At 38.3% G+C, this 106,762-nt stretch overlaps 13 protein-coding genes and 1 non-coding gene across 18 annotated transcripts; 8 read left to right on the forward strand and 6 right to left on the reverse strand.

The window, feature by feature from the left end:
• Positions 1 to 882: 882 nt before the first annotated feature.
• On the reverse strand, positions 883 to 7,653 carry LOC143461786 (uncharacterized). 2 transcript variants are annotated; one of them, XM_076959664.1, is made up of 7 exons: positions 7,523 to 7,653; positions 7,199 to 7,329; positions 6,294 to 6,490; positions 4,194 to 4,315; positions 2,609 to 2,751; positions 2,010 to 2,204; positions 883 to 1,883 (listed from the first exon to the last, which is right to left on the reverse strand). In XM_076959664.1, the coding sequence occupies exons 2-7, from the start codon at positions 7,275 to 7,277 to the stop codon at positions 1,864 to 1,866; spliced, it is 756 nt and encodes a 251-aa protein (XP_076815779.1). In that variant the 5' UTR covers positions 7,278 to 7,329; positions 7,523 to 7,653; the 3' UTR covers positions 883 to 1,863. The 2 variants fall into 2 exon arrangements, with proteins under 2 accessions (XP_076815779.1, XP_076815778.1); XM_076959663.1 differs by lacking the exon at positions 7,523 to 7,653 and having other exon boundaries at positions 884 to 1,883; positions 7,199 to 7,416.
• A 1,854-nt stretch (positions 7,654 to 9,507) lies between these two features.
• Positions 9,508 to 9,580, reverse strand: Trnam-cau (transfer RNA methionine (anticodon CAU)). Its single transcript has one exon. It is a non-coding gene; the product is annotated as a tRNA-Met (tRNA).
• A 3,088-nt stretch (positions 9,581 to 12,668) lies between these two features.
• LOC143461784 (acetyl-coenzyme A synthetase 2-like, mitochondrial) lies at positions 12,669 to 16,234 on the forward strand. The gene has a single exon (XM_076959661.1). It carries the CDS (start codon positions 12,902 to 12,904, stop codon positions 14,942 to 14,944), a length of 2,043 nt encoding a protein of 680 aa, XP_076815776.1. The 5' UTR covers positions 12,669 to 12,901; the 3' UTR covers positions 14,945 to 16,234.
• Positions 16,235 to 16,513: 279 nt separating this feature from the next.
• LOC143461785 (DNA repair protein RAD51 homolog 4-like) lies at positions 16,514 to 21,360 on the reverse strand. Its single transcript, XM_076959662.1, has 8 exons — positions 21,083 to 21,360; positions 20,365 to 20,488; positions 19,961 to 20,022; positions 19,279 to 19,479; positions 19,102 to 19,214; positions 17,466 to 17,674; positions 17,279 to 17,392; positions 16,514 to 17,143 (listed from the first exon to the last, which is right to left on the reverse strand). The coding sequence occupies exons 2-8, from the start codon at positions 20,447 to 20,449 to the stop codon at positions 16,911 to 16,913; spliced, it is 1,017 nt and encodes a 338-aa protein (XP_076815777.1). The 5' UTR covers positions 20,450 to 20,488; positions 21,083 to 21,360; the 3' UTR covers positions 16,514 to 16,910.
• Positions 21,361 to 21,674: 314 nt separating this feature from the next.
• LOC143463456 (coiled-coil domain-containing protein 60-like) lies at positions 21,675 to 31,301 on the forward strand. Its single transcript, XM_076961930.1, has 16 exons — positions 21,675 to 22,051; positions 23,150 to 23,312; positions 23,858 to 24,050; positions 24,155 to 24,285; positions 24,620 to 24,780; positions 25,156 to 25,264; positions 25,592 to 25,762; positions 25,897 to 25,974; positions 26,036 to 26,179; positions 26,390 to 26,506; positions 27,368 to 27,558; positions 28,427 to 28,642; positions 28,899 to 29,064; positions 29,255 to 29,491; positions 29,694 to 29,849; positions 30,118 to 31,301. Exons 2-16 carry the CDS (start codon positions 23,152 to 23,154, stop codon positions 30,425 to 30,427), a joined length of 2,541 nt encoding a protein of 846 aa, XP_076818045.1. The 5' UTR covers positions 21,675 to 22,051; positions 23,150 to 23,151; the 3' UTR covers positions 30,428 to 31,301.
• Positions 31,302 to 32,095: 794 nt separating this feature from the next.
• Positions 32,096 to 35,744, reverse strand: LOC143463457 (uncharacterized). Of its 2 annotated transcripts, none has more exons than XM_076961931.1 (4): positions 35,555 to 35,744; positions 35,280 to 35,405; positions 33,591 to 33,841; positions 32,096 to 33,307 (listed from the first exon to the last, which is right to left on the reverse strand). In XM_076961931.1, exons 1-4 carry the CDS (start codon positions 35,587 to 35,589, stop codon positions 32,925 to 32,927), a joined length of 795 nt encoding a protein of 264 aa, XP_076818046.1. In that variant the 5' UTR covers positions 35,590 to 35,744; the 3' UTR covers positions 32,096 to 32,924. The 2 variants fall into 2 exon arrangements, with proteins under 2 accessions (XP_076818046.1, XP_076818047.1); XM_076961932.1 differs by having other exon boundaries at positions 35,280 to 35,402; positions 35,555 to 35,743.
• Positions 35,745 to 35,995: 251 nt separating this feature from the next.
• LOC143463461 (copper chaperone for superoxide dismutase-like) lies at positions 35,996 to 37,126 on the forward strand. Of its 3 annotated transcripts, none has more exons than XM_076961936.1 (2): positions 35,996 to 36,350; positions 36,411 to 37,126. In XM_076961936.1, exons 1-2 carry the CDS (start codon positions 36,092 to 36,094, stop codon positions 36,872 to 36,874), a joined length of 723 nt encoding a protein of 240 aa, XP_076818051.1. In that variant the 5' UTR covers positions 35,996 to 36,091; the 3' UTR covers positions 36,875 to 37,126. The 3 variants fall into 3 exon arrangements, with proteins under 3 accessions (XP_076818051.1, XP_076818053.1, XP_076818050.1); XM_076961938.1 differs by having other exon boundaries at positions 35,996 to 36,569; positions 36,652 to 36,792; XM_076961935.1 differs by having other exon boundaries at positions 35,998 to 37,126.
• Positions 37,127 to 38,072: 946 nt separating this feature from the next.
• LOC143463460 (dehydrodolichyl diphosphate synthase complex subunit DHDDS-like) lies at positions 38,073 to 39,961 on the forward strand. The gene has a single exon (XM_076961934.1). It carries the CDS (start codon positions 38,077 to 38,079, stop codon positions 38,959 to 38,961), a length of 885 nt encoding a protein of 294 aa, XP_076818049.1. The 5' UTR covers positions 38,073 to 38,076; the 3' UTR covers positions 38,962 to 39,961.
• A 368-nt stretch (positions 39,962 to 40,329) lies between these two features.
• LOC143463458 (uncharacterized) lies at positions 40,330 to 46,740 on the forward strand. Its single transcript, XM_076961933.1, has 16 exons — positions 40,330 to 40,824; positions 40,984 to 41,122; positions 41,224 to 41,346; positions 41,564 to 41,668; positions 41,862 to 41,947; positions 42,426 to 42,524; positions 42,667 to 42,793; positions 42,952 to 43,114; positions 43,382 to 43,540; positions 43,914 to 44,112; positions 44,317 to 44,428; positions 44,611 to 44,709; positions 45,017 to 45,110; positions 45,307 to 45,500; positions 45,703 to 45,879; positions 46,089 to 46,740. The coding sequence occupies exons 1-16, from the start codon at positions 40,694 to 40,696 to the stop codon at positions 46,236 to 46,238; spliced, it is 2,157 nt and encodes a 718-aa protein (XP_076818048.1). The 5' UTR covers positions 40,330 to 40,693; the 3' UTR covers positions 46,239 to 46,740.
• A 948-nt stretch (positions 46,741 to 47,688) lies between these two features.
• Positions 47,689 to 49,378, reverse strand: LOC143462459 (testis-specific serine/threonine-protein kinase 2-like). Its single transcript, XM_076960643.1, has 5 exons — positions 49,166 to 49,378; positions 48,861 to 49,091; positions 48,451 to 48,681; positions 48,091 to 48,254; positions 47,689 to 48,007 (listed from the first exon to the last, which is right to left on the reverse strand). The coding sequence occupies exons 1-5, from the start codon at positions 49,301 to 49,303 to the stop codon at positions 47,788 to 47,790; spliced, it is 984 nt and encodes a 327-aa protein (XP_076816758.1). The 5' UTR covers positions 49,304 to 49,378; the 3' UTR covers positions 47,689 to 47,787.
• Positions 49,379 to 49,484: 106 nt separating this feature from the next.
• Positions 49,485 to 51,603, forward strand: LOC143462460 (uncharacterized). The gene is made up of 4 exons (XM_076960644.1): positions 49,485 to 49,570; positions 49,736 to 49,895; positions 51,013 to 51,198; positions 51,417 to 51,603. The coding sequence occupies exons 1-4, from the start codon at positions 49,557 to 49,559 to the stop codon at positions 51,531 to 51,533; spliced, it is 477 nt and encodes a 158-aa protein (XP_076816759.1). The 5' UTR covers positions 49,485 to 49,556; the 3' UTR covers positions 51,534 to 51,603.
• Positions 51,604 to 55,517: 3,914 nt separating this feature from the next.
• On the forward strand, positions 55,518 to 96,665 carry LOC143461804 (protein jagged-1b-like). Its single transcript, XM_076959689.1, has 26 exons — positions 55,518 to 55,751; positions 56,928 to 57,242; positions 64,833 to 64,881; positions 64,987 to 65,259; positions 65,978 to 66,038; positions 74,009 to 74,139; positions 74,261 to 74,380; positions 75,388 to 75,501; positions 78,055 to 78,168; positions 81,478 to 81,591; positions 81,691 to 81,737; positions 83,076 to 83,249; positions 84,832 to 84,982; positions 85,599 to 85,763; positions 87,569 to 87,682; positions 87,886 to 87,999; positions 90,420 to 90,533; positions 90,886 to 91,002; positions 92,284 to 92,311; positions 92,472 to 92,557; positions 92,651 to 92,764; positions 92,902 to 93,017; positions 93,109 to 93,384; positions 93,463 to 93,594; positions 93,676 to 93,823; positions 94,215 to 96,665. The coding sequence occupies exons 1-26, from the start codon at positions 55,692 to 55,694 to the stop codon at positions 95,843 to 95,845; spliced, it is 4,878 nt and encodes a 1,625-aa protein (XP_076815804.1). The 5' UTR covers positions 55,518 to 55,691; the 3' UTR covers positions 95,846 to 96,665.
• A 4,106-nt stretch (positions 96,666 to 100,771) lies between these two features.
• On the forward strand, positions 100,772 to 103,280 carry LOC143462425 (uncharacterized). Its single transcript, XM_076960593.1, has 5 exons — positions 100,772 to 101,075; positions 101,334 to 101,459; positions 101,559 to 101,653; positions 101,976 to 102,091; positions 102,193 to 103,280. Exons 1-5 carry the CDS (start codon positions 100,828 to 100,830, stop codon positions 102,193 to 102,195), a joined length of 588 nt encoding a protein of 195 aa, XP_076816708.1. The 5' UTR covers positions 100,772 to 100,827; the 3' UTR covers positions 102,196 to 103,280.
• A 466-nt stretch (positions 103,281 to 103,746) lies between these two features.
• On the reverse strand, positions 103,747 to 105,612 carry LOC143462945 (uncharacterized). Its single transcript, XM_076961262.1, has 3 exons — positions 105,466 to 105,612; positions 105,094 to 105,284; positions 103,747 to 104,937 (listed from the first exon to the last, which is right to left on the reverse strand). The coding sequence occupies exons 1-3, from the start codon at positions 105,599 to 105,601 to the stop codon at positions 104,416 to 104,418; spliced, it is 849 nt and encodes a 282-aa protein (XP_076817377.1). The 5' UTR covers positions 105,602 to 105,612; the 3' UTR covers positions 103,747 to 104,415.
• Positions 105,613 to 106,762: the final 1,150 nt, after the last annotated feature.

A 106,762-nucleotide genomic window follows, 5' to 3' on the forward strand; every position in this document is an offset into this window, starting at 1 on the left:
TGTGATGTCTACCTGCACCAACGGAAAGATTTAAATTTTGGAGAGAAATTCAACACAAGAGCGCAATGAAGGAAAGGGGAGGATTTCAGTTTTATCACTTCGTCGACCATATCGTTTGAAAACTAAAATGAAACGTGTCTTTGTTTCATAAAGAAATTTAACATTTTCTTTGAGGTTTTGAACGTTTTTTTATTCTTTCGAATTTTGGATCCGAGTTAAGTTTGCTACATAAATTTTATTATGACACCACAATGTATTTTACGTTAAGTGCAAGGTTATGTTGGGGCAACTTGAAGCCGTTTGAAATTAGCAAGTAAAAAACATCGGAAATGACGTGTGTAGATTTGCCATGTTCAAACTGGATTGGTAGATCGCTGGAGGTTGCCTACTTGAAAATTAGACCTTGGGTTAATAAAGGTTGGGCAATGGGCATTCTTGGTCTACTGTAACTTGTAGGTTTATGCTAGGACGGAAGTATCTTTCATGCACCAATAAGCATTATGAATGAGCTTCTTCTCTATGATTGGAAGCTTAATACTGTGTGCAGTGTCTGCGGTTTATATCGTAATGGTTAATTAGGCCTAAATAGGAAGCTGGCCGTTCGTGTGTGCATAAAGCAGTTCAATTACCTAGATTACTATAGGTTATAGGTTACTATAACACTTACCTATGGCCCTCTTCTTGACCTAAACGACTCTACATTTTGAGGTGGAAAGCGGTTACATAGGCCTATTTACAGGTTGACAGGTAATAATAAAACCTATAACTAAAAACAATAAATATAAATTGCACACATAAAGTGTTGTAATTAACGTGTAAGTACAATGAACTTCGCAGTTTAGCCAATGGGGATCAAGTGAATAAGTTTATTTCATATATTTTTATTAGTTGCGCATTGTTATCTCCAAGATAGACTATTGTTACTTTAAGTCGTCTTCATAAGTAACAAAAGGGTTCAAAAGTTGTCAGTACAGGGTCATAAAAACACCAAGTTCGGTTAAACACGTGCATTATTTCTATTGGTTAGTTTCTCTAACGCTTCATCAACAATTATAAAACTTATTCCGTAATTCTTCAAAGCAACGTCATAAAATCATTAAGTCTTATGTCATATGAGGAAAAGAGAAAACGTTGCACTAAGATAAGCTTACATAACAGGATTAAAGCTTTGAGTAATAAAATCCTTTGTCTAAGTCTGACGTTACTTTTATAGTAGAAAGAAGCAGTGCCCATCATGCTAACCTTTGGATATCTGGTTCTTCAATCTGGGCAGAAGAATAAGTGCTTTTAAATTCAAGCAATTGTTTCTTTGACGTGGTTCGTGGTTGTTCAGGTTTTAGATTTGCGCGGTGTGTCCAATTCTCGTTTATAGTGGAGAATGACCGAGCATAGCACGGAAGACTTCATTTCGTGACAAGAGTTGTGTGTTGATGTAACGTATGGTATTAGGTTGTTAAACTGTCAAGAGAATTTTATTACGTCATAATTTGGCGTCGTTTGTGCGCTGTATGCCTGACGTCAACCATCACAAAGACATTTGTTTTTTAACTCAGGTTATATAATACCTATTTGTGTTATTTTCAGTATTTTTCGACATTAACTATGGAGTGTAAAAACAAAAAAGTTTGGGGGTATTTTATGGGTATGGGGGTATTTTATTATTAATTATTCTTTGATTGCAAGAAACTGAACAATATCAAATGCCAGTGCTCACAAGGGTTGACTCTAGGCAATCTTAAAGTATCAGTTGCACATTGAACATTTTGAGAGTCAAGAGATACAATAGCCATTGGTGAAATACATAAAACAGATTTATCTCAGGAAAATTTAGGAAGCGTCAGCATTGTCTTCAACATCTTCCAGTTATTGATCTAGGTTGACTTCTGTAAAGTAAATAAAATTCTGACACTTTAGCAATGGACACGTCACTGTTTATACTTCAAGATTTCAGTTCGGGTATGATTGGGCTTACCTCTGTGATTAAAATGTGACAAAAATTGTCCACTTACCGTTTGGTTCTTTTGTCCATAAGGTGAGGTTGTCGCGCAAGAGCTGCATGATCAATGTGGTATCTTTATAGGAGTCTTCAGGTAAAGTGTCGAGTTCAGCGATAGCTTCATCAAATGCCGATTTCGCAAGAGTGATAGCTCGATCATGCATATTTAAGATTTCATGATAAAAAACGGAGAAGTTGTAAGCCAGTTCTACATAAAGCAATATTTTGGTAACAGAATAAAACAGTTAAAATAGAATATGAAAAAAAATATTTTTCATTCGTAAGTTTAACTTTTTGATATGGTAATGATTGAATTAACCACTCAAGGCAATTGTTATCACTATTGTAATTTTGTGTCTAGTTGTAAAAAACTTTTATAATTTCAAATGTCCACAGTGGTCATAGCTATCCTAAGTAGGCTTAGTCAAGGTTCTGATTTAACAAGTTTTGTAAAATTACAAGTTTGGAACACACATATCACCACTATACTTTAATTACAAAAATGAGTTTAACCTTGTGTAGTATGGTTCAGGTTGCACTGATTTCACACAATATATGCTAGCAAAAAATAGCATATTCATCTTGTTTATTAAATATACAACTTAAATGTACCTAATCGAATAGGATGAGTTGGTTTGAGAGTGCTTGTTGCTTGGTCTGAAGCAGATTTATATGTCTGGAGGCTATTTTCCATCGCAAGTTTACGGTCTTCATCTTTTTCAAATTGAGCTAAATATCTGTAGTAATCTCCTTTCCTGTAAAATGAAATGAAGGTTAAGAGTGGAGTGCACGATTCGCTAAAAGTACATGATTCGCCAAATGTACATGATTCGGTTATAAGCATGATTTGAAAAATGTACATGGTTAATATGTGTATTATATACCAAATATCGATATTATTTTATAGATAGATACAGATATTATTATACCGATATTCCCGCCTATACCACAGCACTACAGTACCGGTATCAAATCAATAACATCCATGCCAGTACCTTATGTGTCTCGGCTTAATAGTCACACTTCAAACAAAACATAACTTAACGCGCTTAGTGTTGAAATCATTTCTAAAGAAGCATTGTATTCTTCATCGCAAACAAAACTAAGCTTAGGTTTATTCCTGATCGCAAAATATTCTGCACTGACGGTACATGGTAACTTTCTGCCTGTCCCAAACATAGCCTTGTCACAGAACTTTGTCTTTTGTCAAAATCCCTTTGATTCTTGGTTCCCGCCAATACAAAAACGATTTATGATGTCAAACATAATTGTGCACACTTGGCGCACTCTAACAACGAATCATGTACATTCGATCAATCATGTACTTTTGGCAAATCTAGTGTACAGTTACCGAATCGTGTATGTTCAGTATGTCAGGTAGCTTATATTTAGCAAATCATTTACATTTTTAAATCATATACGCATTCACCGAATCACGTACATTTGGTAAATTATCTATACATTTAACGATCCATGTATAGTTGGAAATTCATGAAGACGTTATGCGGTTCATACATAATTTTACAGAATCATTTAGTGTTTTTAGGAATCATATTGATTTCGTAATTTGTGTATGTTTGTCCTATCACGCATGTATTTTGCAAATTGGTTTGCCGTTGTTTAATTTACGAAAACTAATTTCCAATCATTTGGCCGTTTTATAATTCATGATAAGTTATCAGTTATTACACGAATAAAGAAACGGACATTTGATTAACAAAACTGCATTTCGATTAAAGAAAATACCATTTGCAATTAGGCATTGAAAATTTCCAACAGCCAGTTTGTTTTGAAGTTGTTACACCTTACTTAGAATATCGTGGTTTGATTTAAAAGTCAAGTTTATAAAACTGTGGTGTAATTGTAAATGTTGCGAAACCATTTTGAACATTGGCATAGGAATTGAGCAATGGCAATCACAGAAAAGCTGGTTTTGACATTTGTTTGTTTTTCGTGATTGGAATCTATAAAATTATATATTTATATATAATAATCTATAAAATCTATAAACATAACTTGATAAGTTGCGATACAATTTAGCGCTTTGCTATTTTTCCGACGACGGCGTTTGATATCTTTGCAGTATAGTTGTCTTATAAACAACTACATGCGTGTGTAATAATTTTAATACTTCATTTGATGGTTTCAAAACAGAATACACATCCTACGTGTGCATCGGTTGACCATATATACATACATCTTCATAAAGTAAACCTTCGCCTCCAAATCGTCCTCTTCCCCACCAGAATATAACGGCAAAATATGCTGATCGATTAAATCTATGACTTCTTTGCTGATATCAATGATTTCGTTGCCAATCTGTTTGCAAATTAAAAGCGAGAAAATATTAAAAGTCAAACAATAAAAAATATTGTATTGATCAGACGCAATAAGTCAAATCAAAAATCTTTAATGGACGTCTCTTTGAATTAAAATGGAAGAGTAGCAATTAGAATCGATGGGGAAAGTTTGGAATTCTTAGTCTTACCAAAATGTCGGAAGTCTTACTCTTACCAGTTCAGTCTTACCAAACTGGAAAACACCAAAACAAAACTAATGAAAATAGAAACAATCAAAGCGGAAAAAACCAAACCGGGACAGGACACTCTTGGATAATGTCAAGGGATCTTTTAATAGCAGTTTTAACTGAGCACATACTAGAATTTTTCTGGTGACGTTACCAATTCAAATGCAGCCTACTGTTTGAGAGTGGCGTTACGTGGTTATAAATATAGGTATGTCGCTTTGCTGCTGTTGACGTCATGTAGTTGCGGATCAGTAATTTAGAGAGGCAGAATCACAGTAAGAAGAAAAGGTGGTAATATTGTACAGCAGCCTGCTGCTTTCAATAGCACCTTGTCATTGTCTACTGCTCAGTAACTGGCATGCTGGTGTTGGTGTTGTATAACGCTAGGTTGCTGTTCATGACATAATGAACAGCAGACAACTTCAGCCGCTCACTTAGTTACACAACTAAACTGCTTTTGATTACGTCACGAACTGCAGCCTGGTGTTACGACACCAATAACAACAGGCTGTCAATCACTGAAAAGCAAAAGCAGGCTGCAGCATCCATTCTGTTGGTTACGATGCCGTCTCGGATGTTTAGTGCTGTTTTTGGTAAGGGTGTAGGCATATGTTTGAAGCAACAAGCGTATATTCTCGGTTTAGTATTTTCCTGTTTAGTCATTCCCATTTTAGAAATTTCTTTACTAGTACACTTTTGCAGCGTCCCTCAATCCTGTGGCCTGTATTAAGTTTTCAAAACCCCAGCACAACAAGCAACCAAGTGAGCAAGTACCAACGACAAACAAACTCATAACAAGAGTGGTTTAACTTTTGGTAAAACGGTCTTTACTATTTCACAAATGTCAATAGACATGTTATAAGCAGTAGTGTTGCTTATGTTCTTGGTTATTCGCATTATTGATAAAGTGTACAGCACCTATAATAAAAACCTTTTCTTGTAAACTAGTTTTGTTGTAATATTAAAACCTTTCGACCGACATAAGGTAAGAGTATTCTAACCGCAAGCAACAATAGAGTCATAATTATTTAACAGGTAAATTAAGTAAAGATACCCTCGTACGTCAAAAAGACTTCTTCACAATCATGAATATAATAATTAGGGCAACCAGTTTTTTGACCTAAAAAGTTTAAATTTTGACCTCATTTTGACCTAAAAGTTTAAATTTTGACCTTATTTTGAAAAACGCTATATACTGATAGTCTCTACACTGTCTATACAGCAACTTTCTAATCTAAAGCTGCATTTAAAAATGACAAAATGCATTTCTAGTGTTGACTTTGACTTTCGTTTCTGCGTATTAAGATTGACAACTTGCAGTTTCAAATGCAATGCCGTCACATCGTGACGTCACCAAACGCGCTGAAAAGCCTTCCCTCTCTTTGTGGCTTTGGTTCTCAGTAAAATTTGCGGTACTGGAATTGTTTGCGAAAAACGGAAGAATAATATTACAAAATGGTTATAGAATTACAAGTTTAATGAATTTTGACCTAAAACAAAGACCTAAAGAAACAATTTGACCGTATTTTGACCTAACGTAACATTTTGACTTTATTTGACCTAATAACTTCTATACCACACGTCGTACAAAGCTGAAATTTGTTTTGTGGTGTTTGATAACATTCAGGGCAGGTTAAAAAAAATTGACCATATTGACTTTTGGTTGCCCTAATAATAATATATAATAATTAATTAACTTTAGTTTATTATTTAGATATTAGGTTATTATTATCATTATCGCGATATTTAGGTTATTAGTTAACCACCAACATGTTGCAGATATGCGTTCAATGCATTCTCATGGTTGTTTTCATCCACATTTAACTTGTTCCGTAACGATACCAAGGTTTTCCAAGATGAACCTCGAGCGCCAACAACATTTTTATATCCAAGCGACAAAAGGTTTCTTTCCTCTCTGCTTAACTTTTCTCCACTCATTACAACAGGTTTCATGTATTCGACCAAATCTGTAACATACAATAGCCTCTATAGTACACAAGCCAATGTCACTAAGGTTGCAAACATTGCGAGCCCAATACCAGTTACACCTTGGTGCCAAGCTTTTGATCAAAGTCGGTTCATTGGTCACGTAAAATGGGCCACAACCGAAATTATCTCTACTGTTTAATTTAGTCAGTTAATTATGAAAATATTTATAACTTTATGTAATGACAAATTTGGCCAAACTTGACATTTAAACCCATTGTTCTGCAAAAAACACACTAATTAATCGGCAAAAATAGCCATTAACAACAATTATTACCGGTTATTTGGTGCACAGTGAGTTTTTTTTATAAATCATTTCAAATTTAAATGAACTATTAAAATATTCTTTGAATTTCTATATTTAAATTTATTTCACATTTTATAAACAATATTTGTTTTGATATAGATTAAGTCGAACTTGGATTGAACTCAATTTTTTTAAATTGTTTTTGTTCTTTATTTTTAATTTGGATTAACATAAATCTAAATAAATTACAATAAATTGTTTTAAACTTAGCTTAAATCTTATGATTCTAATACAAATCCTGGTGTTTACACTAGGCAGCAAGTAGTTTTACAGAAAACCTATTTGAGCTGCGAACCGGGGAACCGGTAACTTAGCAGACAATACGTTATTGCCTCTCGTCAAGATGTACCCTGATAACTTTCAATTGAATTGTGTAACGTACCCTGATATCTTTCCGCTTTCTCTGCCATTTTAGCTTGGAAGATACACTTTTCTTTGTTTGACAGCGCGGCTTGACCCATTATAGAAATTTCAGTTGCAAGTTCATCAAGTAAAAGCCTATCCTTGTCCACTCTGCAAAATTTAGGGTACTGCAGCTATTTCAGAAAGCCACCATTTTAGATCTGTACTGTAATCTATCTCAACTATCCGAATGCAAAGCATTTGACGTAACAAGCTCTAAACTTTATGCATGGTGAGAGAAGCTATTCAGTAAGTAATACGACATACGTAATTCAACATACATATTATACACACAACGTTTCACCTGACAAAGTAGCCTTGTGCGGCTAAAAATGCTCGTGTCTTATAAAATTTACCAACTTTTATGGTTTAAAAATGTGCGCCTTGCTGTTATGCTATACTTCTAAAGTGATTAGCAAGAAGTCGACATCATATTTAAAATAGCCTCCATACATATGTACAGCTAAACATAAACAGTGTTGTTATATTAGGACTATTAGGTTTCAGTTTGTTGAGGATATGACAGAACACGGCAACGTACGACGATGCATACTGACTCATCGGTGAATCCAGGTGAATAAATAATTGAATGCAGTGTGCGCGATGTATATGTATGATGATTGTTTTGATATATTGCTAAAAATGAATGTTGCAACTGCAACCACGATATCACACGCGAAACTGCAGTCAAGAACATTATTGGTTTTGTGGTAAACTTCTAACATGTTATTGTGGTAAAAACTTTTGAATACGATGTGCTACATTTTACCTACCATTAGAATGTTGAAATAGAAAATACTTGTGCTGTGCTTGTAAATTCGAGCGAGTTTGTTTAAGACTATATAGGTGGCAGTACTGAATTATTGTACCGCGGTGAAAAATTACTGAACTGACCAATTACTTCAAAACCACTCACATAACCCGTGCTGAAACTTGAGCCCTATAAGGGCGAACTGATGTGAGTTAATTTAACATTATACTAAGTTAACTAACTAACTAACTCTGCATCTGCCGCAGCAACCTCTGCAAACTGACCAATTACTTCAAAACGGGAAATTTGCGAAGCGCAAACTGCGAGTTAATCTCACCTTATACTATATTACAAACTTTCACTTTACTAACCATGTCCCCATTTTGTCCCAACAGTGTTAGGCAAATTAAATGTAAACAACATCCCCAAAGACCATTGCACAGTTGCAATTAATTAATGATATGACAAAGCATTAAATCAAAAAAATGTAGACATATCACTTCAATCGAATTTATAGTACTGCAGTTATATCGTACAGGTCGCGTACAAGGATATCGTTTATGCGTGTTATAAATAGGTGTCCATGCTAGGTGACGTATTAGGTCTAATAAAAAGTGTAGTGTCCTCCGCCAGAAAATAAAGTTTCATGCAAACCTAAGGAGGCATAGAGACAACTAATCTTCACTTGCATGTACTTTACTCTGGAGTTCCATTCCGCCCGGAACCGAAGCAAATTTCACAATATATGACGTAGTATGTGTTCAACACGCCAATGTGAATTTATAAATGGCAGAATTTTTGCTCTGAGTTATACCATAACTACCGCATATGTGCTCTACATGCTAACACCATAGGTATATCTATAAGGGTAATTGACTGACCGTGTAAGTTATTGTAGGGTTATGTCATTCTCTGGCACTTTTTATCTATTTCTGCTCCATTTGGTATGCGTGAAATTAGTCAATAGTATAGGTGGTATACGGTAATTTCGGGTAGCCTACAATAGTAGTAACATCTGAAAACTAGCCATCTACGAATGTGTATCATCCACGATTTTATAGGAGATAGGCTACGCCACGCTAATCTCAAGTTGATACTTCAGTCTGGACCGCAAAATATATTAAAGAAGCAGTGGTCAAATTATTATTTCTACGAATTGGTTGGTGTTATCGGTTGAAAGTTTAACATGATTTCTGTGTTTGATTTCTTTCTAGGAATCAAACAGTTAGGAATCAAATGTACTGATCATGATGCCGATTCCTTCATCCAAGAACGCTTGAGAGTCAACCTTGTTTTCCAGAGCAAATTTTACGTTAGGTTGTGTTTGTTGAGCATGAATGACGATTTCACGAGTTCTGTTCACAATACTGTGATGAAGATCTGCGGGGTGTAGCTCATATGGTAGCCTAGAACAGGCGCTATGCATGCGCAAGGTGCCTGGGTCGATGCACGGCATTTCCGTTTCATCATTTTCGGACAAGACAAAAATGTTTATTTAATGGATTTCACAGAACTATTTTGAAAACTTTTTTAAAACGTGCCTCGAGTGAGGATCGAACTCACGACCTTGAGATTATGAGACTCACGCGCTGCCTACTGCGCCATCGAGGCTTGATACAATAAACAAATATTATAGTCTAATGTAAAATCCCACGTTGGGTAATGTACATTTATTAGGCATTTTTAATTTGCGATTATTAAGAAGCTACTCCAGCAAACAAATTTACCTTTGCATCTTGTAGGATCTTAGATTACTTAGATGAAATAAGTAATAAGATTTATATCTGGAATTTGCACACCAAACCAGTTAGACTTCCAACATGGTATAAGTAGGCTATAGGCCTATACTCTATTATAGGTTTAATCTTAAAAAGTGATCCATTGAAAGGAAGTTCGTTTGAACCGAATAAATAGGTAAACTTAAGCCCAGACTCGCATCCAGCAAACGCCATGAAAACCACCAAGTATCAATCAACAACGTCACATGCGTACTGTACGTGAAAAGGGTTTAGTTCTTTTTATAGTGATTTGTGAATCAATTAATCGTCTCAATCAGGCGGTTGCGTTCTCAAATTTCTTATGACGAAACTACAGTCTCGATAAAGTTTTACTCATTCATTGAAAGAAAAAAATGAAATCAGCTTGAAGCTGATAAACAGAGACAATCGTCTGTTGTTGTTCCTCTATCTCAGGGGCGGGCAACTTCTTCGGTCGGCGGGCCTGATATGAGAAAATGAAGTACTTGGCGGGCCGGATTCATGAATAGTTTGGAACGCAGCTTTGTCTTATTAATGTTCATGGTCGAAAATGTTTGCTCACAAATGTATGTAGACCCGAACAGAACAAGTAGATTCATGGCTATTTTTCTCAGGTTGGCAAACTTGGACTTATTCAGTGACGCAATACAGGGATTGCGGCAGAACTTGGCCGCAGGCCACATTATCATGTTAGACCGGAAACTGTCTGCGGGCCGCTCAAAATCCCGTCGCGGGCCGGATCCGGCCCGCGAGCCGTATGTTGCCCGCCCCTGCTCTATCTCATACACTCCTGGCCTTCATCATCAAAGTACGTTAGAGGTCCTCCAAGACTCTCTCATAATGGCTGATGCAACTCGTCAGGAATAAATGAAGCCGACAGCGTTGGTGATGCTTCTCGCAAAGGGGAAATTATGTAACTCCCCGCTTGTCGCTACAACTACCGTTAGCACCACAAACAAAAAGTTATTTGCAAAGATCAAATAAACGCACAGTTGTTCGAAACCTTTGAAGTGCGTTTGGGCTACATAAATACGTAAATTGTTTGCGAATGTTTCGATATTGCCCCCAGACCCAGATCCAATGGAAACGAACAATAACGCTCGCCAAAAAAAACCTAAACCTAAATAAAGAAAATGTCGAATAACTGTGCGCCCTCCGGTACGACCCTGGACTTAGTCGAACACCGACAAAGTCCTCACCATCCTAATCACAACGACGAATCGTCACATATAGAAAGCCAGACTCAAATGTGTAATCGAAGATCAACAGTTCTCCTCAGAAAATTTATCAAACATTGTATTTAAGAATAAAATAAAATATAGAATAAAAATGAAAAATCTATTTTTTAATACTGTAATTAGGGCGATTATTTTTTGACTTGTCAAACAAAGTCAAAAATTGGTCAAATTTGGTTTTATTTTTCTTGTTAGTGTTGCCATTCGTTGGTACAGGCTTTCATGCTTTAAAATTTTCGTTATAATTACTTGATTGTTTTCATGAAGCTCCATACGTACTCTGACGTTTGAAATTCGGCCCCGACACCAGAAAAGGTTGGAAACCACTGCCTTATAGTGAACGTGATTGCCGATGGTTAGCAGCTAGAAAAAATGCATTTCCTATTTAGCCAATCAAAATAGTAAGTCCGTAAAAGTCCGTAAAAATCCGTAAGGAGTCCGTCTTTTACCTACCCCCAAATTTCAAGTCATTGTTTAAAATTTAGACTCCTAAGTTAAGTAAGTTTAGACTTTAGACTAGAGTCTAAAGTTTCAAGAAACTAGTGTTCAACTTTTTGACTCATTTTAACAGAAATTTCCTTTACTACACGATTTGGTATTGTAGCGATAGAGCTCGTCTGCTACGGAAGCCCGAAATCACCAAACGTAAGCCAAAAAGCATAATACCAACCCAAACCGGAAGAAAAAAAAACCCTAGCCGGCACCGGGTAAAAGCTGAACACGACGCGGCTTTTACCCGGTTCCACCCTAGCCTAGTCAGATTAAAAGTAATTTAAGTAGCCTAGGAAATTACCGATACTAGCCTATATGTTGCTGACAAGTGACTACCACAGCAATTAGTATTTTAGATAGAGTCAGCAGGAGTAGGGATGTGCCGCGAGGAAGATTATTCGGGTTCGTGTGAACCCGAATATCATGAAAGTCGACACGAACGAATCCCGAATCTATTCGCATTAAAACCAAACAATAAAATTTCCTCCAAAAGTTGTCAAGTGTTGCTTCAAAAATGACGTAATCGTTAAACAAATCGCAAATCTTTCGAAAAATAGTGTTTAAAAAACGATCGAAAAAGCAAAATCGTTAGGAAAACGACCTTCATTGTAAGTACTGCTGAGTCTAGTTTAGCATTGTCTGGAAACTAGATCATCATTTTTTACGAAAGTCAGTAAATTTATAAGTAATATTGTATCCGGGTTCGCCATTGTTGGTATTCGTGTTCGCCCGAATCTTCCATAAAGGCGATATTCGGCGAATCTATACGGATTTGGGTTCGTATCGGCCCATCCCTAGTCAGGAGACAAGTTTATGGATGTTTGAGACACTACAAAATTAATTATATAGGCCTAATTGTCTAAGACTAATAGCAATGTGTTTTATTGGGTGGTGCACATAAATGCAAATGTTTAAGTCTGATTTCAATGCCTAATAATTAAAGTTGCAGGAAACCTCTGGCAGAAATAGAAATGTAAATCCTGGAAAACAATACGCTTTCAGGCTTTGCACGTATGAATCCTGACAATAACAACCATAGTGGAAAGCTTGGCAATTAACGACTGCAGCTTAAGATTTTTCAAAGAAAAATTTCCAATAAAGGGGAAAAGACAAGACATGCACTTTTGATCGTATGTTTTTGGAAGATCAGAGCATAATATCTTGTTTTTTTAGTTATTGCACAATCAACAAAAGGAGAGCCCACATGATTTGCGTTTAGCCTAGACTTTAGTGACATAGACTACATAATGCACTTGGTGTATCCGAATTTCGGTTGTGTTGCACCCTCGAGATCTTGTTAAAAAGTGCATTTTCCAGTCAGGATAAACAACTCGCATTACACAGTTGAAATTGTTAGTTAGGACTATATTATTATTATATGTTTTAATTACGTATTTTTAAAACTTTCACTTTCAGATTATTTCTGCTTGATATGTGCTGTTGAAAAAATGATTTTGTCTTTATCTAAGCAAATACCATCGGCATCTAGAAAAATAAAGTTGCAATGGTTTTCGGTAACAACTGCACCGTATTCTCATGGTCATGAAATAAAATTAACTACGCCAATGCCAGAAGTGGCATCCTTCAAAGGGGTAACATCGTATACTGACTTGTACAATTATTCTATTACAAACTCTAATCATTTTTGGGAAACACATGCTAAATCTAGATTGAAATGGTTTGAACCATTTCATACCACTTCGGAATGTGACATGAGTGTTGGAAAAGCTAAATGGTTTCTGGGAGGAAAATTAAACGTTTCTGTTAATTGTGTTGATCGGCATGCACAAACAAATCCTGACAAAATTGCACTTATTTGGGAGAAAGATGAGCTTGGACAGAATGAATTTGTTACCTATCAGCAGCTTTTGGAAATGGTGTGTCGCTTGGCCAACTCCTTGGTTGACAGCGGTGTGCGTAAAGGTGACAGAGTTGCGATATATATGCCTGTTTCACCAATTGCAGTGGCGGCCATGCTTGCTTGTGCAAGAATTGGAGCAGTGCATAGTGTTGTATTTGCAGGATTTAGTGCAGATGCATTAGCTCAACGGATTAAAGATGCTGGTGCAGAAACAATTATAACAACAGATCAGGCTGTTCGCGGTGGTAAGGTTATAGAACTCAAAAATATAGTCAATGCTGCTTTGGTTCAGTGCCCAAGTGTCAAGCGAGTCTTTTTGAGTCATCGTCTGGGTAAAAGTTATGCCCGGACCGATAAAGATATTGATCTAGACGAAGCAATGTCAAAAGCTGATAAATACTGTGAACCTGTTTCTATGGACAGTGAGGATTTACTGTTTATGCTCTATACTTCCGGAAGCACTGGAAAGCCGAAAGGCATTGTCCATACCCAGGCTGGATATTTGCTTTATGCCATGATGACCCAAAAGTATGTGTTTGATTATCGGGATGGTGATATATATGCTTGTGTTGCCGATGTTGGTTGGATTACCGGACACAGTTATGTTGTCTATGGTCCCCTTGGTAATGGTGCAACCAGTGTTTTGTTTGAAAGTGTTCCAACATATCCAGACCCAGGAAGATACTGGAATATGGTGGAGAGATTGCGTATCAACCAGTTTTATGGTGCTCCAACTGCCATTCGATTACTACTTCGATACGGTGATTCTTACGTTAAAAAATACGATCTGTCAACACTCCGTGTCTTGGGAAGTGTTGGTGAACCAATCAACCATGAAGCATGGGAATGGTATCACAACGTAGTTGGAAATGGCAAGTGTGATGTTGTGGACACTTGGTGGCAGACCGAGACTGGTGGTATTGCCATAACACCTCGTCCATCTTCTTTGGGAGATGTCATCGTTCCGTCTGCTCCAATGAGACCTTTTTTTGGAATTCAACCTGCTCTAGTCGGTGAAGATGGCAAGGAGCTTGTTGGAGGGGACTCGGATGGTGCTTGCTGTTTAAAAACTCCTTGGCCGGGAATGGCCCGCACTATTTACGGAGATCATGAACGCTTCTTGGATACTTATTACAGGCCCTACCCAGGTTATTATTTCTCTGGTGATGGGGCAAGAAAGATAGAAAATGAATTTTTTCAAATAACAGGCAGAATGGATGACGTCTTGAATATCAGCGGCCATCGGTTAGGAACTGCAGAAATAGAGGATATACTGGATGAGCATGTGGATGTTGCTGAAGCGGCTGTTGTTGGAGTGCCGCACCACATTAAGGGCGAGGAAGCGTTTGCTTTTGTCTCCCTTAAGGAAGGAGTCTCTAAGCAAAAGGTCAATTTGGTGGGTGAGCTGAAATCAGACGTGAGACAGAAGGTTGCAGCTTTTGCAGTTCCAGGACAGATACTAATAAGTGATGCTCTGCCCAAAACAAGATCCGGGAAAATTATGAGACGTATTCTTCGGAAGTTGGCAGCAGGTGAAGTAAACGATCTTGGTGACACGAGTACACTTGCTGATCCTACTGTCGTAGAAAGATTAGCTGCTGAACGTCTTAAAATGAAGGATGAGCAATGAAGTCAACATTCATACCGCAAATCCATTAAGGAACATGTTCAAATAACTACCTCAGCTAATTTATAATCCCATGTTTTGCAGTTGCTGGTAATTTGTGAGGTTCATGTTTAGCAAACACAAATTCTATATGGGACTGAATAAAGTCAAAGTGATTTGAAGATGGAAGAACCAATAAGAATTTATATAATCCATTTGTAATAAAAAGTGTTGCTATTAGTTGTGTATAGGCTTGTCAATTTCAACATACCGCAGGCTTCAATACATAGAGAAACCTCTATCTGATTGAGTCACTTCATCATCAGTATCTTTTTTGTTGTCTTTGTGATGTTGTGTGAATTACCCAGGTTTTTTATATATCCATTGCAAGTTAGGATTTGCTACGTAGAAAAAATGTATTTTCAAGAGTCAATTTTGAACCATTTATCTTGAAATATATGTTGGTGCCAAGTGCAAGTGCAGAGAACTGGTGCTTTGCTCCCTAATGCCTCTGTATTTCAACTTTGCCAGTTACTCATTCAAACCAGCTCTGTAAGTTGTATTCACATTTTATATGGACCCAGATTTGCCAGTAATTTTTGAATAATGAATGATAAATGATGAATAAATGAAGAATATTGATTCTTGCTATTGTTATGAAGATTGAAAGTGTTGGCATGATCTTCATATTTTGCTTTCAATTAGCTAATAATTATAATTATATATCTAAAGATTTGTGCAATGTGCTATTGATCACATCATAGCCTGTGTGAATGGTATTTAATCTATGCATCAAATTGCTTTTACCACTCCTTTTATTATTATTATTATACCATACTGCTGTTTGAGGTGTCATTTTTGCCTTAAAAATATTGATACGAGTTAAGTCCTTATGTGGCAATTCACTGTTTGTGTATGCACCTCTGTATGTCTTGCATGTATGTTAGTTTCATGTGTACATTCCCATGTCACAAATGACAATTTTAACAGAATATAAAAATAATAAAACTGCTTCTGTTTTGATGTACGCTAAGCAACACAAGATATTCTTTGGTGTAAATGAAGAATGAACTTGTTGCCATCTATTTAGTGCATTTAATGTGGCCTTTATTTTAAATAAAAACAATGTTTAGCCACCTAAGCAGCATTGCTTTTAAAGTCTGTGTGATTATTATACATATCAGATATCATATATATGTACTGTTTAATACAATTTCATTTTATCATCGCATTGTAACATCATTTAGTACTGAATGATGATAGTTTTGTATTTTTTAAAGTATGTCTTTGAGCTTAATAAATGCAGTAATTCAACTACGAGTACTACCCGTACATTGAGTAAATATATACATCATTAAATGTAAAGTTTTTTTAGAAGTCATCTGCAATTTTGCTAAGCTTTGTATGATATGTGTGTATAACATAGTATATAATTTGTCTGATTAGGGATGGAATCTTTGCTATCACCCAACCTCAATATTATCCTAAGCTGTTGACAGCATTTACCATTAGGCTCTCCTTATTAACTTCACAATTTCTGTATCTACTGTAACCAAAATGTTTGCAGCACAAAGGAAAAATACAGAGAAGCTATAAAATTGAATACTTTTGTAAAAAATAAAGTACATTCAGCACCAGAAGATACACAAAATAAACAAACACGCAACAATAAAACCACATGTATATTACATACATTTTGCAGAGATCCGTTTTTAACAATACTAACTAGTGGCTTTTAAATAAAGTTCGGTCATATTATTACCTACAATCATTCAAAAGCACTAACTTCAGCGGAAAGGTTACATAGCACTGGCAGTGTTATGAACTTCGAATTGCTTACATCACCTCACCTGTTGACAATGAGTATGGAAATATAAAAACTGCCAGGTTACATTTCGATGTCAACTCTACTAGACAGATCCTTTAGCTTACAAACAAGATACGGTGTGATTTATCTGAGCAACTTCAATGCAATGACGTTTCGTACATGTTAAGTTCCATTGGCAACTCCAGCATTGGTTATTTTAAGCAACGTTGATTGCCTTGGACTGCGAACAGATTTGTCAACAATGGCTTTTATGGTAGGCTCAAACAGTGAACATGATTTGTCAGCGTATTTGCACTCCCATAACTGACAAGGTTCTTTATCAGGCTCAAGTACAACGCGCACACTGGGCACAAAAGTCCAACAGCGTCCTAAAGCCGGCTTCATTGAATAGAATTCTAAATTAAAACATAGGAAAATTCTGATTAGAAAGACTAATGTTAACGGAATAAACCCATTTAATTTCAATAGAAATCTGTGAGACTGGATTTTAAAGTGATATGTGAATTGATAAATTCAATTAATTTGTGAACCTGTAGAGGTAGTTGATGCTGCTGAGACCATGTCATTTGTGATTATAACAGCAATTGCAAAATCTTTGGCAAGAGCATTTAATCGTCTTCCTATGCTTTGCAGCAAGGAACATCCTGCAAAAATATTGCAAAAGTTGATGTGATGCAAATAGTTGAATGTAGACATATAAGAACAAATAATTACAACCTTCAACATAAGTTCCACTGACAAAACTTGATCCAAGAACTGCTGATACTGAGTCTACTACGACCAGCTTGAGGGATGAATAGAAACAATCTGGTTGATTGTGGAGTGACTTCTGTAGTTGTTCTAAGCATTCTTGTAATTCTTTTATGTCGTAACACTGACACAATTGAATACGAGACAAAACAGATGACACCTGTTTTTGTGGAAATCTAAAACATGAATTTGCATAAAGATATTAAAGGTGTGTGGCTTCTAAAAAACCTTGCCAAAGGCAGCACAAGCTATCACACCACTTGTTAAAGAATTGTATACAGCATTCCTAAGCCTTGCCTTATCAGCCTTGCTCAAGCTAAAACAAAAATGCAAAATTCTTGTTTTCTGAAACCCAATTTCGAAGCACCTGGTAATTCTACACAGTTTAGAAATGCTGCATAACCCTATAACTACTTTTTATTTCATTAACGCGGTTTTGTTCCAAATCTGACCACCTCTGCATTGTATTGGTATATTAACTCCGAATATAGCCTCTTTGTATTTTTAGTTTTGCAAGAATTACTATATTACTCGACAACCTTTTTCAGTTTCGTTTAAAACGATTAAACATGTGAAACGGTTCCTTATCATGTAATAAGTCTGCAACAAGAGAAATGAATTCAAGCCACATTTTATTAATGTGTGTAATGACACTGCCATGTTTTATCTTCATGCGAACTGATATTGTTTATTGAGCTATACAGCCTATAAAAAGAAATTAAGTTTGAATTAAATCGTCATCATCAGTTGACAAACGTTGTGTGGGTTTGTGTGACAACAAAATTTTCTCAAAAGTCTCTGTTTTGCACTACTGTATTTCTAAAACAGTGTTGATATTCATACGCTGTGAAATTTTTTAGTTTGTACGTGGACAAAATCTACCATGTGATTCAGTGCTTAGATTTTTCTTTTTATGAAACACTGGGTGGGCGTATTCAGGCTATTTTAAACTTGGTGGCAAATGTTTAACATGTACTTGAGGACCAATTTGTTGGGGCGTTTGAGAATTTCAGCTCTGATGGACTTACCAATGTCGATTTATTTGCTTGATTTGCATTGTCACACTCAGCTTCTAGTTTTTCTAAGAAGCTGTCGATGAAGTTGTCCAGGCCATTGCTTACAGGTGGAATGCTTTAGCTTAGTTTGTTTGAAAATTGAGAAATGAAAAATTAGATACTGAAAAAAATTATAGTAAGCATTTAAACAGTGTGCTATGTCTTGGTCACAACATCTTTCACTTTATTCTGTATTGTGTATGTAAGTGTGGGGGGGGGGGGGGGGGTTTACAATATTTTGAAATATACACATTTTCTGTCATAATCATGGCTTGTGCAATGAAATTTTCAACAGAATTGGAGCTAATTATATGTTTTATGTGAAACTTTAGACCACAACAACTGCAACAAAAAATTAAAAAACGACAATAGAGGCCCAAACCAAAGTTTCTTATAAAAATTGAACAAACTAAGGTTACTTGAAGTCAAATCCTAGAACAAGGTTTATTAATCTTCCGACTAGCAACCTCAATCACAACCCAGAGATTGAGAAGCACTAAGTTATTCTATGCAATTTCTTCCAGATATTCAACCAGCACAAAACAAACCTAGTTCTTGTAATATCTGCAGCTCTTTTGACAGACCATCCCCCAGTTGTGTCAATATATACTACATTTTGTTCAAGTTCTCCCACCACTTGTATGGTGAGGCTCTGGCACAACTGGAAAAAAATTGAGCAATTTTAGTAAATTTTTTTATTTATCTTAGAAACCATGACTTCATACCTGGGTTTTGCCAGAAACTGAAACTCCAACAAATTCTGTAACTTCTCCCGTGTAAACACCACAGTCTAAGATTTCATCAAGATTGCTGCAGGAAGTTGAAAGAACAGCAAGTGTGCTCAATGCCTCATTGTATAAATCTAAGCCATTTACGGGAAAAGCTGAATATTGTGCCAGCAAAACCCTTCGAATTGATAAGACTTTCTGCAGGATTGGAAACACTGTTTGATAGAACTGTTCATTATAGCTTACAATATTCAACTTTAAATGCAAGTCCATGTAATAAAATTGCTTTAAAAGTTACCTGAAATATATGATTTAAGGTTCATAGTGCACAGATGTCTTGCTAAACACTAACTATTGCCCAAACCGAGAAACAAGGAAGTCCTTACCATGAGTTCATATATATTTTATTGCGCATAATAATGCCTTTCAATTTCTTTTTATATTTATTAGAAATTGGTATACAGTATATCAAATCAAACTGGGCTGATAATTTTCATAGCTAAGCAATTGAAAAAGTCTAACCACTCAAAAAAATGGCGACCATAACTCAACAAGGGTCTATTGACTCAGAAATCAGCAAACGCCAAAAATTGTTAGCAATGTACATGAACTGTTTACTTTTATCATACAGTAGAATGCATGCAACTGGAATGAAAGCAACAATTTTGTTAAAACTGACCTTAAATGGCAAGCCACATAACGCAGTAATTTTTTCTGGATCCATAGAAACAAAATCAATAACTAGAAAGATATGCAAACATATTAAAACAATACATGGCATATTGCTTTATGATATAACTTTGGACTCAGTTAATTTTAACTGAAACAGTTTTTGATGAAATCTGAACGAAAGTGCGTCATAAGTAAAAACACTTTTTTCTATATTACATGAGAAGCCAATACGACAACATAATATTAAAAGCTACATTATATCACTTTGGTCATATCACAATAATTGAAATTCAGGCTTTTAAACCACAGACATTGGCAAAGATACGCATTTGTAATCAAACATGCCACAAAACATGCTGTAGAGTGGAATATAAAAATATTGAGAACATAACTTATAAATTAAATCTGTACCTTGTTTTATTCCTTTAGAGGTTAGTTGCATGAGAATTTCACTGGTAAGCGCTGGACACATTCCAGCTAACAGCTGAATTGGCATTTTAAAGGCAGCAGCAGAATCGCAAAAACCACATTTGATCTATATACAGAAATTCGTTGAATACACCCTTTCAAAGTTACAGTCTGGGTGGCAAGATTTTTTTGATCGATTATACTTAAGCAAAAAAGTCCTAGATTCCAGTCTAGACAATGAAAAATGTCAAGCCACCTTGATTCTTCTTTTATTTAAAAGCGTTCTGGGCATTGAATTGTAAATATTTTGCTACAAGATAAAAAAAAATTGGAAAAATGTTGCTTAGTTTTTATTTTACAGTGGCTCGAATCCTACGCTCTGGACTTGTTTGAAACAAAGTCAAAGTCAGCATAGCATGTGGTGTAAAATGCGTGAAAGTTTGCATGGTATCTGTGAAGCATTTGAATATAATGATTTGGTTTGTATTCACTTCTAGTCGATTATTTTAACCTTTGCTTGACATGCAACACAAAATTAGTCTATGTAACACGCCGCAGAAAATACCCGAACTCCTACGCATTTTACGCTGCATGTCTCGCCGACCACGTATCTAGACATTAAATTCAACAATTCCAGTATGTAGGATTCAAACCACTGTAAAATAAGACAACATATTTTCAAAATTTTTTTATTGTGTGAAGGAATTCATATGCAACTCACCTGAGCAAAACCTTTGCAATCCAATGCCCAGAACGTTTGTAATTTAAAAGAGAATCAAAGTGGGTCGAAAATTTCCATAGTTAACTTTCGGCAATCGAAAAAATCTTGCCATCCCAAAAAAATGGCGGCAGTAACTCGGAAAGGGTCTATTTGAACTGTTATATGAACTATTAACTACTATTTTGAACGATTGAGCTGGCCGTGCTAGTTGTTATCAGCAAGTTGCTAACATTGTTATTTCTGTGTACATTTTAAGCCTATTTAGTTTTGTCACATTTCCTGTAATTTAGCGTATGCTAACCACAACTGAAAAAAAAACAACTGGCTTTGTATTTTCATACTATTCGGCCAAATTGAAAATCATAGCTCATTGATCCATTCATTACAGGGACATTCCCTATAGTGAAAAACATCTTTGGATTAACCTGCGAAAATTGCAACTGTACGGTGTTTTCCGTCATTGCAGAATTCCTTATCCTTGATATTATTTCAAACAACCAAATAAATGCTTTTCTTTTAAGAATGGTATAATCTTACATTCATTATGTTAATGTTTTTGAATAATGTTAAAATAACCCTATAACCGATTGGTACATTTCAAAGGTTTTGTATCAAAAATAGCTTCGCATAATTTTCGGATTAAGCTAACGAGGAACCTTAGTCAAAAGAAATCATTCGTGGTAGGCTATAAATCGCTTCTACAAAACCTAAGAAAGATGTTTCAAACGACAATTTACGATTCCGATGCCAGCAGAAGCGTTTAAACTTTAGCCGTGAGAACTGTTGCCACTGGCTACGCTGTACAAACAAACTTACGCGCCAAAGCGTTTTTGGAGACTAAAGCATGCGACTCCTTTTGTGGTATGAAAAGCGGACGATGTTGTTTGTGTGAGGCAGTAGGAGTAAAGAGACTTCGTCGGGTTGGTAAAAAAGCTTTAAGAAGTGGGTTTCCAACGCTTTGAAAGGCAGGTAAATACCGGGATGACATGTATAGAATAGATGCTGAAGAGTGTGGACCAGTGCTGAGTGGTTCTCAAACTTTTATAACTCACGACCCAATTTCATGTGTAGAGTTGAAATCGCGGCCCATCTCGATCACACAGATTGCATTTAAGAAAAAGGAAATACATTTCAATATTGTTTACTTTATCTTATGAATTCGTCACATTTTGCATAACATATATTTTCATAGCTCACATTAATGGGACGAATTTTGTTTACTCTCTGGAAGTAGTTTGATACGTGGTTCAGTGCTGGACAAACCACTATCATGTCGCCGTCCTTGTCTAGCTTATTTTTGTTTTTTGTATTAAACTATTGTGGAGAATGCCTGCTTATGGAGATAAGTGGACAGTTAAGAGTTACGACATTAGCAATTTGAGATTTAGTATACAAGTGCACAACCACAAAATGCCTTTGTATACTAGACCCCAGCTACTCAAATTTTGACGTCATCTGATTGTGCACTTGTATGATAGACCCCAATTTGATGCCAGTTTTTGATAGTTCACTGTGCGATTAATACATTTGGCACCAAAATTTGTTCAATAGGTTAATTTTACACCCACTTGATTTGCCGCGTTTGTCTCGAAAAAAAAAATGACATTTCAGTTAGCTATTGCCATTTGTTAATTTTGTTTTTTGAATTCTGAAAAAGATTATGTTTTAAAATTTGCTGTCAGATGAGCTCATGGTCCAATGAAATGCCCTTGGCAACCCAACCCTGAGTTTGAGATCCACTGGTGTAGAGTCTTTCAAAGTCGTAAAAAGCTATTTATCTGATGCGCACTTTTTCTGAAAATACTGAGCTTATACATGCTTGATAAATTTCAAAATTACTGATGATATTTAGTCTATGGTGAAACCATGAAATTATTGTGCCTACGAAGAGCCTATAAAATTAATGTGCCTATAATATATTGTAGGATTATATTGGCCTATAGCTTCCAAATTTGCTGTTTTACATTAATCAATGTTACTACTTAAAAATAATCATTAATGCGTTATGTTGGAAAAAATTGCATGGATTTTATTGCAATGGATTTTATTTGAAACTAAATTTTTTAGATATGTCTCCGTCCATTGAAGATGTACGCAATTACATTGTTATCAAACCCGTGCCAGCATGGAAAGAAGCAACTGACTCTAAACTTTCAGCTCGAAGCTTGCAAAACTATGCTTTGACATTGCCAACCCGATACCAAGTGTTCAAAGCAAATTATGCAAGAAGGTTTGCTTACTTTGTAGCAGGCGTTTCATTAAATGTGAATTCTTACATCAAGTTTGTACATACTTTTTAAAAAAATAAGGCATTTGTAAATGATTATATAGCATTTGCCTTGGCGTATGTCGGGGGAATTTTTTTATAATAGCTATTTTTGTTTACTACTGTATGGGATTCACCCTAAAAAAATGATCTTAGTTTATATCTCTGTGTAACAGACTGGAAATCCTGCAAGTAAAGCTAGATACATGATAATGATTTGACTAGATTTTATGGTGTTTGTGTGTGTGTGTGTGTGTGTGTGTGTGTGTGTGTGGATACCATAGTTTTGCCAAACGTGTGAATATGACTGCTGATAAAAGTTATTTGACCGACTGATATATCTGTTGCACACCTTTACAATCTGGATAGTGCTTAAAATATGACATATCATGCTATACTGTTAAACTCAAACTTGTTAAAAGTTGCTGTTATTGACATAAAATCCATGTACTTGAAGCTCATAATCTGGTTTTTCTTTTGTATTAATATAGTTCATGTACATGTCGCAGATTACAACAAATGAACACACAAGGATACAGTTCTGCATCATGGAAACCATATGAAGAAGTGGGAAAACCATTATACCTCAGCTCCAAAACTTTACTACAAAATTCTCTGGGTCAAATGACAGACAACGCTCAGAAAAAAGACAGACTTGGTGAACAGTCGAAAAAAGACACTGACAAGCCCCACACTGAAAAGGTGGTAATGTCTTAAACTTACACCCATTTGCATATACATATTTCAAAACATGCTAGTGTGTGACTGGCTTAGTCTGGTTTTGCATACATCTAATATCCATTCAGGCAACCTTGAAATTTGGAACAAACACTGCTTCAAAACAGTCCACTGAGCCAGATTCTCCACCAAGTAAAGCCAAAAAAGCAGCCAAATATATATCAACGGCTTCTTTCCTTATGAAGCACAGACAGCATGAGTATGTTGACAGTATTTTTCTATTGCATATACTATTATACAGAGTTCTACAAAAACAAGCTTATGGTCTTACAATCTTATCACCTGTTGTTTAAGACTTATTTATTCTTTTTATAATTTTGCTTTGATACAAAATGTAATAACTTAAGTCTTATTTATGTTACCTGAGTATGTATTAAATGTGTCGTCGTGCATTTTTATACTAGTCAGCATATGTATTCAATTAAATTTCACACATCAACAAAATAAAAATTGCATATGCGATTAAAAGTATGAGATGTTTAAACGTGTACTTCCATGTAGTTTTTGGAAAACTCCAGTTGTACTTTTTTCAGGGATTTGCAAAATATTGTTAAAGACCTTGACGAAGTAAGAGAGACAATGAATTGTGTAAAAATGGGACATGCTTTGTTTCCAATGCTGGAAAATGAACAAAACAAACGTGACAATGCTTTTCTTGTCGACAAGCAAAACCAATTAAGAGATTTGAAGAAAGGTATAAGTATTTCTTTTAGCTTCTTGTCAATTGTCGTAACGTGGGCGTTGAGTGATGATATACAAAACGATTGCACATAAACATCATTACTCTACTAGAGAATTAACTTCGCAAAGGCTTAGATGTATTTTACACGGGGATCACAGGGGTTGTTAGTTCAATGAAGTAAAGCAAAGATTTGCAGAACTGAAATAGTTTCCTGAATCAAAATGGTTGGCTTCGATGTCACATATTTCTTTAACCCTTCCCCAATTCCCCCATCAATTATTATCGAAGGCTTAAATTCTTTTCCCGTGTTTACTTTAACTGGCCAAACACGCCCCGAGATTGTGTTTAGTCGGCTCGGGTTTCCATTGTCTGCTTTTTATCGAACAGGAATGCAAATTCAAAGCGTTGCCGATGACGTCATTGGTGAGAAGGAGGACGAAGAACTGAAGCAACGACGCCCGTCGTCCAGGCAAATGTCGCTCAGACGAGCTGGCAGGTAATAGTTATAATAGCCTCAACGAATCATCAAGTAAAAACAAGTGCGAAAGGCCTTCTGTTACAAAAATGGAAAACATTGATATAGATGTGATTGTCCGCAAAGACGACTCCATACGATGTTGTATCAGCTTTACCATTGCATTTTCTATTTGTTAGTACTATAGTAGGCATGTCAACTTTTATGCCTGTCTTTTAAAATTGATAATTTTCCTGTTTCAGCACTGCAGTGCGACGTGCGTTGCCATATCTACTCACGCAATGCGAAAGGTTCTCCGGCGGTACGTTGGATTAACAGTGTCAATTGACTTATATCGTTGTTTTCCAGTCGAGCATCAAATATTACCTCAATCAGTGCTGTTTCGGCACCTTCGCCAGCCCCAGGTATGGTTGCTCAAAAGGCGGAAGTAAAAAAGACTTTGGCGGACCAGGCCCGTCCTTATACTCCCGTGCACTCGAATATTAACGTCTCTATTGAGTCGGACAACTTGCACTTCGGGTAAGACAAAAATTGTGTTGTAGATTACTTTGAAAACGACTTTGAAATACGATGTATGATATTTGGTGCAACTTATAGCAATATGGTGGAGGGGGTTTATTTCTAGCGAACGCCGTGTTACTTGTATATTACAGCATTTGGAAGCAGTTGTGCGTCCTACATTGGATTTTAGAAGCTTGCAAGTTGGAAGCGAGTGGCGACTCTCACCATCAGTATGTTTGTGACATGAATTGCTTTTTTATTTTTTTATGAACGATTCTCTTCTTCTTGCAGCAAAGTTATGATCCCATTGTCCAATTGCTGGGATGAAAAAAATCCCGGAGGAAGGACCAGGGATTCAAGAATCGTACTCCAGGAGAAGAGGAACAACAGCAAATGGATAAAATTTACCAAAAATCCATCCAACAAAATGCCGAGGTCCACTTAATTTTAAAAACACTATTTACTAGCACGGTGACACTTGAACCGAAAATTCAAAATTATTATTTAATTATGTTGGTTATGTGCAGTATTTACTGTTAATTATACTGCAAGTATTGTCGGACCTTGGTATTAGATGTTTTAAGCTTGGACAGTAAAGTAAAATACTCGTCAGTTTTCACAAAGCTTTTTGTCATACACTTACAGGAGTAAATCCCGACGAAAAATCACCACATATCCGTCACATCAAACTGGTATTCGTCGAAATGCAAGTTACGCGAGTGAACTGGGATCTTATCAGGGCGAATCGTCGGCAAGACAAAGGTAGAAAACTGTCAAGAAATAGAGCTATGTGTCGATGAAACTGGATGTAATACGCGTCACAAAATCCGTATGCGATATGTATGTATCGGAACATCTGCGTATACACAGCAGGGCCGGACTTAGCAAGCGCGAGGCCCAATACAAGAACCATGGCGGGACTTCTTGCCCATTCTGAATAACTTAATGTAATAATAACGTTAACCAAATGTTACCTCTTTGCTTCGTGGTATCTTATCAACAAAACATTGTCTTTCGAGAACCAATTGTGAAATAACACTGCGATTTACGCAATATAAAAGCTAAATTGTTAGTTTTGTTTTTGGGCGAAGTAGGGCGTGGCCCGGAAAAGCGCGTGGCCCAACACAGTCGCATCGCTCGCATTGGCACCAGGCCCTACCAGCAGAAACTCGCGTTAACTCGATTTCATCGATTTTCTCGATTATTCGAAACTTCGTTTAAGTCAGCCAGTAATCTGTAGACATGGCCGAGGATACTTAGAGCTATCATATCACAGTTGACCATTACCGCTGCTACGGTCAACGCCATAGTCACGTTGTACAGTAATGCTTTTATATCAAACAAATTTTTATCTCTCCTATGAAAACCATCCTCATCACAGGTTTATTGATTACTAGAAGTCAATTTATTATCGCCCAGTCACATTTTCGTGGAAATGTGCTGTTATTTTACGAACTCTGAATAACTCAAAGTTATACATAACTGATCCGTTCGGCTTCAAGTTAACCAGCTTCCGCTGCATATAACGCTAATAAATATAAACACCAGCGTTTATTTTGCTTCTTTGTTCTTTTTGTTTATTTACTTGTTTTTATTCTTGTTCTTCCCTTTTTATTTATTCAGAATTTCAAGACCACCATCTGCGCGTTCCGTTACACTCAACATCTTTCAACAACTGGAGACGCAGGATCAGAGCATTGAGGATTACACTGGCGAGTATGTGGGCTTAATCCGTCCATCCAGACCGTCCAGCCCAGGTCAATCGTCGATTGCCACGACAGTGGTCGGTGGGACCGTGGCGGGCAGTGACATAGGTATGTTCAGCAAAGCTATAGGCCAGTGTTTCTTAACGTGGGACCCGGCGAAATTTTGGCGGAGCTTGGCAAAAGTTTGGTGGAGTGTTTGAATGTAAATTTAACGAAGACATATGTGAACACTTTTTGCAACTTTCACTTTAAAATTGGGCGAGAATGCAACTGTACCTGTTAAATAGTGTCCTTAGGAGAAAGGCCATCCCCCACTCCTCATGAACCCGATTGTTTTATATGTTTGGAGGCCATACGCTTTTTTCATCTTTACTCCTTTCCCTTCATCGCATTCCCTTGTTTGCGACCACTTATCCGCTATAATATAACTGAGAAAAACATGCAATAAGTGAGTATATGACGTTTCAAAATCGTTTTATACGGCGATTCAAAATTATTTATCATAAATAGCTAGTTTTTGTACGTATGAATAAGAGATACATATTTTATATCGAGGCGTTCTAAAGCCGATTGTGAGACATAAAAATCCAAAATTTTTGCACTTTGTACATTTTGAGGGAGGTGCCATGTGGGTAAAAGTAGGGGATATAAATTCAGCTTTCACAAACGTTTGGCCGCCCCTCGGCTTAAACGTAGCACTAAATACACCACTGATGGTGGGGCGAACAACGTTTTTGAAAGTAAAAGTGGGGCCTGAGACAAGAAAGGTTGAGAAACACTGCTGTGGAATTTTGTTTTAATAATGATATACCATGGATTTAGTTGTTATAACCTTTTGTCATGTAATCGTAAACGTGTTAAAATTCATAAATTGCGGCAATGATGCAGTATTTAATAGTAAACGAGATGCTGTGCCGCCGTAATAACTTGCTAAATTTGGTTTGAAATTATTAAATCAAATTCTTAACATTGAAAGGCGATGACGATAATGGAACTGACGTCATTGATGGCAGCGAAGCAGAGCGCAGATATCCCCAGGAAGACTTTCTTAATGAAAAGGACTACCACGAACATTTGAAGAAGCTTCTCTCTACTGTTAAAGAGAGCGTGGACAACGAGATGCAGAAGCGGGAAAAGACAGCTTATGTTGTCGCCAAGGTCAACAACCGGCTGCCGATGTCTGTCTATGATTGTAAGTACTACCGCGCATGCTTTCGCTTTGTCTGTTACACGATGCGCGTTTTTATTGTCAAAGTTTTTTCATTGGAAACAGCTTACGGCGAAATTCATACTATTCGTTTATTGTTGCAACGTACGTGCCTTTTATGATTTGCCTGAGATTTTTATCTCACAAGCGACCAACCTAAACACTTCGTTATGCGTTCTGTAGTGAGTAACAAATCTATGCTATCAAGATTCCAAATGTAAAAAATACACATTTCTTTAAGGGTCTCGGAGTAGTTATTTCAAAATCGGCAAGAAAGAAGTAAATATCTCAAAGATCGTTGTACCGGCGGCCACCCCGGTAACCGATTACAGCGAAGTAAAACCTGTTAAGAATTCTCTTTCAACAACGCGAATTCGTCCCCACACGGCCGCCGTTGCACGCAGAAGGTAAATTTAATGAAGATTATACGGTACTTTCTCTGGTAACGGTCGACATTAACAACGATTAAACGGTTTAGCAGTTTCTCTTTCATCTCGGTAGGTACAATAATTACATCACCGTTAAATAGATTTATGCAGTCAACATTCATTTATCCAATCATATTGCGTATTGCAATAATTTATGACAATTTTTCAGAGACTCTATCCAAAACTCTGTTGAATCAGGACCTGTGCGGCCTGGTTCGGCTTTTCTTGCTTCAAAGCCAAAACCGAAGCGACCGATGAGTTCACCGGCAAAGCTTGCCTCTCAGTTCACTTTCAAATTTTCGAGTGAAGAAAAAGAGAAAAATTTGGGCCAGATCCGCGAGAAATTTGACGAAATCAACGACTCGAAAGCTTTGCAACTTCATAATCAACTTACAAGTCTCGATATGTGCGATGTTTATCTTTTTTGTTTTGTGCTTACCCGCTTGACATTTTACATCTAGTTTCTACTAAATCAACTTTCTGTTAATATTTTTCTAATGCTACCAGTACCAATATACATTTGTTACACAATACAATGGAAGTTGGTTTACTCAACTTCGTTTAATTTTTTGGATAACTTAAAGCAAAACAACTCAATGATATTTTAGGCGGAGAAAGAAACGCATGAGAGTGAAGTTCGACACTTTGAGCATGACAAGCAGCATGCAGAGAGACCTGAGAGGAATGAGAGAAGCTGCAATCATGACCTTGAAGGAAGAGAAAGAATCAAAAAAAAAGAGGTCGAATCTGATCACTTGTGATTGGTTAGTAAACTTGCAAAAAACCTTCATTTTTCTATTTATAAGGTTTGTAATTTTTTATCATAGTTTGCCAACAAAAGAATTCAAAATTGAAAAAATGTGTAATTTGCGTTTTTTATTTTTCTGCATGATACTGATTCATACTACAGTGCGCAGTAAATACTACAAAATAACATTTTTACCTTTTCAGTAGGCCGTGTATAGTACAACAAAAGTAAAACACGGAAATATTCTAATTCCGATTTTAAAGCAATTTTCTATCTATTTTCAGGTATAGCACTTTGACGGAACATCTTCCTTACGATGTACACAATGACGAAAATTGTAATGTTATCCTGGAAAAACTGGGTATGTTAGGTATTGAAATGGCACAAAGCATGTATCGTGTCACACCTGACGCGTTCCTTAGTGCCTTGCGGGGTCTGAGACCGTGGGAACTTTGCTCTCCGGATGTTAGTGGAGCTGTGGAGTTCATTCGGAAGCATGTAGCGAAAATGGATGAAGCTGAATTTGATGAATGGAGAAATTCAAGAATTAACCAGACAGACCCGATAATGGGGAGTGACAGCAAGATAAAATGAGATTTTAACATAACGCGCGTTGTATTGCAGTGGAAAAAGTCTTTGTTGTGAAAAGTGTTCATGAACAATTCATTCTTTCGTCCAGTTACACGCAGTTACGCATATTAATTTACTATAACATGGTTGCTTTTGCAGCAGCGTAGTTTCAAATACCAAACTGTGTATTGTGTGACAGTGTGGTCTTTCATTTAGAACAAATTTTGATTTTTTTCTTTAATATCTTTCGCTGTAGCTACCATGCACGTTATAAACTGTATTGTTACCTTGTTACCTTTACTCAATCCATCCATTAATTATATTGAACTTGTTCACTGTGGGTATATTTTAACCTTTATGCAAAAACGTCTGACTGTTGTTTGTGAGCTAGAATATTTCATTCCAAACAATGGCGTTGGTGTTTTAGTTTCTGTAATCTCTTTACCTAAATTTATTTTCACAATGATTGTAAAGTATATGCCGAACTAAGTTAATGAAGTGTGTGGCAGTGTTTACCGAAGCAGAATTGATGAGTATTTATCTTCCACAACTCTCCCTTATCTTACTGTGACAGTTTCTCATGTTCCTATTTCATTCCTGGTACAAATATTTGCAGTAGCATGTGTATCTTTTTAATTTTGTTTTCACTGTGGGGTTATGTCTATTTGTCTAGATCTAACAGTATTAGCTTGTGAATCTTTTTAATAGTCCGCCCAACTAGCGCAATTATGTTTCTTACTTAGCGCTGTTATTGTGACATATCGTAGTGATATTCTCCAACACTTTATTCGCTGAATCACATTTCAGTAATACATTGCATTGCACTTATTTCGTGAGCAATCTGTTCATTAATTATTGTCAGATGCTGCTGAAAATAGAGCACTGAATTTAAGCTCTTCAAAGTAACTCATTTTTTTATTGTACTAAGAAGTTTCAAATTTGGTGACTAGTAAAAAGTCACAACTAGGTTATGGTGGTCTGTGAAAAATTACTAAGGAACCATAACATTGTATTTTTCTTTCAAGCTTTTTAGTTAAGTTGTTGTTTGCTGTCTACTTGTAAAATTATGTTGTTCTCAAAATCAAAATAAGGAATAATTTTCTTTCGAGCCAAAGATCCCATGCCTACCAAAGCATAGGGACATTAATATGATGGGTCTACGATAAAAATGTCTGTTGTGCAAATGTCAGACACTTTTTAATAAATGCAGCATATATCAAAATCAAGTACAAGGCTCAGCTGATGAAATACAGAGCCTTATTTCTGCCAACGTTTCATTAACCCATTTGGGTTTAGCTTCACCAGGGCAATGAGAAAGGAATTTAAAAATTGCGAAAAGTGAACTACGAGTGCTAGGTTACAACTTGCTGCATTGCATAGTTGATATCATTAGGCCTGGTGGCAACCATAGTATAATATTATCTAATCTTATGTTTATCAAATATGGAAGTTTAGCACGTGACATCGTCATAAACGTTGCGCTTTTGAAATAACTTCAAAACTATGAACGGCATGCTATTAAGTGTTATAATAATTAATTTCACAGCTTAGTAGGCTTTACAGTGAGTGTCAGCTAGGTGAAGAACGTATGTAACAATTGAGTATTGACTCATTATACAGCCTACCTCAGCGGCTTAGAATTGTTCGACAATCCAACCATAAACCCAAAAGATTACTTATAAACGGCAAAAACATATTGACTACTTGTATTCTGAAGACAAACGTTTCTCAACTGCAAACATATAAAATTTTAAAAGCATTACAATAAAGCATAAACAAGTGTACAAGCAAATACAGATGCAATGTCAGTTATTTAAACGGATTATTGTAACAACGTTAAAAAGCTCTTTGTCTTTCCAATGTCTATTTACAATATACACAATACATTTGTACCTACTATATACCATATACAGTACAATATGTTAAAAACATTTGCAAAAAAAAACAAAGCACTTTTATATCAATAACTTTTGCTTGCAGTGATATAATCTTATGCATTTTTAATCTATAAATACAATTGACAACATTGCAGAGTTGCATAGGTTCAAGCAGTGGCATTCTATAAATTAAAATGTGTGAAACGACATTGATTAGTCACACATCAAATTGAGACTAACTGACTGTTATTTATAACATAAAATTTTTATACTATAGAAGACAAATAGAATTTTGCAAAAACGCAGTTTAACCATCTAGTCATAACTGAAGTGCCAACATTAGTGACTATTAAAATTGGTAAAATGAAAAATATTCCAACACTATAAAAAGTGCATTTACAGCTATAAAATTATGCATAAAACAACCAATTGGTATGCATTCAAGCATGTCAGCTTGATGATCGTGAATAGTACAAATAAGCATTTTAATAAAAGCTTTTACGAGCAGACCAATAAAATATGGATGTAAACCGTAACTTGCTTGTTTCCTCATGGCCAGGCATCGAATATCTATAAGGTTGTTAATGACACATTTTGCTTTTCGTCATATACACAACTACTTACATAGAAATAATAAAAACTTCTCACTTGATGCCATTATGATAACTTGATTTGGATAGGGAAGCATTCTGCAATTTTGTGATATGTTCAAAAATTTTGACGGCTGGTCCAAGTTTTAGTGACAAGCCAGCGATAACATCAGCCCTACGTAATAGCAGAAGTGATCTTCCATCTATTTCCTCTCTTGTAAAAACTGAAGCTTGTTCGGAAAAACCAAGACTTTTAAAATATTCAGCAACTTCATTGGCAGTCCAATCAGCTGAATTAGGAATGACATTATCATAAATTGATATTCGATTGTAATTTTGAGCAATGTTTGATGAATGATTGCTGGATGTTGCATCGTTGCCAGTAGCATTGCTTGAATCATCTGACTGTACATCATTTGCCTTTTTGCTAACCATGTCTGTCAGAAAATAAAAAGTCTTTGGAAAGTCTGGTTATAAAATTACCCAAATCAGAGAAAAATAAGACTGCTCTGTTACATCTATGGCAGATATTAAGGTTGTAAATCTTTCATTTATTAAAAAATGCAGGGTACAATGTGCGAGAAATAAATGAGCAGGTACTGATTAACTACACAAATCTTACAATGTTCATTGCCCACACGTGGAGTGATGTCGATTAACAGTGCTTGTGTGTGTACTCAATGAAACATCTCTTGTTATTTACAGAAGTTTGTTACTTACCAGGTAGCCCAATAGAACCTTCCCAGCCATTCAAGTCTAGGTCTTCATCTATGCATGAGCTGCATATCCATTTCCCTTCTGGTTTATCATCAACTTCAGGACTGTGACATTTCATATGGTAAGCCTTGTCACAAGCATCGCAAAACAAAATGCTAGCCCCATCTCGTGATGAGCAACATACCGAACAAGTCTTGCACTCTACACATTGCCAAGGATAGGATGAAGCCTTGGCAGCCAACGCTTTGGAATACCTAGAAAATAAATTATAACACAAGTTAGGGTCATTTCATTATAATAGAAACAAAAATTTCAACTTTAAACAAAAATTTCAACATATTATATATATGTTATATTACAATATTATAACTATACAGTACCAACAATCATATTACAAAAATTGAAGGAAAATGAAGAAGAAGGGCATATATATTTGGACTTTTTGACTTATTTTTCTAACTCTTTCATGAAAAACTTTGCAAGCTTAAATTATTACATACAGTAGTTCATAAAATAATGATTTAAAAAAGTTTGTGGCATGCCTTCGTACTAAACTTTTAACCTCTATTTACATTTACATGCATAATTTCTTGGCAAAAACTGAAATTGTAAACTTTTTTGTTTAGCCAGCTTGGGATTTGTTTACCAATAATATTATTTAATGACATACTTTATGTCATCATGCATTTGGTGACAACCCATTTTAAACAAAAAAAAACTTGCACTTCTAAACAACCTAAAGATCGGTGATCACTGATCGGTATAGTATCCTGCTATTAGTGACGCGGTGTGGTTGCTGATTAGCGATTTAGAGAGGCAGGGTCATATTTTATTGTTTACGTCATTGTGTATGGGGGAACCAAAAATAAAATGCTAAACAATATAGCATGAGGAAACAAAAATTAACACATCCACCAGCAAAAATTAGTGAAAAAAAAAACAGCAAACCCGAAAGGCTTAGAACGTGCAAGAATAAAGTAACCAAATGATAAAGACGAACAATGGTTAGCACGGCCATTAAACCCAACATACAATAAATAAATAAATGAATGATGGAATGTGCTTGAACACGCCACTAGCTTGAAGAAAAATAAAGTGATTGATAGATGAAATATGTTTAAAACATTTCCAACGGCAAGACAATGCTCACAAACGTATGTAATAATTCATATAAAGTTGGATACCGAGATAGTACGGTAACTACGTTACACAAATAAGCTGATAAAACAAGACTTGTAAAGATACACTTAGTGACATTGTAGTAATTATAAGTATGCCTGTTATTATTGTGCAGGAGCCTGCTGTTGTCAAATAGCACCCTATTATTGTTTACTGCTCAGTAATGGGCAGGGTGCTATTGGAAAATAGCAGGCTGCACCACCAGTTCTTTTGGTTACGACCCCGCCTCCAAGGTTGCCCTAGATTCTGTAAGAAACAGAAAATTTTGCTTTTTGTGTGCGAACTATTTAATGCAGTTAATGGCAAGAAATAAACGACCTTTATATAAAATGGTACTTTATTGTTACATCGCACATTCGAGAGACAACAGAATTTCCGTGTGCATTACAAACTTAACAATCGGTCCTGTAGTGAATAAGTGGTGGCAAACACTAAAAATACCAATAACTGTTAGAAGCACATTGGTTACCCTAAAAATATGCATTACAAAAAATAAGCTAATTTTCACTTTACTTCATACAACTGGGATGGGCTTTTGCATCACAATCTTTGCAAAAAAGCATTTCTTCATACACTCCATGCTTGTTGCTTGCTGACGTTCCCAAGCAAAAATCACACAAAGCTGTATGTCTAGATCTGCTAACAATACAAAGTTTTCATTGCCACACATTTTTCACTTACAAAGTGCAAATCATTAATACCGTAATGCTTGAAGCACTTGCTAGGCTTAAGCTATCATTATTCCGAACCTAATATAGCAGTATATTATCGCACAAAGCATAAGCTACCTGTTTGTTTTTGAGACATCTGGTAGAGTCTTCATAATTATAGCAGAACATGAAGATAATAAAAACAAGTTTATAAAAATAACCGCGATGCCAAGTATGGCCCCGTAAACCACACAGTTGCAACAAAGGCCATCCTACTACACAATCAATAAGACAATGATGTGAAGTTAGACAAAAATGATTTTCAGCTGCTGCGCAATTGCGTGTTCCTCTTACAATTTTCCACTTTAAAAATCCTGCAAGAGTTTTAAAAATTGTGATCACTAGCAAAAAACATTCATTTAGACACCTGGCGTAAGTTGAAATTTTATGCGATTATAGCATTTATAATAAAGTATTAGCGTCAATTTTAATTTGCTATTATATAAAAGAACTGACAATAACCAATTTGAAAATATTCACGTCACTAAAGAGCGCTAACGAGGCCAACATTGAAGATGTAAAAAGGTCTAAAAGTTCAACAGCCGACGTCATTTTTGATGCAGTGGCAAAATATTAGCAAAGTTCACCTGTGCCTATATTCTCTGTGCCGCAAAAATGGATGCGAAGCCTCGCATGGAATTTGCTGTGGACATGAAATGCGACTCTTGTGCAGACATCGTGAAAAATGCTTTAAAGACGAGAGATGTAGAAGTGGTAATGCTTGATGTTAAAAAGCAGCTGCTTGTTGTAGAAAGTCAACTCTCTTTTAAAGAAATACTAACGTTAATTGAAGACACCGGAAAACGTGCAGTGTTAATGGGCTATGGGTCAAATGTTTCCAGTAGCTTGGGCGCTGCAGTTGCTGAAATTTCTGGTAATAATGTAAATGGTGTCGTCAGAATAGTGCAACTTGCTAACAACAATTGTCTCATAGAAGGTACAATTGACGGCCTCACACCTGGCAAACATGGATTAAATGTCCATGAGTATGGTGATTTATCTGATGGATGTCGAAGTTGTGGAAATCACTTCAATCCACACAACTTCGGACATGGTGGTATAAATAGCGAAGAGAGACATGTTGGTGACCTTGGTAATATCTCAGCTCAAATAAACGGAAGGTCAAGTTTTCGATTGTTAGATTCTAGGATTAATGTCTGGGATATTATCGGTAGGTCCTTGGTAGTTCATGAAAAAGAAGATGATCTTGGTTCTGGCCAAAATGAAAGATCCAAGGTCGATGGGAATTCTGGACCTGGTATAGCTTGCGGTATTATTGCTCGCTCTTCAGGGTTATTTCAAAATGCAAAGCGACTCTGCACATGTGATGGTGTGCCGCTTTGGGATGAAAGGGAAGTACCCATTGTTGGCAAGGAAAGAACGAGACAGAAGCTGTAATTAAAAATGTAGGGATTTTTGACAAATGTCATAATTTGTTGAAGTTGTTTACCCGACCGACCTAACTTCTTCCTTTTTTACTATTGTTATAATGGTTTGAAATTTACTGTCTATTGACATTGTTCATTTAATTATTTTAAAGTTGAGAAGATTTGTAGTATTCTTTGGACTGTTCTTGAATATGTTTTGCTTTCATTGTAAACATTTTTAGGTACTGTTACCCTTACCATTAATTAATAAACATTTGGTGTATATATTTGTATACTTAAGTCATATCATGTAGGCATAATAACTTGGTCAGCAAATTTCTTTAAAGTTTTAAAATAATATACCATGTACAAATAACGTGTTTTACTTCATGCTGCCTTGCAGAAGTTTTACTTAAAGTTTAGAAGAGGGTAAATGATAAGTTCGTTAATGAATTAATTATTTAACATTTATGCCATATACTTGCTGTTCAATGATTGAATTATGGCCTAGCTTTATATACATAACAGAGTTTGCTCCACTGTTAGTCGGTTACTCTAAAAGGCTATTGATATCACTGTTGCCTGTTTTCCATGTCCACTTTTCAGGCCTAGTACTAGGCCTTACATTCCACATATGGAAGTGATGCAATGTACGCAAGCCAAATGCTAGGCCCGAATTGTGTCGTCATAGGGCCTAGGTTGCTCAACAGCAAGGCCTAGTATTCATGGCCAAGCCATAGGGCAAGTTCAGATCATTAGACATCTGGACATCTCCAAGCCTCTTCTTGACATGGAAATGGGGTATCTGTTGGACAATTATGTACTTTAGTTTAATTATGAAGCATTTTATAAGTGGAAATATGTAGCTTGTGATGTAAACCGTTTGTGCCCTCATGAGATATACTTCTACGTAGGGCTTATAGTTTTGTTTGTTTTTCAACTCTGCCATGTCATATAGCAATTTTTGGCATCGATATATATGACTTAAACTTTCATTCTGCTGCTTAGATTTCATTAAAGTTGGGCATAGTTGAGAATTTCTATGAGTTGAGAAGTTGCACTTTTAAGTTAACAGTGTAATGGAACAAGTTGTCGCAATCATTTTAATTTAATTTTTTTTTCGTGTAATTACAGATCCTTCGGTTGTTAAAGATTTCTTGAAATCATATCTGTTGCACCGTAACAAGTTTTTAAGTGGAATAACCCTTCGCGAAGCATTGCCCAAGAACAGTAATGGCTTTAATAGCTAAAGAAAAGGAGTTTGAACGTTCTTGGTGGGAAAAGTATCTTTCTGGTATTCTTCAACAGGGTCCCATCCCCAACCATGTTGCATTTATTATGGATGGAAATAGAAGATTTGCTGCCAAAAAGCATGTTGAGCGGATTGAAGGCCACAGAAAAGGTTTTGATAAATTAGCTGAAATGTTAAGATGGTGTCAAGACCTTGATATTTCTGAGGTAACTTTGTATGCATTCAGTGCCGAAAACTTTAAACGTTCAAAAGAGGAGGTGGACAGTTTGATGGAGTTAGCTAGGAGCAAGTTTGCTCAGATACTTGAGGAACAAGATCGTCTAAAGGAACATGGTGTTAGGATTTCGATAATTGGAGAGCTGCATTTGCTTCCACAGGACTTACAAGAGCTTGCGTATAAATTGATGGAATGCACAAGGAACAACAACAAGTGTAGGCTAAATGTTTGTGTCGCTTATACTTCACGTCACGAAATGACACAAGCAGTAAGAGACATCACATGGGGATTGGAGCATGGTCTTATCGAGAAGTCTGACATCTCAGAGCAACTATTTGAAAAAGCTTTGCAGATAAGCAGTGTTGATGTCCTGGTACGGACGTCTGGTGAGATCAGGCTGAGTGATTTTCTGCTTTGGCAGAGTTCATCTTCGTATCTGTCCTTTCTCAATGTCTTATGGCCTGAATTAACTATTTGGGACTTTTATTGGTCTGTTTTACAATATCAGAGGTGTTACAAGTCAATCAAAAAGCAACAGATAGCCACAGAATTAAATACAGCATTGACTGATACTTCTTCAGTGAAAAGGATGAACAATTTTATCAATAGTTTATGTGCTAAACGTGACTGCTTTACTGAGTGCGTTTAAGTTTTGTGTGTTTGTGATGTACTATACATACTTCATTACAGATTTATTTATATAACTTGCTGTGATAAACTGATAATGATGTGATAAAATACAGTAATTGCTTTTCTTTTTTAACCATAATCTGGCAATCAATACAATACAAACGTACAATTTCTTTCTGTAGCAAGAAAACCTCTTAGAATACATATACAGTCCGACCTCGTTAATCCGGACCACTTTGTTTCGTCATAAAATGTTGGCTTAACGGGGTATCCGGATTATTGGAAAGCGAAAAATCAATCAATCTTGCAAATGTAGCACTGTGTTCAAAAAGCAGTACGCACCTTACTCCAATTTAAAGTATGCGTAGGAGTTTAAAAATGCAACATTATTGCACTTTTCACTAAAAGTGAAAATGCAACATTATTATGCGTAGATAATCGGCTATTGTGTTCGTCAACAAACTACTGTATCTAGGACAATCGTGAATCATTTTCTCTTCACTCTTAATAATCCGGTTTATCGGATTTTATTGCTATTTATTTAGCACAATTGTTCCAAAACTTTTGTGCCGAAGTCGGACAGCGGAGTTTGCGGATTAAAGGGGTGAAATACATAGGAAAAAATCCGTTCCCGGCAGTTTTGTGTCAGATAACTGGGATTCCGGTTGTTCGGGGTTCGAATTAACGAGGTCCCACTGTATATATATATGTGTGTTTGCTTATGCAGTTTTCACATGCATTAGGTCAGTTATATATATATTTTTTGGTTTGTGCAATTTTCATGTAACTCTGTCTTGTTTAGTTTGTTAAATATTGAATTGCCACAGCGATGCTGTATGTTTTTAGGAATTTTTTATTGTGTTTGTTGAAAATATCTCTAGTTTTCTTGTAGAAACTAGTAATAACCACAGACGCAAGCTTAGTACTAACTAAGTTATAAATAAAGCGCAAGTTCTTTATCAAATCAATTTTAACATTTCATATTACTCATATCAGCTCTTGTGGTTTGCTCTTTTAAGGATTCTAGGTTTGTAATACTTTTCAGAAATAAGTTGAGTTACCTGTGCTGGTATGTTGATGGCTGCCAGACTAGGTCGAGGGATATCTGTGTTACGCTGCTTGCGCAGTGGAATCCAGTTACCCTCTGCTTTGAAGCCACAAGTTCACAACAAGATCATTCTTCGACAAGGAGGAACCAGTCGGATTGGATATAGATGTGCTCCTCCTGATGATCCGATTATTGAGTTCACGCTGGATGCAGTAGGAACACTTTTCTGGTGTTATATGTTTTGGATGTACTATCACAATGCAGGCCATCTTGTCAATCAAGGCGTCGGTTACCATGAATACGAAGACGCTACAGACACTCAATTAGGAATTGAATGATTATTTACGAATTTATATTTTGCCTGTTTATCATTTCTGTTTTTCTGAAGTTTTTTCATAAATGGGATATGTTATGACTTTCTGGTAAATTTGTTTGGTTTGTGTTTTGTTTAAAACATGACACTGGAAAAGTTATGTTTTTCGTCTAGGTGGTTTCTGTAACATTGCTTGCTACACAACTTACAAAAATAGTTAACTGTTTTCCCCTGGTGTAATGTTTCCAATTGGGTTCTCACATTGCTTTAATTACTTTAGATCAAAACCTAAAGTTGAGTTGACGTCATATTTATGGCATGATTCCATGAGAAAAGCTTTTAAATAATGCTACGACGATAATAGCCCCCCATTTGGTATGAACCAGCACAATGGAGTCTCATCTTGAACAGCTCATAACATGTCCTGTTTGTCTCGATCGCTTTAAAGTGCCGAAGATCTTGCCATGTCAGCATACCTTCTGTTTGAAGCCATGTTTGCAGAATCTTGTTGTTGACAAAAAGTGAGTTTGGGGTCCCTGTGCGTCTCTTTTTAGCATTTAGATGTCAGACAGCAATTGTTTAGAATGCATCTCTAGATATGTATATTAGTTCATAACTACTTTCTAGTAAATGGTATTTAAATTAGGAACATGCTAATAATATATTTTTGTATTTTGTAGAATTCGTTGCCCCCAGTGTCGAAGCACCCATTTCTTGCCTAGGCAGGGGTTAGTTGGTTTACCAAATAATCTCACAATTATATCAATTCTTGATTTGCCTTCATCTAATATTGTGAGAAAGAAAGACGAAGTTTGTCAGGTATATACATTTACTAATAACAATCAACATCGGTTGTAACTCACAGTAAAACAGAACTTATTTACTATAATTGATACGGGATTTGTGCATTTTAATTTCAGGAATGTCAACAGGAAAATTCCAAACCAGAAAAGTGTAGCCATTGTGAAAGGAAACTCTGCAGAGATTGTTCGACAGCACATTTTCAGCATTTAGTGCATTCCTTGGCAAGATCTCTGAATCAAGTACATGGGTGTTGGATGTTTTCTGCCAGAAAATATTTTATAGAATAGCAGGCTTTTAATTTTTAATACTAAAGTGAAAAGGTTCCTGTAGAATTCAAATTTCTTTCTTATCATGTGATCTCAGCAAGCAACAGAATATATACTGAATTGCAGATCATTGACCCTACATGTAATACAAACACTTCGTCGAATTACGTTGCATAATTTTGATGTTTAGGTGAGAAAGCATATTCCAAAAGTATCGGAAATGATAACAGAACTTGAAGAAAGACAAGTCAAATCTGTCTCTACAGCTAATTCCCTTAAGTCTGAAGTTAACCAGGTATAGTCTTGATTAATTCTCGTGGCATTTTTCAATTATATCATGCTATTAAGATTAAATGTGCTTCGTTGCCTTTAATATCATCGTATCATTGGCTTAAATATAATTTAAAAAAAACAAAGTATACAGGTTATTATTTAATGATGATGAGGCATTGTCTGACATGTTAGCAATTCTGTTGCTTTGTTTACAGGCAATTGAACGTTGCGTAAATGAGTTGAAAAATCGCCAAAACATCCTGCTGGATCACGTTGATTTATTTGTTGGAGCACAGACAAGGTAGAAGGGAACACTTGGCATGTTATGAATCATCATGTTAATAATTTATGTCTTATGTGTCTGAGTTGTTTGTAATTGGATTTTGAGCAGGTGTGTATCTGTGGGAACAAACAATTGTATTTTCTCTTTGTAACATGATACCTTGTTGTGAATAACCTTGGAAGAAATGTAGTATTTCAGAAGGTTCTGCCAATAGTTATTACCAAAGTGATAGTGCATGAGGAAGTAATATTTTAAATAATCAGACACATTGTTTCCAATGTTTTTATGTGTACTCAACACTCTTTGAATCTAAGAGTTTCATGACATCGGGTCAGTTCTTGTCTTTTGCAAATTAAGTAAAATTCCATTTCGTGTTTATGGTCAAAACAAAGTCATTGGGTTGCTGTGAATTTGCGATTGATGTGATATTTATTTTTAAACTACAAAGCCACGCCTGCCAGATCTGATTTCATATTTTGTCTCAATGTTTTCTCAGGCAGCTTCGAGTGGAACAGGACACCCTTGAGATGGAACTGGCCACTCTGAGCAGCCACTGTGAAGCAGCAGATAAAAAATGTCAATTCTTTTCAGACGCGTAAGGAAGCTTTTGTTCTTAGCCCCTTACATGAAAACTTACTGAATTCATAGATATTAGTTCAAACTCTTTCTTGTCTTCATATTCAATTTTTGAAACTCAAATTATTTAATCCTTTTTTAACTATTTTATTGATGTGTAGGTCCAAAGGAAATAGATCAGAAAATGCAGCTGAAGTTGTTCGTCTGATGCAACAAAGCCAAGAGCACTTGCGCAATATTAAGTCTATTTCGTCTGGAATTGATGACAGTATTCAAAGGGCCATTAAAGTAAGTTACAGTTTTTATTACAAATTTAATTATTGAACACATTAGATCCTAAAATACTATGTAAAACTTCTGAAATAATTGTTTATATTATGTACAACAAGTTACAATTTAAGTTTCAAGTAATATTGCAGTTACCTCACTTGTTTCCCCACGAACAGTTTCATAAAGATGGCGAAAACGCCCTACTGAGCAATGCATCTGCTTTTGGTGAGATTGCATACAGCGCCCCATCCCGACTCTCGCTCTCACTTGGCAGTGATCCCGTTTTAAACGACATGGAGATCGATCGAGCTTTTGCTGTAGAACATGGCCGCCGAGCAGGTAACGGCAATGACATTGAAGAGATGATACTTAATTTTATAACGTGTCGTGATAACGTATTGTACGCATGTGTAACTAAATTGTCATTATTACGCAAACGGTACAAGTTACATTACGTATCATAATATCGCATGACACTGCAAGATACTCTGTTCCAATACTGAAAGTAAAAGTAAAACTACGCGATGATAAAGATAGAGGCTGAATTAAAGGAATGATAGATTTATAATATTTTTTCTTTTCTTCCAACGCTATCCATGTTTTTAGATCAAGTTAGTTCCTACATTCCATCATTCACGACACCGTTGTTTGACACCCCAACGCTTGCAGTGTCACCTGCCCCGTCTCCAGACAACAACAGCTTATATGGAAGTTCGGGCTCAACTACCAATTCACCGAGGAACCAAACGAATGCTTTTGTTCCAGGTGCACCTTGCCGTAACATTTATGTTATCTTGAAAAAATTAGAATAAAGAACTTTCGCTATAATTTCATCTCATAGTACACCTGGTGCTTAAAACCTTATGTCGTGTAAACAAAAGTTAACCTCTAGAGTGCTGCTATATATTGTACCTTTTTATTTTATTATATACTGGGTTAAAACGATTCAGCTTCTATCTGCACTTACTTTGACCACCTACTAGCGGTTACTAGAAAATTTATAGTAACTTTTTCTTTAACGTAACCTTTATTCTGAAACTCCAGCACAGTTCAAACGTTAAGTTTTTGAAGTGTCATGCAATCCGTAATCAGCACGCATCAGTAAACACACACCTAAAAACATTTCTTTTATTCGAAGGGTTATCCAACGGCAATCCGCAAAGACGACGTCGGCTGGTTCGGCAGCGTCGAGTTGATGACGGTTCCGAAAGAATCTCGTCATTTTTAAGTCCAGAGAATGACCCTTCCACTAGAACGTCTTTACCCAACTCCCCCCTTCTCAATTCAACGACGAACGACCCACGCTGGCTGTACAGGGCGAAAGGTCCCGTGAAAAGGTGAAATTATGATAAGTAGCAAGCTTGCTAGGTGAAGACAAGCAGTTTTAATACCTGTAACTGTTGGACCTCAAAGCAGCCTTCCAAAGCTGAACATATTAATGAGTACCAAGACACACGCGTATCTCATCACATAAAACATTCCATCTTAGTTTCGATGTTACGTGGCAGACACAATACAAACAGTTACCAATGTTTTAAAAGATGGTTCGGTTCGAAAGGGAGTGACGTCGGTTGCTTAAACTGGCCGCGAGGTGTAGCAGTGACTCCTAATGACAACATCGTCGTGGCTGACAGCAGCAATCACCGGGTCCATGTAAGCGTTTTGTGAGTTTTAAAAATTGATGTAAAGGTTTCGATACATTCGTTGTTGACTTATTACGAAGCATATACATTGTAGCAAAAAGCAACCCGTACAACTGATGTTTTAATACATATGGTGCATAATCGTACGTGGAGAAAAGAAGAACATATGTTTAAACAATATTGTGTTTACAGATATTCCACACCGAGGGCGAACCCACGCTTACATTTGGGGGTTACGGCTCGGACGAGGGTCAGTTCGATTGTTTGGCGGGAGTCCATGTAACAGCTCAGGTAAGACAACATTTTTTTCGTTGACATGTCGTTTGTCCACTGTGATGTTGGTACGTGCGCTATTGCTGAAAATCACTCAGGCTAGAGTTATTTAAATTGGCTAAAGCGAAATACTGCTCGTTTATAGGTTTAAATTATCTTCAAATGGTTTCAGCTTCAGAGAAAGATACTAAACCCTTCATAAATATCCTAAATCTTATGTGTTACAATGTCATTGTACAAACCAATATCGCCTTCAAGTAGCATAGAAGAGCTTTTTCGCATCACTTTTTAAGCCCGAAGTGCTCATCGTGGTGGTTTATTACAGGGATGGATATTAACCGCAGACCGATACAACCATAGGATCCAGATATTTGATAGCATGGGTCGGTTTATTAGAATGTTTGGGCAAGAGGGTTCAGGTATTAAATCCATCTTATTTCTATCTTCTTTGCTCTTGTGTGTCCTGTGTTAATGGTTGTTGCTTGTTCTGATAAGTAATCTTGTGCGTTGCGTTACCATAGCATGGTAAATTGTTTATTTGCTTGCTATAATAACAGGTTGATATGCTTTTTCGCTTTGAAAGTGTACTTAAGTAACGCTGACCCTTGATTGTAGGAGAGGGAGAACTCAGTTACCCCTGGGGTGTAGCAACCGACAATATGGGCTTCATATACGTTTGCGACAAAGACAATCATAGAATACAGGTATTCACGCTGGACGGTCAGTTCATTCGAAAATTTGGACGGATTGGCACTCACGATGGTCAGCTGGACAGTCCGCAATACCTGGCTGTAACCCATGACAACAAGGTTAGATGTCTAACTAACAATCATTTGCATCTCTGTTGAGCTTATTATATGAAAGACGATCTTATTACAGTGAAAATGCTACTGCAGAAAACCTCTATAACGCAGCAATTCTGACAACCGTCCTATTGTTCGACTCAAATTATATTATTCAATGATTCACCGTTCACATGTTCGAGTTTTTTTTGACTTCAATTTATCTCAGGTTCTTGTAAGCGACAGCGGTAACCACAGGATTCAGGCTTTCGACAAGTACGGTCGTTTCCTGTTCAAATTTGGCCGGGAAGGTTCTGCCGAAGGTCAGCTCAAATACCCGCGAGGTGTCGTTGTTGATTACCGCGGTAATATTGTAGTTGGAGACAGCGGAAATAACCGAATACAGGTAAAAGAAGTGATAGAGTAGTCCTTCGTCAAAAAAGAGAAACGTTATATTTGATGAATGGATTTTATCCGAAGAATTTTCGTTTGCCATTCATTCAGTTGCAAACGTCAATATTAGCTTGTGTACCTGCAATCACACTGACTGTCAGTTGTTTCTTTATTGTACTCATCACCTCAATATTCACGCATTGTTGGTTATTTCTCGTTCAGATTTACCGCCACGACGGTACCTACCTATCCGGTTTCAGTTCTTGGGGGCCGGCTCCAGGCCAGGTAAAAGGCATAGAAGGAGTCGCGTTGCTAGGCAACAACGATATCGTCATAAGCGATCGGGAAAATCATCGAATTCAAGTTTTTTAAGAAACGCAGAACATTCGTAAGCCGGGTTTCGGAACGCCGTAATGTGTATGCCGCCTTGCACATATGTGACTGTTTGGAGGCTTAATTTCGATGGAGCTATTTATATGTGGAGAGGATGTATGCCACTGGAATGTGACATCAACGTCACTTATTCGTATTGCGCATAAAAATTTACCATCTATTTGCACATGCTGGCTTTGACACGTCCTGACATCTAGTTAAGACATGACTCGTCACTGTATGCGTTCAAACTGTCTATGGTGTCAATGTTTTTCTTTTTATTTTGTTTCGAATCTTCAGTTTTATCATTTGGCATGTTCTAAACGAGCTTAAGCTTATAGCTCAAGCAAGTTTTTATCAGACTTTGGTCAAAACATTTTTATACTAATGACGATGCTCTTAACGCACATTATAATTTGCACTTCTGCGAGGTGACCTCGTCTGTTTTTTCTTCATTTTGTCCGACTTTTCTTTGCAATAAAGCACCACCTTGCGGACGTAATATTATTCTATTTTTACAGGTTACCACTGATATTCCGCAAGAAATCGGTTTAAGTTCTCATTGTAAAATATCAAATTGCAAAACTGGTCCAGTCAAAATGGTTTATGGCCGATCCAGAAATACCCGGTTTTGCAAAAGACAAAATATACAGCACTTACTAGGAGGCTTACACCGCATAACAATAACTGGACCCCATAGATAGTAGTCCCTGCACTAGGGTTGGACTTTGGATATCGGTTAACCGGTTAGGCAACTTTAGCCATCTGATATTCGGATAAAATTTTGTCTAACCGGACAACAAATGCATAATGTTATTGGTGCATTTTTCTGTTTTTATGCCTTTTTTGCAAATTTTGAACTCATCTGTTTTCAGAAACAGAAAAATTTAGCAGAATAAAAGTGGTGTTTGACTTCATGTTGAGCTTAATTCATATCTTAATTCACAGCTCCCTGTCCTGTATTAGTCTATTATCTACAAGACATGAAACGTTGAAGGAATTTGTTCTATTCTGTTACAAACTATACACAACTCGATTGAAATGCGCAAGTAGCATTAGGGTAACATTTGAGTAAACGCACCGACGTCTGGCTTTGTTATCTTTCACAAAAGAAATTAAAAAAACGATTTGTTCAAATAAACTGATTTAAATAGCTAAAAAGCGTTTTGATTAATTCTCACATCCACCCGTTCTCCGTAATAACGCAGAATATAATTGAAATAGAAATCAAACGAAATGAAAATGTTGGAAAAGTTTTTTCTGTCTTCATAGGCCTGTTCTAATAAATTATTGTTGGACTTCTGGTAGAAATTATATCGTGATTTTGTGTAACTTTTCGGATTTTTGTGTTATCATTCTAGTTAATACGTAAAGCATAAACATACTGTATGGTAAACTGGGCATTTTGTTCAACATTTTAAGTTGATCAGATTCTTTCATCGAAGACTCCTGAAATCAGCTACGGTGTTTGTACAATTTATTATGTTTATTGCAATAATCAGGAATGACATTGAATTTCTTTAATCAATTCATCCACTAAAGTTTATCGTCATTCCACTTTCACTTCTGCATTTGAGCTTTGCGTCATTGATGACGTAGTAGATTGCTTGTTTTCGTACAGCCACCGGTGATCAAGTAACGTTTTTATGAAAGGTCTTTTCTGTGGGTTGGGTTGAAGAGCTTGTGTGATCAAGTCCTGTCCTAGCCTGCTGATATTTTTGCTCCTGTTTTTTATCAAATCACCGCGTTTTTGTTTTGCCACCATTGCCCTGCAAAACAACAAAAACAGTTTTAAAAGAGATCCGCACGACGAGAAATATTTCAAGACATCTTTTAAAACTGTTATACATACTTAATATTTGTGTCGTCGAAAGGCATGACACCATAAATTGTTATAAAGAAAACAATTCCCAGGGACCACACGTCAGCCAACATGGGATTGTGCCGTTTTCTTTCGAGTATCTCTGGCGAAGCATAAGCAGCTGATCCACAGAATGTACTTGTGATGCAATCAATCTAATGCATTCAACACCTCAAGATGATGCTATTGAGCTAATACATCTTTAGCTTTTTCAACCAAGCGCCTTGTACAGTGCGAATAATGGGTAAAATGTAAGACAAAATATTCAGCTGAAAAGACTGCGCTTTATATAACTTACTATTATATTTCTACTACTATATAGCGCCTAAAAATATTAGTTAAATTTTTTACCGAATCGTTAGTGACAATGCATTGTTGACTGGGAAATTTTCTGGCAAATCCGAAATCGCATAGTTTTGCAATAAACTCAAACCCTGGGCCCGATATGATCCGTTTATGGAGCAAAATATTTTCACATTTGATGTCTCTGTGTGCAATAAGGTTGTTATGAAGATATGATAATGCTTGACAGACATCTAAAAAGATTTTTCTAGCTTCACTTTCGCACACAGAGCCTTGAGCCTGCAAGCCAAATAAAAAGCGCTTCGTAAAAAAGAAGTTTGTTAAAAATAAACTTGGAAAATTGACCTGACACAAAAGCTAGTTATAGATATAGGAGGAATATGACTTCAAGAATCGCTGAGAAAATCAGTTACTGGGGAAAAAGTAGCAATAAACAGCAAACATGAATTTTACTCTACCTTCACGTATTCAAGAAGGTCTTTGGAATTTAGTAACTCTGTAACGATGTAAACCCTTCCCGGAACTTTTGTTTCAAAGATTTCATAAACTCTAATGATTCGAGCATGTTTGACGAACGACAAAATTTCAATCTCTCGAGGCAGAAATTTCTTTTCAAATACTTCTGGCGCCTTCTCGCGGCAAATTATTTTAATGGCAACGTCTCGCTGTAGGCGAACTGAGCAGGCTCGCTGTAAAACAGCAGTTAAAAAACGTAGGCTATTTGACCTGAACTAAACGAAAAGTTTTATATAATTAGCAATACCTTTACTTTGCTGTATGTGCCTTCACCCAAAGTATCGCGTAAAATATAACCCCTTGTTCTCAAGGTATCTTTTTCGGACCACGTTTTATGGTCGTAATTCCTCTGTCCAACAACCATGGAGTTTGTTTCCGCGTCCATAGAAGAGTTTAAACGTTTTGGTTATGAATTGAGAATTTGTTGATTCCTTTACAAAATTTTCTAAAATTCAGTGGTAGATTAACTGATATTTTCAATTCAATTGGGAAATGATACGTCACAGAAAATGGTGTGATGTCACAGACGAAATATTTGGGTAGTTTTAGAAACGTGAATTTTTATAGAAGAGGATTTTCGGACCACCATGAAAAATAAAGTCGAAAGGATTTAGTTTTTTTCTAACGTTTTTTAAAAGATGGAAGGGAACAGGTAAACCGTTTGATATTCTAATAGTTAGCGATAGTTACTAATGAAATACATATATAAGACATTTTAATTTTAATGCTTGCCTTACTTGCCATTCTTTAACAATTGGACTATACTTTCCTTACCGTGCATGTTGGTTACACAGTTACTTATATATTTTTTTGAAAGCTTGGAACAGAAGAGGACTCAGCTACTTTGTCCTTTGGAAAGAAAGACGGGTCTAACTGATCTGACTCAGCTGACCAGAGATTGTGGGGAAACTGACAATGTTTTATTTCTGAAATCACAAGAAAAGGTTGAGGCTATCAATGCTGAAAGTCCGAAAAGCGTAAGCGTATATATATTTTTCTAAGACACAAACAACAAGAAAATCGAAATATTTTCAAAAATTCCAGGTTGTCTGGCAGACCCTTTCCATTATGGTTAGTTGTTTTTGAACGTTCAAGCTTGTTTTAAAAATGTATACCGGTACCAATATATTGCTAATAGCAAAACTATACTGTATATATATACGAGATAAGTTGAAAAGGTTCCAAACGATCAGACAGGCAGCCGTATCGTATACGTATGTTGCTGGACAAATAAAATCAACAACGATAATTATAACCATAAAGTACAGTAAGTACAGCATAAAAAAGATACGAAAATTTTAATCATACAGCCATGTTACTTAATGGGCAGATACATACGGTCATCGATCGCTATGGAAAGAACATAAAAACAAAAGAATTTTAATTGTATAGCCAAAACGTGACGTTCAAACCACGCATAACTAGCAGTTGATGCTAAAATCCAAATATTGCATGTTTCGGAAAATGACAATTTTTTATGATTGTAAACAATTAATGTGTGCTGGGCTCAATAACCGGTAATCACGCTGCAACGTTCAAGCAATATTAATATTAAATACTTACCTTGGAAACAAAATAGTAAAATTAGCAGATTCACACATGAAAATATGTTTTAAATGTATAGACTTATAATTTCTAACGTTCTATTTACCGAATGCAACTTTCATTTCAACCCTGACACGTTATACCCATTACAAAACATTTTGAAATTAGTGATTTTTTATTGAAGGTTACACACATTTCTTTTCAAATAAATTTTTCATACAGAAACAAACTATTTTCACTAAGAAATTGACATAAGCGAAGTAGACTACCACACCCTTGAACGACAACGTATAAAAATTTATGTAAAAATTGAATCCGTAACCACAGTCGGAAACTAAATGTGGAAATATAACATAACGGAAAAAATTTTCAAGTTATTATGTATACTTGGCCCAATGTACTCTTAGTATAACATTGTAATCTTGTAGAAAAGGATGCTATATGCAGTGTTTGGCCAGGAATTTTTGCCGATTTAGTTATGAAAAGTCAAAAACGCAAAACATGATTCTGTTTAGCGAAATGTTATGACATGATTGTTATTTGAAACAGAAATCGTTTTCTCCGACTTTTATCACCCGGTATCGGCGTATGAATAAGCCAAAGCGACGTAGTTACAGATATCAAGAGAAACGCGGCGGTTCTGCCAGCCAAATTGTGGGGAAAAAGAGATCGTATAGATCAAGATATTCCGAACAAAATACATGTCTTAAAAAAGAAGAAAATACGCATCAGGAGGTAAAGCTTTGACTACTGTTAGCATTGTTCTTTATTGCCTTTATAATCCAAATATGTTTTAGGCATGCATAGGCTGTTATTTTGCAGCTCAGTAATGTATTTTTATTATGTTTTAATATGCTCTATGATAGGGTCTAGACTTGTGATGATGGAATGGCGCAATATCATAAACGTGTTGTTGTTAAATACATTGTTTGCTGTTAATTCGTTTTATGCAGAGCTCTGGAGAAGATAAATTTGATCATCTGGAAGCCTCTCCAGCAATGTTGTGCGCCAAGAATAACAGTAACTGCAGCACATCTACTGACCACTCCCTCGATGGCGCCATCGTGTAATAGGCAGTTAATTTAACTGGTTTTGCTTGTTGTTCTGTAAAACATTTTAAACACGACATTTCGTGTCATATCGCTGACGTCATGCAATGATTATTATTACTCAAAAGTTTTACTTTTTTACTATAGTAGAACATAATGAAAAAGTACGATAAAAGAACAGTTCAGCATCAGCCGTTTAAACGGGCAAGCATCGGAAAACCAAAACTAAAATGTCTAAAAGTCTACTTAGGATAGGCCTATATTTATATAAACCAAATTCCGTAGAAAAGAAAAAAAACACAAATCTCATTTAAAACAACTCGATATAAATGGAAACCTATATTTTCGCAATGTACATTTTACTACTAGTACGCTACTGTACTTTGGTTGTGTTCTTTCCTGGGCTCATCGAAGTTCAATAAAACCTATAACATGTGTAAACACCAAAGTATCAGTAGGCTAACAGCCTAATAGACGATAAAACCACAAAGTATATACGTCATGAACTACAAATTGTGTGCTTAAACAATATATGAAAAGTGAATACCTACCTACTCTGCGAAGTTAGAAACTTATTGCGAAAGCAAATGAAATCTATTGGTATCGGAAGCATATAAAATATAATTGTTACTCGTTAGCTTAGAGCACTAGATGCTTGCCAAAGTTGCTATGCACATGTAAAAAGTAGCAGGTGTATTCGCATTTACATGTTCAAAAAGCTATTTTATGAACAGTTAATAGCGAAACCAATATTTTTCCAATATTGCATTCCCAAAACAACTAGCCCAACAAGTTATTCATGTCCTGGATTCTTTAGGTGAATTCTCTGCTATGACGGGCCTCTTGTCAATAAAGTGTCCGAGCCAAATGTTGTCTCCATCGTCTTTACTGTGCTACTGCAGTAGACTTACGTTTATTGTAGCCTTCATAATATAATATGGACTATAGACATTTCACATTTGGCATTGTCGCCACAATGTTCGAACCAAATTGATTTTAAAATTCGCACAGAGCTCATAACTTTGTGCTAATTGCTAATAAGCAACACATGAAAAACTGTCAAATTTCTTACGAAGTGACTATTTCACTGTATGTAGGTCACGTAGCTTGTTGTTAAAGATTGGCGGATAGGTTGGAAGAATGGGTATGCAAAAAGTTGATCTTAGCTATTTAAAGTTTTATTGGAGTTAAATTTAGATTAGACGGTATATTTAGGTTAGGTTAAGGTTACTATGTTATAATATTAAAGCTAGGTTAACAAGAAACTCTATAAAATAGCTTTGAATGCACGACTTCGGTGAAATAGTGGCAGCCAATTTCGTGTGGGCCCACTGGCATTGTCGACGACGAGCTAACCATACAATTGCTTAATTTAACCGTCGTGTAGTGCCAATAGTGCTTGCAAGGGGATACCTGGACTACTTTATCTTGGTGAATGGTGATTCGAATTTTCTGTAGATTAGTGTAGTAAAAGTTAAGACTTGTTTCCAACAGGGTAGATACGTTTAGCCTACCAGTATGTATAGTGCTACATACAAGGTACCAGAAAGCAAGCTTTATGCAAAGATTATAGCATTTTTCAAATTTTATTGATTAAATATGAATCGGCAAAAAAAGAAAAGCTGACACAACTGAAAGATATTGGTGTACAATACAAGTTAATTTAAAACAAAATCATTCACTTTGATTGAGCTTTTGTATTTTCCTTGTTCGCTTTACCTTGGCTCGGCTGAAAATATCATCATAAAAAATATGTGTTTACATAAAATTGGGTAGTCTAGCGATCCAGCATTTTCATTATGTTCAATAGTTAGTCATGCGTCCACAAATGGGAAATGACTTTTCTGTGAGTTTGCGGTCACGCCATTGATTTCGCATTTATACGGTCATAATGGCCATTTTTCGTTATTTCCTGACTGCCATTGCAAATGGCGGCAAGTAAAATGTCTAATGAAAATAATGCTTGCTGATGTGTTAGCCAAGTTGTTGGATTAATTGTGATGGACTGCAAAACTTTGTGCAAATAACTTAGGAGCCATAAGATGCAGCCTTAGAAATTAAAGGACAGAACTTATTGGGTTGTGATGTATCGAATACAATCAATTCAAGTATTTAGCCTGGCCTAAAACCATTTGTAAAAATTTATCCCAGTGGGGTGGATTTTACGGAGTATGTTGTCAAAACCACCAACAAGACAACTTTCGGTAGCAGGAATTTGCACTGGTCAACTTGCATTCAGTGAGTGCACAGTTACTTGCAATTGCAATGTAGTTGTCATGCTGAAAGTGAAACTAGGTTACTGGTGAGTGGTGACAGGCTGACAGCATTGCAGGCTAGGCTAGGACATGCTGGTAATCAACGACAAATGTAATTTACCGGCATAGTTTTTTGAAGGTGGAATTAACCTTTCACTTTTCAACGAACTATGTTGTTATTATCCCTAAATTATCTTAAAAAGTATGATTTTGCCGGTCTCATTATAGAAGCGCTTGTTTAAACTTTTCCACGTAACGAAGTAAACTTTAGTGGTTCACCGCAGATAACCCACAACCCTTTATTAGGTAAGAATAAAGTTTAATTATGTAATAATGACCAAAGTGGTCAAGATAGTAAGGTGATCACACGCTGGTACTAAATGTAGCAAATTGTTTCTCATTCTAGTAATTAACTTGTTATTTATATATAGTTAAAATCTTTAAACATGTACTGGACCGTTTATTGGTAAAATTAAGTTGGAGCCCTTTAATCTACATGACGTTGAAAAGCTAAAGCTCGGAACATTTACTTAGTACTTTGTTGCTCGGTTGTTGAAATTTTTCTGGCTGACAGCATCTTTAGATTAAAGTTGGTTTTTACATTCAGCAGTTTAATCTGCCATATTTGGAAACGTTTTAAGTGAAGGCCTCCCGGTTCGTAAATCTTATTCGCTTGGCGGAAGTTAATATGTAAAGGTGCATGACTAACAGAACGCGAATGTTACATTTCCATAAGCGTCGATGATTTTATACGTTTTAGATCTTTAGGTCATTTTCCGACCCCACACATTCGTCGGTAGTAGACTGGTATTCTCAAGGACGATTTCTGTGTGAAAAATACGCTTGTCACCAAAGATTGTCCTTATGGGTTTTTGACGGCGCCTTGCCTGATCAGAGTCATACGTGTGCTACTCTAAAGTTTGAGAAAATTCTGATTACTAATCCGTTAGTATAACACTTGACATAAGTTGACGTCCCACTTGAATGCTGAATCACGCCGCCAAATGTCCACCTGATGGCGAGCCGGAGTGCTACGACAATTGTTGAAAGAGAGAAAGAGAAAGAGATTCGCTTTAGTCAGTCAGTTCAGTTTCTTTTGTCCAACAAGCGATTTGAAGAAAAAAGATTCAGTCAAACGTTCTTGCTTTAGATATGTTATCATTTGCACTAATTGGAAAACGCACTAACGTGGTGGTATCAATTCGTTTTGCGTTTCTTGTCAGAAATGTATATAATCACCCAGCAAGAAAATTTGTTATTGTAAACCTAGTTATGCTTATATCGAATGGGAAAGGTAAAAAGTAAAGTTACTTTTGCTTATAGTTTAGAAAGTTAGCTCCTTTCATAAGTTCAAAAATAAAGTTAACAACTGAGTCAGGAAAGCAGCGCTGCAGCAACAGAACTATAAGATGACAGAATAAATTGTGATATTTTCTTACACATAACTTGTAAGATTTTTCTATAAAGTAGCACAAAATTACTACATTAAGTATAACTTGAGTTGATACATCGCCTAGCGTTAGTGCATCGTTTTCGATTTTGAATTTAACGCACAGGGCCGAATCTGTTTGTGAAAATATTACAACTGTAATCATGCCATAATATTTTTATTTCATATAATCGTATTTTTTTGCAGGTTACTTAGTGTAGTAACGCACAAGCTACAAAGCATTTTGTGAACTTGTGTCGTTAGGTCTGCATAAGATATCTATTTTTAGAGGTTGATGTTTTTACGATTTGGTTGATTTTTTTACCTGGATGTATTGTGCAGCTTATCACAGAGAAGAAAAGAAAGATAATGCCGTTTAACCTGATATCGATAATTTAGAACGCATGTGTTGTGAAAGTACGATATTAATTTATTACTAATTGGGATATAACCAACAATTATCAAAGAAACATACAGAGAGTAAAGAATACTGAAATGGAGTACACTAGACCCCGCCACTTTTTGACGTTGGTATCGATCCTCATCTTGGCGGAGGTAAGAGCCTTCATTATCGGCGGGACCGGGACGTCCAGTCCGATGTCATCATAATAATTCTACAGTGTTGTTATTCAATCACCCAGCACGTAGTTATTTCTCTATATCAGTATAAGACAAAGCATCTGCTCGGTTTCAGATCTGATTTGTTTATATATTTTGTCGAAAAACTTGTAAATATGAAAACAAGCGCCGAATCAGTGACCGTAAATCTGCAGCGCGCTGAATGTGTTAATGTGAAACTCCCCTGGAACTGTCCAGTGTAGCCGGTAAAGATACCAAGCTACACATCTATAGCAGGGTCTCTGGGGCTTGTTTAAATCCCGCGCGACCAGTTTATTTTCTTTGATAGCAATGAGCAATGTGACTATGCATCGGCAAGGATATGCGTCCCGTACGCTGCCATGTATTCTTTCAAAAGTTATTTATAAAGCACCCGGTACTTTAGCTTGTTCTCTGTCGTGTATCGTACTCGCAATCAGTCCAATTTTACCGTCATAGCAGTATTACTTGGTAATTTGATTCCTGCATTTACAAAACAACGCTACCAGTAACAACGCGACCAGAACGATTGAGGAAAGGCATTTTGGAATAAACGCGCTAATAAGGAAACTTAATCGCAGTTGTACGGCGAACTCCGAACACACGACAACATTCGAAGCGTTTTTTTCATAATTCTCATCTGTTATGACAACCAACCATATAAGCATGGGACAGCTGGTTTATTTTCCTCCACTGCGCAACTCAGGTTTTAACTAGTGCGAGTATTAATACTCAGTGCGGTATGCGGATGGCAATTTTTTGATAACGACGTTTTGGGTTGTGTGTTGTTATGACAAAATATCGGCCTTAGCATCGTGAGAACGTTCGCCTATCAGCGCCTCGGGCTTAATTCGAATTGCTGGCGCTTTCCCATTACACAAGTAATGAGTCTTCGTCTCTGTTTAAGCAAATATTTCCCATGTCGAAGCTAGATACGTTATTGTCCTATTTAGAAGTAAAATTTTAGGTAACTTCATCGTTTAAGCTGTTTTTTTTTGCTGGGTACATGTTAAATTACTACGAATATTCACACATCCAAACGCCCAAGCCGCGATTTTTGCATTGTTACCTGTTCGACTATCGCTCAATGCTTTGTTCAATTGATTTTTAAATTAACCTTTGCTGCTTTAACAGGTTTGCTACGGAACTGCTATCGGATACTTTGAAGTGCAAATAGTACGAGTCCAGAACACCGCTGGCGAACTGCTCAAAGGAAACTGCTGCGACGGCACACGAGACGAATTCGGTTGTTCTTTGGACACGTGCGATACATTTTTCCGCGTCTGTTTAAAGGAATACCAAACGTCAGGCAAAGAAGCTAATTCGGAATCGTGTACGTTCGGTTCGGGTGTCAGTCCCGTCTTAGGCAGTAATTCTTTCACGATTGATGGCATGGAAAATTCTGATAACCCTGGACGGATTAAGCTACCATTGCATTTTACTTGGACGGTAAGATGTATTTCAGGTTTAACTGCGCAACCTAATTAAGTAAATTACTTACAAACATGGTACGAATGTTATATACGAGAAACTGCGCATCCCAGCTTTTTGTGAAATACCTGGCAACAGTCGGCGCACGGTTATTTTGACCACCGGACTAGAATACCTTGGTTTCTAAACAACCGTTTCCGTTACATGGGAAAGTGTGCGTTTGTTGAAAACCGTAATCCAACGGCGCTGCCTATCGGCTTTACCACTGGTGTAGTCTTTAAGTCCTTGGCAATGTACACTGCTGTTCGGCTTTGCACCGTTCCGCCAAGACAGATAGATTTCTATCGTCAGTCAAAAGTAATCACGCTTGAAAATTCGCCTGTACAAACTTAAGCCAGCTTAACTAGCAACGTATGTCTTCTTTTATAGTGGCATGCTTGTACGTTGTATCTTTTATGTTAGTTACACACTTGTTATTTGTGTCGATCTGAACTCAGTGTTGTAGACGAATTTTCTTAATATTTTTAACAACGTTTCGATTGTCTTGCAGTCGAGTGTGTAATGGCGTGAACAAATGTGACTGTTGCCTACTGTGGTAGCTAAACTTTGCGTTGCTTCTTGACAATACTGTACCGCCAAGCTCACAACAACAGATTTATTTGAACGTTGTCTTTAATTCCGTTTTCTCGATGAATACTTCGTCAGTTTTGATGCAGTTTTTACGTCATTTTCCTTGCTAGTTTTTGTTAACTAGGAACTTCAATTAACCAAAGTACGTTAACCTGATTAAGTTCATTTGGAAATTGAATGTTGCACATTTCAATTACAACACTGTGTCCCAGTTTCTACAGCAACAGACGGCAAAATTACCGTCTTGGGTGTTTTCCATTCAGTACATCTAACCCATACATTAAGGTTCACTGGAGTGGACACCGATTACCAAGAAAGCGGCAACTGCATTATGTTAATTAAACGCACGCGAAAGGGAGTCGCCAGAGCCTTGGTCATTTAGGGTCATATTTCGTAAGTAATAATTCCGTCCGTAAAGAATTCGTTCTGGTAACTCTTGAGACACACAACATGTGTTCTGAGTTTTGCGTAAAAGGTCAATTGAAGACTTTCCGTTAAGACTTTGGTGGTTGTCTCCTAACAACTTCTGGAACCACGCGCGTAAAACCGCATTAAAAAGCAACCTAATTGCTATAGACCACAATATACTATGTCGCCTTTTGTTAGGGGCGCTTGAAGCTTTTTATAGTCTTTTTCTTATAGAGATATCAAGTTAATTACTTTTGATTCTTCCCCATGACAAATGCCTAGTTAGTGAGGCGATGGCAGCCGAATGCGCATGATCGGGTTCCGGTTTAAAGATAAATTTGTCTTCAAAGACAAAACCGTTGCATGTTATCATGTTCGTGAAATCGTCACTTTAGCTATTGTTTGAGCTGCAGTGACTCAGTCTAATGCAATTAAACATTTTATTCGAATGAAGAGGGCGTCACTAAAAATCGCCATCAACGGAGCATGTGTCATTTGTTTTCTCTCTATGACAGAAATGTGCACAGTGAGCACGTGTCCTGGGCCATTGGTCGTGTGGTCTCCAAGTGAGACCCGCACGGGTTATCAGCGTGCCAAAATTTTTCCCGCTTTCCTCACCCGACTTTGTAAACTTTTCGTACGCGTGCCTCTTCTCCTTGATGCAGCCATCCTGGCAGCAGAAACGACAGCCTGCTCCTTTCCCAGATTAAAAAGAGCAAACAATGAATGATAACCAAAGTATACCCATTTACAAGCAAACCCTGTTTGTTTTAGGTAAGGCAGGGTTAAGTCTTTCTCCCAGACGCAGCCGACTCTCACAGATTTTTTTTGGCAAAACATCACCCACGGAATCTGAGAGAGCACGTCGTGGCGATTTTTTCAAATATTTTATCTCCTTAGCGGCAGATGTTTTGCGCTTGTTTAACTGAGCCTAAGTCTTGATAGTTTAACATTACTTGACCCATCTGGTTTTGGTAGGAACGCTGGTCGATGTTTTTATTGACTTCAGGGCACGGAAAGAAAACCCATGCTGCTCTTCTAACAATCGCATATGACCCGTCCAGACCTCGAGTCTTTTGAAATTGGAATTCCAGTTACACTTCAACCTAAAATATAAAATTATGGCACCAGCATCTCGAAAACGCTTGTATTACCCCCCCAAAGCCGATTCTTGTATGCTCAAAGTCTTGCGATATCTAGTTATGTTGCTGGTCGGCGCTGCGGGTGTGATGTTCGATCAGAGATTCTCTTCGCAGGCGTGTCAGTGTTCACTGCCCATGTGGCTGATTCCAGTAATCTGCCTTAGATTCTCGTAAGCAAAGGTGTTTGCAATTTGAACTATGCGCTTTCTCGTGTTATTCACAACATTTTCTTGTGTCGGCTGCCTTCGATAGGTGCGAGTTGTATATGACGTAATTCCTATTTGTATGTACATGTTAGGAGAAGTTTTCAAAATATTCCTTACGGGAGCTTGATCAACACGAACCAATTCTCGAAATGTATGTAAAAGCAAAGCCAGTTTTTCAAGTGTTATGCATTTGGTTGCCCTTCTTTACTTTTCTATGTAAATTCTCTTAAGAGTCTTGAGCAAATTGACGAAACGACATACGGCTGGCCTAATAGGCACATGGGCGGCAAATCAATAACGTCGCATGCGAACTTTTCAAGTGGTATCGGCTGAAACAATGTTTGCGTAGAAAGCATACTGATAACGTGTAGGAATGGACATTCCCAATATCACCTCTACATCATTGGTTTTGTTGGACGGTGTGGTCAGCGTTTGAAAATAATACAACACTAATAGCAGTGTTACGTGCTCGCCATGTTGCATTGCCAGTAACTGGCGCTAAATCGTTCAAAGTGTTAAGCAGGAGCTGTAGTTGCGACCTAAACCAAGCGTTTTATGCCTTTCACTCAAGCTGATAGAGACACATGTGAAACTGAGATAAATGTGTCACCAGTTTTGACCCAAATTGAAGTCACAGATAACAATCCTTTTGTAACGCGCCGCTTGGTTCCGGTTTGATCGCTGCACGTTTAACAGAAATCTTGTTTTTGTCAGATCCTGTGAACATAGGCTCCTAACTTTTTTGTTATAGCTCACACGGTCACACGTCAGCCTTTAAATCACTTTCTTCCCCGTTTGGTCGCTGTTTGCGATTAATAGTTATTAGTTTTCCATTAAGCTCAATTTACCGACAACTGAAGGCTAAAAATTTATACGGCAAAACATTTTTCAACAAACACAGAGCACTTATTGAAACAAAGCAGAACCCAATAAATTTCAAACGATTTTTTAATTTCTTTTTAAAACAACACCAACGAAGTTTTCGTTGACAGCAGTTGAAAACGATAAGTTAATTAAGTTCTTAATCAATGTAACCACAAGAAAACTCTTTTCTAAGTATTGCTGCCACAATAAATGTCTTTATTTATTTAAGTGTTAGTCGTTACTAAGTTACCAGTTCTGATAGTTTTTGATAACTAATATTAGTTCGCGTTCCATTGTTAGTTTTTCAGAAGAAAAGAGATTACTTCGTTCACAGTTTTTGTTTAGTTTTTTTTTGACAAAAGATAGTTTCTTTCATTAATCGATCGGCTGGATTAGTTATCAGTTAAGTGTAAATGCAGTGTTCACTGTTTATCACCCTTCTTTCGTGTGCTCTTTGTGTTCGTGGAGTTCTCCTTTCAACAAATTAAAATTTGTCGCAATCGTCAACAACCGCCGATTTAAACAAACTGTTTCAAACACACAGTAATCCGGTATACTTCTATTATGTTTATTTTAAACAATAACACTTCGTTCTACGGCTGAACGCACTCATTCGTTTGACGAAAAACGTCACGAAGAATTTTCTTCCCAAACATTATGTCTGCAGCAGTTTGACAGCGTTTGTCAACAGCGGCGTTTCGTCACTGTTTGCCGCTTGATTTCTTTCCAGATATTTTAGGGTTTGTTACAACACGTTTTCGATCAAGTACAGGACGCAAGAAGTTCTATTTTCAACCTTGAATGTCAAGTGCACCTCAAAAAATCGTTTACTTCTACGCATGAAAGCAACACAGAAAATTGATTGTCGACTGATGGTGTCTACGCTAACTATTCTAACTGAACGTCGACAACCTGTAGTCATCCGCAATTTCGGTTGTGACATGTCTTTATGTAGCGGTCGTTCTTTCCAAATGGCTAATGACTGGACTGATAGTTTTAAGGATTTTTCAAGTTAAGTTTTGGTGTAATGAGCCAAGGAATGCGCATTTTCACTGCCAAAAATAAAAATTACTGTTATTCATGCGCAATCTAATTTTTATCAATGTTAACGTTCATCTCAGATCACGACGATTGCGGTGTCATAATGGTGTTCTTTGTTACGCTTTTTCATTAAAATATTCAAATAAACACGAGTTAAATTTGCGTCAGCTCCACGTCAACTCAGCACCATCAGCATCGGGAAAATGTCAAAACGTAGGTTGGAAAAATGACAACATTTTTGACATATCGTCACATCCGATTTTAAAGTTTTTTATGACATAACTTCATCTTGTTGATTTTAGGCCGTTTGATTGTGCTCGGCCCACGACCGTCTCATGGTTTGCTTTTCCCACGCTTGGTTGTCGACCGCAACATTATAAACTTCAATTGTAACTCCGCTTTCTCTTTATTGCCGTGCTCAGAGCGGAGTTTTATCACTAAAGCACAAGTACTCGTCTGTGTTTATTCTAGCATACAAGGTGTCATTTATTCAGCATTAGTGAGATCATACCCACACCAGACCAATGAATATTCCTCGGTTTGTTCCGCGTTTATTTGCCAGTTTGCTGACAGAATTTAAAATGCGTGTTTTAGGGGTAAAGTTTCACTCTTTGTAGGGGCCTGTGGTTAGATTAGCGCGTGTGGTCCCACTTTTTAGGAAGCTATTTGACGGAATCCGATATTTTATCGCAAGTATCGCGCAATTTTTTCTCGTTGTAAGAGCATCATTCGCCAACTGTTTGTCTGCCTAACCAGGCGGTAAAAAGCATATAGACTTTGCCTAGTCATTCGTCAAAATTGCGCCAAACGCCTTTACCGGCTTCGCTACTTAATCAATTTTAACTTTGTAAGTTTGGGCGCTTCACAAATATAAACGTCAATATTTTGAAAAAATTTAAACTTGCGCAAATTTCCCGTCAAACTACACAAAAAATCGCAAACCTGTACTAGCCAGACATCGACGTTACCATGCAAGTTAGAACGTCCAACGGCGACCAATTTTTTACTGGCTTATAGAGAAAACTGATAAATAATCAAATATTAACCGCGGCGATTGCTTAGCAAATATCTAAAAGCGTTCGATTTGCACCTGACAAAGAAGCTAAATCCGTAGAATATTATAAGAAACGTTTATGGTTATTTGGGGGAAATGCCGGCGGGAACGTTTCAACTGCCAAATACATAGTTTACCCCTTAAACCTACGCAATCTGTTTCTCGGTCAGTAGTATACTCGTTCGTATTACGTCAGCACCAGGCACTCATAAAAGCAGCTGCAAAGCCTGAGAAAAACAAGCAAAAAACGCTTAACGATCTCGGAAGATTTAACTTTAAAACGTTGTTTCAATAACGCAGCCGTAAATCACTTGCGAAACGCTGTTCGCCTAAGTAGGCTGCTTTACACACTACACACTCGCAACATTGGCAAATAATGATGGTGATAAATGCGAAAATCGTCTAAGTTTTTGATCAAGTCTTCGTGCCACTTTGAACCAAGCCTTGGATTATTGCGCTCGTTAGGGGTCACACGTAATAATGAAATTACGAATGTTTTGTTTCCGAGGGACGTAAACGTTGGCACGTATCAACGCCTGATCACCTCTCGTGAGGTTATTATCCCGTGGCGTGGCACACTTTATACCATTTAACTCGTCACTAACATTGTTTAGATTCGTTGATGGTAACGCCCTGACGCATGCTGCGAAAGTAAAACGATTTATGAGTGTTGTAAGTTTGTGAAAGTATACGCCCCTGTTTAAAATGACCTGGTTGCTTGCGGCAACATTACCTGGTAAGGATTGCGAAATGCCCGTGAAATTGACGTTTATTAAATAGTTTTAACAAATCAAAAAACAAGCTGATACTATTTAAAAACCCTTGAAAATTCATCGAGTAACCTGGTCGGTACTAAGCACGCGAACATGTCAATATCCTCTTAAGGAAAGAAATTGTACGATGTACCATGCCTCTCCGTTTGATAAGGATTGGTTCAAGTGGCCGACTTCGGCAGTAAGTGGCATTTCGGTGAGAAAATCAACAGTTTTTCTCGCTGGCTATTGCCCTGTCCAAGTGTCTTGTCCACAAAGTTGAGATTGCTGTGTTCACAAAATACCTTGCGTCGTTTTTCAGATCCCCTTGGTGCTTGGTCAAAGTACGCATATGCAAATGTGTTCGGCTGCTGTAGTTGAAAATTCGTTTGTAATGTTCTCCAAAATTTATCAACGACACCATTTCAATCCCACCCGGTATGAACTAAAGCACTGTTAGTCAATTGCTTTTCGCTGCATTCGTTTGCGAAAATAAATCATTACGAAAAGTAAAGTTTTCAAATTTAAACGTTGCTGACTACCAAGTTGATCCATAGTTGTGTTGGAGTCAACGCTGTGATGAGCGAATTTCGTTGACGAAGTGGTAATACTAGCACATTTACTCGTTTGCCTTCTAGTGTCTTGTAATAGAAGTCCCAAACGACATACCATGCTTGTTTAGTGGAAACATTTTGACCCAAGCTTTTGGCGTTTGTAAACGACGATGGGAAGTTAAGAACGCGACATGGGTGACATGGTATCCCCACTATTCCCTACAAGCACTTAGGCGAGGAGTATCAGCTTTCCCTCGTGTCAGAATCGTTTCATTTATGCTTCTAACACCAAAAGGGGCAACTTTACTCACTTCCTTCGTGGATTGTTTGTATTGGGCTTGATCACTTGTATAGAAGATCACCATCTAAACAGCTTCTTTGTTTTGTTTTTTTCACACCACGTTCATCGCGTTTAAATTGAATCAGATGACCAACATGTGATCTATGCTGGGCACCGCCCGTCTTTTTGTCCGCTTTTCGACACCGTGTTTTCAATACTTTTGTGCGTTTCACGATCATCAGCACCTCGTCATGTAGTGACATCGTTTTTAAATCTCAATACACGTAAACAAAACTCCCTTCGAAAAGGTGGCATTTTGGAACGTCTGCAACATGATATCATTGCGATCTTTTATCTAGACTCCATTTATCCCATAACCTTCTTTTGAGAAAAGATATCTTAACAGGCCATCTTTTGGAGACAACGCTAAACAGATTAAAAAACCTTTTAGCGCCCAACTTATAGTGGAAATGGGCGGCAATTTTTCAAAGCGTCAAAAGGGTGGCCTACCGTAATTGAAAAATCCGCCTCGATTGCAGAAACGTTTCTTTTTGTATCAGAGTTTTCCGAGACGTCTTATTTACGTAACATCAAAAGTCCATTAACTAATCACCGCTTAGGTATCTATAACGAATTATTATTAATGGTTATTGTCATCTTTGTTTTATTTTTTGCAGAGAACGTTTACACTGATTGTCGAGGCCTTAGACCGTGACAATATCACAGGTAATGCGACATCCACCAAATTAGCCAATGTAAAACTGCAATTTGCAATGAGTTTGTTACATCACTGATACGTTATAACTAATCTTTATAACGTGACGTTTACAGAAAATGACCCAGCCGGCTCGGAAGAACAGATGATTGAACGCCACGTCCATACTAGCATGCTAACCCCGTCCAACCAGTGGCACGCGGTCAGTCATAACGGTCCGACCGCCAACATCGAATACCGAATTCGGGTCCGCTGTAACGCCCACCACTACGGCTTCAACTGCACTAAGTTCTGTAAACCAAGGAGCGGATTTTTTGGGCATTACACCTGCGATAGGAATGGGAAGAAGAAATGCTTGGAAGGTTGGATGGGCGAAGGATGCACCAAACGTGAGTTAAAATTTTTTGAAAGTGTTCATCGGTCCCTTTTATGTTATACTTCATAATTTTCCACAGCGACAATGTTACCATTGACGCACTGATCGATACAAGAAGCAGAATCCAATCATAGGTTTAGGGTTGCTAGGGATATTAATGGTAAATCCTTCTTACGCGGCAATTATTTTTGCATTTCGATCTGAAATCAATAGCGGTGCGAGTGGTAATAAGAGAATTAAGACTAATCCACGATTATACTGGAGCATCATTTAATATCAAACAACATCCAAGAGATATGTGCAGACGTTTTCAATTACACGCAGTGACCTGTGGAGTCAGGAAAAATCTTATTATCCAGCAGAAATGTTCAAAAACCTGATCACGGCGATTAACATCCAATAAGATGTCATAAAAAAAGGCTTAACGCACTGTACGAGTAATCAAAGTCACTCAACCATACAGAGACACACATAGAAACCGTAGCATATTTAAAGGTCATTCAAATCATGCTTTGTAATATTGACATCCAATCAAACCAAATTGGAGGCTCGCTTTTTCGGTTGTTGCGAAGTCACGCGCGTTTCTCAGTTTTCCTATACAGCGCTGCTGCCTAGCAAACTTTGGTGACTTTTATTGACTTGAAAGACTCAGCGTTTTATTTGTAAACTTCACGTCCGAAGAAACTACCAATAAACGGCACGCTTTAATATTTTCCCTTGATATTTTGCAGCTATTTGCAAGTTGGGCTGCAGTACGGAACACGGCTCGTGCGAGCAACCGAATGAATGCAAGTAAGTGACATATATGCACTTGTAGAAGTTTCTGTTGAGTGATGTTTGATTTATTTCGAAAACTGATAACAGTCTAACAGTTCGATCCGTGTTGCTTACTTTTCTATGTTAATGGACTTTGCATTTTTCGAGTGCATTTTACTCTGCAATATGCACCCTTCATAGTAGCTTATTGGTGCTAGCAGCATTCTCTTAGTTGGTTTTCTTTTAATTGAGCTATGAGCTAACTTTTTGCTGAAAACGTTTAACAATGGCCGTTGTCAAGACCATGTCCGAATACGTCCTTCCGGTTCGTAGTCGCGTCCCCTTTGATATTAGAGTCATCAACAGGTCATGACACTTGTATTGTCGAGTGTTCTAGAACCCGTTATTGTCTCGCCGGCGTTTTGATCTTGTTGGTTAGATCGCAAATGTTTTGCCCTCATTTGACCTTTTGACAACTTTTTTCAATTGTATAACTTATTAAACGGTTAATAAACAGTGGTTCACCTTTTGGAAGATAGGTCTTTCGTTAATAACCCTCACGTTTGCCATGCCCAACCACCCGCAATCCTGCACCCTTCCTAAATTCGGGGATTCCTTTCTCGGTCACCAGTTGTTTTGTGACTTTGAAATTCTCTGTGATTGCGTCATTCATGCATTATGCTGTTGTTTTGCTGAGTGATTCGGTCGCGACAATTCGATTAGTTTTCAGTCTAGTAGAAAACGCTTACAGAAGCTGCTTATAATTATTTATACTTAATAACAACGCTTCAACATGTCGTATGGCTGTTACAAAGCGATATATAATTTTACATTTCATCCCTTGGTAAAACGAATCGTCAAACGATACTTTTGCCGTCGCACTGGCGCCTGGGTTAAGTTTACCCCACAACCTAACCAAGTCTCAATCCAAAACAGGTGAGCTTTGGTTTTGGAATTAAATTTCGACGTTTGCACGTTAAAAACGACAGATCGCTTTTCGACTCGATAAAGAGACAAGGCGGTTGCAATGGAATGGGTCATCGTCGAAATGTAAGCACGCTGACAACTCAGCGTGATCTAATAGATCTAATTAGCCGCAGCCGGTAAGTGCGGTGTGATTCAAACCCTTTGTGAACCCCGCTCAACCAAACCCGAGATTTCGAGAAGCTTTTAAATCCTTTTATTGTATTCAACTTGCTTGACGCGTCATCGCATTTATGACGTTTGCGTGTATGACGTAATAGACGCGAAAAGTGTATTGAAGATTTTATTTCAAGAACGGTTCGCCGAAATTAGACTTTATCAAAACAAAACCTGTGTAACTGCTATCCATTTGATTAATTACTGGCAATTAGTAACCGCCACTGTGGTTAGTTACTGTTTCGCGGGGTATATGTGAGCGCCACACACATAGTTGAATAAACTGCAGCAAAGCGTCAAGCTTCTGTAGCCAAATCGTAACCAGCGCTATAGCAACGTGTTAAGTCTTGTTATTTTCTTGTACGACATCCGCCTACAATAGCGGCTGTTTGTTGTAACTTTAAACGGTAATTGTTCCCATGTCCACCAACTTGTAGCCAAGCGTTGGCCACTGTGTAAACGTATTTTCTGTGAACAGTTGTGTTTTTAAGCTTTTGTGCATGCTCTTAGTATAATAAGGTACATTAAACGACGACTTAGTTTCGATCTGATTTTAAAATAAACCTGGTTTTTGAACGCGACAAAGTTATGGTTACGTTATAGTTACATAAATACGTTGCTAAAGACACATTTGACTTTATGTGAAGGAACTTACTAATCGCCGTGCGTGAAGATCGTTATTTACCGTCAAATGAGTTGATATTGTTCATTGGTTAAACGGTACGTCGACATTGTGCTCGACATGATACTTTTAATGTAACACCTGGATGACATAAATTATCATTGGAAATAGGCTACTCATTTGTCTTGAAAAACACCTCTGACGTAACTTGAACTTACTGCATATCCCAGCGTTGTGAACGATTAAAGTTCCCTTTCGTAAATAAAAAGTGAGTTAAGCTCTTCTTCGATGAGTTCATCCGGATTAGTAATATTTACATTACTCGTACGGTTATGTCTCCGCATTTAGGCTCATCCGTAAATCGTGCAGATTCCGTGAAACAGATAGTATGCTAGCCGCGATCGCTCGCGCGAGGAACGGATGATCCTCTTTCAGTTTTCTCTTTCTTTGTTTCTTCCTTTCTCTTGCTCGCTCTTCGGCGCACCACGGTGCTCTTCTTCTGACGGGGCCAAAACCGCGATTTCGCTTCTGGTCGCTTTTTCCCGTGAGAAAGTGGATTTGGCGCGTGGGTCGCTATCAACACGCTTTTGTTGGGCTTTGGGTCGGTGCCCTGCCTTTAATTGACTCGCGCCCGCCTTGCCCCAACGCAGGTGAGACACGTGCAGGACCGACCGTGTATGTTTCTTTGTCAAGTAAATGAATTATGTGGCGCATATTTAATGCATTTTGATCGAGTTCTGTCCCACGACCCCAATTGCAAGGTACCCCGCTGCCTTCTTTGGACGGTAAAGGTCTAGCGGCCATTGTCACCTCACCCCCAGATTTTTTCTGACGTATCCTTGCTGTAAACCACAGGAGTGACAATAGAATGTGTTGGAGCAACCGCCTTATATTTGCATGATATGGTAATCAACGTAAAAATTTTTGTAGAGCGTCCGCTCGTTTATACACGCAATTTCAAGGAAAAAAATAAGGCCAAATTGGCCTTTAGCCGTAGGCAAAAGGTTGTAAAACAGCTATGAATAATTTCTGCGGTAGCGCGCAGGTGAGAGGTAATTGTGTACAGTGTTTAATATAATTTTAGAGAGCCATTTGGCATGGCGACATCAGAAAAGGTTTTAATAACGTTTAAGAGGAATTTCATGAAACTAACGGAACTAACCGACACTTTCTCAAGCTAAATCGTGTGAACTGTTTTCACGTGCTTTGAGTTTTAGACGTACCGTTTATGTATTACAGATGTATCTTAACTTGCTAGACCAACAACCAGAAAACGAACAATAGACCGATGTTTCATGAAAAGTCAATCGGTTATTGAATAAAGCCTCGTAAAAATAACCGGCTGAAAATGCGCTACCACGCTTCAGAATAAAAAAGTTTTGTAAAAGTGTTCGGGATAGTAGTCATGTTGTTATCATGGTTTACCCTCCCCCTTTGATCTCGCTATACATTTGTTTCTTGTGGCGATGGCGGAAACTTGCGACGTTTTCTTTGCCCTTGGACTATGCTGATTTTAATCGTCCTTTACAAGGAGCTGAGCTAGCCTTGAAAATATTCAACGAGTTTCCACTGTAATTATCGCCATGGCAACGTAGCTTATGCTTAGCGTCGAGACAGCACATTACAGGCTGTGTGAATAATAGACACCGTTTTCAACTTCGGTGATTACCGCCTATTCTAGTGTAATTCCTGAGACGAAAGGTTTTGTACTCTCCGCAAACTTGACCGAGATGTTTTTCGTTTATTGGCCGCCATAATGCGATAAAAGTTAAAATTAATCGTTGTACTTCAAAGGCCAACTGATCGTTAAAACTTGAACCTGTCAAGGCATTCAAGCAGTAGAAGAAAGACGGTTTTTGCTCGGTGTTTTTGTGACCTGCACACTCGATACTATAATTGTTGTTTGGCGATAATTAGCCAGCGGTTCCAGCCGTCGCCAAACGATTACGTCAACATTCTAGCGTGCAAGATTGTCTAACGGGCCGCGACCGACAATTTTGAAAGACGATACCGTCTCGGGCCCGGTCCGCTGCCTTGACGGATTTGATTCGAGCGTTGTATTTCGTTGAGGTGTGCGTTTTTGTCACCGGTTTGTCGATTTCTGGCCGACCTTAATGTTTTGATTCAAAATCGACCCAACATTGCAGAAATGACAACGTTTCGTATATCGTCTTTCTTTGATAACGTAAAAGGAATTGACTTGGGTATGTTTCTTCCGAAAATTACGGTTTAAGTTTAGATCCGACTATATCAAGACGTTTATCGACTGCGGGTCTGATCTTAATTTGCCTAAAATAGGCCTGACCTTTTGGGTCTATCTCAAAGTGCTATTTGTTAATGGTAAATCTTGCTATCTGTGATATTTACGTATATATAGAAACGTTTTACTAGTAACGTTTGTGGCAAACGTTTCCACTAACCTTAGCACGAGAAACTGTCTATAAAATTTGTAATGATAAATAATTAACCTATCCATTTAAAAGTCCTAAAATTTTACAGCAACTTGACTCAAAGGTTGCCAATGTTCACGCATAATTAACGCTATTGAGAAAGGTCTAAAGCAGCTTCGCAAATTAAATTAATTAATTAAAATTAATTAATTAAAAGGTAACTCACGGATGTTTAATTATTTTTAAATGCATCACGGCAACGTTGTATACATTTTGTGTTCTAATATCTCTTCACCCCCGTTCGACTTGCACCGCCTCCACAAATCGAGTTGGCTTCAGTTCGCTTTGCCCTTGGGTTACCTTGTGATACCCAGCTTGCGCGGGTTTTGAAGGATCAATAGCAATGAATTGAGTAGAAATCAATAGCAAACCGATCACAGCGACCTGTCACAAATTAACGCCATTGGCTCCGCTGGTAGTGCTCATTGTTTATTTAAAATTTCGATCTTTAATTTTATTATTGCCAATCCGCGTGACACTAATAGCTAGTCTTTGTGCATCATCGTTTTTTTGTTTTTTTGTTTTTTTGACCGGCCCTGCGTGAAAAATGCGATTTTACTCTCTTTTGCGGCCGCTCTCGTATCTCTGCCATATGGTGTTCGACCTTTGCCGTAGACTTTTCTGCTTGCTTTCATTTTCGAGAAATTTCTTTTCGGCTTTAACATAACATAAAAAATATGCTACATTTTAAGGCTCTGTTGTTTAACGTATACCCAATCTGTTGACTTGTTTATTATCGCCCCCGCAAAAGCCGTCCACATTTTTTAACGGTACGTTATTGCAAGTTTTAGAAATAACCTAGCCGAACATACCTGGGGCTGTCGCGCGCTTTGGAAATCTAATTCCACCCCATCTGTTTTGGGGAGCGAGTGACTGTGGCTACAGTCACGTGGGGTCAAGTGTGTTGCTTTGACCCTTTTCGGGTAACCCACTGTCAGTCGCAGAGGTTTTGTTTAGGTGTTTAAAGTGTTATGTAAACTGACCAATGGATGTTCAGCAGTCTCCATCCCGGGTTGTCTTGTCTGTGTAGAGGCTTATCTATCAACGTAAAGTATGTTTTGATCTGATTTCCAATTCTTATGCGGCCTTCCCGGATAAAGAAATTGAACCAATTGATCATTTTGCTCGTATGTCTTTTAGTCGTGCGTGTTGCGCGTTTTTTTTACTTTAAGCTGTTTGTCCCTGCAATCTTTCCATCGTTTTAAGTGTAATATTTTCTTTTATCTCTTTACTCCTCGCTCGTCTTATTCTCTTTGATTCTCTTTGCTCCATGCGCCGCACATTCCTTCATCATGTGCGGGTCGGGGGGGCGCGTGGGAAACTAATTGAAGCGTGACCCAGGCACCCCACCGGACTCCGACTGCGCCGTTTTAAGACCGAGTCGCTGGAAAACCGCAGACATTTAGCTGATGAAGACATGATCAGCTTGTCTGTTGTCTTAATTTTGTCGGAAAAGAGCAACCTAACTGGAAAAACACACCAACCCCCTGCACGTATGATTTCAAGTTTTTAAATTCCGACTTTGAAGAAACGCAGCATGGGATGTTGTTTTGTTTACGCAACCGCCCCTAGATTTGTTTATTTTAATCTGATAAGATCACGTCGCTTTGTTGGGCGGCGAAAGTTTTCCTGTCCATGAGTGGTGCAAACCGAATGCACTGTGAAGATATTAAGAAGCTGTTATTGGAGCTAGTTGAAAATTTTTTATGCGCCACCTAGTTCCGGTTTGTTATCAGGCAAGTGTCAATGCTATCAACACGTAGAGCAATCCTTTTTTGCGTATTGTTTTTCGGTGCCCATACGCCGTGGAAGCAAAACCGCGTAAGCAAAACCATTATTGTATAAGATTACACGACGTCCTAAGCGACGGGTCAAAAAGCGCGCTTTCAACAGGTACTTAAAGTTGAATGATGTTTGGTATGAGCTGGAAACATGATGCCCGGCATGGTAGAAATACCGCCGACATTTTTCAACCGCAGCACGAACTTGGAAAAAAATGAGTTTTCCTAAATGACCTGTCTGCCAACTTCCAAGTGAGACTTTGCGTTGTGATTTATGCAGTATGAATGCTTTTGCTCTTGGACTGTACGTGGACACCACATGTGTCGGGTCGTTTCAGTGAAATGTTATGACCGCCTTATGGGAATATTCGAAATACTTTGCGTTTTGTTGGCATTTGCCGTACAGTTTTGTGTTAAAGTCACCGAAAGTCCTAAACGTGGAGGAAGAATTTTTGAAGAAGTTTTCAGTCTAGTTAAAGACTTAAAACCGCCTCGATCAGATAAGCTGCTATGAGCCGTGGGAACGACATAACCGCAGATATTAATCGGGCGTGCGTGTTCGGCACGCGATACAACGCACATAGCCTTAAGTCCTGATAATCAACTCACAAGGATCGGGCTCTAAACTATTTGTTTTTTAACAGTTTCTACGTTAGCTTCCTGCCGATAAAAACGCTACACTTACAATTTTACATTCTTTCGAAAACTGCGTTCGCCAGTTTCAGCCAATTTCCTACATATTAAGCGGCAAGTTTCTGAGGTAGCTACAATGGTTTTAAAAATCTGTTAGATTATTTGGGGGAGCGCACGCTGCCTAAGGGAACCGCGAAAATCACTTCACGTTTTCCTGTAGTGTACTTTCAAGTAGCTGTTGGTTTCCATTAACGCTGACTGGTAAAGTAGTAGTGTGCCCGATATTAATACTCAGGCGTCAAGAAGGGGTCGAGAAGCACTCAAACACTGTAACTCGCTCTCTTTGACCCACCTTGATTTTATTGTTATTATTTATAGTTGCTGTGCTGGTAACTTTGCGTGCGCCAGTGGCCCGTGCAAAACCGTCTCTGATTCTCCCAAACCTGAAACCTGTTTTGTATAAAATTTCCGATTTTGTTCCAAGTCTCAGACAATTTTAAGTATCCGACACTCGGCCGATATACCAGTTTTTGCATCTTGCCGGAGACTGCTTTGTTGCTATAGTGTTAGTATGATGTGTTACGGTCGAAGTTACTACTTTATGCGCTATTGATAAAGTGCCCAAAACTATCACTTGTAAATGTGCGCGGCACATCAAAATCGGAACAGTGGGCATTAACGAAGGCCGTATGACTCGCCATGACACTCGTGAGCCACGTGTGGTCATAGTACAACACGACCTTTAACACATGTTAACCGAGCGGCTAGTGCTCTATTAAGTCGAAGCGTCAAGACATACGCATACCTGTATTGTGATTAACTGGTGATGGTTTTGTTTGGGTGGAGCTAGTATGGGATTTGCTGGCCAATTGCTGTGTTCTCATTTACGCTTGGCCAGGCAGTCAGCCACCTATTTCGAGTATTATGTGGTAGGTCTCTGAGGTCTTGAAAGATCATTAATCTCCGGGAAAGATATTCAAGTTTGAACGAAAAGTTTATTGTGACATTGAGTTTCTGAAATTTTCGCTTATGACGTGTACAAATTTATCAAATTGTGAGAAATAAGAGCGCGTTGGTTAGTGGGTTGACTTTGCTCTTCTGCGAATGGCATAATTTTTTTGAGACATTTTAAGTATTCTGTTATCGCCAGTCTTTGCGGTTCCTTGAAACCGGTCTTTTTGTCCGATTGTTTCCCGTTTTGACGTCTTCAGTATAACGTGATAGGACAAAACTTCACAAACTGCATATAATTTGCACTAGACCTGTAATTATTTCGAAAGTTAGAGTTATTACGATTTCCATTTAATCCGACCTATCTTTAGTGAGTGATACTTCACAAACCTGTTTCCCATGCGGTTGAAAACGTTTTTGTTCTTTCAGGTGCAAATACGGTTGGCAGGGGGAACTGTGCAACGAATGTGTTCCCTACCCGGGCTGCGATCACGGTACCTGCACAACTCCTTGGGGCTGCACGTGCGATACGAACTGGGGCGGATTATTATGTAACAAGAGTAAGTATTGTTTTTTATTTCGCGATTTCCATGAATTCTTTTTATTATTTTCGATGTCTGAATGCGTACGGCGTGTGTTCTAGTCTGCACAGTCATTGACATTATTATTTTCGTTGTCCAGATCTCAACTACTGTGGAACCCATCTGCCCTGCCGAAACGGCGGTACTTGCACCAACCCCGAACCGGACCGGTTTCAATGCTCCTGCCTGGACGGTTTTAGCGGAGTTCACTGCGAAATCGGTACCTTGTTTATTCTTGCTAAATCGTGAAAAAACTCTGCTATATTTTTTTGTTCTTTTAAATAAAAATTTAGCTGCACGATTAGGACTGTTTTGGTGACGCTTTCGTAATTAGTCGTTTCGGGTCCAATTGAAATCACAGGGTGGCTAATGAAGACTGCGCGCCGACAAATGCTTAAGTTTTGTTTTAAAGTCAATTATCTGGTCGCTCAACTGGTAACATTTCATTACAAATGCCACGATGGGTTTATGACACGTTCGACTGATAATGACCGTTTTGAAACCTGACATTTTTTCAACTTTTTCGACTTGTTTTCAACAGCAAATTACATGCTATCCGCCCGTCGTTATACGCTCAATTTTCAAGACGAAGCGTTTGATGTATTTTTATCACCGAGATGTATACTACCGCGAACAATGCATGGGCGCCACGTTGTATCCCAAACAGGACTTAGAGTTGAATATGTAAAGATTTATCTGATTGGCTGAAAATGCCGAATATTCTTGACTTTTTCTGAATTTTATTTGGGAGGGAGTGGTCATAATCTTAGGTAGATTGACCCACCACTTGCCTCGCTTACTTAGGCCGCAAATTTATGGGTCATGTTAAGTAGTATTGTGTGAATGTTTATACGAAGTCCAGTCACTTGCACCAAGATAGCTGGTGTATGTGCCTAGCTTGCTATTTTCGCACGCCCATTTCAAACGGTCGTGGGCTTAATGTCAAATATGTACACAAACAAACGACCTAATCGTAAGCTAAGCTCACGTCACCTGAAGGCTTTAAGTCATTTTACCGCTAGCTACTAACTCGGAACTACTATAGGCGTTTAAGCGTATAGGCCCATCAACGTAATATTTTAGATGATATAAGGAAAATGCCTATTTGTCATAGCAGGCACTAAGCAATACTTTTTGTATTTTCTGCTTTTTCTTTTTTACAAACATAGTCATTTCACTTGAGTTGTTCCTTTTACGTCAAGGCATAACGTTTGCATATGTTTGCAGCGGAATACGCCTGCATTTCCAACCCGTGTGAAAATGGAGGTGTCTGCCAAAACGAACATGGAGGATATCGCTGCCACTGCCAGGCTGGTTGGACCGGCCAGAATTGCCAAATAAGTAAGATTTTATTTTCCCCGTTTTTGTTGTAGTTTATTGGCCCGTGTGATACGTGACGGGCTTGCAGTAGCCTGTAAGATGCCGTTTAAGTTTTTGCGGTTTGAAATGTTGCGTTGTTGAAACATCTCGTGGTTCACGTGGGTTGAAATTTCATCGAATAAGCATGAAAAGCTGTCATTCTAAAAGATAATAGCCGCTGATTTTACCCTTTGCATCTGCAAACCTTTATAACTGTCAGTTCGCCCTGCTTTTAGCTTATTAATTATTAAAGAAGCCGAGAGATAAATGCCTTATATGATCGCTGGCGAAGATCGCTTGCTTATCGCTCTTTCTTCTTGGCTAATTTCTTTCAAATTCTTGTCCATTGCCCGCGCACAAATTGGACTATTACACCGGATTTCGCCTTAAAGTCTTGAAACGTAAGCGCTCTTCTGCGGTACATACCGGTTCGCACGACATACCGGTTCGCACGACATGTGTGCTAGAATGTTCTATTGTCATGTAATCACCGTCTTTGTAAATTCAATGGTTTCGGTTTTAGCTCGATTTCCAAATCCAAATTCCAAATCTGATGCGTGCGCTCATCAACGATTGCGGCAACATGGTTTCATATTTTGATTCCGATCTTGATTTAGATCTGCCAGGACCATCTGTTGGACGTACAGCCACGTCGTCGTGCTTTCCAATCGCCAGTGTAAGGCCTTAGGCCGCTAATTACGGTGGATTCTGGACCATATTTTGGTCGGTGTCAGTCCTGCGATAATGGTTGATTTTACGAACTGTATGTAGTTTTGTTACGTAAGCTTATGCATAATTGTGTGGTGTAAGTCTTGCGGTGACGGTTTCCCATTGTGACGATCTTGCATCCTTGCGTTTTTGTCTCCCACCAGACTACCAGGTTCTTGCTTATCAACAAAGTTCCACTATGCTTTGAAGGCCTTATAATAACAGGGATTACTTGGTTGTAAAAACATCATTTTTCCGGTAGTAATTTAATAACTTTAGAAGATAATTCCAAAACGTTCAGTTTAATTCGAAAAGCAAACATCTCCCTTTTCGAAGAAGTAGACCGAATTCCGTGCTTGTGCCAAATGTACACAATTATTTACATACTTTAAACCGGCTCTAGCCGGTAAGCATCTGTTCCACTGCTGGCGAGTTAAGCCGCTATTGAGCAATAGCACTAAGTTATTTCGTCATTATGTTGAACAAATAACTAAAATTGCCAAACCCAAATTTTCATTCGTGGGAATTTGTTTGAGCGTGGGTTCGTTTTGTTTGTTTTGAATCGACGTTTCCTTCCAAGATTCAGCGAATAAACCGATTTATTATTGGGTAATCAGTTGGGTAAACGGAAAATCCGGAATTCCATACACCCCAACTGTCATAATCGTATTCAGTTACCTCTGACCACTCGAAGGTCCGGGTTGTAAATGAAAGCGTACAGCCGGGTGAAAGGCTTGGGTTACAGTTAGAGGGGTGCTTAGCATCGCATTCCCGTTTAAGCGTATCAACGTGTAAACTGTTAACAAATTACGCTAAGAACTTATATAGGACAGGGACACGTGAATATTAAGTTGTCCAATCAGCCACATGCTATTTTATGACATTTTTCCTGGGTTTCGAGACCTCATTCGGTGAAGGCAACGTTCATACCGTCGGAATTATCTGTTGGTTTCACAGTGACCACTTGTTATAACAATCAAATTGGCCGTATCTGTTGGCTGCGTCTTTGTCTGTTAATTCTAGTTAGAGTTTGTCACGCTTTGTCTATTGATCCCAAGTGACGTCAGGAATGCTGTCATGGATCAGCGGCCGCAGTCGTGCGTGACGGAACGTCACTCGCATGTGATTAGCGAATTTCGCTGTTGTTGTGCAAGAAGAGTGTTGCCCGTGCGTCTCTGTCGACGATTGTGTGTGTGTGTATTAGTGTCTTGATGCAGAAAGTTCCTCTACTGATCTGTCCTCTCTTTAAGAGTCGTGGGAACGTCTGACCGCATTTTGCTTCGAAGCACTCGACCAAAGCACTTGAGAGCCATTGAATAAATTCGTTAATTTCTCGCCTTCGTTTCGCGTCCATGTTGCCAACGCAGTTGATTCTGTTCACTTGCCCGATCGATTTCATTCAAAGCCGACAGATAATCTACCATTTAAGTACCCTCAGAAACAGGGGTCCTCGTTTGGGCTGGGTGTAACAACGCTCAACGTATGAGCATTGTCGGCAACGTCTCGTTTGATACCGACTACGTTAAGCGACCAGTTATAATAACAACATGCGTTATCTACAGAAGTTTGCTAAAAATTTCAAGTTGTCCGGATTTACCTGGTTGTCGCCACAAAGTGTCCACTTTGCTGGTTTATAAAAGTCTCAAAAGTATTTCCCTGCCCTGCCCATCTACCCACGTTAAAAGTGAATAGTGTTAGTCACGCTAGCTTTGTCGCCTTCAAGAGGCCATTGTAAATTCCTTCAGGATGAACAGTGATCAATGAGATAGAATGCTTATCCTTATACTTTGTGCTCCATCATAACCGAACACTTTTTGCCTTTTTCAGATATCGACGACTGTGAGTCAATGCCTTGTGCTAACGGTGGCACTTGCTACGACCAGACGGGTGGCTTCTATTGTGAGTGTCCGCCACATTGGGAAGGCGCCACTTGCCAGTTAGGTAAGTGCTTGAAATAAAACGTTGCCAAAAAATTCTGGTTAATTGTATCTTGCAGCCATGTAATGAATGGCTTCTTGTCGGCTTGCAAGAAAGTATCATTTTAGCGATGATTGTCGCCCTCAAGCTACTAGCCCCTAAGCTTAAATGAAAGGATGGGGTTGGTGTATTTAATCACTGTACTTTTTGCGCAAACAATACGACATTGTAATTTGTAGCTAATTTCTTTTTAGCTAGGAACGTGTTGTCGGAAACTAAGAAAAAGCAAACGTGTTTTTAACGATCAAAGTTAGGGCTGTTTTCTCAATTTTCCAGCCGTCAACCGAGATACTACGCTGCGTGTGAATCGGACTCCGGTGGTAAAACAAGTAGCTTTTTATTTGCTTTACGCAGTCGTTCGTCTCTGGTTCATTTATCTTTGGCAAAATATCCAAGCCCGTTCGTGATAATGGTAATCCACGTTCAGCCGAAACAGACGTAGCCCTTGGCCTTAGCTCGTTACTCGAACCCTTTCTTCTATCGCCATTTTAAGCCCACGTCGGTGCCGATTAAATCGATTTTGGGTACTAACTAGATGGTACACAAATTGGGGTTCTCTTTGGCGTGCCGTGCTGGTTTGCACTTGACAGCACGACAGCGGCGTAAGATTACGTTGAACTCGTTGTATAATAATGGCCTTCTTGCAAAAGATAAAGCGACACCGTTGGTGCAAAGTAAGTGGTTTCAGTCGTGGGAATACGCTTCTGCGTCTGCACTAGTCTAAACTTGAACTTTAGGGTTTATTTAAACAAAGATAAGATTGCAGAATCGTCCACTTTCGCACAGAAAGACTTCTAATGCCACTCCAAAACCAGCAAGATTGTTGCAGGTTTGTGGTTTGAGTTATAATGGGGTAACATCGAGACCCACGTTCCCAGGTTTGCCTCATTTCAACGTTGGCATTGCTTGCACTGTCAAAAATTCTTGGCTGGTTTCCCTCGGACCCAAGAAGCGTGTGAAATCTCAAAATCCCAAATCCCTTAATCGGATTTGTCGTCACCCAAATGTCGTCACCCTTCACCCGAACACCTATTCAACGTGGTCACCCTTCGGGTGTCGCAGCAAAGATTGATTAGATTGTCTAGATTGAACCCAAAGGAACGAGCATGTGTTTGAAGCAACAATGTAGACCATGGTTACGTGACCTGCAGTACCTCTATCAAAAAAGGGATTTCAATATACATTTAGAAACGTGAAAGCATTCTAAAAATGCCGGGCTATTTGTGGGCCAAGACAGCCAGATAAGGTATCGGTTACAAATGTATAATTTAACAGTCTCGCTGGTACTTGGACGTGTAAGGTGGTCCGACGCCCTTTTTACTACATTTATCGGGAATAATTCCCCCCTAAGCCCGTAATAAGCCCCTTCCGTTGCCCTTACAAAGCTTACTGGATCCAAGCCAGGGCGCCAACGATGAAACAGCGCGCAGACAAACAGCACACTGATGTATTATTGATAAGGTTGTTCACTACTTTGTCACGATATACGTCGCACAAGAATAGTTGCGGTTCAGCTAAAATCCTGGAACTCCAACCCGGTTCTGAAATGCGCAGGACCGTAAGAGAGTTTTGATACGTTTAGGATATCGTATTCTCTGAAATGTTTACTCGACGCGAGATTTGAACCCGAGGCCATCGGCATCTCGAAAGAGATTAATTCGAAACAAAACGCTCGCCACTAGAATTTGTCTCACTTGCCTAAACCTTCTGATTTCAAAGTTCGGGGTTTCGCTCCTGGAATGCAACCTTCTTTTGTCCCCGGGTGTAACCAATACCACCCATCTTGCGGTTGAACCCGGAATTTTTCGCTTAATCTATTCTGGGGACTGATACTAAGTGCAATAACTCTTTAATTTGTAAAAAGGTTGAATTTACTTGACAAACAGTTAATTTGGTAACGTTATCAACGCACACTGAAAAAATTTAATGCCCTCGAATAGCTTGCTTTTCTTCTTAAATTGATACATAAACCTTAACGTAATTCAACCAGCTTGGCCAGCAATAAAGAACGATTCGAAGAGATGGAGATTTGAAAAGCACGGGCTAGTTTAACTGCTATTATCTTTGACGAGAAATCGATCCAGCAAGTGGAGGCCATTCGTCTTGTTGTTGTCGAGATCATTCGACAGCTTCACACTTGGCCTGTTTTTGTCTGCTTGCTAATCTGCCTTGTCTTTGTTTGTACCGCCAAGAAACCAGGGTCAGACGCGATTACGCCCCTCCTGATGGACCCGGGACCATCGAGCCGTAAAAAACCTTGTCTTTATTTTGTAAGTTGCAAATGATTCAGCATCCCATCTGAAACTGCAAGCTGTGAAAAATGGCAGCTGCTGTTGTCGGTGGCGGCGCCACGAAACGAAATGGTAGAGATAAGATGGCGCAATGGCGTTTACTTTGTCTTGTGGACTGTCACCCAAGCTGTAGGAAACACCGGAGTCCTGTGACGTCTAACAATAGCTATTTTGACATGAGTAAACATCGACATATCATAATTCTTAGCTCAAGTAGTTAGCTAAACAGCTTTTACGAAATTATACCGGCTGTCTAGCTTTGATTAAACATTAGCAGTCTGGACAATTTGCAAAACTCGAACATGACCAAGCAACTTATTGTCATAGCCTGAGCTTTATGGCAGCTTTTTGTGTACAACACGTCATGTGTATTATAAATCAATGCTTGTGTATTTGTTATACCTCCGTGTGTCGCATAATCTTTAACCGTCTGACAGGGTGGGTTATAGCCGCATTTAGATGAGTTTAACGTTACATTTTAACAACGTAACCATGAAATTACTTCTGGTAACACAGCGGTAATGCAGTAATACATTAAATATTCTATAATTCGGTACCTTAGCTTTCGAAATGTCTAAGCCTTGACGGTATCAAAACTAGTGGCCCAAGTACACAGTGTTGCCGGCGCTGGTCTTTGTCGTTTTCGGTGACAAATCAAACCCGTTCTGACAGCGTCCATACCTCTCAAGACGCGTTCTGGTGATACAGAGAGTAGCAAAGCGCGGGCGGAATGTGTTCGAATCTCCATTGTTCTCACAAATTTCCCACGTTGCTTGTCACCACAAAACCAAGGGGCGGCGTTTATTTTTCGAACGGTTTTGTTGTCACTGTCGATTCGGTGCGGACATAAGGGGAATTATAGGCCCGTTTAGCCAATAAACCAGACGTCTTATATACAGCATAAACAAAATCACAGTCGTCTGTCAAAGTGAGCTCGGTGTTTAAAGAGTTTTTCTCTTACTTTTTCCACTTTTTTTCGTAGATGCCGACGAGTGCAAGGACAGTCCGTGTGTTCATGCCAAAAGTTGCCGAAACCTTCCTGGAAATTATTACTGCGTCTGCGAGGACGGCTGGAGAGGGAAGAATTGTGATAAAAGTAAGTCGTATTTGGTTTTCAAGCAATTCCACTCCGACTTTTAATCCACTGGATTTTATGGTTCTTCGTCTTTCTACGTTTAATTGGATTTCTTTGTAGATATCAATGAATGCGTCGGGCAATGCAAAAACGGTGCAACATGCTTGGTAAGTGAATGCAGAATTCGATTTAAAATGTAAACAGAATTGTGACGTCACTATAGCTATTTCCCGTTTTCTAGTCCAATCCTGTTACCACACGTAGAGCGCGCCCCGTTACGCTAAGTACTTACATCATCTAGATTTACACTCGCGCGGTGGGTGACCGTAATTGTTTCGCAAAGAACACACAAAAGATCAAAAACCCTCGCCAATGGCAACCTTTACAACATAAACAAATCTGTTTGTGGCGTTGGCGCCACGTCGCTGTACTTGAGGCCAGGTCAGTCTTGTCGACGAGTGATTGATAAGTTTTAATAAATGTTTTAAATTGTCAAACGCGGGTATGAGACGCCTTGTAATCCAACGTACTTTAAACTACTCACGCACTTGTAAGCGTTACACGTTGAAATATCAGAGATTACAAATGGTATTAGGAAAGAGAAAATCTTTTGATTGAGGGCTTTAGCGCTACGGTATAATCTTTCGATGGGGGCCTGGTTTTAATATCACGGTGAAACAGTATTACACACACACACGATATTAAGATAACCAGTGTTATGTCACCTGGTGCCTGTACAAATACCAAAACGCGTTAAATTGCGCGCAACCAGTGAAAATATGTCGTCGAGTGCCTACAATGATTTATTTCGCCGACTTTCTGTCGAATAAAAACGTTAAATTGAATACCTTTAGCGTCGCCATAGAGTCTGGTAATGTCTTTTGGCCGATAGATGTTAAACTGTGTTTCTTTCTCGTCATCTTGCTTTTGTATTGCCGTATTGGATCCATATGCAATGGTTACAAAGAGCAATGGGTAGCTAAGTTACTTCTAGTGCGCGGATATAAAAGCAAAACCGCCGCCGTTTAGCTTTATGTGTGCGCAGGTGCTTCTTGTTGTTATACCAGTGTTACATTTCAAAGCTATTTGTAGTCGAGCTCTTGGTAATCGCTGCAAAATATATTTTGCGACATGTTTGCGTCAAAATTTATGACACCGAAACGTTTTTTGCCAATGTTGCATTGTGGACGGACTACTACAGCCAAAAGCATTCATGACAATCATCTTGACCGTTACAACGGTGACTCACGCCACAATGTGGTTAGGTTTTACGATTTTCCGCCGAAGATTTTTTTTATAAATGTGTTTTTATTTGGCTCTTCGGTGAACTCTGATTACGTTTAATTGGATTTCATGGATTCGCCTACGCGAGCAATTTAGTAGCGCAGCGCGACGACACAATGCTGATAACTATGACGTAATAATATCGAGAGTTGCAAAACAAAAGCAACGGTAGATGTTTCCCAAACTGCCACTTGATCTCGTAAATATTTTTTCTCCTGTAGGACATGATCAACGGCTTTCACTGCGCATGCGCAGAAGGGTTTGAGGGCACAACGTGCGAAGTCAACAGCAACGACTGCGCCGGTGACCCCTGTCTTCACGGCGGACAGTGTGTGGACAAGATCAACAAATACCAATGTATCTGTCCTGCCGGATTTTCCGGAAAGCGTTGCGAGGTAAAAATGTTATTGTTTTTATTTTGGTTTTTGTCACTTTCGGGTTAGTTTGATGGAAAAAAATTCTGCCTTTTCCAAGCTATGACTTCTTGTTTAGTGGCGTTGAGTTATTTTTTATTCGGAATTTTAATTTATTTTCGACGTTGCGATATAACTGGCTTGTCAAAAAATGTCTCTTATCGGTCGTTTGGACATTTTCAATTGTCGCCAAAGCTGCTCGCTTTTAAACTTTGACAAAACAATGATTGTATTCCAGGTTCCACCTCGTTGTTCTACCGTTGAAATTTATCGTCTCTCTAAAGGCCGTTATCAGCTCGACGAAATAACTGAAATAACTTTCGTAATTGCCTAGTTTTTGTATGTCTGTTTCGTTGTTTTCTGTCGTAATTTTAGTGGCTCATTCAAGGAAAAAGCGATTCATTTGAATTAAGGTATTAGGTTGTACGACTCCCTGTAACTACATACTATCCAACATAAAACGGCCTACGTCATATACGCCAGTAATGAGAGGGTGTCGCCTTCCTTAAATAATTTATAAATATTTTTTATTATCGCTTTGCAAAAACACGGCGGCTTTTGTAAAAAGGTGAATGCCAAACGTCACAATAGCCTGACGTTTTGGCGGCAAACCTAAACCACCAATAAGCATTTGCGCTATCTTAGCTTGTCTCAGCACATGGAATAGCGTATAATCGTGTTTTAGTTAATACAAGCATAGCCAAGGGTACTCTTCCCCTAAAATAAAACCCTTGTTTGTCTACTTGTTTGCCGCTTTGCAAGTCGAATCGATAGTGACAGCTGCCAAGCGGCAGAATGCCGATCCAGCTCGTCTCTAGTCCTAGTTATTTCTTGTTAAACATTTAATTTCTTATTTTTTAAATCATTTTTGGAATTTATTAAACGATAAAATCGTCCCCTCGTAAGGAATTACGGCACTTGTTTATAAATGCTTTCTATTCTAGGCCGGTAAGACTTGCAAGTGGGACGAAATTTATTGTCTAACAAAGTCATTATCGCGTATATTGGCCGCGTATTTTGTAAGACTTTCCTTTTAAAAACGGAAAAAATTTGCTCTTGACACGAAACGTTTGCGTAAGAACAAGCTGTAGTGACCTCTGACGTGTTGCGCAGAAGTTGCGGCAGTGTCGATCTGCGCAGTCAGTTATATCGTTTACTCAATCATTGAAGATGTATAGACGGGCCATGTCGCCTATTAACGCGTTTTATTTTGCTATTATTACCATTTGGCTTACGCATGGTCTGTATTTAGTTTTATACGCATCAGTTCAAAGCGTTCATTAAACCTAAAGTAAAGTTTCACCTGAAAAAGACCTAAACGTAATAAGCTGACTAAGTGGAAGAATCAAGCAAATCTGCAGTTTCTGTGAAGATCCCATGGGATATACATACTGTAGGTGTTGTTTAACAGTTCCTACTCGCATTTTTAGCTTTGCTTATTGAAACTTTGTCCGCGTGTAGTTAAGTCGACACCTGTTGGTTGGAAGAATGTTCGGCTTCTTGCTTCGTTGCGAGCGATGTGGAAGTGATTAGGTTTTCACGCGTATTGGTGTTGTTTTTGCAGCTCGAGGAAGGCTATTGTGAACCGAATCCATGTGAAAATGGAGCCGAGTGTTTTAACATGGAAAACGATTATTACTGCAAGTGCAGCTCCAAGTACGAAGGCAAGAACTGCTCAATATTGAAGAACGACTGCGAAAATGCTCTATGCGAAGGTAACAAAAACTTCTTTTGATAACCTTGTCATTTTATTTCTGGCATTACGTAAGCTTACTAATTTTGGAAAACGTACTTATCAATTTGAGCTGGTAATTTTTGCGGAAATTAAAAACAGATTGTCGAAGTTATTGTCGACGTCGTTATTAACATTTCGAAACCGCTGACAACAATTATTCTAGGATATCTGTGATGAAGTATTTTTTTCGAACCCGCAATTGTTTCAACCGTGAATTTTTCTCGTTGAAACGGAGGTGACGTCACAAAGAAATATAGGATTGCGTTTAGTGAGTTTGGTGAACTTACCTCATGACAACTAATTATTACTCGATAATCGCCGGTTTCCGAACTGGCAAATGGCGCGCGCTAAAACTTGCCGAACGCTATATCCCGTAATTAAGCGGGGAAGGCTTAGGATAGAACGTGAGAAAGCTAGGCTGCGGTTTTTCGAAGCGTTTATATTTGGGCAAAGAATTTGGCCGCCTCTTGGCGAAAAAAAAATCCCGAGAGACGAGCGTACATTTGTGCACAATAACGTTTCTCGCATCCGCCGATGAAAAATCTCCAAAAAAAACAGCGATTCGATTAATTTTTTCTTCGTTTTTTTGATGACAGTGATCGACAGCTGCACAATCCACGTTTCCTCAAATTCCAGCAAACTTGGCTACGTCATACAGGAATCGGGCGTGTGCGGGGCGCATGGCAGGTGTGTGAGTCTCCATGACAACCAGTTCGAGTGCAAATGCGACCCCGGTTACGAAGGCGTCCACTGTGAGCTGAGTAAGTGTCCAGAGAATAATGCTCAATTCTAGTTCTTGGTTGTGGTTATGCTTTATATATTTTACCGGTTTTAATTCTACAATAAGCTTACCTTTGGCATGTATATCACCAAGAACTAAATCAACTACTTACTATTATTAACTTTTTGTGGTAAACAATAAACCCATGGGTTACCTGCATAAACTGCGAATCACACTCGGGGCCTACCTTTGCAGATTTTGTTGTTTTAAGCGATTAGCTCTTTCAAGTCGTCAAGCGTTAAGTGTGCAACTGTATAATTGAAAACAGCTTTCACTTTTTTCAGTTTTCGCTTCGGTCTAAAGATATTTTGAGGGAAAGGGTAAAAAGCGACTGTTTTGCCGCAGGTTATCTCTCCCATGACTTTACCCTCGCTTGTTGAGGTGTCGGGTTCCGTCGCAACTTAGGCCCGCCGGGGAAGCCTTCCGCTACTGTCCAGCAGTCTTTTTTTCGGGGGGGGGGGGGGGGGGAATCTTTTAACATTATTTTTACCCCAGCGTTGAACTGAAGAAAAGGCTATATTGTCACCCGACGTTCGTCGGGGTTCCACTAATAAATGAAATTTAGAAAAGCCGTCCCCTGCTTATAACAACATAGGCTACGGTGAAGATTGATGGGTAAGGTAAAAAGAACCCCCACAGTAGCCGGACCTGCATAGCTTTCCAGGCTGACATTGCATCAGGTTAAACTTTTAGCTGATTTTAACAAAGGTCCCACTGGGCCCAATCGTGTCTATGTAGGATGTGGTTTGTTATCGGGAAATGTAATTTAATCAAGCGTTTTATAGTGACCACCGGAGCAAAATAAATGACCACGATTTCATCCAGATGAGTGTCCAGCCGACCCTGTGCTCGTAATAATTTACGTCAAAGTGTAATTTTGGTATAGGTCTACTTTTGATTTAGCCTACACAGACATATAATTTCTGTAACGCAAAGCAATTTTAAAACCATTCCAAGCAATATGACGTTTTGATAATAGTGAAAGCGATTTGTGCCGAAGTGCGTCTGACACGGATCAATAATCCAGCACTTGTGAGCTGCATGCGGTAGGCTTAAAAAAATTCGCTTTTCTTTATAAAGTCGTATGACATTGTCAAGTTGATTTTAAATAATTCATTCCTGCTAGCTGTTGAGAAATCGACGACATCAAATGCTGGCAATCTGTTGCGAAAACGAGCGCATCTCAGCAGACGACAGCTGCCGATAAACCTCACGTCTTATCTGATGCTTTTCTTTTAAAGCTGCTGCGTTTTTGGCTTTGTTTTGTTTCAAAGCCCCTCAGAAAAGAATATCGAATACCAAGTCGTTTTTTTTTCGAATGCAGCAGCAAAGTAAACGAGCGCAATCTTTTTAAACGCGGTGATGATTTATTGCGTGTGCGACTGCCGCGTAAGTATTCTGCATAATTCATTAAGATTGTTGCTTTTTAAAAGTAAACCCTTCTCATTGGGATGACGACGTTTTATTTTTGTTTTGCTCTTGCCAACCCACTTTTCATAAACATCTAGTTATTATACTCCGCAAATATCTAACTTCTTGCCATAGCCATAACATTTGTGCCTTTTAATTTAAAAGCAAAAAAAGTAATTGTGAAGATCGTTTGCTAATTACATGAACACATTACTTTGTAGTTTTCTTTTGAAAATATTTTGGTCGTTCCTAAAGTTTTATAATTGCTTGGGGCCCGTATTGCACGCCTGTACCTATACTGCTTACACAATCTTCGTATATTTACACTTTATGTGTTGGTTGGTTCATTAAATTCTTGCATTTGTCTCCCTCTAGACGTCGACGATTGCGTTGGATCCCCATGTGAGAACGGCGGCACGTGCATTGACGAAGTAAACTCGTACAAATGCATCTGCGCTGAAGGTTGGGAAGGAAAATACTGTGAAATAAGTAAGTGGCTTTTATAACCCAGCCACCACATGCCTTCATACAATCCTTATCGGATACGTTTAAAGCCAGGTCGTATCTTTCTTACCACTCTAAACCGTCAATTTTAGTCAGTGATGATAAAATCATTGGGCGAAATAACCAAGGAACTATTTCACAACACCCAGGTTGCCAGCTACCCTACTAATGTGGTTAATATTATGCAGACTTCAACGATTGCGATCCCGATCCTTGCCATGGCAGAGGTCGCTGCATCGACAAACTCGACGGCTTTGTTTGTAAATGCAGAGGAGCTTGGAAAGGGAAAACTTGCAGTTCGAGTAAGTGATTATGACGTACCCCTGCGCTAATATAGGTTGATTTGAAGTTGCTGAAAAGTGTCTTTTTTCAAACCTTCGTTTCCTGTTGTTGCAAGGCGAGCGACATAATTTGCCAGACGCAAATAGATACATTACGTGGGCGATTACATATGTTTCATCCTTGTCCAGCCACAATGACATCGGAAAATGGCATTGTCTTGCTGTGGAAAACAAAGGGTTGACCCGATGATCAAACGTGTATCATTTCTCCGTAGTAGTTCTCTTTTGTTCTGTTCTTTGTAATCTGAGGGGCTTTTAGATTTGTTGGCGTCCTGAAAAATGACTGTGTACGGTCTAATGTTGGGAACAAGGCCAGAGTGTGCTTTGCTATATGTTAAACGATCCCGGTTTTTTTACAGCCTCGGCCAGGTTTTGCGGATCCGATTTCCGACCCGGCTATTGTCTCCTATGACAGTGCCCGTCTTACTGACGGCGCCCTCCCTATTGACTCGGCCCCCGTAAGCGTCTTGGGCGGTGACGTGTCTTTATGTTTCTCGTGACACCATAAAAGCAGAAAAATCGCGTTCGAAAGTTTGTTACTTGATTTGGAATCGTTCCAGGTTTAATACTAGTCGAAGAAACTTCCCTTAGCCTTCGAGGTAATAGTAACCTTCTTCGCACATGAGAATGCGGTGCCGGCGGATTTTTCGTTTAAAAAGTGAAAAATTCAAGTCGACCCTTGAACCTCAGTCACAATATATCGTTGAACAGACACGCAAGTTGGAGACCGCCTGAGTACAACGTCATAATCACAAAATAGGCGTTACGTCACACGTCTCAAGTGCATCTCAAACACGAACATAAGCGCAGTTGAACTAACCATTTCATAACTGGTTTGATATCCGTCATTTCAACGCGCATTCAACATCGAAATTGTAGCGTTCTGTTCCAGCCCGCAGGCCTGTCCGGACCTGTTTGACCAACAGTCCACTCTCCCACGGTATTTTGTGTCTTCCGAACGGGCCAGACTACCTACGGCGGCGTCAAATCCCAAAGGGTGTATAAAGTATGTTTGGGCGAAAATTTCTTCACACGTTTTTGTTTATCAATTAAATGCCATTGTACAAAAGGCATGTCAACTTATTACTGACTTCTGTTGCAATCGCATCTGATTTGTGGGAAAATGCTGTAATATTTGTCGCTAAAACATTCCCAAACACACGAACTCTAAGATATAGGGCGTAGCATCTTAGACCCAGACAAACCTGCTGATTTCGGAATGCGCAACCCAGATATTGTTCATCAAACGTGTCACCCGCGCACATTAGATGAACAGTACAGGTTTGCATTAAACTTAAAGCAAAAATTCGAGACGTTTTAAGTGGATCAACTTTCCTAACTGTAAAAATAACATCAGAAAACGTATCCGTCTACCCTGCCAGTTCGTCACCCCTTCATGTAATTAATCAAAGTAAAAGGGTGCCTTAGTCAGCATTAGTTGTATTGTATCTATCTGCCGCATAAGAAGAGCTCGCCAAACCGCTTTTAGATAGAATATGAAACGTGTTTCTGAGTCAAACTTACGTGGCACTCAAGTTGAGTATGATTGAGTGGGTTTTACTCTTTTTTTGAGCACGTTAAACCCAAAACGTCCAGGTGCGTCGAGGCTTCGGGTTTTGACGAGGACCCAATCGGAAATTGATGCCCCATTTGAAAGATTTCATCAAAGGCTGTCTTGTTATGAGGCTGAGATGACCTTTAATTGCGATAAGCTTAAGAAATGTAGCGACGATTTGATTATGATGGAATAATGAGCTATTTAGAACCAGTCGAGACCGCCTAACACCGGTAATTAACTTTCCGTACCCGCCGCTCATGCTGTGAAGAGCTGCCTATCTGGATTATTGTGCAATACCGATCTACGACCTAAGCCTGTCTTCGCTTCACCCTTTCAATTAAACCTTTTTGATATCAAAGTTGACTAAATTATGACGTAGCCATTTACATAACGCAGGTGACAATCATCTACTTTACTCGATATACCGATGTTGCGCGAATGGTAAGCTGACAAACTGCTTATAATTTCCACATTTTCGACAAAATTCTTTTATGTCACTTGCATCATGTTTAACGCTTGTAGCACAGGAAAGCGATTTTGCGGTCGCCTTCGTCTTCGAATTGATCAACGTTATTGTCTTGTCGATCAGACTTGTGAAGCTTTTCGCAATTTAGCGAAGCGATTACTACACCTGCGCTAGTTAATAATTGCACCCTGTCTCGTTACTATGCTGGTGAATCCGGAGGTTAAATGGATTTACGTCGTCCACCTGCGAACAGGCTCCACTTTGTGTTTTCTGCTTACCCTTTACGTAAACACACAAGCATTCACGTGACCATTGTGACGAAATAATAATTCCGATTTTCGCTTGTTTTTTATGCAGAACGAGAACGTTGCGAAGAAAATACGTGCGCCAACGGAGGGCGATGCATCCCGACTGGAAACAGCTTCAAGTGTAGTTGTGCAGCAGAATGGTCGGGCAGCACTTGCACGAAACGTAAGTAACTTTTTTCAGCCTTATTATGTTGTCTATCAGTAAGCCGCCTTCCCCGTTTTAGCTCGAATATAATCGTTAACAACCTGCCATAGTCATGGAACAGTTCTGCGCTGGATTAAGGATTGTTTTCCCTATTTGCGGTCAAGGGTCGGCGGATCGGGCCATCACCAACCTTACTATACAGTTACTGGTTCACTTTTTGTCAGCGTTGTCGTTACGGGCCATTTACTTAGTCTGCCATGCATCTTCTTAACCCAAACAGCTTAAACACTGTCTGATTTGTTTCGCGATTGCCGTTTTTCTCTCCGAAATGTCGAAATTATCACCTATTCAATCGTTTTTGTCTTTCCAGGCAAAGTACCGGCATGCCTCAGTTCTCCATGTCAGAATGGCGGTACCTGTGTGGGCGACGGGGAATCTTACAGTTGCTATTGTCGGGACGGCTTTGCTGGAGACAACTGCGAAGAAAGTGAGTAAAGACATCACTTTAAACTTTATTAACAGACGCTGACGGGGTCTAATTTGACAAAACATGTCAGCAAAGACGTGGGACTGGTCACGGTATTTGAAATGGATTTTAGACATTTTTCTCCGTGTTAGCTCGTTAATTGTTTTCAACACCACCAAGAACATAACATTTTTGGCAAGCAGTAAACAAGCAAGTTAGTGAATGTCTATTTCCAGACATTAATGGCCCAATTTGCTCTCCTTAACACCTGTAATCTGATACGTCGTCAACCATGCGTGACGTGCAGTCAAGCGTAACGCTAGGCGAAGCTGCCAAGAGTTAGTGTTGGTAAAGTTACCACAACCAAATTCAATTTCTTGTGCAAACGGTTAAATAGGACGCGTTCTATCCAACAGATATGGTTATTACGCGTAAGCGGCTTTTGTTTATGATTAGAGGCTTCGTAAATTTGATACATTTTTGACCAACATTTCGAAATTTTTGATTAATCGTCAAAAAACTTTCCTGGAAGCCCCAAAAATTTATTTGTTTTTCTTAGCTTAGAGGTGCCCGCGCAGAAAGTTACACCTTTTAAGTGTAATTAATGACGAAACGTTATTGCACCTGTTAACGCGATACCTTAAAAAAACAGCCATCTAAACACTTAAATCATACGGCTAAGATTGTGCTATTAGCACACATCAGCGCGAGTTTCGAAAAAAGACACAAACAAGTATTTTCTCACCGTATTTTTTCCGCATACATGCCCATATGTGATAAGCCGCGTCAGCCCGATCTATCACCCGGCGGTGGATTTTTTGCGTTAGAAGCTAAGACTGAAGTTCGTTTATTGCTTTAAGCCTAGCGCTCGTGTAGGAGTTCCTTGGGTTAATTGCATCGCTCTTTTAACCATATAACTCTATCTGCGTGTAGTAAAAAGACAGATTGTTTCTTGTAATCCAAATAGCATAGGCACGATTGCAAAGGTTTTATTGCCACGTTTTTACTACGTCAGTCTTTTGTAGTTTGACATTCGACTTGATGTTAGAGTAATTGTCTTGTGCCGATTGATGCAAGCCATAGCGCCTGGCGATGTAAGAACTGATTGTATTGTCCGAAGGCCTGCTTAAAATAGACCGATTGTTAGCCAGACCTTTTGTCTATCTGCTGAACTCCATTGCACGTCTGTACTCTGTACTAGACATGTTTTGCGTCATTGCTTGGTTGTGTTCATCACGCTCTAAATAGGTTTATATCTTTCTTATTCGTCTAATTTGTATTCTTTTTTGTACTTTGTTACAGATATAGACGACTGCAGCCCATATCCATGGTAAGTTTCATAACCCTTTTTAAAGATTTTGTATATCTCAGCTTATAACATACATTTTTACCTATTATTTTGATGTTGTTTCAGTTACGATTCTTTCAGTGATTTTTCTACGGTTTGTAACTCCTATAATCGGACTTAATTTTTATTTTATTTTTTGCAGTTACAATAGTGGAAGATGTATCGACGGTATTAACCACTACCGGTGCGAGTGTAAGCCAGGATTTGCTGGTCCCGACTGCCGTACAAGTAAGTTACCAAATCCATGCTCAATAGCGCTCGCTCGTGTCATAAAAAACGTAAATGTGATATTGATTTGTGAAATTGCTGTTTGTTTCACAGATGTAAACGAATGCCAGTCGTCGCCTTGCTCATACGGCAGTACATGCGTTGACCAAATCAACGGCTACTTGTGCAAATGTCCTCACGGCAGAACCGGGAAGAATTGCAACGAAGGTAACTTGGAAGCATTTGTTTTCAAAACGAAAACTAGAAATGTTTACTTTGTTTTAGTCGTAAAACGAATGCAGGTATTTCTTAGTCTTGCGTTTTAAAACACAACTGCATTACGAAATAATCTTTGTTTTCAATAGTGGTGGCACCGGATAGAGTTTGCTATTTCAATGGCGTCCACTACGATGAAGGCGACAGGTGGACAGACGTCTGTAACACATGCACGTGTAGAGGCGGTCGGACGCAGTGTAGCAATGTAGGACTAAAAATTCTATTAACTTACTATTCCTTGCTACCGTGCCAGCTTAATTAACGACAAACCTAAACTTTTCTCCAACTTGTTACAGATTTGGTGTGGTTCGCGCATCTGCATGAGTCCGCGTATTGCCGGTACCTTACCATGCCCGGGCAGACAGACGTGCCAGCCGTTGTCCCAGGACGAATGTTTCACCACCGATTGTAAAGTGAAAGGGATGTGCCGCCTACACAGCCACGTTTATCCGGAAGATGGCGACCTGGGCCTACCTGAACCTTCCGCTTCCTGCTTCCCAAACGCGAAGAAACTTCCCACGAGTAACTGCGCTCGTGTCACCCTGACCTTTGACCGATTCAAGCTGCCCATGGTAAGTTACAATGGAAATGATTTTAACCCAACCTGCATGGACCAAATTGAATTCAGTTCTAACATTTTATACTTCCAGGGCGTCTGGGTCAGCGACATCTGCGCCAACGTGCGACAAATTCCCAAGTTATCCATGTACGCATTGGAGCATCCTCTAGTGGTGAGATGCGCGAAATCAGATGAAGATCCGGAAGCGATCCGAGTCACAGTGGTAGGTTAACGGTTCAAAATCTTATCCCTAGCTTCCGCACATTGACTAGAGACTGTGCTTAATTTAAGTTATTTCCTTTAGACGAGCAATGGCACGAAGGATGAAGCTACAGCCCAAGAAGCTGCGGAACTGGTCGCTAATTTCCGCTACGAACCCGCGGAATATCCGTTCTTATCCTCACTAACGGAAGTCAAAGTGGAAACCACTATTATTGAATCTAGAAACGGCGGTAAGTTAGTAGCAAATCAATCAATCTTACTGCTCGTTAATAGTTTTGTTAACTAAACAAACATGAACCTACCCATTGTAGCCAGTTTTGGCTAATGACAGATTTCTATATTGGCAATCTTGTCGAATATCTTGAAATAGATCGTAGTGATACCTTTGTCCACATGCTTAGAGGCACCATTTAAGACCTTGCTTCATTGCGTTTTGACATTGTAAGTTGACGTGATATTGAGGCCGAAACGAGCGTGAAATTACGTCGGAAATGTAAACAAAGACATCTTGTTACCTGTGCAGCCATGAAATCCGCTAGTTTTCAAATTTAATCCGCGTTTCAATGCAAAAACCTCAATTTCTTTTAAAGCTCTCTTTAATTGGCATTGTTTCATCCACAGATGCGAATTATTTGATTCCCCTTCTGGCATCCCTTGCCGCTGTCATCGCCGCCATCATCGCCTTTTCTCTCCTCGTCTGCTGGTGCATGGGGCAACGTCACCGAAAACCACGTGCAGATTACACTTCCGGCAGCCAACGCGACGACGTGGAGGATTATAGCGGAAGGGTCTCGGGCAGCAAATTGGACCCGGAATCGAATCAAGGGAAGCACCAGAAGATTTACGGCCTGGATGTACCGAAGCTGAATAACGTGGACTTACAGGAGCAGCAGAGGAGTAACTTTGCGCTGAACGTGAACCAGCTGCCAAGTGGTAAAGGGTCACCTCCTTTGAATAACGTCTTGGCAAAAAAAGTCACAACAACGGATCTGGTCGTGTCTGCCGCGACTGCCGAGAAGATGAGCGTGGATTTTGACGAGAAGAACCTCGCCAGGAAAGATCCACGACTCGAAGATGATAACGAATCCTTGAGGAGTGGAAGGGATGTTGCAAAGCGTTATCTTTACGCATCCAGTAGCACACCGACCTCAGCTGGCACGAGTTCACACAGCAGCGGGCAGCATCGTCGAAGTGACCGCATCGAGATTATCGGAGGAAAACCTTCCAGGAGTGGACTTCCTCCCGGAAGAGCAGTTCACACAAGGTTGATTCCATCCGTGTCAAACTCTAATATCCCTCATCATTCACACACACACAGTTACCAGCAGAGCATCGGGAGCGAGAGTCAGTACGATGATGTAATCGATGAAGACGAAGTCTTTGATACCTCCTCATCAATCCCAGGCAGATCATCCTATCATGAGAGCAGCCGCCTCCTGCCAGCTTGTAATTGTCGAAGAGATCCATGCAATTGCGGAGACTCATCTTGTGAAACAAGGCGGTTGTATTCGCGATCTTCAGTCCCGGATGAATACTCGGACTCAGACGAGGTTGCGATGTACATGGGGCAGAGCAATGCTCTTCCACAGAGACATAGTCATGGCAGCCGGAGACATCGGTGCCAGCGTTCTCCACATCGGCGACACGATGATGACGGAAGACGTTCCTACAGGCAGAGGTACCAGCGCCGGATCCATTCTCCCCCATCTAATTATCATGACAGCGAAGCTGTACATTCCGAGTCCGACCTCCTGGAGGAAATTGGATCAACCTCCAGAATTCCAAGCAGACACTTACCAGGGACATCGATGGACGATGCTGCTTTACCCCCGTACGAAAGTGTCGTCTCTACTGGGGAAATACGGCCCCACACCACATCCCCACCCTGCGACTGCTCGCGTGGAAGGCGGTCACCTTCCCCAAGTGGGGATAACCCAGGGCGGTACCACCAGTCCCCACCACCCTCCTATTCACAACATTATAATCGGCCCTCCCAGTCATGGAGGGGTAACCGGGAGACTGTATCTCGCCCCGAAAGTGAACCCCCTAGGGTCACACCATCATCAAGGTTTCCATACTCGCCCCAAGATTACGGCGAGTCACGGAATTATGATTCAAGTAGGGGACATCCGGGAAGACAGATCAGCGGAGCAGAGTGCAGCGAGGATCGTGCCACCTCCTCATCACCAGGAGATGATTCAACAACAGAACTTTTATCCGCTAAAAAATCACCCCACGAAGTGACTGTGTAGCGGACCTGTTTTTACCCGTTGTTGTTACCACTTTTTTAGTTTTTATTATTTATATTTAAAAGGCAAAACTGTACACTTCAGAGTGAATTACCTATATGTTTGCTTTAAAAATTCATTCATTTAACACGGTAGCTCACAACGGTTAACGATTCTTGGTTGCTAGGCTTCATGCATCCTAAATGGCACACCATGGTTTAGCAACAGCAATGGACGAATTTCTTTGCTTTATGCACTTTTGAGTTGTTAGATTTTCGTTTCTGTGCTGTGCTCCGTTTTCCTTGTAGCTGTTTTTGTTCTCCATTTTCTAAAATAATTTTTGTTTTCTTTTGCCCATTTTCGTCGTCTGTCGAGCTTAACGTTTTTCAAGATCGTGTTATATTTCAAATAATAGCTTTTTCGTTAAAAAACTTTTCGTTTCAATTTCAACCACTTCACTTTATAAGGTAACATATTTTATAGGGAGATCCCCCATGTAGGAACTGTTTTTTCACTGCCCCGTGATTATTAATGAAAAAATGGGATTTTGCTTGAAACCAATTTTAATCGCTTGCTTCGCACAAACTATAACAGCCGCCCGCCATAGTTAAATTTAAGCCAATAGCTTGCTTTTTCCCTGCTTTTATGTGTTGCTGTTAATTTTTTTAAAACAAACAATGCCTGTTTTTGGTCTTTACACATCGAAAATTGTGGTCATAATCTGTAAATATTTTCGTTCTTCTAATTATTCTTATCATAATGTTATTATCTTTTTAAGAAGTAATTATTGTGACTCGTATTACGGTTTGCTCTCTGTAAATAAAAACCAAAGCAACACAATCGACAGACGAGAAACAAAGACTGATTTTCTTCAAAAATGTGCAAGTAGCATAACAGTGTGAATTAGGACACTAACAAGGCAGCTTAAGCGTGGGACATATGACATGAAGTACCATAGTAGAGGCATAACTGGGAGGGACATCTGACCCCGGGCGCAGCCGTATGGCTAAAATAAAAAAGGGAAACTATATACCTTTGTGATTCTACGATAGAAAGTCAGCATAAAAACCCTAGTTACGCCTCTGTACGATGGAGGCATTAGGTTAACTTCAGCTTTCCGATGAAGATTTTCGTATATGTGCATTCAATCCATTAAGCAATATTACCGGATAAGGAATTTGAAGTTACAACTAGCTTTCAAGATTTCTTGTCTGAACAGAAAGATATTGTAAGCGGAATAAGTTCAAAATGCCGCGAATAATTCCATCAAAGCAGTAGGGGATGTTAGAGCCTCTGATTAATTCGAAAGTAAGAGATCCAAAATGAATCAAGAAGTGGTGGCGAGAAAGCAGTGCAGGGGTTTCACATTCTTAGAACAGATAATGGACGAACTCTCGCGTAAGTCGGTTTAACGAACTCTTTACTGGATCCAACACATGGCAGAAGTAGACAGACATGGTACGAAAGAAGCATCACCGCTAAAAATGCTGACATGGATCAAGATGTCACAATGATCGGAATCAACCCAGAGCGCCAATTACTGGTACGGCGGGAAGATTGAATACCAACTGGAATCCTACGTTTCATGCTGACTGACATCAATCAGAAAAGCTTAGAACATATCCAGAACACTGCACGTCTAAGGACATATTTCAGTTTTCAGATAAGATGAGATAATACTTTATTTAAAAAAAGTATTTCCGCAATTCATGTATGGCTTAAATCTTGTTGAAATGTGCTTCTGCAATTAAAGTATTAATAAACAAAGCATTGTATATTTTATACGTATTCAGAATAAGTATTCAGAAAGCATTTACTTGCCCATGGCCTTACATTGAGCCAGCTCGCTTACAAATATCATTTTAAAATGTTTTTAGTTTTTTGCTGCGGCGCTACAACGCTTATATGCAATTGCGTACCACGTGTTGGGACCATAAACAATATAAAACTTATAAGAAACTTGACTCCAAATTTTATGATTCGTCACATAAGGACGTGCTCTTCCCAGTCTAGCACTGTTCAGCAGCCGTCGTGCTCGCAAACGTTTAGCCGTGCAATTAGACAAACACTTACAGTCAGAAATATGTTGAACCTGCACTTGTTTTTAAACCTTGGTCTCTGGGCGAATAAATCCAACACAATTATGTTAAGACACATATGTTCACGTTCAGGCAACATGACTAGATTGCGGTAACTAGTCACCATCGTCAACTACCTTCAGCGGCTAGTCTTGGACAACAAGCACGCCAGAAAGGAGACGCGTAAATGTGTGGAAATTGGCGTCACAGCAAAGATTGAATGCCTATGTGGCACCAACTTACCGCCACATTGTCATTTGATGCGACGTGAGCAAAAGTGTGGAAAGGTTTGTTAGTTCACCACCGCCACATTTCAGTCCTGGGGATCAGCTGTAAGCCGCAACGATCAAAAGTATGCACGGGAAAAATGTTACAAAATTTGTTTATTGACAGCGAGTATGAACTACAATAAAGATGTTTATTATGAGTTAATGATAGAATATTTGTTTACAGATTTGTTAATTTTAGGATGGATGAATAGGTCCTCCAGGTAAAAATTGGTAAAAACTAGCTGCTAAAACAAGTATGTATTTGTAAATTAGCAAATGGTGAAAAGACTTCACAAACTCTTCAATATTAGCAAACTCACCAACCCTGCTCTTGAGCGTGGAAGGAAAGTAAGAGGTTGAGGTATATATTTATAAAGGCTGTGAGGTGTGCAGCCTAAAACACAAAGAAGAAACCCAGTTAGAACAGACGAACATACATTAGTTTACAACTAAACCTTGCAACTCTACCCAAACTTGATCAGGCCTCACCTTAACCTACAATTGAAAGACTGTAGGCTACGTAACTATTTATTTCGTATTACAATGCAAAACTAAGATATGGACAATAAACGAAAGGTGTATGAAAAATTATCAAACAATTTTTAATGCAAAATCAATTCATTAAGCATCAGCTTTCGGTGTATTGATATGATCTAGTGCGGGGGCGTTCAAAAGGCGGATCTCGATCCGGATCCGGATCTTTTCAACTTTTTGTGTGGATCTTCCAATGTAGTCTTGAAACAATCTTGCAGCTGAAGCACACTTCACTTTTGACTTTTACAAAGTTATTAATATGTTGTAGGCCCTACAATGTAGGGTACATTTACATAAATAAAGCACCATAAAAATTAAAGCTTGTCCAATATGTTTACTATTCGTATTTAGTGGTTCATCATGTTGTCAGGTTTGGCTGTGGTTGATCATGGCAGAAATCATTTGAACACCCCGGATCTAGTGGATCATGTCAGGCTACAACAGGCAAATACAGACACATTTTGACAAAGAAACCGCCTTGAATGAACGTGTAAATGAACATGTCCAAACCTGCTTTGTATGATGGCTGTAAAATTCATCATTGCGAAATGGATTACAGAATTACGAAATCCGTTTGTCTTTACGACTATTTGTGTTCTTACAGTGAAGGATATCTCCTGGCGTTTGGTCCCATTGAATGATTAAGGGATTCAAAACACTATAACAATATTCACAAAATATTGCATCGCGTACTAATATTAACAGCAGTTACAATTACAACGTAAACTACAAGCATGTTTTGGCATCCAGGCCGGATAGCGACTGTCAAAACAGCGACTGTCATAATGGCGACTTCTGGACTTCATAATAGCGACGTAATCAAGTGAGCGACATTCCAAACAGCGATTGTATATAAATGCCGACCGCATTAAAACAGCGACTGTTATGATAGCGAGTATGATCTGCGGCAGTTCCTTCGAGCCCTTGCTCACAATTTAGAAATAAACGTGGCTTGATTTTTATTGCAAGACTTTTGGTTGTTTTAAAGTCCCTTTTGGTTTCAATCTTTTTCTAGACCCTGAATTTTATTGCAAGGCTTGACGACTTTCTGTTGTTTGGCTTGACTAGCCTATTTCTTTTTAAATCATATGACTTCTATGGATAGTCCAAATAAAATGTTGTTTTAAAGTCCCTTTTGGTTTCAATCTTTCACTACGCAGTGTTTGCCTGTTTGTGCGTGCATACGTGTGTAGAGAGGTGTGGGGGATGGAAGGTATGTGTGGAGGGGGTGAAAGAGTGCGTGTGCGCGTAAGCCTTGGATTTAATAAAAGAAGTGAGGTCGCTGTTGTGGCAGTCGCTGTTTTTGATGAATCGCTGTCGTGTAATCGCTTTATTGACAGTCGCTGTTTTAAATGAATCGCTGTCGTGTAGTCGCTCTATTGACAGTCGCTGTTCTGACAGTCGCTATTTGGAACCCGAGCCGCATGTTTTACATAGATAGACTTTCAAGACAGTTGTTTTAAATTCTGTGCTTTTTTCCTTATACATATACAAGTAGTTCATACTACACAAGCTTGCTATTAGATACCGAAATACGGCTGAAAAAGAGCGGTTTACAGGACAAGCTTGCATGTAGTATAGCAGTTTGCAATCATTGCTGTTTAGCAGTTAAACATTAATAGCTGTTTCATGAACGCAATTTATTAATTCCCAGCCAACACAGTTTCTAAGTCGTTTGTTTTACGGTGTGTTTGATACAGCACCTGACCGGAACAGTAAGTATTAATTAACACATTTGCAATAACATAAAAAGTTCATTCAAAGAAATAAGGTCATCGTGGACACAAATTCAAACATTTTACCATAAGACCACTGTCGGTGAGAAAGAAACCTCAACTTATCAAACAGCAAAAATAAAATAAAAGTTTAAGATGAATTTATTGAAATTATTTTAAACCAGTGCGTTTATAATAAATAGTAATTATGCCATTTGTTTAAGTCTGCGTTCCCAATGGCAACATTTAGTCAATTTAAAACTGTTTTTAGCTTGTTTCATAATTAGTGTGTAAACAGTGATTATTACAAAAAGACAATAATTAACATTTTTCTGCCACCCTTCTAGAATTTGTTGTAACAACTGCAATATATCTAATTAGGTGGCTTAGGTTCAAACTTGATCGTTAAAATGAACAAATCTAATTTCAAACAAAGTATTTTGGTTTTGGAAGCCATAGTGCTGTTTTGTTCACTTACTAACGCCATTTATGTTACACCGCAACCTCGAAACATCTACGAAGATAGAGAACTTGAAAACCCTTGTGAGCATGTCGAAAGTGGACCTGACCATCGGACTATGTACGTGGTCGAACGAAATGGAATAACCTTCGCATGCTGCGCCGCCAATCGAAATCAGCGAATAGTGGAAGATTGCAGGTACGCAGCGTATATAAGCTGATATTCTGTGGGTGTTTCTGGTTAAATAGCATATCTGTATTAAATTCAGGAGTAAAATGCTGTATAGTAAAAATGGGTGTTACGACTTACAAGTAATAAAAACCAACATTGAAGCCAAACTGAAAGAAATTTAAAATACGTGCGCCTGTTAATTATTTTGTCTTTACTTTTTGATCTAGTCGTGTAATTAGGTCTAATTATTTATTCTAATGTTTATAGTAACATTGTTTTTGTTAGACCTGAAGAACCCTGGACCACTAGGACCGAATATTGTGCCCCGCGCACACAAATTGAAAATACTGCCCACAACGAAATTGATTGCTATCCGAAAGACCTCGATAGTAAAGATAACAACCAAACGGAGTAAGTGTAACATCTTACTGAACAAATCGATTTTTACGATTGGCCATAAAAATTAGTACTAATACGCTTGTTAACTCTTAATTTTTTAAACGATTGCAGCATATCTGACATTAATGTTACTACTAAATCTGAGATTGTGAAGACTTCCGACGGAAAAGAAGACAAAAGCAGCTCAATTAAAAAATCTGAAGAAGGTATTAAAAGAAACTGTGTATATAGTGTTTGCTTTGCTATAGTTTTATTTTGCTATTTTTGGATTAAAGTAGCCAGGTTAGTCGTAATGAGGTCATTACTGTTATTGTTTTCGCACACGTCTTTTTAGCTTTTGTCATTTTGTCCGTACATGAGTTAGCGCATGTTGATAGCTACAATTGGCGAAAATTTAAAAGCTAGAAAAATGGCCCCTTTATGGCAAAAATCGTAATAAGATCCAGCTGAAGACCTAAGCGAAGTCACGTATTGCCTTCTGTCGTGCCAATCTCTATTTTTAAAAATAATTGACGTGATTTTTAATAGAATCTTGCGTCGCTGCTGTGGTAGTATCCGTTGTTGGGACGTCGAGCCTCTTCATTTTGATGATTATTTTAAGTAAAAGTTGCTTGGAAAAGCAGAAACTTTCTCGCGACCAGCAGGTATATGTTGAAAGTTCTTTTAGTTTTTGGAAGTTAACGTTCGGTTACAACTGCATTTTGCTTCACAAATGGCTAGTATAATAGCACTTTCTTTTTTGCAGTAATTGAAGATTAGACAAATGTTAAAGAAAGGTCAAGTTGAAAATAAACGGATTTTGTAAATATATTAGATAAGCGCAATCATGAAACGACAAGAAATTACATGACAATTTTACAAAAAGTTTTTCTCAAAAGATTGTAATTTTCTAAATTTTTTTTGCGGATTGGCGTGTAAGCTGTTCACGATTTTTCTTCAATTCTGGCTAATGAGGACCACGGACATTTTCACTGTTTAGGACATTTTTAATGAAAAGAAATGTTTGTGTGCCTGGACATGGAATTCCTGGAGAACGCAGCTAACGGTCATCCTGGAGAACCCATTTCAGTCTGTATTCTTCAATTTCCCGCGTTTTCTTAATTTAATTTATGTTGTTTTCAAACGATAGTCAATATTGCTTTGGCAAACTTCACAAATATTTTCCTAAACCCTAGTATGAAAAACGTGCGTTAAGTCTACAGTTATCGTCAAAATGTTTTGTCACTCCCTACAGTTTACATACACTATCTAGTTTTCTAATCAATATTGGTCTACACAACTAAACGTTTCAATGCATTTAGTTTGATGTTTTGTTGCTTATGAGCTGGTCACCGTATTGCGAGAATCTTTGCCTGTATGAATTTCTGGAATTTCCATACCTATGACAGTATTTTTTGCCTATACTAGAACTAATACACAAAAGAATAATGTCATTTTCAGAAACATTGCCATAGTAATCATTGCAGTCGTTATTGCTTGTATTGGGTATGACAAATTGAAGGTGTTTTAGAGCATTGACACTGCATCCAATGTATGTTTTATTTATATGATGTGCGCCGTATCCTTTTGTACATTTTTGTATTTAGGTTATTAGCAGACTTTTGGCAAAGTTTTTTGTAAGTTGAGGAAGTTATTTTTTCATTGGCGAACGTCTCCCATTTTTCTTTGCATGGTATAACGCTCTTGAATATACCTAAAGATTTTGTTTTTGTTTTTTTCTACGCATCGAAGTTGTGGCCATATAGTCTGCATATACTATACGCTTTTCTGTTATAACATCCATCATAATGTCGTTGTATACTTTTTGAAGAAGTAATTGTTGATTTTAGAAGCATCAAAGATTGTTTGTTATTTTTTCTGGTTTCGATCATGGGCTGGTTAACATTTAGAAATTTGTAAGAGCCGAAATAATTAGAATGTTTACAACCACTAGACTGACTAGACAGTTAAAACAAAGTTCATTGCTGACCAAATAATGAGAAAAGGATTACATTTGGGAGGCTTCGATTCTAGAAAGAAAAAACAACATCCTTTTGCTTATCTGGACCCGACCAATAGAACAGTGCTAGACCACTAGTTACCAATTTGAACTAATAAGCTCGAACAAAAGCAACAACAACAATATTGAAAACCAGGAAACAGCCAAGTAGGCAAAATGTATTATTGCATCTCAATATTTTCTATAACCACGAAAGGTCGACAACCACTGGCCTATATAAATGCAGACATACATAAATACACGATTTTATTAACTTACAGGCACAACTATAACTGGCTTTGAAAGTATTTTGTCTTTTAACAGATATGTTGCCGAAATAAATTCGAAAAAAGCCTACTGCGCATGTGCAAGGGCTTCGTTCAGAAATATTTGTACAGTGAAAAAATCCCGGGTGTGCATAAGGTAAATAATAATTTGATTTTTCGAGATTCTGAAGATATACCGCATCATACTATATAATATATAGTATATATCGTTCTATTAGAATTAACAAGTAGAAATTTTTCTATTCCAAAATATCTTGCGAACAGGTTCGACATCTTGTAATGCTTGAACGGTAAGTTTATGTGGTGTAAGCCAACGATGATGAGCTATCTATATATATGCTACAGTAGATTACCGAGGCGAGACCAGGGGTAGCCTAATAGACGCCAAATTCTATAACAAAATAGCTTAAGTTATAAGAAGATATTAGGTTACTATTGCAACGTTAATGCCATTAACACACTGTACAGTGCTACTTTTTTCAAACAAAATAATTAAAAAAGATCCACAAGAAAGCGGTTTGTCATAGTGGTCTGTAATTTACTCATTCTATTCAATTCCGAGTTAACGAACTTCCACTGTATTTTTAGACACTTTGTAAAAAAACAAATGCGCATTTTCACGATAAATATACAGTATAATTAGGCTATACTAGAGATTAAGCTTTTACATCTGAGTACAATAACACTTATCAATGAAGGAAGGTTATACACCACAAGGATCATAAGAAGTGGAGGGCGTAGGAAGAAGAGGAGTAGATGAAGATGAAAAGAGTTTCTCATCGTCCCAATGCCGCATCGTTGCGATGCTCGCCAGCTCAGCTTTGACGTTTCGACCCGATCCATTAATGACCTGACAAAATCGGCTTAGTGCATTTTGACCGAAATCGGCGGAAGTCAACTTGTATTTTGACTCCAAATCATGATTCTGCTGGAGGAGTGTCGGTGTTGGATTCCACATTCTCGGATGGCACGGAAGTCCAGCCAAAGTGAAACGATGTTCGTTTGGAAATGACGGTTGCATGGGATAAAAAGTCCAAGGGAAGTTTCCAAATACAGTTGGAAAGATGCTCCCAGAAACCGAAGTACTTCCGTTATCACTTTGTGATTTAGCAGGAGTCGAGTTATCTTCAAAACCGTTTGAATTAAACTCTTTTGTTAGGCCGGGCGTATTTGTCAGTTGCTTTTGTTGCTTTCGACATTTCGCTCGGCGGTTTTGAAACCAAACCTGCAAAAAGTTAGCATTTACGTCAAAATGTTATATGATTTGATATAAATTCACGAATGGGAAATGTGGATAAATAAAACAAGATCACGTCAAAATGACAGTTTCCAACACGCATATCGACGCACAAAGATACAGCTTTGCTAAAAGAATTAAAACCTGTATTCGAGCTTCAGTCAGGCGAGTTCGGGCAGCCAAAAATTCTCGATGAAGGATTCCCGGATAGTGAGTGGTTTGAAAGGCGTCCTCTAAGATTGCGATTTGCTCCGGGGAAAATCGGGTACGATTGCGCCGTTTACTCATTTCAGTGAAAGGGCAAGAGATGTGGAAGCCGTTTATTGAACTTCCCTCTGAAATTGTTTCACAGTGAAAGCAATCATTTTAGTTGAGCATATTTTGAAAAAAAAAAACATTGAAAATCGCAAAGTGCGCTGCTTTAAATTTCATAATTGATAAACAAACTAATATTAATTGTTTAATCTAGTTACTTATGACGGTTTTGATCACAATTTCAGTGACTTTCTAACTTACTCCAAAATAGCTTCTCATGGTCCACCTCACTTTTTTCATTCCCAAAAGTATTTTTCAACTCTTCATTTACATCTTTAATTGTAGAAGCATCTGCAGCATCCACATCTACGTTGTTAGAAGTCATCTTTCTAGACATGAACACACTCAAGTTTGTCTAAAATTTACCGGTACTTTTGGTATGTTCAATTTATATGAAGCTTGTGTTGTTACTTTTTTCAACAATCGTTCTTCGATTAATAATAATCTTTCTTTTTCGTTAAGAGTATTCCCGGTTGATTAAGATGTTTGTTAAATGATAGATCGAAATAAATTTTAAATATGCTCATTATGTCAGACCTCAATCAAACGTCTGCCAGAAATCAATTGAGATTTTTTCAAATCGTTAACAACTTGGTTGTCAGGTCTCACCTGGGACACAACCTGGTTTTAAGGCTGATTAGGAAAGGATTAAAGTAACTATTTACTTGGTCTTTTCTTGAATTTTGGTGTTTGTAAATTATTTTGAAAAACAATAAAGCCATCCTTTGTAATTATTAAGGTTAAGCTGTAATTAGTTGCATAATCGATTGTTTAGTTTGTTGTTTGTAGAACCCGTGCTACGATGCGAGGTTAGATGAAGATAACAATATTGACAATACTTCAAAAGTCTGCACTTTCCATATCTGATGCTTTTGAACCATATACACGTAAAATTTGTTACCAACTACATATACAGTTATAAATTGCTTTAAATTGTACACTTGTGATCGAAACATAAACGAAGAAAAAATAATTCTGATAGGAAGAAAAATTTGCAAATAAAAAGAGCTCCTACATCGGCCATACTAGCTCCGCGGAAAAGCGACCTGCTGGGCCACACGTTGACATCACACAAACGTATTAAAGAATGATGTTACGATGTCAGTAATACTCTGGCCCAGTAAGTTGATGGGAAATTTTTTAACACCGAGTTCACTTCTTTGCAACCTTATACCGATAATGTGAGGTCGAATAAAGTACACAAAGATTAGGCAGCACTGGTAACTCTTCACTGCCTTTCTCAGTTTTTTCTAGCGGGTACCAATTTAATCATTTAAGATATTTTCCTTTGCAGAACCTTTGTCGCCAGCCTGGCAGTAGATTTTCTCCTCAGTTCAAGATGAAGTTGTGTTAGGTCTAGACTCTAGAAGAAGATTTTTACAAAATCCCCAAATTTACATGGTGGAGTGCCCTGGGGCCCAGCGTTGAAGGGGCACTTTCCCTTCCATTTCAATGCCCTTCTTAGTGGCGCATTTTAAATTGCATTGAGGAATAGGGC

Source organism: Clavelina lepadiformis, chromosome 6 (assembly GCF_947623445.1).
Source record: "Clavelina lepadiformis chromosome 6, kaClaLepa1.1, whole genome shotgun sequence".
NCBI classification, from domain to species: domain Eukaryota; kingdom Metazoa; phylum Chordata; class Ascidiacea; order Aplousobranchia; family Clavelinidae; genus Clavelina; species Clavelina lepadiformis.

Coding starts and splice junctions, on each gene's coding strand:
- LOC143461786 (XM_076959664.1), bottom strand. CDS start 7,277: ATGGGTCAAGCCGCGCTGTCAAACAAAGAAAAGTGTATCTTCCAAGCT. Junction 6,491..7,198: donor GAAAGCGGAAAGATATCAGG/GTACGTTACACA, acceptor TGTATGTTACAG/ATTTGGTCGAATACATGAAA. Junction 2,752..4,193: donor AAGGTTTACTTTATGAAGAT/GTATGTATATAT, acceptor TTCATTTTACAG/GAAAGGAGATTACTACAGAT.
- LOC143461784 (XM_076959661.1), top strand. CDS start 12,902: ATGATTTTGTCTTTATCTAAGCAAATACCATCGGCATCTAGAAAAATA.
- LOC143461785 (XM_076959662.1), bottom strand. CDS start 20,449: ATGCCAATTCAGCTGTTAGCTGGAATGTGTCCAGCGCTTACCAGTGAA. Junction 20,023..20,364: donor CTCTAAAGGAATAAAACAAG/GTACAGATTTAA, acceptor ATATCTTTCTAG/TTATTGATTTTGTTTCTATG. Junction 19,480..19,960: donor TATGTGGCTTGCCATTTAAG/GTCAGTTTTAAC, acceptor CCAATCCTGCAG/AAAGTCTTATCAATTCGAAG.
- LOC143463456 (XM_076961930.1), top strand. CDS start 23,152: ATGTCTCCGTCCATTGAAGATGTACGCAATTACATTGTTATCAAACCC. Junction 24,051..24,154: donor ACAAGCCCCACACTGAAAAG/GTGGTAATGTCT, acceptor ATATCCATTCAG/GCAACCTTGAAATTTGGAAC. Junction 25,265..25,591: donor TCGCTCAGACGAGCTGGCAG/GTAATAGTTATA, acceptor GTTGTTTTCCAG/TCGAGCATCAAATATTACCT.
- LOC143463457 (XM_076961931.1), bottom strand. CDS start 35,589: ATGAAGACTCTACCAGATGTCTCAAAAACAAACAG. Junction 33,842..35,279: donor GCCCATCCCAGTTGTATGAA/GTAAAGTGAAAA, acceptor TTTATTTTCTAG/GTATTCCAAAGCGTTGGCTG. Junction 33,308..33,590: donor AGGTTCTATTGGGCTACCTG/GTAAGTAACAAA, acceptor ATTTTCTGACAG/ACATGGTTAGCAAAAAGGCA.
- LOC143463461 (XM_076961935.1), top strand. CDS start 36,092: ATGGATGCGAAGCCTCGCATGGAATTTGCTGTGGACATGAAATGCGAC.
- LOC143463460 (XM_076961934.1), top strand. CDS start 38,077: ATGGCTTTAATAGCTAAAGAAAAGGAGTTTGAACGTTCTTGGTGGGAA.
- LOC143463458 (XM_076961933.1), top strand. CDS start 40,694: ATGGAGTCTCATCTTGAACAGCTCATAACATGTCCTGTTTGTCTCGAT. Junction 42,525..42,666: donor TGTCAATTCTTTTCAGACGC/GTAAGGAAGCTT, acceptor ATTGATGTGTAG/GTCCAAAGGAAATAGATCAG. Junction 44,429..44,610: donor GCAGCAATCACCGGGTCCAT/GTAAGCGTTTTG, acceptor TTGTGTTTACAG/ATATTCCACACCGAGGGCGA.
- LOC143462459 (XM_076960643.1), bottom strand. CDS start 49,303: ATGGACGCGGAAACAAACTCCATGGTTGTTGGACAGAGGAATTACGAC. Junction 48,682..48,860: donor ACCTTCTTGAATACGTGAAG/GTAGAGTAAAAT, acceptor TTTGGCTTGCAG/GCTCAAGGCTCTGTGTGCGA. Junction 48,255..48,450: donor GCATTGTCACTAACGATTCG/GTAAAAAATTTA, acceptor TGAATGCATTAG/ATTGATTGCATCACAAGTAC.
- LOC143462460 (XM_076960644.1), top strand. Junction 49,896..51,012: donor ATGCTGAAAGTCCGAAAAGC/GTAAGCGTATAT, acceptor TATTTGAAACAG/AAATCGTTTTCTCCGACTTT. Junction 51,199..51,416: donor AAGAAAATACGCATCAGGAG/GTAAAGCTTTGA, acceptor CGTTTTATGCAG/AGCTCTGGAGAAGATAAATT.
- LOC143461804 (XM_076959689.1), top strand. CDS start 55,692: ATGGAGTACACTAGACCCCGCCACTTTTTGACGTTGGTATCGATCCTC. Junction 74,140..74,260: donor CGGATTATTATGTAACAAGA/GTAAGTATTGTT, acceptor TTCGTTGTCCAG/ATCTCAACTACTGTGGAACC. Junction 92,765..92,901: donor CGGGAAGAATTGCAACGAAG/GTAACTTGGAAG, acceptor TGTTTTCAATAG/TGGTGGCACCGGATAGAGTT.
- LOC143462425 (XM_076960593.1), top strand. CDS start 100,828: ATGAACAAATCTAATTTCAAACAAAGTATTTTGGTTTTGGAAGCCATA. Junction 101,076..101,333: donor CGAATAGTGGAAGATTGCAG/GTACGCAGCGTA, acceptor TGTTTTTGTTAG/ACCTGAAGAACCCTGGACCA. Junction 101,654..101,975: donor AATTAAAAAATCTGAAGAAG/GTATTAAAAGAA, acceptor GATTTTTAATAG/AATCTTGCGTCGCTGCTGTG.
- LOC143462945 (XM_076961262.1), bottom strand. CDS start 105,601: ATGTCTAGAAAGATGACTTCTAACAACGTAGATGTGGATGCTGCAGAT. Junction 105,285..105,465: donor CCATGAGAAGCTATTTTGGA/GTAAGTTAGAAA, acceptor AAACAATTTCAG/AGGGAAGTTCAATAAACGGC. Junction 104,938..105,093: donor TGACTGAAGCTCGAATACAG/GTTTTAATTCTT, acceptor AACTTTTTGCAG/GTTTGGTTTCAAAACCGCCG.